Source organism: Spermophilus citellus, assembly GCF_964194105.1.
Source record: "Spermophilus citellus genome assembly, chromosome: 14".
NCBI lineage: Eukaryota > Metazoa > Chordata > Mammalia > Rodentia > Sciuridae > Spermophilus > Spermophilus citellus.
In genome coordinates this window covers 37,633,025-37,777,203 of record NC_138194.1, presented here as the reverse complement: position 1 = coordinate 37,777,203, position 144,179 = coordinate 37,633,025, and the positions used below count along the sequence as shown (strand labels likewise).

At 36.2% G+C, this 144,179-nt stretch overlaps 1 protein-coding gene and 1 long non-coding RNA gene across 5 annotated transcripts; one reads left to right on the top strand and one right to left on the bottom strand.

Annotated features, from left to right (window-relative positions):
• Window positions 1–62,529: 62,529 nt before the first annotated feature.
• Window positions 62,530–71,004, bottom strand: LOC308633289. The gene is made up of 3 exons (XR_014018747.1): window positions 70,869–71,004; window positions 66,980–67,088; window positions 62,530–64,433 (listed from the first exon to the last, which is right to left on the bottom strand). It is a non-coding gene; the product is annotated as an uncharacterized lncRNA (long non-coding RNA).
• Window positions 71,005–71,351: 347 nt separating this feature from the next.
• Window positions 71,352–110,249, top strand: YTHDF3 (YTH N6-methyladenosine RNA binding protein F3). 4 transcript variants are annotated; one of them, XM_081265857.1, is made up of 7 exons: window positions 71,352–71,691; window positions 72,171–72,195; window positions 73,526–73,593; window positions 75,385–75,530; window positions 77,852–77,937; window positions 87,299–88,897; window positions 107,145–110,249. In XM_081265857.1, the coding sequence occupies exons 4-7, from the start codon at window positions 75,473–75,475 to the stop codon at window positions 107,166–107,168; spliced, it is 1,767 nt and encodes a 588-aa protein (XP_081121983.1). In that variant the 5' UTR covers window positions 71,352–71,691; window positions 72,171–72,195; window positions 73,526–73,593; window positions 75,385–75,472; the 3' UTR covers window positions 107,169–110,249. The 4 variants fall into 4 exon arrangements, with proteins under 4 accessions (XP_081121983.1, XP_081121982.1, XP_081121985.1 ...); XM_081265856.1 differs by lacking the exon at window positions 73,526–73,593; XM_081265858.1 differs by lacking the exons at window positions 73,526–73,593; window positions 75,385–75,530 and having other exon boundaries at window positions 71,360–71,691.
• Window positions 110,250–144,179: the final 33,930 nt, after the last annotated feature.

Genomic DNA, 144,179 nt, shown 5'->3' with positions numbered 1-144,179 from the left:
CACAGCAGGAGAGGTGGAAGGTGAATTGGCACAACCTGTCCAAATGTTTGGCAATGTGTGATTAAGTGCAGTGACAAAGTGTTTACAATTTGACCCAGAGATTTAGCCTGAGAAAATAATTGGACGAGAATACCAAGGTCTGGCTGAGTACAGTGACACACACCTGTAATCCCAGAAACTCAGAAGGCTGAGGTAGAAGTTCAAGTTCCAGGCCAGCTTCAGCAACTAAGTGAGGCCCTAAACAACTTAGTAAGACACTGTCTCAAAATAAAAATTAAAAAGGGCTAGAGATGTAGTGCAGGTTGTAGCTCCCTGGGTTCAATCCAGGGTACCAAATAATAATGCCAGTTATGCCAATAATAATGAAATGATGCCAAACATACAAGGATGTTAATTGAAAAGGTGGTGAACTTGAAATTAAGGCCTGAAATCTCTGTTGTGGGATTCCCAACTGACTGTGACAAATCAGAGAGGAGGCATCCTCCTGTCCTCAGGTCCAGGAAAAGTGACTAGGGCATGGCATTCACAGTAGGGTACAACCATGGCTACGTAAAACAAGCAGAATGCTCCATCTTTATGGGGGCGGATGCAGAGGTGGAGTGATTAAGGCCAACAGAGGTCATCTGGTTTGAGGCGGTATATGATGTAATGAGTGAGTGTGGGTGATACACACCTGGGGCCTCTAGGGAGTTCTTCAGGGTGAGAAGGAATTTTTCCAGGTATTAGACATTCAGGTAATAAGGCAATATGACGTAATCTGTATCTACAAACAAGGGAAATCTAGAGATATGGGAAATTGCATACATATGATAAGTTTTTGAGCATATAATTGGTAATCGAAGATGTAGTATTTTTGGATTCAACTATTTCTTTCTTTCTGCAAATGTATCAAGTGCCTATTATAATAGCATATCAAATTACTTTTTGCTATATGTAAATCACATTATCCGGGCTGGGATGGTGGCTCAGCGGTAGAGCGCTCGCCTAGCACGGGCAGGACCCGGGTTCCATCCTCAGCACCACATAAAAATAAAGGCATTGTGTTGTTTCCATCTACACCTAAAAAAATAAATATTTTTAAAAAATAAAAAAAAATCACATTACCCGGGCTGGGGATGTGGCTCAAGTGGTAGCGCGCTTGCCTGGCATGCGTGCGGCCCGGGTTCGATCCTCAGCACCACATACCAACAAAGATGTTGTGTCCGCCGAGAACTAAAGAATGAATATTGAAAATTCTCTCTCTCTCTCCTCTCTCACTCTCTCTTTAAAAAAAAAAAAAAATCACATTACCCAACTTTAAAATTTAAAAAATGTTGAAGTTAAAGAAATAGCAGTAATTTGAAAATTCCAGGTACTGCTATTAACCAATATTATTCTTGAAAAAAAAATGTAAACAATATCAGGCATTCAAGTTTTGAATATTTTATTCTAGCTGTAAACACTGCACTACATGCTTTGAACTTTAGAAAATAATGGAAGAATGCAAATTTGTTTCTAAACAATTGATACTTTTTCTAAAGTAGAAATAGAAATGTTTAGAACTGAAGAGAAAAGAGGTTTATGAACATATGTATAATCATAGTTTCAGAATATTATTTGTGGAGATGATTCTAATATTTGCCACATGGAGCAGTGTTCCACACCTGTAATCCCAGCAACTCGGGAGTAAGGAAGATTCCAAATTCCAGGCCAGCCTTGGCAATTTACCTTAAGAAAAGCCTGTCTTACGATAAAAAATGTTATAAAGGAATGGGGTTGTAACTCTGTGGTATAGCATCCTCGTGCTCAAACACCAGCACTGTAAAATAAATAAATAAATAAAATAGAAAAAACAATATTTACCATACAGTGATCAGTGGAATAAATGCTCTTTTATTATAGAACAAACGTTAAACTATCCAACACACTTTTAAAAATAGCAATGTTTCTTTATATACTTTAACTTCCAGAAAACTTAGAGCTACACTCAATGTTCAATTTACTTATTTTTAAAATTTCATTTTGGTTTTAATTGACATAATGACTGTTTATATTTATAGGACATCAAGTGATAATTTAATACAAGTGTATCAGTGCCCAATTTAAAAATCAGCTTATTTTAGGTTTTTGGTTATATATTCCTATATTTTCTTTAATGGTCATATGTCTTTTTTTTTTTTTTTTTTTTTTTTGTCTTGCTTTCTTGTTGTTTTCTTGATCTCCTAATTGCTAGTTTTGAAACTTACTGTGCCTCACTGGGCAGTCTGAAGAAAACTAAATGTCCCATTCGTATCTGTTATTTGCCTCTGTAATTGTAGCTGGACCCAGTTTACATCCTCTTCCAATTGGGTGAGACATGTTCCATTGGAATTCTGACCAATGGAACAAGCACATGTGATTATGTGATTTCATCAGTCAATCAGGAAATCAGACATGGCTCTAGACATTTCCAAGAAAGGAAAATTAATAAGAAAGGCTGAGAATAAAACAATAAATAAAAACACAATGATGATACTCAAATAAAATAGAAAATATTGAAGAGATCAACAAATTTCTAGAGACATATGACTTATCCAAACTGAATGAGGAGGTCATACACGATTTAAACAGATCAATTTGAAGTAATGAAATTTAAAAAACACCAACAAAAGCCTACCAACAAAGAAAAGCCCAGGACCAGATGGATTCTCACCCAAGTTCTACAAGACTCTCAAAGAAGAATTAACACCAATATTCCTCAAAGTAGGCCATGAAACAAAAAAGAAGGGAAACCTTCCAAACTCATTCTATGAGGCTAATATCACCCTCATACCAAAACAAAAGACATATCAAGGAAAGAAAACTTCAGACGGATATCCCTGATGAATATAGATGCAAAAATTCTCAATAAAATTCTGACAAATTGCATACAAAAACATATCAAAAAGATAATGCACCACGATCAAGTGGTGTTCATCCCAGGGATACAGGGTTGGTTCAACATATGGAAATCAATAAACATAATTTATCATATTAATAGACTTACAAACAAGAATCATGTGATCATCTTATAGATGAAGAAAAAGCATTTGACAGAATATAACACACATTCATGTTCAAAACACTAGAAAAAGTAGGCATAATAGGAACACACCTCAACATTGTAAAAGCTATCTATGCTAAACCCAAGGCCAGCATCATTCTAAATGGAGACACATTGAAAGCATTCCTGCAAAAAACTGGAACAAGACAAGGATGTCCTCTTTCACCACTTCTATTCAACATCATCCTTGAAACTCTAACCAGAGCAATCAGACAAAAGAAATAAAATAAAGGGATACAATATGTAAAGAAGAACTCAAACTATCACTATTTGTTGATGACATGATTCTATATCTAGAATATCCAAGATATTCCACCAGAAAACTTCTAGAACTAATAAATGAAGTCAGCAAACTAGCAGGATATAAAATCAACACCCATAAATCAAACACATTCCTAATATCAGTGATGAATCCACTGAAAGAGAAAATAGGAAAACTACCCTATTCACAATAGCCTGAAAAAATAAAAATAAAATGTCTGGGAATCAATCTAACAAAAGAGGTGAAAGTTCTCTACAATGAAAACTACAGAACACTAAAAAAAGAAATTGAAGCAAACCTCAGAAAATGGAAAGATCTCCATGCTCCTGGATAGGCAAAATTAATATTGTCAAAATGGCCATACTACCCAAAGTGTTATACATATTTAACGCAATTCCTATTAAAATCCCAATGACATTCTTTTTTTAAAAAAAATTATTTTATTGTTGGTTGTTCAAAACATTACATAGTTCTTAATATACCATATTTCACAGATTGATTCAAGTGGGTTATGAACTCCCATTTTTACCCCGTATACAGATTGCTGTGTCACATCAGTTACATTACCATTGATTTATAAATTGCCTTTCTAGTGACTGATGTATTCTGCTGTCTATCCCATTCTCCACTATCCCCCCTCCCCTCCCCTCCCCTCCCCTTCTCTCCTTCCACCCCCTCTACTATAAATCGTTTCTTCCACTTATATAATTTTTCTCCTACCCCTCCTTTCCTCTTATATGTAATTGTGTATAACCCTGAGGCTCACCTTCCAGTTCCATGCAATCTCCCTTCTCACTCCCTTTCCCTCCTGCCTATCATCCCTGTTTAATGTTAATCTTCTTCTCAAGCTCTTCGTCTCTACCCTGTCCTTGGTTACTCCCCTTATATCAAAGGAGACATTTGGCATTTGTTTTTTAAGGATTGGCTAGCTTCACTTAGCATAATCTGCTCTAATGCCATCCATTTCCCTCCAAATTCTATGATTTTGTCATTTCTTATTGCAGAGTAATACTCCATTGTGTATAAATGCCACATTTTTTAATCCATTCATCTATTGAAGGGCTTCTAGGTTGGTTCCACATTCTTGCTATCGTGAATTGTGCTGCTATGAACATCGATGTAGCAGTGTCCCTGTAGCATGCTCTTGTTAGGTCTTTAGGGAATAGACCGAGAAGGGGAATAGCTGGGTCAAATGGTGGTTCCATTCCCAGCTTTCCAAGAAATCTCCATACTGCTTTCCAAATTGGCTGAACCATTTTGCAGTCCCACCAACAATGAACAAGTGTACCCATTTCCCCGAATCCTCGCCAGCACTTGTTGTTGTTGGACTTCTTAATGGCTGCCAATCTTACTGGAGTGAGATGGTATCTTAGGGTGGTTTTGATTTGCATTTCTCTGACTGCTAGTGATGTTGAGCATTTTTTCATGTACTTGTTGATTGATTGTATGTCCTCCTCTGAGAAGTGTCTGTTCAGGTCCTTTGCCCATTTGTTGATTGGGTTATTTGTTATCTTATTATCTAATTTTTTGAGTTCTTTGTATACTCTGGATATTAGGGCTCTATCTGAAGTGTGTGGGGTAAAGAAAATAGAAAAGGCAATCATTAAATATATTTGGAAAAATAAGAGACCCAGAATACCTAAAGCAATTCTTAGAAAGAAAAGTAAAGCAGGAGGCTTCACAATACCAGATCTTAAACTATATTACAGAGGTGTAGTAACAAAAATGGCAAAGTATTGGCACCAACATAGACTTGTAGATCAGTGGTACAGAATAGAGGACACAGAGACAAACCCACATAAATACGGTTATGTCATACAAAGGTGCCAAAAACATTCACTGGAAAAAAGATAGCCTGTTCAACAAAGGGTGCTGGCAAAACTGGAAATCCATATGTAGCAAAATTAAATTAAATCTCTAACTCTCATCCTGCACAAAAATCAACTCAAAGTGGATCAAAGATTAAACACTAGAACAGAGACCCTGCGCCTAATTAAAGAAAAAATAGGCCCAAATCTTCACCATGTTGGCCTAGGATCTGACTTCTTAACAAGACTCCTAAAGTGCAAGAAGTAAAATCAAGAATCATTAAATGGAATGGATTCAAATTTAAAAACTTCTTCTCAGAAAAGAAAACAATACTGTGAGGAGAGAGCCTACAGAGTGGGAGAAATTTTTACCACATGCACCTCTGATAAAACATTAATCTCTAGGATATATAAAGAACTCAAAAAACTTAACACCAAAAAAAACCCAAATAACTCAATCAATAAATGGGAAGGAACTGAACAGACCCTTCAAGAAGAAGAAATACAATTGATCAACAAATATATGAAAAAGTATTCAACACCTCTAGCAATTAGAGAAATGCAAATCAAAACCACACTAAGATTTCATCTCACTCCTGTCAGATTGACAATCATCAAGAACACAGGCAACAATAAATGTTGGCAAGGCTGTGGAGAAAAAGGTACACTCTTACATTGCTGGTGGGACTGAAAATTGGTGCAATCACTATGGAAAGCAGTATGGAGATTCCTCAGAAAACTGGGAATGGAATCACCATTTGACCCAGCTATCCCACTCCTCGGTTTATACCCAAAGGACTTAAAATCAGGATACTACAGTAATCAATGTTTATAGCAGTTCAATTCACAATAGCTAAACTATAACTAGGTGTCCCTCAATAGATGAATGGATAAAGAAAATATGGTATATATGCTCAATGGAATATTACTCAACTTTTAAAAAGAATGAAATTTTGGCATTCGCCAGTAAATGGATGGAGTTGGAGAATACCAGGCTAAGTGAAATAAGTCAATCCCACAAAACCAAAGGCCGAATGTTTTCTCTACTATGCAAATGCTAATTTACAATAAGGCAGGGGTTAGGGGTTGCAGGGGGCACTAGAGAAGAATTGTATTACATTAGATTAGGTAGAGGGAAGTAAAGAGAGGGGAGAAGAGGGGATGTGGGGATAGAAAAGATAGTAGAATAAAACAGACATTATTACTTTGTGTATATATGTGACTACATGACCAATATGATTCTGCAATATGTACACTCAGAAAAATGAGAAATTATATCCCATCCATGTATGATATATCAAAGTGCATAAATGCATTCTACTGTCATGTATAACTAATTAAAACAAATTTTTAAAATACAATGATGAAATCAAGCATGGGTAATTTCAGGAAGCACCTATCAACCTACAAACCTGGAGGAAAAATGGAAAGAAGGTGTGTCTCCAGGGCTATTGTTGAGACTACTGAGTAAGTCATTTAGCTGGTGCAAGATCTACTGAAAGATCAAATGGGCCTCACAGGGATAATGGGGGAGAGTCCCTTAGCATGTGCTGGGACTTGAGAGCCAGGGATTGATCCTGGGATTGAGGAAGAGGCTTTGCCCACAGGTAATGGAATATTCAAAAGACACTTTTCCATAGCTGACTACTGCTGCGGCGCCTGCTGTAGAAATATTCATAGAATAAATAATCAGTAAATTCATTTTCCTCTCCTTCCACCCTAGTGGTTGACCAGAAGCCAACTTTGAGGGAGTCTCAGAAACAAAGCTTATAAAATTCTCACTCCAAAAATATATAACACAACACAGAAGACCCAGGTGGGCATATGGACAGAGAACAAAGAGGCAGATGACATGTAGAAGACCAGGCTGATAAAAGCCTGGAATACCGTGCTAAAAAGTTTGCACTTTATTGTTGAGGTACTGATAAGCCTTATAAAGAAGAAATAGAAGCTGGTGTGGTGGTGCATGCCTGTAATCCCAGCAGCTCTGGAAGCTAAGGCAGGAGGATCTTGAATTCAAAGCCAGCCTCAGCAAAAAGGAGGTACTAAACAACTCAGTGAGACCCTGTCTCTAAAGAAAATACAAAATAGGGCTGGGGATGTGGCTCAGTGGTTGAGTGCACCTGAGTTCAATCCCTGGTACACTCCCCTGCCAAAAAAGAGAGAGAGAGATTAAAAAAAAATAAGAGGAAATAGATAAAATGTCCTGGAAGCTTGGACCTGAGTTTTAAAAATTAAATTAAAAGAGGAAGAGGATGTGAATATAGACAAGTTCCATTTTATTTTCATGTAACATCTTTTTAATATAATTCTGTTTAAACATAAATGCATGATTACAGTAGAAAATTCAGGGAAAACAAAAATACTAGTAATAGAACAATCCTGTTGTATAGAAATAATCACAAATAATATTTAAGTTTATTTTCTTCTGGTCTACAAATTTTTCTAGTCTTCTTTATCTATGAGTATGATTTTTTTTTTATTTTAAAATCATGAGGTAAAAGCTGATTTTACAGTCTTTTCTTCGATCAACACATGCTGCAAACATTTCTTTATAGGCCAGTTTTTAATGGTTGCATCATATCCAGTGAAGTACTCTATAAATAAATAACACTGTTAAAACAAAGAACAGGATAATAAAATAGCAGTTTTTCTAGCCCCTAAGGTATTTAGATATCAGATATCAGAATGAATTATGAGATAACTACTCTGTAGACATATTAAAGTAATTATCTGAAAACTGGCTCTTAACTTTTGAATATCCTATCCTCACCTAGGTCACTGTGGGATTACAGTCACCTATAATCCCAGCTACTGGGAAGGATGATGTTGAGAGGATTGCAAGTTCAAGGCCTGTCTCAGAAACTTAGACCATGTCTCAAAAATAAGTTTCTTTAAAAAGCACTGGGGATGTAGCTCAATGGTAGAGCACCCCTGGGTTCCATCCCAGTACCAGACAAGAAAGAAAGTAAAGAGAAAGGTAGAGATGAAACAGAGATTTATAAAGAGCAGTTCTCTGAAGAGATTAAAGCTGAGGCCCACCAAAAACACTGGGATAAGAGCTTCTCCCATTCTCCCCAAGCCAAGAAAGTTACCCTTCAATGGGGTCACTGGAGATAACAGAAGGTGCAGTTAAGGAAACCTAGTAGACTAGTGTTTTATTCCTGGTTGGGGAGAGGGTGAAAAAAAAATAGTAGAATAAAACAGACGTAGGTTAGTAGCTCTAATGGCAGAGAGAGAGGAGTGAGCAGCTGAGTGGCCCTACCTGCAGAGCTGGTCAGGATAAAAAGATAATGAATGAGGTCTGCACCACACTTGTGATGAGAGCTAGCTGGGAGCTGCTTTAAATTCTGTCCAGGAGGGACTATATTCCCCCAGAAGTAGACCATGTTAAAGACTGAGTTGTGGCTATAATTTGTCATTACAAACTTAAAAAAACAGGAGCAGAGGGAACAAGTTCAACTTTTGGAAATTACTCATCTACATCAGTGATTTCTCAACCAGGGATGATTTGCACTCCTGAGGACATTTTGCAATGTCTGAGAATTTTGTTTTGTTTTGTTTTCACAACTGGGGCTGGGATGATGTGACAGTTGCATAGTAAATAGAGGCCAGATATGCTACTAAATATCCTATAGTGCATAAGACAATAATCCAGCTTCAAATGTCAAGAGTGTGAGGTTGAGAAACCCTGATTTATGTCCCATTATGAATTTATAATCTGAAATAAATCCTTTCTCTCTCCCTCTTAGGTAATAAAATCCCATGATCACTTAATTTAACAAAATACCTTCAAATTAGAAATTAAAATATTTCCCTAAATATTCTTCCCAGGGATGCACCTCTCTAGTAGAACACTTGCCTAGCATGCTTGAGGCCCTGGGTTCTAGCCCCATCATGGCAATTTAAATAAATAAATAAGTAGAAGGAGGAGGAGAAGAAGAAAAAGAAATTAAATTTTTAGTAGTCTTATGTAATAATCAAAACCACAAATTTTATTTACATTTTAATTTGACCCCAATTAGAGTTTTCTGCAATTAAGAGGAATAAGCTGACAATTTCACTCATCCAACATCATCCTCTGTATTATGGCCCTTTCAGGGTTTAAAGAGACCAGAGAAGAAGAGGAATAGAAGATAAAAGGTAGATCAGAGAGCAGAAAAATGCTCAGTTAATTGCAATTGATGTAAATTTATGTTGTACATCTTGTAACTTAATGCTTTGTATTTTGAGGAGCTACAAGGATGTTTTCCAAGGTGGGATGGGACATTTTGTATTCTCATTAGCAATGTATGAGAATTCTACTTTTTCTACATCCTTGCCAACACTTGCTATTATCTAAGTTCTTAAATTATATCCATTCTACTATATGTGAAGCGATATCTGATTATGGTTTTGATTCTCATTTCCTTGATGTTGAGTATATTTCAATGTACTTATTAGAAACTGGTAACTCTTTTGAAAAATGTCTGTTCTTAGCCTTTACCCACTTTTAAATTGAGTTATTTTTCTTTTTATTATTCAGTTGTAAGAATTCTGTATGCATTCTAGATGTGAGTCCCCAATGCAATAGATGACTTGTAAATATTTTCTCTCATTCTCTGTCTTCTCACTTTCTTGCTTGGTATCATATGAAACACCACAGTTTTGAATTTTGATGAAATCCAGTTTATTTATTTATTTTTTTGACTGTCATTTGTGCTTTTGGTGTCATGTCTAAGAAAGCTTTGCCTAACCTAAAGTGGTAAAGTCTTATACCTATGGTTTATGTTATTGTAATTTTAGCTTTAACATTTAGGTCTATGATCTATTTTGAACTAATGTTGTGCAATATGGTGTGAGGAAGGGGTCAAATTTCATTATTTTGCATGTGAATATCCAGTTGTCCCAGCACCATTTGTTGAATACATTGTTCTTATTCCCATTGAACTGTCTTGGCACCCTGGTTGAAAATCTATCCACCATCAAAGAAAGGGTTCATCTCTGGATTCTTAATTCTATTCCATTGGTCTATATGTCTATTCTTATGCAGGTACCACACTTCTTGTTTTGTTTTGCTTACTTTTGATTGCAGTATCAGGAATCAAACCCAGGGTTCACATGTGCTAAGCAAGACCTTTGCCACTGAGGCATACTCCTAATCCCACACACAGCCTTAATCATTGTGATCTTTTTGCTATTTTGAGTCTCTTGCATTTCCACATGTATTTCAGGATCAGTTTCCAAATTCCACAAAAAGCACTCCTAGGATTTTGATGGGGTTTGCATGAAATCTGTAGACTGAGTCAGGGAATATTGCCAACTCAACAATATTAATTCTTTGGGTCCATAATCATGAATGTCTTTCCATTGACTTAGGTCTTCTTCAGTTTTTTTTTTCCCAAATATTTTATAACTTTCAGTGTATGAATCTTATGCTTCCTTTGTTCAATTTATTTCTAAGTATTTTACTCTTTTGTGGGTGGGGGGCAGGGATTGAACCCAGGGGTAGGTACTAAGTCACATTCCCGGCCCTTTTTATTTTTTATTTAAAGACAAGGTCTTGCTAAGTGGTTCAGAGCTACACTCAGTTGCTGAGGTTGGCTTTGAACTTGCAATCCTCCTACCTTAGCCTCCTAAGCCACTGTGATTATAGGTGTGTGCCACCATGCCGAGCATTTTATTCTTTTTATGCTATTGTAAGTGGAATATATGATAAAAATATGACTCCTTTGTTAATTTTTGGATTACCCATTGCTAGTATATAAAAGTGTAATTGATTCTTTTATATATTGATCTTGTCTCACAAACATGCCAAACTTGTTTATCATCTCTAATAGTATTTTTGTGACTTCCTTAGGCTTTTCTACATACAAGATCATGTCACCAGAAGAGTTCTTGGAAAGGGGTATCAGGACAAGTAGGTTCCTTGGCTTACATGATGACAAAAATTTAGCATGCACCAGAAACACAGATTTATTTAGGAAAGCAGATACTCATTCAGGGGAGAATGCAGGCCATCTTGACAGTGAGAAACTTTGAGGGTAATACACATTTAAGGTAGAATGTGGGTTATCTATCTCCACAGAGAAAGACAGCCACCTCTTAGTCTAGGGTGTTCATATTTATAAAGCAAAAGTAGCTAGGATATGACCTAGAGTTGGAGATAGTACACAGTTACAGAATTTTATGCCTGTTTCACTGTGCTTGTGTAGTGCCTGAATCTTTTTGCTGACAAAGATAAGGGCAAAAAGGGTAGGCTAAAGATATGACCTAAGTTGCTCAGGACTTTTATTTATTTATTTATTTATTTATTTATTTATTTATTTATTTATTTGCATTTCAAAGACTCATGAACATTTTCTGCATTCCAAATTGTTCATGCGTGCTTCTCCTTTGAGACTCAACATCTTTCTTTTTCTGTATCCCCAAATTCCTAATTCAATGTCATCTGAAAATAAAAATAGTTTTAGTTTTTCCCTTTAATCTGGATGCTTTTATTTTCTTCTTGAATTATCTTATCTAGCCTTTCTAATACAATTTCAATAGAAGTAGTGAGAGTGGATACCTTTGTCTTCTCCCTGATGTTAGGCAGAAAGAACTCAGTCTTTTGTTATTGAGTAGGGTGCTACCTGTCAGTTTTCTGTAAGTGTCTTTTTATAGGTTAAGAAAAGTTTTTTTTTCTATTTCTAATATGTTGAATATGAGTATTGTTAGTTAGTTAATGAGACTTTGTCAAATACTTTTTCTACATCTATTTCTATTACATCTATGACCATGTGAATTTTGCCCTTTATTAATATGGTAATTACAATAATTGAATATTTTTTTATAATTTGCTAGATTTGGTTTGCTAATATTTTATTGAGAATTTTTGCATCTGTATTCATTATGTGATATTGGTTTGAAGTTTTTTGTGATGTCTTCGGTTTTCATGTCAAGGTAATACTGGCTCATAGAGTGAGTTGGGAAGAGTTCTCTAAATTTTATTTTTCAATAGGGTTTGTGTTGAGTTAGCATTAATTCTTTAAATGTTTGACAGATTTGACAAATCATCTGGATTGAGGTTTTCTTTGTAGAAATTTTTTTATTTTATTTTATTTTTTTTAATTGATTATTTAAAGCATTACATAGCTCATGATATATCATCTTTCATACATTTGACTCAAATTGTGTTTTGAACTCCCATTTTCACCCCAAATACAGATTGCAGAATCACATCTGTTACATATTCACATTTTTACATAATGCCATATTAGTGACTGTTGTATTCTGCTACCTTTCCTATCCCCTACTATCCCCCCTCCCCTCCCCTCCCCTCCCATCTTCCCTCTCTACCTCCCCTGCTGTTGTTCAATTCTCTCTCTTTTTTTCCCTTCCCCTTGCCCCTCATAACCTCTTATAATTTTATGTATCATTGAAGGTCTCCTACTATTTCCATGTGCTTTCCCTTCTCTCTCCGTTTCTCGCCCCCCTTTCCTCTTTGTTTACTGTAGTCTTTTCCTCATGCTCTTCCTTCCTGTTCTGTTCTTAGTTGTTCTCTTTATATCAGAACAGACATTTGGCATTTGTTTTTTAGGGCTTGGCTAGCTTCGCTTAGCATAATCTGCTCTAATGCCATCCATTACTCTGCAAATTCTATGATTTTGTCATTTCTTAGTGCTGCATAATACTCCATTGTGTATAGATGCCACATTTTTTTTATCCATTCATCTATTGAGGGGCATCTAGATTGGTTCCACAGTCTAGCTATTGTGAATTGTGCCGCTATAATCATTGATGCAGCCGTATCTCTATAGAGCGCTTTTTTAAGGTCCTCAGGGAATAGTCCGAGAAGTGCGATAGCTGGGTCAAATGGTGGATCCATTCCCAGCTTTCCCAGGAATCTCCATACTGCTTTCCAAATTGGCCTCACCATTTTGCAGCCCCACCAGCAGTGTACAAGTGTACCTTTTCCCCACATCCCCGCCAACACTTATTGTTGTTTGACTTCATAATGGCTGCCAATCTTACTGGAGTGAGATGGTATCTTAGGGTGGTTTTGATTTGCATTTCTCTGATTGCTAGAGATGGTGAGCATTTTTTCATGTACTTGTTGATTGATTGTATGTCCTCCTCTGAGAAGTGTCTGTTCAGGTCCTTGGCCCATTTGTTAATTGGGTTATTTGTTATCTTATTGTTTAATTTTTTGAGTTCTTTGTACATTCTGGATATTAGGGCTCTATCGGAGGTGTGGAGGGTAAAAATTTGTTCCCAGGATGTAGGCTCTCTATTTACCTCTTTTATTGTTTCTCTTGCTGAGAAAAAACTTTTTAGTTTAAGTAAGTCCCATTTGTTTATTCTTGTTGTTAACTCTTGGGCTATGGGTGTCCTATTAAGGAATTTGGAGCCCGACCCCACAATATGTAGATCGTAGCCAACTTTTTCTTCTATCAGACGCAGTGTCTCTGATTTGACATCTAGCTCCCTGATCCATTTTGAGTTAATTTTTGTGGCTGGCGAGAGAAAGGGATTCAATTTCATTTTGTTGCATATGGATTTCCAATTTTTCCAGCACCATTTGTTGAAGATGCTATCCTTCCTCCATTGCATGCTTTTAGCCCCTTTATCAAATATAAGATAGTTGTAACTTTGTGGATTACTCTCTGTGTCTTCTATTCTGTACCATTGGTCCACCTGCCTGTTTTGGTACCAGTACCATAATGTTTTTGTTACTATTGCTTTGTAGTACAGTTTGACCTCTGGTATCGCTATACCTCCAGATTCACACTTCCTGCTTAGAATTGCTTTTGCTATTCTGGATCTTTTGTTTTTCCATATGAATTTCATGATTGCTTTGTCTATTTCTACAAGAAATGCCGTTGGGATTTTGATTGGCATTGCATTAAACCTGTAGAGAACTTTGGTTAATATCGCCATTTTGATGATGTTAGTTCTACCTATCCATGAACAGGGTACATTTTTCCATCTTCTGAGATCTTCTTCTATCTCTCTCTTTAGGGTTCTGTAGTTTTCATTGTATAAATCTTTCACCTCTTTTGTTAGGTTGATTCCCAAGTATCTTATTTTCTTTGAGGATATTATGAATGGAGTGGTTTTCCTTATTTCCATTTCAGAGGTTTTGTTGCTGATATACAGGAATGCCTTTGATTTATGCGTGTTGGTTTTATAACCTGCCACTTTGCTGAATACATTTATTAACTCTAGCAGCTTCTTTGTAGACTCTTTTGGGTCTGTTAAGTATATTATCATGTCATCCGCAAATAGCGATAGTTTAATTTCTTCTTTTCCTATTTTTATGCCTTTAATTTCTTTTGTCTGTCTAATTGCTCTGGCTAGTACTTCGAGAACTAAATTGAATAGAAGTGGTGATAGAGGGCATCCCTGTCTTGTTCCAGATTTTAGAGGAAATCCCTTCAGTTTTTCTCCGTTTAGGATGATGCTAGCCTGAGGTTTAGCATATATAGCTTTTACAATGTTGAAGTAAGTTCCTGTTATCCCTAGTTTTTCTAGTGTTTTGAACATAAAGGGATGCTGTACTTTGTCAAATGCTTTTTCTGCATCCATCAAGATGATCATGTGGTTCTCATCTTTAAGTCTATTGATGTGGTGAATAGCATTTATTGATTTCCGTATATTGAACCATCCTTGCATCCCAGGAATGAATCCTACTTGATCATGGTGCACAAGTTTTCTGATATGTTTTTGTATTCTATTCGCCAGAATTTTATTGAGAATTTTTGCATCCAAGTTCATTAGAGATATTGGTCTGTAGTTTTCTTTCTTTGAAGTATCTTTGTCTGGTTTTGGGATCAAAGTGATGTTGGCCTCATAGAATGAATTTGGAAGAGCTCCTTCTTTTTCTATTTCTTGAAGTAGCTTGAAAAGTATTGGTATTAATTCTTCTTTGAAGGTTTTGTAGAACTCCGCTGTATACCCATCTGGTCCAGGGCTTTTCTTGGTTGGTAGTCTTTTGATGGCTTCTTCTATTTCTTCCTTTGTTATTGGTCTGTTTAAATTGTGTGTGTCTTCCTGTCTCAATCTGGGCAAATCATATGCCTTACGAAATTTATCGATATCTTCACTATCTTCTATTTTATTGGAATATAGGGTTTCAAAATACTTTCTAATTATCTTCTGTATTTCTGTAGTGTCTGTTGTGATATTTTCATCCCGTATGTTAGTAATTTGAGTTCTCTGTCTTCTTCTTTTTGTTAGCATGGCTAAGGGCTTGTCTATCTTATTTATTTTTTCAAAGAACCAACTTTTAGTTTTATCAATTTTTTCAATGGTTTCTTTTGTTTCAATTTCGTTGATTTCTGCTCTAATTTTAATTATTTCTTGTCTTCTACTACATTTGCTGTTGTTTTGATCTTCCTTTTCTAGGTTTTTGAGGTGTTGTGTGAGTTCATTTATTTGTTGGTTTTTTCTTTTTTTGAGGTAAGAACTCCAAGAAATGAATTTCCCTCTTAAAACTGCTTTCATTGTGTCCCATAGATTCCGGTGTGTTGTGTTTGTATTATCATTTGACTCTAAGAATTTTTTCATCTCCTCCTTTATGTCTTCTATAACCCATTGATCATTCAATAACATATTGTTCATTTTCCATGTGATGTAGGATTTTTCCTTCCTTCTTTTATCATTGATTTCCAATTTCATTCCATTATGATCAGATATGGTGCATGGTATTATCTCCACGCCTTTATATTTACTAAGAGTTGCCTTATGGCATAATATATGGTCTATCTTTGAGTAGGATCCATGTGCTGCTGAGAAGAACGTGTATCCACTTGATGATGGTTGATATATTCTATATATGTCGGTTAAGTCTAGGTTATTGATTGTGCTGTTGAGTTCTATAGTTTCTTTATTCAGCTTTTGTCTAGAGGATCTGTCTAATGGCGAGAGCGGTGTGTTGAAGTCACCCATAATTATTGTGTTGTGGTCTATTTGACTCTTGAACTTGAGGAGAGTTTGTTTTATGAACGTTGCAGCTCCATTGTTTGGTGCATACAAATTGATGATTGTTATGTCTTGTTGGTGGATGGTTCCTTTTAACAGTATATAGTGACCTTCTTTATCCTTCTTGATTAACTTAGGTTTGAAGTTGATTTTATTCGATATGAGTATGGCCACTCCTGCTTGCTTCCGAGGGCCATGTGAGTGGTATGATTTTTCCCAACCTTTTACCTTCAGCCTGTGTATGTCTTTTCCTATCATATGAGTCTCCTGAACGCAGCATATTGTTGGATTTGTTTTTTTGATCCAGGTTACTAGCCTATGTCTCTTGATTGGTGAGTTTAGGCCATTAACATTTAAGGTTACAATTGAGATATGATTTGTACTTCCAGTCATGCTTCTTTATTTATTTATTTTAGTTTGGCTAGTTTTGCTTTTTGGTTATTTTCCTCCCCCTTTACTGAGATACCTCCTGCTGTTAGTTTGGGGCACTATTTTTCCATTCCTCTTCTTGTAGTGTTTTGTTCAAAATGCTTTGCAGAGCTGGTTTTCTTGCTGCAAATTCTTTTAGCTTTTGTTTATCGTGAAAGATTTTAATTTCATTGTCAAATTTGAAGCTCAATTTTGCTGGATATAGTATTCTTGGTTGGAATCCATTATTTTTCAGCGTTTGAAATACATTATTCCAGGATCTTCTCACTTTCAAAGTTTGTGATGAGAAATCGGTCGTTAACCTAATTGGTTTACCCCTGAATGTAATCTGCCTCTTTTCTCTCGTAGCTTTTAATATTCTCTCCTTGTTCTGTACGTTGGCTATCTTCATAATTATATGTCTTGGAGTTGGTCTATTATGGTTTTGAATGTTTGGGGTCCTGTAGGTTTCCAGGATTTGGCAATCCATTCCATCTTTCATCTCTGGGAAGTTTTCTAGAATTATTTCATTTAATATGCTGTCCATTCCTTTGGTTTGAATCTCTGTGCCTTCTTCTATCCCTATGACTCTCAGATTTGGTTTTTTTATGACATCCCATATCTCTTGAATAGATTGCTCGTGGGATTTAAGCATCTTTTCTGTGTTGACTATATTCTTTTCAAGTTGATAAACCTTGTCTTCATTATCTGATGTTCTGACTTCTACTTGATCAAGTCTATTTGTAATATTCTCGTTTGAGTTTTTAATTTGGTTTATAGTTTCCTGCAATTCTACGATTATTGTTTGATTTTTTTTTAAGATCTCTATCTCCTGGTAGAGCTCGTTCTTTGCCATTTGAATTTGTTTGTTTAATTCATTTTCAAAATATACTTTTATTTCTTGGACTTGCTGTCTCATGTCTTCTCTAATATTCCTTTCCATTCGAGTTAGGTATGCCTTGAGTTCTTTCCCTATCCCTGTTTCTGATGTTTCTATGTCCTCCTGTAGAATTGAGTTGTCTTGCATTGTTTGTGATCCTTTTTTCCCTTGTTTTCTCATGTTGTCCACGGTACTTTCCAGCTCTTTTTGATTGTTGTGTTTCTGCTCTCTTCTATAGATTTGTTTTGTTTCTGTATTACTCTGATGTCTCTCCTTTGTGTTGTTAAACTATGCCTGCTAACGTGGATTCCGCTGGGAAGGAATTCCGACGTCTGAGGTCCAGTGACGACACTACTCTGCTATGACGGGCCCCAGTCTCCTTGCCGGGGTGCCCTAATGGGGGGGTGTGACTGGACTCTCTCTGTTTGGTTTCAGCTCCTGGTCGCGGCAGGCGGGCAGTCTCCAGCCACCCAGTATCACAGGCCGCGGGCAGGTGATCAGTCGCCAGCGGGTGGGCGTTCTCCTACCGCCCAGTTACGCGGGCAGTGGGTGAACTGTCGCTGGCGGGCCTGCAGTTTACAGCTGCCCAGTCGCGAGGGCCTTGCCTCTAGTCTCCTGGTTTCTCCTGCTAGTCTTGGTTTCTCCTGTTTTGTTGTTGCAATGTGTCGGAGAGTGGCGGTGGATACTTCAGCTCTCCAAGATGGTGGCCGCTGGTTGCCTTAGTGGAGTGTCCCTTGTGGGGGATGGGACTGTACCGCTTCCTTCCCCATCTGCAATCCCGAACTCAGCCCAGGGGTCAGTGCGGGCTTGGCTGGTGGGATACCACTGTGTCGCAGCCACTTATCTCCCTGCTTACCAGTTAATCCCTTCTTTGCGGTGCCACGCCTTCTGTAGCCGCGGGGCAGGCCGCGCGAATCAGACAGCCTAGATCTCCAGGGTCACACCGTTGGCTTTTGGGATCCCCGGCACTCTATGGTTTTGATTTTTTCTGCTTGCCCCTCCCCCAGCGCTGGCTAGACAGGTTTTGTTTTGGCTGCTGATGGGAGGGGGGGTTGAAGGTCAGGTGCCTCTAGCTCTCCTTTAGTCTTTATGCAGGCTCACTCTGATAGTCCCTCCCCCTGAAAGTCTAGGAGAGATTTTATGTGAAATCACCCTATGTATAGGGGCTGAACTGAGTGACACACACCTGTTTTGTTGTTGCAATCTGTCGGAGAGTGGCGGTGGATACTTCAGCTCTCCAAGATGGTGGCCGCTGGTTGCCGAAATTTTTTTATTAATAGTTCAATTTTTCTACTTGCTATAAGTCTCAATTTTTATTTAGTTTTGATTCAGCTTTGGTAGTTTATGTTTTTTCTTTTTTTAAGGAATTTGTTCCTTTCCCCTGGAAATATCTAATTTGTCAGCATGCAATTATTCATAGTGTGGGAAATAGAAAGTATGGTGGTTCATTTTTTTTAACATTCTTTTTTTTTATTGGTTGCTCAAAATATTACAATGACCTTGACATATCATATATCATACATTTGATTCAAATGGGGTATGAAATCTTATTTTTCCCACATGTACAGATTGCAGGATCACATTGTTATATAGCCACGTTTTTATGTACTGCCATACTAGTGTCTGTTGTATTCTGCTGCCTTTCCTGTCCCCTTCCTATCCCCCCTCCCCTTCTTAACCTATAAAAAGACACTTACAGAAAACTGACAGGTAGCACCCTACTCAATAATAGGAAAGGCAGCAGAATACAACAGACACTCCCATCATCTCTCTCTACCCCATCTACTCTAACTCCTTTCTCTCTCTCTTTTTTTCCCCTTCCCCCTCACATCCTCTTAAATGTAATTTTGTATAACAATGAGGGTCTCCTTCCATCTTCCGTGCAATTCCCCTTCTCTCTCCCATTCCCTCCCACCTCTCATCCCTGCTTAATGGTAATCTTCTTCTCATGCTCTTCCTCCCTGCTCTGTTTTGAGTTGCCCTCCTTATATCAAAGAAGACATTTGGAATTTGTTTTTTAGGGATTGGCTAACTTCACTTAGCATAATCTGCTCTAATGCCTTCCATTTCCCTGCAAATGCCATGATTTTGTCATTTTTTATTGCTGCACAGTACTCCGTTGTGTATAGATGCCACATTTTTTTTTATCCATTCAACTATTGAAGGGTATCTAGATTGGTTCCATAGTCTAGCTATTGTGAATTGTGCTGCTGTGAACATTGATGTAGCTGTATCCTTTATTTATTTATTTATTTATTTTTTAGCTGTATCCTTATAGTATACTCTTTTTAGGTCTTTCGGGAATAGTCCGAGAAGGGGAATAGTTGGGTCAAATGGTGGTTCCATTCCCAGCTTTCCAAGGAATCTCCATACTGCTTTCCAAATTGGCTGCACCAATTTGCAGTCCCACCAGCAATGTATAAGTGTACCCTTTTCCCCACATCCTCGCCAGCACTTATTGTTGTTTGACTTCATAATGGCTGCCATTCTTACTGGAGTGAGATGGTATCTTAGGGTGGTTTTAATTTGCATTTCTCTGATTGCTAGAGATGGTGAGCATTTTTTTCATGTATTTGTTGATTGATTGTATATCCTTCTCAGAGAAGTGTCTGTTCAGATCCTTGGCCCATTTGTTGATTGGGTTATTTATTTTCTTATTGTTTAATTTTTTGAGTTCTTTGTATACTCTGGATATTAGGGCTCTGTCTGAAGTGTGGTGGTCCATTTTCAAAATACAGTATTCAGCCTTTATTGGATCAATTATAGTAGCCCTTCCCTTTTGCCCACCCTAATTCTAAAATTAGACAATCACAGAGATTGTACCCCTGAGTTCTCCAATCAGGGTGAAGAGCAGAGATGTGTTAGGTATATAAACAGTGCCCAGGTGCACTTGCTAGACAGGTTCAAATAGCAAGTCCTCCTGACAGAAATAAAATTTTGCGTTACCCCCCCACTTTCTAGCACATGTTTGGTTTCTGGTGGAACCTCATTATTTCTAACAATAGCATTGAGTTTTAGTCTTTAATTTCTGTAAGATCTGTGATAATGTCTCTTCTTTTATTCCTGGTTTAAGTTATGTGAGTCTTCTCCATTTTTGTCTTTGTCTAGATAAACTTTTGTCAATTTGTTGATCATTTCAATGAAACAACTTTTGGTTTCATAAATTCTATTTTTTTGTTGCTTGTTTTTGTTTATTTTCATTCTAATCTTTATTACTTCCTTCCTTCTGCCACCTTGGGGTTTAGTTTGGTCTTCTTTTTAGTTTCTTATGGTAGAAATTTAGGTTATAGATTTGAGATATTTCTTTATGTATTTAAGGTAAGTATTTACAGCTGCAAATTTCTTTACAAATACCACTCTGAGTGACGATACTTTGCATAATTTTGATGCTAAGCTTCTTCATTTATTGTTGTTTGATTTGTGGACTAACACCTGCTCCATCCTAGAGAATGCTCACTGTGCACTTGAGAGGAAGATGTTTTCTCCTGTTGTTGGGTGTTTTACTAAAGGCTCAGTTCTTATCCCCAATGCCAATTTAAAAAGGACACAGCTTTGAGGAAAAAGAAAAAGAAGATTTATTACTTTGCTAGCAAAGGAGAAACACAGAAGACTCATCCTTCAAAAGGTTGTGATTCTGCCTTGCCAGAACAGGGTTTTTAAAGAAGTGATCTATTCCAAGAGTTCCCTGTGGAAGGGTTGTGATTCACTTGTTAATTTGGGAGACAACCATTCTTTTGAGGCCATCTCCTAATTGATTCCTGTGGTGGGTGTGTGCTCAAAGACAGATACATTTGCCTAGGATGGCTAAAAAGGGTAAGACAGTTTCCTGCTCCCAGGTTAGGGACCAGGAGAGTGGGAAAAGGGAGGAAAAAAATGTTCCTTTTAAAATAAACCTCAGAGCAGAGCAAAGACTATATTCAAAGCATGAGGTAGACCACTGTTACAGGTAGAATATTTTTATGGATGTCTATTTGGTCTGGTTAAGTTATAAAATGTTCAAGTCTATCTTCTGCCACACAATCCATCATTGAAAGTCAGATGCTGTTTTTTTTTTAAATTTTCTCTTGATTTTATAGTTTTTATTTATTAATATCAAGTCTAATCTTTATTACTATTATTGCAATGTCTGCTCTTCTATATAGGTCTTTATATGTAATTCAATTTATTAATTTAGATGTCTAGAATTACTGGGTCAAAGAATAGAAACAAATTTGAAGATTTTATACATGTTGCTAAATCTTCTTTCAGAAAAAAAAAATCAAACAAGTTAATAAAGCCACTAGAAGTAACATGTTTTTCCAATGAATTACAATTTTTGAATTCCTCTAATTTAGGATTCTCAAATACATTCTGCAATGATATATTAATGCATTTGTTACAGAGCTGGGGTCTTTTGGGAGAGTAAGGCAGTGTGAAGACCTTCTTTCAAACCCTGATTCTTACAATCAAGCCAGAAAGATTTCAGCTATGTTTCTCAGAGTAACAAGAATGAGTTTATTCAAAGGATAGGAAAAGGGAATGGAGCCTCTCTCAAGGGAGAGAGCGGGTCCTCTCAGACAGGAGAGGGACAATGCGCTTCTCCTGCACTCCAGTTTTATTGGGGATCTCAGGGAAGTCTCCAGAGAGTCCTGCCAAGTTCACCTCTTGACTTTTGACTGACAGCAGTATGATATCAGACTTTGAAGTCTCCACCACCTTGAAAAAACTATGTCACCTTGGCCCAGGAGTGGTTCTAATTGTATTCTTAATGATTTTTACAGGTTTTATGGTTAGAAGGATTTATCCTTATCTTCCAGAATCTGGAAAGGGTTACAAATGTCTGTCTCTTCAAAGTAGAGTTTGTTCCTCTTATCAAGGTTATTTCCTGCCTGTATTTCCTTGCTGAGGAATGTGACATATCCTGTCCACTTAGGCCAGGCAGTGCATCAGGTAAATTGCTTTTTGACAAAAAAAGCATGTGAGGGTCAGCACATTTTACAGAATTATTCTGTTAACCTCATGTTCCCACCATCCTCATCTGTCTGTTCCCTAACAGGTAGAAATAATTTTCTGTTGTCCCAAAGGATGATGGTAGGGAATCTCTGGGTACAATCTATTGTATTCAAACCAGAGCTTCCTTTCTGTTTCAAAATACCTGTTTGTAGGCTAATGACATTATGTTTTTGAGTGGGAGAGTGGCAAAAGAACAGATAGTCCACTTAGATAATGAATGATTGGGTTAGGAAGATGGGGCAGATTCAAGTGGAAATAAAATACTAATACCTCCAGAGCACTTCCCCTTCCTCCAACCAGTTGCCAAGGTCACCTGTTCCAGGGAATTGTTCTTCCCAACAAGAAGTGGTTAATGAAGTATTTCTAGGACGGCTCCCTTCCTAGGACAGCTTCTCAGGAGGAGCAAGAGAAGAAAGGATAAAAGGGGCAGGACACCTCAACTCCCTCAGGCGCCAGGTTTGGATCCCTCCTCTATGTAGGAGTCTATTTCTTTCTCTCATCTATCCTCTAAATAAAGCATTTTGTGCTTGCCTTGGTGTTTCTAGGGGTTCAATCTTTAATACCATAAGAACAGGACTTGGGACACTGGTATTATCTTTGGTCTCAGATGGGGACTTGGCCAGGATCATCCCCGAGGTAAGCTCCTTCACATGCACCCCACATCTTTCTAAAGTGCATCTTTCTAACTCCTTTTTTCTTTTTGGAGGACAATAATGGGAACCCATTGGTTTATTAAATACAATTAATGCAAGCTGCCATTCTACGAGACTTGGGTGGCAGGATTCATGGCCTCAAATGGCTCCTAATCACCTGCATTGCAGGTGAGCCATGTTGGCTTCTGCCAAAGCCATTTCTCACTATCCTACCCAGGCTCAGAGTGCATCTGGAGTGGATACACACTGTCTCTAATCCCAGTCTGCACTTGGATGCCTGGAGACCACAAAGAATTGGAACAAATGTGAGATTCTGGTTGGGTTGCCCCGCTGATTCTTAAAGGTTTCTTCCCCAACTCCTCTTCCAGCCACCCTTATGGGGTATCCTGTGATGACTGGCTGATCAAGTGGCACTGAGTGAAAGCACCAGTAACACTTGCACCTCTGAATGAGCCATACTGCACTTTCTTGCACTTGCTCCTCCTGAGCACTCCCCGCCCCTTGCAGATCAGACTCTAGCTATTCAGACTCTATGGTTGAGAGAGAGACATGGAGTTGTTCTTAAGGAAATGCCTGGGTTCCCTTAGTTCGAATATTGAGACTTTACAAATCTGTAAGGATTCCCATTGTTGTTTTTGTGCTCCTGTGTGCTCTCTGTGAGTTTCTTTGGCTGCAAAAAGGGAGATTTATACCCATAGCCCTCTGAAGATTCCTTTGGCCCACAGCAAATATAAACTCTGTATTTCCAGTGTTAACCCCTAGTGTTCTTCTGCTGTCAAATATGATCTCAATAACAACTTTCTATCTGGTAGAGAATCATAGCCATCAGAAGGAAATATAAATTTTAATACCATTCTACAGTTCAGCCTGTTCTGTTAAAAGGAAGAAAATATACCAGAGTTCCTATATGCAGGCCAAAGGGCTTCTCAGACCTTGTTTAAAAAATCCAAATTGCACAAAAAAATGTAATTAGACTCAGCTAGGATCCTCCATTCTAAGTGAAGCCAAATTCCTCTCACCAAAAGTTCATTAACTAATGAAAGGCTCAACACAGATAGTTCAAGATTCCTTTCAAAAAGGAGTCCCATGTTCTTGCAGTGAACTATAAGTCAATGGCAAGTGTGGATAATCTGGAGGCTTGCATCTTTTTCATGGCTACCCATGAAAAAACACACGGGCTGTGACCAGACTGGTAAGGCAGCAATTAAATCCAAAGGTCATTCATGGAAGGAGAGAGGGAAACTGCTGACCACTAGAAGTTCCTGGAGCCAAAGGCTCCAATATCAGGGAGATGTCCCCTTGGCAACAAAACAATTCCTCAGTACTTCTTTTCTGTTGTTTGTTTTCATGTTGTTGCTCAGAGGAGAGCCTCATCCTCAAAAGTAATGAGAGGTGATGTCTCATAATTTTTTGTATCCAATCTGATCTGATTACTAGTTGGGGAAATAAAAATAAAATGGTTAAAATGCCCTGTGCATTAGGTTTTGCTCAAAACAGTAACTTTCCTTACTTAGCTTCTGCCAGATCTCTATTTCTCTGATGACTATGATGGCTTTCAGTTGAAATGCAAATTGTTGAGACTTACAGAGCTTTCAAGACTTAGAAAGCTTGCAGAGAACCAATTTGAGACTAAAGGAAATAAAGGTGGTCACCTTTAAATTCAAGCCACTCTGGGACCCAAATGGCTGGCTATCTTATCTGCTGTCAACTCTACCACCCTTATTTTTTTAACAAGTTCCTCCCTAAACTCTATAGAACAGGGAGGAAAAATGGAATGATCTCATACATACAAGTCTTTACCTTGAAAATATTTACTTGAAGATTTCAGGACTCTCACATTCTTTGAATATCTGTACTGACTGTAATCTGAACCAAAAAGTGAACTCTAATCTGATAAAGATATTCTGCATCTTCCTTTACTAGAGTAATTATGGTTGTATCATTGTTTAGGACTCGTGTTTTATTTTTTTAATTCTATTTTTAAGCTCATGGTTTTATGGTGAATTCACCATTTGATCCTGCATGCCTAAATTAATGTATTTTTCTGATTAGTCTTATTTTTTTTCTAACTATACAGGTTTTACACTCTGTCTTTGTTTAAAGGCCAATTTTTCAAAAGTTAGCTCTCAAATACAAAATCCTAAGAAGGACATAGACATGGTGATGTTGGGAATAAATCTGATAGCCACTGAGGACAAGTTGCCACTTGAACCTTTGAATTCGGTGTCTACCATGGCTGTCAGACTTAATGCTTAGCATTTCCAACTTTACAGGCCTGCCCTATATTTAAGTCATAATGTAAAGATCTTATAGGCTCTATTTAAATTTCTAACAGATTAAATCTAATAGCAGGTTTAATAAAATCTGTAGCATTGCCCCCCACTTGTGGAGTTCTTTGTTTGCAAGATCTTTGTTTCCTATTTTAGTGTATATGTATACACCTGTGTATCATATTGTTGTGTTATATATGTGTTCATGCCCATATAACATGTACATGGTATCAAAATTGGCATAGATAAATGAGTACTCCTAAATTAAAATTTAAAATGGATCGAATTACCTTTCAGTTCATGTGATTTAAAAAGAGAACAGCTCAATTTAAGTTAGGTAAACAGATACGAGTAAAGATGTGAGTTTTTCTAGGTAGACAATTAACAGAGTTTTGGTCTCTATAAAATGTCTTGAATGTAATATCCATTGCTTCTTTGATTTTTCTTTAAGGTTAGTACTCTTAACTACACTTGTCAGATATCTTGGTTTTTACAGTTAAAAATGAGTAAATTGGATTTAACATCAATGAGATTACTCATAAATGTGTTTGTAGAAGGGATATCTGATTAATTTGCAAGGTTAAAGTGCTAAAACATCAACTGCCAAATATAAAATCAAGTATTTTTGACTTCCTAAACTTCCTAAATTTAAACACTTTGTGTGTTTTCTTAAATTGGTAAATGAAAAAGGGTTTGAGATTACTTTGTTTCCGTGTTTTAACTAAAAACAAGGTTACTAATAGTCAAGATTCTATCAGGTGTAATTTATACACAAAGAGTATAAGAGAGTTTCAGTTGGTTTTCAATTAAAAGTACTATAAAATCATAAAAGCATTTTATACTATTAAATTGGAGTAACTTGTCTAAATTCATAAGGATTGTTTCAGAGTATGAATTTTAAAAGGGGTCAAAATTTAGGAAAGAGATATAAGAAAGTTCTAGGTATGAAAATATATTTTAGTAGAAAAGTAGAAGGAAAAAGGAAATGTTTCTGGATAAGAAAGTCTTTGCGTGTAATGTAAAAAGTTGTAGAATGTCTAAGTTGCAGAAGAGTAAATTGAAAAGAGTTTGTGTGTAATTAAAGTGGTTATATATAATTAGCACAATCAGTTAAAGTTATTTAAGGCTTTTTCTTAAGGTCAAATATTAATGTACTGATACAGAACAGAATTTAATCTTCTATGGGTCGAAGTAACAAAGATTTTTTTAAAACATAAATCTGCTCTTACCTATCAAGATATTTTCTTATGTCTGTAAGTTTTATTCTTTAGAACAACTGGTCTTAAAGAAATTAAGGTTTGTACAACTCTGGTTAAACAACAACTATTATTTTAGAGTATTACACTATATTACTGACTCTAAAATTTTTAAAAGCTAAACTTGGTTAATGTAAGAATATCAGTATAATCCTGGCTTCTTTGAATATTAGATATATTCATATCTTCCAAGTATACAAGTCTTTAAAGTGTAGGTTTAGAAGTATATTTTACCAAGCTGGTGTTCTTCAAACTAAAGTTTAAAGTAATGGTTTGGTATTATAAAAATTATGTTTCTTGGCTCATAGCTATTATACAAACTAAATAAGTTTTTACTGTTTATTCATTTTGTATTTTCCTTGTAAACTTTATAACTGTTATCTGTTAGTACCTTACAGAAGTATAACTTCTAACATAACAACCTGAGTTAACTTGAGATAATAGGCCATCATCCATAGGACAGTGTCACTGTAGCCTGCTCAGTAAGGAAATAAGCAACCATTGGAGGTGTGGGCCAGATGGAAATAAAAGGCTGAAAATGTGGTATTAAGAAGTAAAATACAGGAGGACTGTGAGTTCAAAGCCAGCCTCAACAACAGCAAGGCTGCTAAGCAACTCAGTCTCTAAAATAAAATACAAAATAGGGCTGGGGATGTGGCTCAGTGGTTGAGTGCCTCCGAGTTCAATCCCTGGTACCCCCGCCCCCCAAAAAAGACACGAGAAATGTAATTAAGTGAGAGCTTGGTGGGCAATGACATGATGGGTCTGACTCTAACATAAAGGGAAGAAGCCCACAAATGCTTTATTTACAGTGAAACATATCAAAGGAATTTATTGTGAGGAGGGGTTTTTCCCAGGGAAGACAACGGCCAACGTCTCAATAAGGGGTTCTTCTTTCTGCCCAGGGGAATCCAAGTCACCCTAAAATTTGTAATCTCAGATAATCAATAAGTAACAAAACACAGATAGTTAGAAATGTATTTACATAATGCGAAGCCCCTGATAGATCTAGTCCACATGGGTTCTGGAACTAGACAAAGGGAAAACATGGCTCCGGTGGTTTCTTTAAGGGGGTACATCAAAGGCAGGGATACGGTTTCAAGTCTTGCAGTCAGCAGGTTGATTGACTTCTTGGTAGGTCACACCCATCTCAGGTGCTGTGTGGGATCTTAGGCAGAGCTAGAGGCAGAAGTTCACCTGCACCAGGTGGTCAATCCCTGTGGGGAGTGCCACAGGGCTCATGAACCCGGTTCTTCAAGGTAAACAAGAAGGGACAGGCTGTGGGGAAGTTGGCCTCATTGGAGACTTATCACTTGCGCAGTAATTCTTCCTCCTCCCAGCAGCTGGCGCCTCAAGGCAGGTTGGGCACACTAGTATCTCTTTCCATCTCTGGGGAATTGCGTTTGAACCTACGTCTGTATGAACCAATAAATTCCGTGGTAGCATAGAATTCTCTTTGAGTTGGACATTGTCAGGGAATTGGAGCAATCTCAGATCAGTGAGATAATACTAAGAGTTCTTTTAGAGATGTCTGAGACATGCCCACAATTCATTTGCAGCTCCCCAAAGGACAGACAGGATGTAAGGCTAACTTCTAGTACTAATACTGATCTCAATAACTGGAAGGGGTAAATAATGATCAAGTTATAGACATTAAATTTAAAACTCAGTACTCTTACTTTAAGACAGGTGAAACTGGCTTGCTGGATGTTTAAGACCAAAACTTGGAGACTAAAATTAAGAAAATAAAAGAAAAAAATAGCCAATATTTGGCTTTTTCCCTCTGAGGTCAGCTCAAACCCAGGAAACCAGGGTGCAGGAAGCCACCCGTGAAATATGCATGGACTAGATTGTCACTGAAGCTACTGAGTGGGAAGATCTGGTATCTGGGAACTCACAGGGCACTCCTTCTGGTAAGATGACCCAATATATGTGATCTCCAATGCAGCTCTGCAAAAAGTTCCACACAAAACCAAAGATGGGCATGATCTGTTAAGAGCCAAACAGCCTGAATACCCCCACCTATTTCCTGTTTTTCTGAAGAAGCAAGCACTAAGACAAGAATCCTCCCACACTGAAACCTTATACCTATAGATCCCCTTTGATTTGTACCACTATAAATAATGCAAGCTCAGGCTCCATCTTTGTTAGAAGCTGCACCCATCTGCTCAGCTTAGCCCTTTGCTGCCCGCGCGCTGAAACTATATTTCTGTATCCTGTGGTTATTTTGTAGTATGATTTTCTTAGCTTTTATTTCTCAGTCAGCCCATCCATCTGGACAGGAACAATTTTCCTCCCCCATGCAGAACACATGCGAGACTAGGGAACTTCTTTAAGGGTTTTGTGTCTCTGGGCCTCATGACCACTTGATCAGAAGGATCAATGAGACCCTGGAGAACAGAAAGCCAACCAGAGCACATGCTGCAAAGAGGAGAGTCATTGGAGAAGGAAATGTCCCTGACGTTTGCAAGAGAGGCCACAAGGTCAACAAGACCCTGACCCATCCTGGCAGATGACACTAGAATAGCTAAGAGGTTGCTCTCAAGTTCCCAAGAGTGACCCATTGAGGTGACTCTCAACAGTAGATGGGAACAAGGTCAATTTGAACAGCTTGATCTTAAACACCTTTCAAAATAAGTTATTACCAAAACAGAGCCATACCTGGGCACTTAAAGAAAAAAAAATAGTTCTTTTAATGTAACTTAATATGTACACTTGTATTAGCCCCTCCAACAGTAAGTAAGACTGGAGGCTATAAAAGAGGAATTTGTAAAAAGGAGTGCCTAATAACTATCAAAAGAGACTATCAGAATCAGATGTTTTTTTAGTCAATTTAAGGCCTATAAATCTTCTTAACCTCCTACATAGACCAACTTACTCTGTTTGATAGTATGATTATCTAGCCCTAAATAATAGAAATAAAGGGATCTCTACTACACACAGAGGTTATGCCAATAAAAAGATATTTTACAAAAATCAGATGACATTAGATAACTATATCTTGTGGGGACCTCTATGACATTATAAAAACTAAGTATTTACGGTTGTGTTAACGTTCCTGATAACTCTGGCAATATAAATTAATATCCTTAAAGATTTACATTCTCAAATAGAGGGCGTGCCCTCACTTGCCTTGGCATGGGAGCAACTTCTTAGTTCTTGGTTCTCTGGTGAAGAAAACATTCTTAATCTCTGTCATCATCATCAGACTCATTAACATGTTCACATGCTGCAGCACTTATTGTTGTTTTCATCTTATTCCAGTGCTCAGATCTTCTTGGACTCCTTGACTGACCTGATTCCTAATAGGGAAACCCATACTGCTTGCTCCACATAGACCCCTCTCAGCTGGAAGCAGCCAGAGCCATAATCCATGTCCCCTTATAGCAGTAAAGATTCTCTTCTCTGGGGCTGGGGATGTGGCTCAAGCGGTAGCGCGCTCGCCTCGCAAGCGTGCGGCCCGGGTTCGATCCTCAGCACCACATACCAACAAAGATGTTGTGTCCACCGAGAACTAAAAATAAATATTAAAAAAATTCTCTCTCTCTCTCTCTCTCTCTCTCTCTCTCTCTCTCTCTCCTCTCTCTTAAAAAAAAAAAAAAAAGATTCTCTTCTCAAGGAGGGGATTAAGGACATGTCAGCAAAAGGACAGTCAGAGTAGGTAATGAATGGTTGTGTCAGGAAGATGGGGCCTGATTCAAAAGGAAATAAAATGCTAATACCTCAAGAGGACTTCCCCCTCCTCCAACCTGTTGCCAAGGTTACCTACCTGGAGAGAATAGTTCCTCCCCAAATGGAGTCGTTAATGAAGTACCTCCTGGGAGGCTCCCTTCCCTTCCTGCCCTCTGGGCAGTTATGGAGACTCACCCCTTTTTGGCCATGTAGGAAAGTTAAGGGGGGGAACATGAGAAGAAAGGATAAAAGGGGCAGGACACCTCAAACACTTGGGCATCAGCTTTGGACCCCCTCCTCTATGGAGGAGTGTGTCTGTCTGTCTCTCCCTCTTCTATCCTTTAAATAAAACTTTTGTGCTTGCCTCAGCATTTCTCAGGTGTTCAATCTTCAACACTGGGGGAATGGGACTCAGAACACTAGTATCATTTCTGGTCTCATTTTTATATAAGATGTTCTGACATAGACTAATGTTGATGAGATATATAAGCTATTTTTTTTTTTTATGAGAAAGAGTACTAGTATTTCTACCTCTTAAAAAACACTGAGGTCCAAGAAAAAAACATAACATCCTATGTTAACATATCATTTCTTAAAGCATATCATTTGGCATTTTATTTATTTGTATCCTGACTGAATTGTTAAAGGTTTTATTATTTAAAAAAAAAGTCAGGCTAGTAAAGAAATACTAAAGATGAGGTTTTGTTTGGTAAATTTCATTTTTTTAATAAATAAGAAATATTTGATTTTTTTTATGACCCCTAATAGGGATATGTAACTGGGCAGGGAACTGATACATGACTTATTAACTTCCTATTGCTCCTGTAACACATTGCCACAAATTTAGTGACTCAAAACAACATAAATTTATTTTCTTATATTTCTGGAGGCTGGAAGTCCAAAATAAGTTTTATTTGTATTTATAGAGCCTTGCTCTCAAGGCTTTAATGGAGAGTTCACTTCCTTGTGGTTTTTCAGCTTCCAACCTGTATTCTCTGGCTTTGTGACCTTTATCTTTAAAGCATGTGACTCTGATCTCTGCTTCTGGCAACACTTCCACCTTTTCTCCTTACTAGATTCCCTGGGGATCCCTCTTCCAACCACTCGTGTAATCACATTACAACCTCCCAATTAACCCAGGATGGTTTCTCCACCTCAAGATCTTAATTTAAAAATATCTACAAAGTTCCTTTTGCCATTTAAAGTGACATTCCCAGGCTCCAGGGATTAAGGCATGAATACAATGGGAGCCATTTTTCAGCCTACCACATAAACATTTTGTAGACTCTTCATAAATGTATTCATTCATAATAAACTTCAGCATATTTTTCAGTTGATAACTCAATTTAATGCCATGAGATTATAATTTTTGGCATTTAAATTCAGTTGTGTTCATCAAGGATATCACCAGAAAAAAAAAATCTAAAGAGTTTATTTGAATGAGATAATTTTGTGATGTTTGTTATGTCTGTAACCATGAATCAGAGCAGCCAAATATGCAGCTGAGAAAATTTACTGATCCTCATTGATAAAGGGTCTCTGGGCCAGAGCACACAGGGATATTTTAAGTTATGGTTTGTGCACAGTGTATTAGTTAGCTTTTTGTTGCTGTGATCAAAATGCCTGACAAAAACAATTTAGAGGTGGAAAAGTTTATTTGAGGCTCATTACTATAAAGATTCCAGTTCATTATCAACTGGTTCTGTTAGAGTCTGTAAACAAGTCAAGATGGCGCCTGGCATTTTGCAGAGGGAGTGGTTTGTGAAGTAACACCATAGAGCTATTAAGTGTGGATATTCCTTATTGGTTGACTGCTGTATCTAGTTTATGTTAATTAAGATAAGCTGTGTGTAATGTATATATACCCATCCGGTCCTACGGTCCTACAATAAACGGCTCTCACTCCTGCTGTATCCATCTACACAAGTTGCTCGTCACCCCCGGGTTATTTTGCTGCAGCCGGACTGGGGCATGGTTCCATTGCTCTGGGCCCAAGGTGAGACAGAACAACATGGTGGAAGGGCATGGTAGGGGAATACTGCTCAGTTTATGGCGGCCAGGAAGTAGATACATAGATAGATAAAGCACCAGGAGCCAGGACAAATTATAATCCCCAAGGACACTCCCCTAGGGACCTACTTTCTCCAGCCATGCACCACCTGCCTACAGTTACTACCCAGTAATCCAAATCATTAATCTGTCAAATTGATTAATCCACTGATGAGGTTACAACTCTCCCAGTCTAATCATTTCACCTCTGAAAATTTCTGCATTGTCACAGAAGCTTTTAGGGGAACATCCCATGTCCAAACAATAGCACACAGACTGCTCTAAATGCTATCCATAATAATATGCATATGATCGGCAGTGTTCCATAATTTTGGATTATTGTAGCTGAATATTTGAAAGTTAAGAACTGCTAGTGATAATAAGATTACTGATCCAATTTTCTAAAAATACTATATCTTAAATTAGTGGCTCATGAATAATGGTCCACATACCTCCAGTTACTTACAAAGAACTCAATTTATACAGCTTAGATATATGCCTATTAAATGTTTATAATAAATCAGTGTTTATATTATCATTTAGCATGTTAATTTATTTTTTATAATATTTAAGAGATGTCCTTTCCTTCGTATTGTATTAAATCAACATTAGACTTGTAATGAGTTGATCTGACTTCCTTTAATTGGTGATGATATATGAAGAGATTGATTAGGGGAAATGAGTGACACTTTGAACTCCCATAGACTCAAATGCTTGAGGCAAAACAAAGCAAAAAAAAAAAAAAAAAAAAAAAAAAAAAGATTAATTTCATTGTACCACCACCTAGTGGAAATTTAGGAAAAAACTGTAGATTTGTTTTGGGTTTTTTTTTTTTTTTTCCTAGCACTCTTTCAAACAAGGAAAAATGAAAAATAAACAAGGATTTTTTTTAAAAAGTCAGTTCAATATAATTTATAACTACTTCTTAAAGTAATAAAGAAAATTGACATGCCCTATTTAAAAATATAAACAACTTTATACTTGTAAAACTTATATATTTTTTTCTACTTATGAATTAAGACATGTTCATGTATTTTACAAATATAAAAAGGCACAAGGAGGGGGTACAGTGGCACATGCCTGTAATTCCAGTGATTCCTGAGGCTGCATCAGGCTGCATCACAAGTTCAAAGCCAGCCTCTGCAATTTAGCAGGCCCTAAGCAAATTAGCAAGACTGTGTCCCAAAAAATAAAAAGAACTGGGGATGTGGATTCCTGGTCAAGCACCCTAGGTTCAATCCCAGGTATTAAAAAAAAAAGTACAAAGGGATAAAACTCATTCATAGCTGGACTTGGTGGTGCACACCTGTAATCCCAATGACTTGGGAGGATGAAAAAAGAAGATCACATGTTCAAGGGCAGACTCCCTTGAGAGAACCTGTCTCAAAATAAAAAATAGAAAGGGCTGGGAGGTGGGATAGCTCAGTGGCAAACCTTCAGTAGGTTTAATCCCCAGTACAAATCAACAATAACAAAACAAAAAAACAAAAAAACCTCAATTCCACTACTAAAGAATATATTTCAGAGCTGGGGATGATGCAACTTAGTGGTAGAGTTCTTGGCTAGCATGCAGGAGGATCTGGGTTTGATCCCCAGCATCTCCCAAAAAATTTTAAAAATGGATATTGCTACATGTTTAGAAATTTTAACTAATGTATATGTACTAAAAATTCCAATATTTCCTTATTTATAAACTGTTAAAATAATTATCTGTATTTACACATGTTTGGGTTCAACTACAGTTAGCCCCTCTGAATCCACAAGTTCCATATCTGTGGATTAAACAAATCTCAGGTTGAAAATATTCAGAAAAATATATATCCTCACTGACCTGACTCAAGCTTTTTTCCTTGTCATTATCTGGACAATATAGAATAACAACGATTTAATATAATTTACACTGTATAAAATATTATAGCTAATCTAGAGGTGATTTAAAGTCTATAAGGAGGATGCGGGTATATTATATGTAAATACTGTCATTTTATAGAAGACATGACTATCCTTGGATTTTTATATCCAGGGGGTTCTTGAACCAAGAGATGACTGTATTTTCTTAGAATAAACTCCCTAGAAATGAACTTGTAGAAATTATGACAAGTTTCACACAGGTATTCTTCATGGCATTACTTCCCTCAAAGAAAATTAATGTTACCAATTCTTTGGTGAACAATAGTAACCTACCAAGAAAGCCATCTAACTTAACTTCTGAAAGAATATTTGAAGCACGTCTGGGTTCAGGTTGTGGAAATGGCATCTGAGATGGCAATGTGCAGGCAGGGGATTTATTAGGCTTGTACTCTATACCAGAGAGGAGCGAGGGAGGTAAGATGGTGCAGAAGAAATTGGGGTAGCAGCTGGATGGGCCTCAATACAGCCCAGTGCAAGCTCTGGAGCTGGGAAGCCCTTCAGCTTGGCTGAAGGAGACAGAACTGCATTCCTGGGCTGGGGAGGTGGCTCAAGCAGCAACGTGCTCGCCTGGCATGCGCGGGGCACTGGGTTCAATCCTCAGCACCACATACAAATAAAGAGATGTTGTGTCCACCGAAAACTAAAACTAAATATTAAAAAAATTAAAAAAAAAAAAAGAACTGCATTCCTGTTCCAACCAGTAACTGGATGCAAGCTGTCTCTGGGGAGGGTGGGTAACCTTGGGGAAGGCAGCCTTTTTGCTGAGGATACTTTCTGAAACAAGACAGTAAGCTGACAGCAGCCAACAGTGTGCACAGCTGGGGGTCGGGGGGACAAGATCTCAGCCATGAGTGGGCAGGGAGTTGGCAGTACCGTACCGGCAACATCTGCTACAAGATCCCCTGTGGAGGGTCAATGCTCTGGTGGGTCTTCCAAAACATCATCATTCTCAGCTAAAGCCCTGATAACATCTCAGCAAACACTGAGTTAATATCTTATGTTTAACCTGAATTGAGGATTTTCTATGATTTCAGTTCAACATAGATCCATGTGTGTTATCAGAAAACTCAGGTCTGACCTCTTCTGTGAAAACTGAAGAAATAAAATAAACAAACTGTAAAGGTAAAATTTCTAAGCTGCAAAATCTTGAGTTAAAGTTAAAGTTAAAGTGTAAAAGACTAGGGCAATGTAAAGCTTTCAGATTACAAGGCCTGGGCTAAAAAGTAAAGACCATGTAAGGGTCCGGCGAAACGTCGGAGAAAGAGACCACGAGACTAGCTTCATGCAATGGCAAAGGGGATTTATTGGATCCATTCCAGCGCGCTGGGACTCCGTGCTCACTCAAGAAGGGAGAGCAGCCCGGAGCCCCGAGCAGAGGTCAAGCAGAGCTTAAGTACACTTTTTGGAGAGGGTGGGGGGCTTTGCATACATCAGAACAAATCATCATGAGGCGCGGGAAAATTGAACAACAACTCTGATACATGATTAGTCCATTCATTGGCGGGAACAGGCTGGGCAGGGGTGATTGGTCACTTCTAAACTGGGTACACATTCAAACTGATTGGTTCGGGCCCTGTGACGAACTGCACAGGGCCCTAGGCTGAATGGCCAGTAGGGCGTTGTCTTAACTATCTCAGGAATCTGGGTGTAACAGAGGAACTTAATAGTACCTATTTTAATTCAAACTTTCCAGCTTAGAAACTTTACCCTTTCAACCATAGTTAGAATTTAAATAGTCTATTGTTACCATCTTCCTGCCATCCCCGGAACCTGTAATCTTTGTGAAGTTGTTAGAACAATGCGAGAGCTGCCCAGTAAATATCTCCATTGATTCCCTGGTTGTTTAATAGCTAAGGGTTCCAGGTAGCATGGCACGTAAGCATATAGGCCCCAGAACCAATCAGTTTGAATGTGTACCACACTTAGAAGTGACCAATCACCCCTACCCAAACTGTTCCCGCCAATGAATGGACTAATCATGTATCAGAATTGTTGTTCAATTTCCCCGCGCCTCATGATGATTTGTTCTGATGTATGCAAAGCCCACCGCCCTCTCCAAAAAGTGTACTTAAGCTCTGCTTGACCTCTGCTCTGGGCTCTGGGCTGCTCTCCCTTCTTGAGTGAGCACAGAGCCCCAACGCGTTGGAACGGATCCCCCCCTAATAAAATCCCCCTTTGCTTTTGCATGAAGTTAGTCTCGTGTGGTCTCTTCCTCCGACGCTTCGCCGGACCCTTACAAAACAACAACAAAATTGTGCCTGAATGCATGTGGTTTCCTCTCCAAGGAGAGAGATCATCCAAAAAGTATGCGGAGAGTTTGATTCTCCTCAGAGTATTTTTCTTTTCCTTAATTTCTTTCCAAAGCACAGATAAGTGAGTGCCGAAGGCCCTGAAATTCCACACTACATAGTAAGGCAGTATGTCTCAACAATGTCATCCTGCAAAATTTTGGAGGCACTCATAAGGATCTAAGTAACATTCAGTTAGAATAGAAGGAAGTCACACCAAAAAAAATCAGCAGTCCGTCAGAAGGACATTATTAGCAAATGAGCTGCAATTGTTCTTAATCAAAATTAAGACTTCATAAAATGACCCTCCTGGAGAAGTTGTTGAAATGAGTGCTTATCATGGATATGTTGTTCTTCAGTTTCTTCTACAGAGTCCACATGATAACAAAGAAATTCTGCAGTTTCTCCTGAGGTTTTGTCTTTAAAAGGAAATGTTGAATTTTTAAGGCATCTTGGATTTTCAAAGCTCTCTATTTCTTCTACTTTGGAATGCACATGACAGACTCTATGTTCTGTACGGATACACCTGAGATTCTGAAACTTTGGTACTTTTCAGTACAATCATCCCTCAAGTATCTCAAGGGGATTGGTTCCTGCCGCAGTCTGACTGGGCACAAAATAACCGAGCCGCCACACAGCCTTGTAGGTTCAAACAGCAACTCTTTATTCCCAAACTCTCACCGGCACTCTACACACACTTCCCTGGGAACACACTCCCTTCACCGGGCTCCATGCGCCAGTTCTCCTGGAACCCAGCGAGAACTCCGAAGTAGCAGGCGCCTGAGGCATCAGGATCCTCCCTAATTCCAGCAGGATCCACCCTAATCCTGGAGCTGCCCTAATCCCAGAGCAGGGTCACCTTTCAACCATTCCCTCTAGCAAAATGCCAAGCATCATTCCGACTAAACTGTGGCTCTCAACAGGTCCAGGACCCCCTGGATATCAAAATCTGTGATGTTCAAGTCCCTTCTACAAAACAGTACTGTAGTATTTGCATAAAACCTCCACAAATCCTTCCATGGGTTTCAAATAGCTTTTTCTTCTTCTATGGAAATGAGTTGTATCATTGAAATTTGTAAAAGCTTGTCTTCTCCACATAATTTGGTCTTTGTTTATTCTTCTGTCATTCTTCAGGCATTCCTAGCTCCTGGTGAAGTCACAGCACCCTGCTGTGCCCCAGCCAGCCTGCCTGCCACCCTCTAGCTTCACCTTGGGTTCTCATTTCCATAAACTGTTCACACTTAAGTCAGGGCTTCTAAGTGTCTGTGAGTCTAATTCTATGACACAACCATTTCTTCAAAGAAGCAACATAATTCTGGATAAAACCATCCTAATAATCTATAGTACACGTTTTTATTATTTTGTTTTCACACTTCTGAAGTTATTTATAAGGTTGGTCATTTTTCAAGTTTATTGCTCATTTGCTTGTCTTCTTTGGTGAATTCCTGACCACATTCTTTTCCTATTTTCCAATTTCTTTCCTCAAAATAAAAGCCTGTTATTCCCTACATTTGTGTACTTTTTCTCCATTGCTTTAAAAGTTCCTCTTATTTTTCAAACACTCATATCATCTAACTGGCCTCCTTGTCTCCCATATCCTCCAGAGGGAAAAAGGTAATTTTTACCTCAAAGGTATAACTTTGGTGTAACTTTGGGATTAAATTTAAGCAGGGGAAAATGAGCTATCTACATTCCAAAGAAAATGCAGGTTTTACATGTTTTTAAACATGTGAAAGAAGCCCAAGGACAGTATTTTAAAATGTGTTTTTATTCCTTATTTTTTTGTATCTGATCTTTATCAATTTATCCCATTTTTCCCTAAGTCATAATTAATTTTTTAATTTAAAATGAGAAAAATTATAAGTTATACCAAATAAGTTATACCAGTAAGTTATACCAAAATTACTTCAAATTTAACGTTTGCAATCTAGCTCTACATTCTTCAATCACAAACTGGCATCTTTCTGACATATTTATAAAATTTATAAATTTTATGATATCACCCTTCTTCTAATCTCCAAAATGAGAATTTTCTAAATTATGTTTTGCTCTGTTTACAATCTCTCTCTTATTTTGCTCAGGTTGCTATAACAAAGTACCATCAACTAGGTGGCATATAAAAGGCAGAAATTTATTTCTTACAGTTCTGAAAACTTGAAGTTTGAGATCAGGGTGCCCACATTGTGGGGTTCTGGTGAGAACCATTTCTGGGATACGGAGTGCTAACTTATTGTGCGGGGAAAACGGGGGCAAGAGTGAGAGGGCTCTCTGGGTTCCTTTTTATATGGGCACTAATTGCACTCATGAAGTCTCTACCCCCATAAACTAATTATCTTTCGAAGACCTGATCTTCTAATATCTTCACAGTGGGGCTTAGGACTTTAATATGAATTTTGGGTAAAAATACATTTACTCTATTAAAATCACTCATATCTCCAATCTGTTTTCAAGTTCTGTCATTTCTTTTCTCAAAATAAATATCTGTTATTCTCTACATCTGTGTATTTTTTTCTCCATTGCCTTAAATGTTCCTCTTATTTTTCAAACACTCATACTACCTAAGTAGCCTCCTTGCTTCCCATATCCTCCAAAGGGAAAAAGGTAATTTTTACCTCAAAGGTATAGTTTTGTATAATTTTGGGATTAACCTCAAGCAGGGGAAAATGAGCTATCTGCATTCCAAATGCAGGTCTTACATGTTTTTAAACATGTGAAAGAGGCCCAAGGATGGTATTTTAAAAATGTAAACAACTGGGCAAAAAAACAGGATCTTGAAGAGGAAAATTACACAATCAAGGAATTTTCAAGTAAGTTGAGCAGATTACATAATCAAAACCATTCATTTTACAGATAAGACTATAGGAACTCAACAGAAACTGAGTAATTCATTTAAGAATATATATACTTTTTCTTATAAATTATTTATATTATACAATATAGATAAGCATGTTATAGTGTAGTATGAAGAAGAAAACAATAATTTTAAACTAATTTTACTTTATGAATGGTATAAAAGTCCTTTTTGTTCTTACTAGGATATGGAGTGCTAACTTATTGTGCGGGGAAAACGGGGGCAATAATATTTTTGTTGAGTGCTAAGTGAATATGAAAAATGTTTATAATTTGAGTAAACCTTTTTTTCATAGAACAATCCAAAAGTTGAGTGATAAATCAGCTTATTTTGATGTTTGGCTATAAAAAAGGAAAAAGAAACTTCACAAAAATATATAGGTATAATACTCATATTTCAATTCTATATACTTGCTCAAAAGTTTGTATTGAAAATAAAGAGTTAGGAGTTAGGTGAGTGATAGAGTGTGAGGCATGCTCAAGGCCCTGGGTTCAATCTCCAGTGTGTACATACACACACACACACACACACACACACACACACACACTCACACACACACACACACAATTAGTAAAGTTGAACCTTTCCTAGTGTCAGTAATTTTTAAGTAAATTTATTTTCAAATCCTAAAATATTCGTATCTCACTGAGTGTGGTAGTGCACATTTGTAATCCCAGTGACTCCTGAGGCTGAGGCAGGAGGATCACAAGTTCCAGGCCAGCCTCAGCAACTTAGTTAGGCTCTAAGAACTCAGGGAGACCTTGTCTCAAAATAAATGAATAAATAAAAGGGCTAGGGGTGTGGCTCAGAGGTTAAGCACTCCTGGGTTCAATTTCCTGTACCAAAAAAAAAAAAAAAGTTTATATCTCACTGAAGTGTTTTGTTTTAAAATGCAAGACTTTAAGTTTAAAAAAAAAGCTGTTTTCAAGTTTTCTAAGTGTGTGGAGATATGAGAATTTCTATAGTGCATATATTTGTATAATTGAAAAATAAAACTATATCATGATTTCCAAATATTTGTCAAAATATTTTTTAAATAACTAAGGAATTTTTAAATTTAATTGCTGTTTGAACTGACAGATTAAATGTTTTTAAACATCCATCCACTAGATGGAGTAGTAATAATGGTCACATTAAAATAAAGATCAACCAAGTTGGAATGTTTTTTAAAAAAACTTTTTATTAAAAATAAACAATATTTCACATACAAATTATGAATTGTAGACCTAAACTATAGACACTTATGTGAAAAGAAAAAAAACATTATGATTTTGATTAAAGCCAAAATTTTTTTGATAGCACCCAATAAACATGAGCAATAAAAAATAAAATTGAGGAGGATACAACATGGCGGCGGGCGCAGAGACATCAAGTCTCTGACCTCTTCAGCTGTGCAGGCATAGGGAGTCGTAAACAACCTAAATCTGTTTGCTCAGGATCACTAGGCAATGCTGAGCTGACGTGGATCTGGGGCGAACAGTCTGGGCCTCTCAGAACACACACTGAGCCCGGATCGGCTGAATTCAAGCTCCTGTTCGCCTGCTTCCCACAGACAAACAGCTATGACTCAGCACTAATCCATCCGGCTGAAACAACTGGTCAGCCCTTCTGATACTACGGAGGTAAATGCCTACCGAGCCTTCATAAGTAGTGGCCACAGGTTTGAAACAGGGCTTGGGAGAGACAGAAAGGACCCACCCGTTGCATTGGTCGCCCGGCAAAGGGAAACGAACTGTCGCCATTTGCAAGAGATACCACCATGGCAGAGAACTGAAGTCATCAGACTGCGGCGGAGGAGATAACTTCATCGAAACCTGCGGCTACAGGTGTGTAATTACCTTGCCTTCCCTCTCCACACATCGGGGAAACCTTAAGGGCCCCTCCCAGCTCTCCCGTAAGGGCCCCTCCCAGCTCTCCCGTGAGCACATAGCCAGACCGAGGGAATCAGAGGTGGCGCGGGACCTGCGGTGCAGAACTACCACTCCCACCACTGCTGACAGCTGAGGTCTCTTGCACCAGCTACCGGGGCATGGCTACCGGAGGGCAAGTAAAATTCGCTGAGGATTCTCAGCCCCAAGCTCTACAAACTTAGGGTCTGAGGGAATGGCAAACTGGAAGAGTGTGCCCAGTCGTTCATGAAAACAGGGCTCCCGGGAGCAGCAGACCTGGCGTGTAGCCAATATTGTGGTGAGCGACACCCGTGAGAGGGGCCTGGCTAGAGGAAAAGTGGGAAGTGACTAGACACAAGAGGAGGCCCTAGGCACTCAGGATTGGAGACTCGCCCAGTCTGGGAGGAGCTGCTGCACAGTGATTGCTTCCCGTGTATTGACAGGAGAAACTTGGCCTGGAGGGCACAGCGCCACCTACTGGAAGAGAAGTTAATCAAACTCTAAGACTGCATTTATTACTTTTTTTCTTTTTTTTCTTTTCTCTCTTTTTTTTTTGATTTGGGTTTTTCTTTCATTTTCATTTTTCTTTCTTGTTGTTTTTTAAATTTTTTTTACAATTTTTTAAAATTTGTTTTTCTTCTAATTTTAATTTTAATTTTTTTAATTATTTTTTTTAAATTTTTTTTCTTTTTTTATTTCCTATTTTTTTCTTCTTTTATCTTTTCATTTCTTTTCAATTATCTTATTCCCCCTTCCTTGAATTCTACCTGCTTACTCTCATTCTCTTTAGTGACTTCTTCCCTTCCCTTCTAATACCTTTCCTCCCAAGCATCTAATAAATTTATAGGAGTAAACAGTAACTCATCAGTCAAACAGAACAAGAAGTAACATGAGCAGCTTCAAAAAGCAAGGAAGAAAAGGAGTACAAACAATGCAGGACAGCCTAAATATTCAGGAGGACCTAGAGTCATCAGAAAAATGGTCATATAAAGAACTCAAGGAACACCTTAAACAGATGGAATGGAACCTTAAAGAGGATACAAGACAGCAAATTCAAGCAGCGAAAGAACACATTGAGAATGAATTACATAAACAGATAAAAGAAGAAGTTAAGCATCTCTATCAGGAGATAGAGATTATAAAAAATAATCAAACAATAATTCTAGAAATGAAGGAAACGATAAACCAAATTAAAAACTCAATTGAGAGTATCACTAACAGAGTGGAGCAAGTAGAAGCCAGAACGTCAGATAATGAAGACAAAATATATCATCTTGAAAACAGTCTAGCCAACTCAGAAAGGCTGGTAAAAAATCATGAGTAAAACATCCAAGAGTTATGGGATAACATAAAAAAACCAAACTTACGAGTCATTGGGACAGAAGAAGGTACAGAGATTCAAACCAAGGGAATGAGTAACCTGCTGAATGAAATAATTACAGAAAACTTTCCAGAAATAAAAAAGGAAACAGATATACAAATTGAAGATGCATACAGGACACCGAGCACACAAAATCACAGTAGACCAACGCCAAGACACATTGTTATGAAGATATCCAATATACAGACCAAAGAGAAAATATTAAAAGCTACAAGAGAAAGGAGACAGATTACATTCAGGTGTAAACCAATAAGGTTAACAACGGATTTTTCATCACAGACACTGAAAGCAAGAAGGTCATGGAACAATGTATTTCAAACACTGAAAGACAATGGATGCCAACCAAGAATTCTGTATCCAGCAAAATTAAGCTTCAGGTATGACAACGAAATAAAAATCTTTCATGATAAACAAAAGTTAAAAGAATTTGCAGCCAGAAAACCAGCATTGCAAAGCATTTTGAGCAAAACACTACACGAGGAAGAAATGAAAAACAATAACCAAAACCATTAGTAGGAAGTGCCTCGGTAAAGACAGAGGGTGAGGGGAAAGATAATCACGGAGAAACAAACTAAATTTTTTTTAAAAAAGGATAAATAATCAAACATGGATGGAAGTACAAACCATATCTCAATAGTAACTCTGAATGTTAATGGCTTAAACCTTCCAATAAAGCAACATAGGCTGGTATCATGGATTAAAAAAACAAATCCAACAATATGCTGCCTCCAGGAGACACATCTGATTGGAAAAGACATACACAGGCTGAAGGTGAAAGGATGGGAAAAAATATACCATGCACACGGTCCTCGTAAGCAAGCAGGGGTGGCCATCCTCATATCGAATAAAATCGACTTCAAGACTAAGTTAATCAAAAGGGATAAGGAAGGACATTATATACTGTTAAAAGGAACCACTCACCAACAAGACATAACAATTACCAATATATATGCACCAAATAATGGTGCTGTGACATTCATAAAACAAATTCTCCTCAAGTTCAAGAATCAAATAGACCACAACACAATAATTATGGGTGACTTCAACACACCTCTCTCACCATTGGGCAGATCCTCCAAACAAAAGTTGAATAAAGAAACTATAGAACTCAATATCACAATCAATAACCTAGACTTAACTGACATATATAGAATATATCAACCATCATCAAATGGATATACTTTTTTCTCACCAGCACATGGATCCTTCTCAAAAATAGACCATATATTATGCCATAGGGCAACCCTCAGTAAATATAAAGGGGTGGAGATAATACCTTGCATTTTATCTGATTATAATGGAATGAAACTGGAAATCAATGATAAAAGAAGGAAGGAAAAATCCTACATCACATGGAAAATGAACCATATGTTACTGAATGATCAATGGGTTACAGAAGACATAAAGGAGGAAATCAAAAAATTCTTAGAAATAAATGAAAATACAGACACAACATATCGTCATCTATGGGACACAATGAAAGCAGTTTTAAGAGGGAAATTCATCGCCTGGTGGTCATTCCTCAAAAAAAGAAAAAACCAACAAATAAATGAGCTCACACTTCATCTCAAAGCCCTAGAAAAGGAAGAGCAAAACAACAGCAAATGTAGCAGAAGGCAAGAAATAATTAAAATCAGAGCGGAAATCAATGAAATTGAAACAAAAGAAACTATTGAAAAAATTAACAAAACTAAAAGTTGGTTCTTTGAAAAAATAAATAAGATGACAGACCTTTAGCCATGCTAACGAAGAGAAGAAGAGAGAGAACTCAAATTACTAACATACGGGATGAAAAAGGCAATATCACAACAGATGCTACAGAAATACAGAAGACAATTAGAAATTATTTTGAAACCCTATATTCCAATAAAATATAAGATAGTGAAGACATTGATAAATTTCTTAAGTCATATGATTTGCCCAGACTGAGTCAGGAGGATACACACAATTTGAACAGACCAATATCAATGGATGAAATTGAAGAAGCCATCAAAAGACTACCAACCAAGAAAAGCCCAGGACCGGATGGGTACACAGCGGAGTTTTACAAAACCTTTAAAGAAGAATTAATACCAATACTTTTCAAGTTATTTCAGGAAGTAGAAAAAGAGGGAGCTCTTCCAAATTCATTCTATGAGGCCAACATCACCCTGATTCTGAAACCAGACAAAGACACCTCAAAGAAAGAAAACTACAGAGCAATATCTCTAATGAACCTAGATGCAAAAATCCTCAATAAAATTCTGGTGAATCAAATACAAAAACACATCAAAAAAATTGTGCACCATGATCAAGTAGGATTCATCCCTGGGATGCAAGGATGGTTCAATATACGGAAATCAATAAATGTTATTCACCACATCAATAGACTTAAAGATAAAAACCATATGATCATCTCGATAGACGCAGAGAAAGCATTCGACAAAGTACAGCATCCCTTTATGTTCAAAACATTAGAAAAACTAGGGATAACAGGAACTTACCTTGACATTGTAAAAGCTATCTATGCTAAGCCTCAGGCTAGCATCATTCTGAATGGACAAAAGTTAAAGGCATTCCCTCTAAAATCTGGAACAAGACAGGGATGCCCTCTATCACCACTTCTATTCAATATAGTTCTCGAAACACTGGCCAGAGCAATTAGACAGACGAAAGAAATTAAAGGCATAAAAATAGGAAAAGAAGAACTTAAATTATCACTATTTGCAGATGACATGATTCTATACCTAGAAGACCCAAAAGGGTCTACAAAGAAACTACTAGAACTAATAAATTAATTCAGTAAAGTGGCAGGATATAAAATCAACACGCATAAATCAAAGTCATTTCTGTATATCAGCGACAAAACTTCTGAAACGGAAATGAGGTCAACCACTCCATTCACAATATCCTCAAAAAAAAATAAAATACTTGGGAATCAACCTAACAAAAGAGGTGAAAGATTTATAGAATGAAAACTACAGAACCCTAAAGAGAGAAGTAGAAGAAGATCTTAGAAGATGGAAAAATATACCCTGTTCATGGATAGGCAGAACTAACATCATCAAAATGGCGATATTACCAAAAGTTCTCTATAGGTTTAATGCAATGCCAATCAAAATCCCAACGGCATTTCTTGTAGAAATAGATAAAGCAATCATGAAATTCATATGGAAAAATAAAAGACCCAGAATAGCCAAAGCAATTCTAAACAGGAAGTGTGAATCAGGTGGTATAGCGATACCAGATTTCAAACTATATTACAGAGCAATAGTGACAAAAACAGCATGGTACTAGTACCAAAACAGGCGGGTGGACCAATGGTATAGAATAGAGGGCACAGAGACTAATCCACAAAGTTACAACTATCTTATATTTGATAAAGGAGCTAAAAGCATGCAATGGAGGAAGGATAGCATCTTCAACAAATGGTGTTGGGAAAACTGGAAATCCATATGCAACAAAATGAAACTGAATCCCTTTCTCTCACCATGCACAAAAGTTAACTCAAAATGGATCAAGGAGCTTGATATCAAATCAGAGACTCTGCGTCTGATAGAAGAAAAAATGGCTCCGATCTACATATTGTGGGGTCGGGCTCCAAATTCCTTAATAGGACACCCATAGCACAAGAGTTAATAACAAGAATCAACAAATGGGACTTACTTAAACTAAAAAGTTTTTTTCTCAGCAAGAGAAACAATAAGAGAGGTAAATAGGGAGCCTACATCCTGGGAACGAATTTTTACTCCTCACACTTCAGATAGAGCCCTAATATCCAGAGTATACAAAGAAGTCAAAAAATTAGACAATAAGATAACAAATAACCCAATCAATAAATGGGCCAAGGACCTGAACAGACACTTCTCAGAGGAGGATATACAATCAATCAACAAGTACATGAAAAAATGCTCACCATCTCTAGCAGTCAGAGAAATGCAAATCAAAACCACCCTAAGATTCCATCTCACTTCAGTAAGATTGGCAGCCACTATGAAGTCAAACAACAACAAGTGCTGGTGAGGATGTGGAAAAAAGGGTACACATGTACATTGCTGGTGGGACTGCAAATTGGTGCGGCCAATTTGGAAAGCAGTTTGGAGATTCCTGGGAAAGCTGGGAATGGAACCACCATTTGACCCTGCTATTGCCCTTCTTGGACTATTCCCTGAAGACCTTAAAAGAGCATGCTACAGGGATACTGCCACATCGATGTTCATAGCAGCACAATTCACAATAGCTGGACTGTGGAACCAACCCAGATGCCCTTCAATAGATGAATGGATAAAAAAAATGTGGCATCTATACACAATGGAGTACTATGCAGCAATAAAAAATGATAAAATCATAGAATTTGCAGGGAAATGGATGGCACTAGAGCAGATTATGCTTAGTGAAGCTAGCCAATCCCTAAAAAACAAATACCAAATGTCTTCTTTGTTATAATGAGAGCAAGTATGAACAGAGCAGGGAGGAAGAGCAGGAAGAAAAGATTAACATTAAACAGAGACATGAGATGGGAGGGAAAGGGAGAGAAAAGGGAAATTGCATGGAAATGAAGGGAGACCCTCATTGCTATACAAAATTACATATAAGACGTTGTGAGGGGAATGGGAAAATAAACAAGGAGAGAAATGAATCACAGTAGATGGGGTAGAGAGAGAAGATGGGAGGGGAGGGGAGGGGGATAGTAGGGGATAGGAAAGGTAGCAGAATACAACAATTACTAATTGGGCATTATGTAAAATTGTGGATGTGTAACCGACGTGATTCTGCAATCTGCATTTGGGGTAAAATTGGGGGTTCATAACCCACTTCAATCTAATGTATGAAACATGATATGTTAAGAGCTTTGTAATGTTGTGAACAACCAATAAAAAAAACATAAAATAAAATAAAAAATAAAAAAATAAAAAATAAATAAATTGACAATTGGATGTAATAAAAATTAAAAGCTTTTGGTCTTTGAAAGGCATTAACATGAAAAGGAAGAGAAAACCCAGAGACTTGAGTGGTGGCTTTTGTCTGTAATCCCATCTATTCAGGAGGCTGAGGCCTGAGGATCCTAATTTTGAGGCCAACCTCAGTAACTTAGTGAGATCCTGTCTCAAAATAGAAAGTAAAATGAACTGGGGATATGGCTTAGGGATAAAAGGGGGATTGCTAGGTCAAAGGATTTGCATGTTTATAATTTGATAGATATTTCAAAAGTGCCTTCCTTAAGTGACTGTTTCAATTTACATTCCCATCAGCAATATAGAGGATGCTTATGTTCTCACAACCTTAAAAGAGTATATAGAATTTCTGAAATTTTTTTTTTGCTAATCTGACAGGGATATGGCATCTCATCCTAGATTAATTAGTGTTTCTCTTCACATAGAAGCTCTAATATGTTAACAGTTACTTTAAATGATCTTCTTAAACATCCCCTGAGGTGCTCATACATTACTTACTACAGTACTCCAAAAGGTCCACAAAATTTACACCTCTCTGTTTGGAATGCCCTCAATCCCTGCTTTTGCCTGATGAATCCTTGCTCATTCCTCAAACTCTCTCCACATTTGTAAAACTTTCCTTGGTTCTCTTAGGATGAGATAACATTGCTTTCCTCTGAACTACTATTGTGCTTTGTGTCTACCACCTGCATTTCAGGACGAATTACAATTACTGATGTTCCTCAATTCACTGTGAGCTCCTGGGCATATTGGAGGGTTTACGTAAGTTGCATAAGACAAGGGCTGCAATTCATTCAACTCTCTATCCTCAGAAACTAGTATGGTATCTGGCACAAAGTAAGATTACAATAAATGGGCACTGAACTGAAAGGAATGGTCTGTGCAGAAACAAACATGCTTCTGTAAACATATGCATGAATGAGTGCACATCTATGAAAGAAATGTTCTGATGAATAAATCTAACATCATGATTCTGTATCTAATGATGATTTGTCTCAAACCTTCCTCCCTGGGAACTTACACTCTAAACACTAAAATTTGTGTCATCTGACAAGTAGTCCAGTAAGGTCCACAAACAGTGGATTAAGAGAGCCAAGCATCTTTGTTTTATGTTGAGCTCTATTGGTTTTTCAATGAATACAAAGAACCAGATCATATTAAATGCTGGCATAGGAAAAAAATTGTCTTCTGTGAAGCTAGAGGCAGGGGAAATCTTCTGGTGGAATCATAAAACAATATCTGCAATATTAGAATGCATAGCAGATACCCCAAAATGAATGCAGGTTTGTGGGATGTATCACTCAGCGGCCCTGGGTTCCACCGTAGTGTGGTTAGCCCTGCCTCTGTTCTGAGGATATTACAGGGGCCTTATGTCATAAATCTTATATCACACGTACACTGATTTAGGTCTAAAATCCCAAGAAAACTCTTCATTATCTATGCATCATCGAGTAGACAGGCACAATGCCTGGAAATAAATTTTATACATCAACACCTCACAAAGTCCAGGAGAGAATGTTTATCTTATATCCATGGTCAATGTAGAGACTTCTGCAAAATATGTGGATGTTAGCTTAGCAAAAACAAGAAGCATCTCTTTAAGAACCCTGGCAACTCCTCAAGAATCCAAAATAAGGGAAGTCAGAAGAGAATTACCATACGCTATGTAGCCAATATTTATTACTAGCAACGTGTTGGACATCATATTAGGCAATGTGAACAAAAAGTTGAGTAAAATATAGTTTGACCTTATAAAGAGCTTACAATCTAAGTCAGAGGATGAGATAACAGTAACATCATCTATTTCTCCATTGCTTTTCAGTCTCCAAAGCACTGTCACATATTGCAATTTTACTGTTCTGTCCTCTTTTCACAGTTCCGGAAGGTAAAGGCCAACAGCAAAATACAAAATATTATGGGAGTTCCAAGGAAAAGGGACTCCATGTAGCTAGATGATAGTGAGGGATGGGAAGTGAAGACTCCATGGAGAAGGAATCATTTCGGGTGAGCTCCGAAAGGTAGACATATCTCAATCAACAATGACAGGTGATGATGATTATAGGAATAACTCGTGCACAGGACTTCAAATCAAGAGAATGCTACAGAACAATTCAGGGGAAGCATGAGGAACATTATTTGGTGCAAGAAAGAAGCAGAGGAAAATATAGATTGAGGAATTATGCTTGACTTATTTAGATTTTGTGGAGTTGAATAAAATAAATGAATTGTACTTGGATCTGAGATAGGAAGATCAGATTAGCTACAACAGAACACCATCACAACAGGAACATTCTGGAAGGCTGGGCCATAGGCATTTTTCTTTTCTCCTTCAGGGGAGTCCTTCATTTATTTCAAGCTATTCCATGAGGTTCACATCAAGTTTACTTCACTTTTTATGTCTTCCTCCAAATCTTATCAGGGGCACTTTTTTTTTTTTTTTTTTTTTTTTTTTTTGCAATCAAGTCACTAATCTCTAATTTATGTACATATCTTCTCTTCCTAACTTCTTTCAAATAGTGGTTGTCTCAAGGATTATAAAAATTTGACTTTTGCTTTTGTTCATTTGTTTGTGTTTTTTGATTTTCTATTAAGAGCAGGAAGTATTTTAATAATACAAACCTAGAGCAGGGAACGGGGCTCAGTGGTAAGATATTTTGCCCAGCATGCCTGAGACCATGGGTTCAATCCCCAATACCACCAAAGAGGTAAAAATAAATTTTTAAAATGCAAACATATTTTTGTAATTAAAAACATGGATCATTTTTTTTACTAAAGTTTAATATGTTTATTCCTGCTATCTACCAACTGTTGGACACATAGATTGTCTAGATTGTCTTAAATTTTTGAAATGACAGACTGGGAAAAACAGCTAAAACTAGATGAAAATAAACTAGTGTTTAAGGAGTACAATCTTGTCATTGGGAAGAGAGAAAAAAAGGAAGGAAACATAAAAATAGGTAACAATGCTTAAAGATGCATAAAACATCACGATGCCATTTCCATGATGTGTTGACCAGCTTGCTTTTCTCCAAAATACTGTGGCCAATTTTTTTTCAGCTAAATAGTAATGTGACTGTGTTGGTCAGTTTTTGGTTACTATAAGAAATATCTGAGATAAATCAACTTATAAGGAGAAAAGGTTTGCTTTTTCTCACAGTTTTGGAGGTTTAAGTTCATTATCAATTGGTCTGAAGCTTTGGGCCTGTAGTGAGGCTGCACATCATGGCGGGAGTACACAAGAGAGCAAAACTATTCACATGGCCAGGAGGAAGAGAGGAAGGGACTGGGTTTCCACAACTCCAGCAACCCAAAGATTCCCCTGCCAACTAGAGCTCCCCTCTTAAAGTTTTGTCACTTCCCAATATTACCAAGCTGGAAACTGCCTTTAACACATAGGCCTTTGGGGATAAGCTAGATACAGGCTATAGTAAGCCTAGGCCAATTAAAGAAGAACTATCTGATCTTATCCTCAGAAGACTTAAGAGACATAGGCCATATAAAGGATTCCAGGGTGTTATGGGAACACTGAGAAAGATATCCAACTCTACCTGAGAGGATTAAGGAAGATATCATTGAAGGTAATTATTAGAGTTCGGCTCCTAAAATGAGCATGAATTAGGTGAAGAAGTGACTGAGGAGAATGAAAGTATAAAAGGATCTTTCAAGTAGTGGGAACAACCTGTACAAAGACACAGAAAAAGAGTGACTATGGGCCAGATGTGGTGGTGCATGCCTGTAATCCCAGTGGTTTAGGGAGCTGAGGCAGAAACATTACGAGTCCAAGGCCAGCCTCGGCAAAAAGTGAGGCACCAAGCAACTCACTGAGGCCCTGTCTCTAAATAAAATACAAAGTATGGCTGGGGATGTGGCTCAGTGGTCCAGTGCCCCTGAGTTCAATAACCGGTATAGCCCCCCCCCCCCCCAAAAGTGACTATGGGACATGGAGAGAATTCTAAGGGATATATTGTGACTAGAAGGAAGGAACATATCTGTGTGTAAGTTAATGGGATTTATGGGGGGGAAACATGAGGAGAGAGGGTTACAGAATGGACCAATTTAATATGGGTATTTTAGAATGAGGAGAGATAACAATTTTACTTTTTTAGTTAATATTTAATTTTTTCTTTTGGTGATATGATTATTATTAGACCTAATGACAGTACAAGAATACAAGTATATGGATATGAAAAATTAAGCCACATTGGAGATGGATATTCAAGACTGTTTTTCTGGTTAGAGCTTCAATGAAGTTTAGAAACAATTGCTCTAGGTGAAGGGTGACTATGATGGGTTTTAAGGAGGGAAGAAATATGGTGGTAAGATCTGAAACATCGGCAGCAGGGTGGAAAGTGATGGCAGAGAGCAGCTCACAGGTGTCAGTCCAAGTGGGAAATGATGTGAGCTGTCACTAAGCAAGGGGCCATGGTAATGGTGAGAATGTGATATATTGGAGAGATATTTGGAAGTAAAATAAAAAGGGCTTGGTAGACTAACACTTAGTGGAACACAGAGGATAAAGAACAGAAATAATGGGCTGGATCCCTTGTGGAGCAATGACAATCAAGTTGAGGACAAGCCAGGCACCGTGGCTCATACCTGTAATCCCAGCAACCAGGAAGGCCGAGGCAGAGGGTCACAAGTTAGAAGCCAGCTTGTGCAATTTAGCAAGACCATGTCTTCTAACAAAGAAAACAAAATAAAACCAGGCTGGAGATGTGGTTCAGAGGTAGAGCACCCTTGGGTTCAATCCCCAGTACCAGAAAAAAAAAAAAAAAAAGTTGAGGACAGAACAAATTAGTTCTGCAACATTACAGACTATACATCTTTATAGAGGTCACAGTTGATAGCATTAGTTTAATGAATTTTAAATTTCCAAATTACCAGATAAAATATAAGAAGTACACAGATAAAATGTAAGAAATGTTGATGGAGACCTCCAATCCAATGTAAAAAAATTATCATATTCTGATCCCAAGAAACACTTGGAATGTAATGAGTTTCAATGGAAGTGGTTTAAAGTTCTAAATATGTTTATTCTTGTAAACATCATAAACTGTTGTGAAAGACAGTGATGAAATTATAAAGGCACTTACTCTCCAAAGCCTTAAGAGAACCCCCATCTGCACACAATGTAAAGCTATGGATAATATCTAGAAATAGACACAGGGTGTGGGTGTGGGAGTGAAATATTTTTACTCTCAAATACTCTCAAACTCAGTCATTGTGAGTTAATTTGGAACATTGTGATTGAATGCTATCTTAAATAATCATTACACTGTTTTTGACCTAAATATGCTACATTGCCCTATTTCCAGCAAACTTATGTAAAAAATAAATAAAATAATAACAATCTAAAAATAAGATAACACAATCTAAAATTTAAAAAAATATATAATAAAAATCCAACATTATAAAATCTAAAAATCTAGCTGGGTGTGGTAGCACATGCCTGTAATCCCAGGGACTCAAGAGGTAGAACCAGGAGGAAGCCAAGTATGAGGCCAGCTTTGGCAATTTTGTGAGACCCTGTTTAAAAAAAAAAAAAAGTGAGCTGGGTAGGTGGCATACTCCTGTAATCCCAGTGGATCAGGAGGCTGAGGCAGGAGGATCAAAAATTCCAGGCCAGCCTCAGCAATTTAGCAAAGACCTAAGCAACTTAGCAAGTTGCTGTCTCTAAATAAAATATAAAAAGGGCTGGAGATGTGGCTCAATGGTTAAACACCCCTGGGTTCAATCCCAGTACTTAAATACACAAATAAATAAATAAATAATGTTAAAAAGCAGAGCTGGAATGTTGCTCAGTGGTAGAGGGCTCCTGGGTTGAATCCCCAGTACTGTAGAAGCAACAACAATAACAACAAAAATTCTGAAACAGGCTCTTCCTTCTTATTTCCCTTTGTTTATTCTTCTCCCTCTCACATTTCTCTTCAGGGATTCTTCATGTTATTTTTTGCGTTTCAGTTTTAACCTTATTTCCTCAAGGAAGCATTTACTACACTACTATAGAGTTGGGATAATTTTGCTATTGCTCTAATGCACTTCCCTTTTGGAAATATTTCTTTGGCTTGCAGTTATTTTTTAGAACTTCAATCCCCCACTGGACAATAAGCACCATGAAGGCAGGGACACTGCCTGGCACAAGATTAACACTCAGTAATTATTAATTGAATTCAATTGAGTTTTGTGGACCAAATATATAAACCAGGTATATTAGGACAGAATCCCCATCTAAAAATTCAGGTGTGCAAGAAACATGTCTTAATGTCTACAATTCACCTTGACTTTCCTTTCATGAAGTTATCTTAGAGGGTGGCAGAAATTTTGTCTTGGTCAATTTAATCAGTATCTTCCTCTTTGTTAGTCATGTTTTTGTTGCCATGACAAAATGTCTCAGAAATTCAAATTAGAAGAAGGAAACATTTATTACTCAATCAATGGTTGCTTGGCTTGTTATTTTGGCCTGTGGCAGTACAGTAATCATGGCTGAAGCACATGACAGAGGAAAACTTCTTACTTCATAGCAGGAAGGAGCCAGGGTCCCAATATTCATTTCTAGGGCATGCTTCCCATGGATTTAATTCATACAACTAGTACCCACCTCCTAAAAGAGTTCCCACCACCTCCCAAGAGCCAGTCAGCTGGAGATAGAAACTTCATCACAAAGGCTTTGGGAGGAATTTAAGATTCCAACCAGAGCTGGGCACAGGGACACAGGCCGATACTTCCAGGAGTCATAAGGCTGATGTAGGAGGATCACTTGAAATAAGAATCTGAGATAAGCCTGAAAAACACAGTGAGACTCTATTTTAAAAAAATCATACACTTTCTCTCAATTGTATGAAGCTGAGATTGAAAAGAAGTTCAATTTATCTTGTGTCATCTGACATTTCAGTCTCTTGAAATATCCATTTCTCATTTCACCATTTTGAATTAGTCCAAGCAGATTTCTCAGGAGACCTTCATGTTCTTTCCACCACTATTTGAGCCAGATTTTCTTTCCTCATGTCTCCCTTCTTGGCTTTGTGGAACATATTCTGCTAACTTTGTTCCTGCTTCTAGCCCCTGGGGACCTTCTCATGAGGTTGTCTAGACCCATGTCTGTGAGGACACACCCTGGCAGCAACATCCTCAGGACATCACTGCTCCCCTGAGTTGGGCTGGGAGGTTAAGTCCCCAGAAGTAAGCAAGGTGGGGGGGCTGAGTTTCTGCAGGTACAGCTTCTTTCCTGAGGACTCTCCCAAGCTCTCTTCTCATCCTTTCTGAACTCTCAATTTGGGTGCTTCTTGTTTACACTGATAGTGTAAAGAGATGTGAAAGAGGAAGAGAGAGAAAAAAAAAGAGGAAGAGAAACTATATTCTGTATTTTTTACTAATATCTTCTAACTCTCTTATCTATTCCTCAGTTTCTGCTTTTTATCTTTGGGCCTCTGCTTTGTAAAACTGAAAAACTGGCAAGAGAATTTTCCCTTTCCCTACTCCTTTTTAAATTTTTTTTTTTCTGTAGCCACATTTTTTCCTGAAAACAAACAGAAGTCTAGCTGCTTGTTAAATATAAAAAAGTGTCCAAGAGGCAAATTGGAAGTATTAGGAAAATAGAAGAAAGGTTTTGGATGAAAACGGATAGATATTGCAAAATCAGTGTTCTGTTTCATATTCACAAGTGAAATGTGTGAGTGAAAAATCCATACATTCTTATTATTCTATGCCTTGTATAAAATTCTGAACTCATCTTTACTTTGAATGTAGTATTTTCATTACTATTTCTCACTTTATTTTATAAGTTTTAATTCTCCAAAATACATCTTCTTTTTTTAAAAAAAAAATAAGATAGGGATCCAAGATAGTAGGCGCCAGAGGGAGGCAGCATTCTGTGTGGCTCTGTGACCCAGGTCTCAACTAGTGGGAATACTGTTTTGCTGAGAGTTATAGAGGACCCCTCCACAGCTGATCCCGCTCAGGAATCACCGCCACAGCACCGTGTAGGGCCAGGCCTCAGTGTTATTAAAGGACTCCTGTATCCCAGCTACTCGCCCATGCAGGTCTCATGGGTGCCTTAGTGGGACCACTGGTATCAGCACTGGTGCAGAATTCTCAGATGCTGCTCCCATGAAGGACACTCAGCCGCTACGCCCATGCAGGAACTCCCACTGCCAATCCCATGTGGACCCCCATCTACTAATAAGGGGCTCCCTGGTCACCTCCATCTTGGGACTTGGCATCTACTGCCATAATCCCCTACTTACAGTAGCCTGCCTGCCCTGGGGACTTCATAGGCTCTGAAGAAAGCTGACAGCCACAAGACTGCATGCCACAGAGCTCCTCTCTGAACACATCACACAACACCATCGCCTGCCTCCCCTCACCTGACCTGAAATCCCATTGCTGAAACAACTGCCTCTATCTTGGGTCACCTCCATCACCATCTTTAGTTGGGGCAACTACCAGTTTGAAACACCGGATCCCAGGGGGCACTATAAGCCTATAGGGTAAAAATGGTAATGCCTCGGATCCACAGAGCTAGAAAGGAAGAAACATGAGTAATATGAAAAGACAAGGAAAGAAAGTGCCCCAAACAAATCAAGATGCCACATTATTAGAATCCATGACCAGCATAGCAGATGAAATTACAGAGAACGAGTTCAGGATGTACAAGATTAAAATGTTCTGTGAATTAAAGGATGATATAAGACAGCAAATACAGGCAGCAAAAGATCATTTCAACACAGAGCTACATAAGCAAATACAGGAAGCAAACGATTATTTCAATAGGGAGATAGAGGTTCTAAAGAAAAACCAAACAGAAATCCCCCAAAATAATAATAAACCAAATTAAAAGCTCAATTGAAAGCATCCCCAACAGATTAAACCACTTGGAAGACAGGACCTCATACAATGAAGACAAAATATATAATATTGAAAATAATGTACACCACACAGTGAAAATGGTAAGAAACCATGAGCAGAACATTCAAGAAATATAGGATAGCATAAAAAGACCAAATTTAAGAGTTATTGGGATAGAGGAAGGTATAGAGTTCCAAACCCAAGGAATGAACAATCTATTCAATGAAATATATTAGAAAATTTTCCAAAAATGAAGAAAAAATTGGAAAACCAAATTCAAGAGGCTTACAGGACACCAAATGTACAAAATCACAACAGATCCATACCAAGGCACATTATAATGAAAATACCTAGCATACAGAATAAGGAGAGAATATTAAAAGCTGCAAGAGAGAAGATTGGATCACATATCAGGGGAAACCAATTAGGTTATGTGCAGATTTTTGAACTCAGACCCTGAAAGCCTGAAGATCATGGAACAACATATACCAAGCTCTGAAAGAAAATGGATGCCAACCAAGAATCTTATATCCTGCAAAATTAAGCCTTAGATTTGATGATGAAATAAGAATCTCTCATGATAAACAAAAGTTAAAAGAATTTACAGCTAGAAAACCTGCACTACAGAATATCCTTGGCAGAATATTCCATGAAGAGAAAATAAAAAACAACAATGAAAATCAGCAGAGGGAGGTATCACAATAATGGAAAAGATAATCAAAGGAAAAACCAAGTCAAATTAAATAACAAAAAGGGCTGGAAATACAAACCATGTCTTAATAATTACCCTGAATGTTAAAGACCTAAACTCATCAATCAAAAGACATAGGCTAGCTGATTTGATTAAAAAATATGCTGTCTCCAAGAGACTCATCTCACAGGAAAAAACATATACAAATTGAATGTGAAAGGTTGGGAAAAATCATACCACTCGCATGGACCATGGAAGCAAGCAGGGACTTTCATTCTCATATCAAATAAAGTAGACTTTAAGCTAAAGTTAATCAAAAGAGACAAAGAAGGACATTTCATACTGCTCAACAAGACTTAACAATTATAAATATATATGCCCCAAACAATGGAGCATCTATGTTTACAAACAAACTCTTCTCAAGTTCAAGAGTCAAATTGAATACAACACAATAATCCTGGGTGACTTTAACACACCTCTTTCACCACTGGATAGATCTTCCAAACAAAAGCTGAACAAAGAAACTATAGAACTCAATAATACAATCAATAACTTAGACTTAACTGACATATATACAATATTTCATCCTTCAATGAGCAAATACACTTTCTTCTCAGTAGCGCAGGGATCCTTAACTAAAATAGACCATATACTATACCACAAAGCAACTCTTAACAAATACAAAAAAGTAGAGATACTACCCTGCATTCTATCAGATCACAATGGAATGAAATTAGAAATCAATGATAAAATAAAAAATAAAAACTACTCCAACACCTAGAGACTAAATAATATGCTACTGAATAAATAATGGGTTGCAAAAGACATCAAGAAGGAGACTAAAAAATTCTTAAAGGTAAATGATAACACTGACACAACATATCAAAATCTCTGGGACACTATGAAAGCAGTACTAAGAGCAAAGTTCATTGCATGGAGTTCATTCCTTAAAAGAAGAAAATGTCAACAAATAAATGACCTAACACTACATCTCAAAGCCCTAGAAAAAGGAAAACAAATCAACACCAAAAGCAGTAAGAGACAGGAAATAATTAAAATAAGAACTGAAATCAATGAAATTGAAGCAAAAGAAACAATTGAAAAAATTGACAAAACAAAAAGTTGGTTCTTTGAAAAAATAAATTAAATTGACAGACTCTTAGCCACACTAACAGAGAAGGAGAGAGAAAACTCAAATCACTAACATACATGATGAAAAAAGAAATATCACAACAGACACTACAGAAATACAGAAGATAATTAGAAATTATTTTGAAAACTTGTAATCCAATAAAATAGAGAATATTGGAGGCATTGACAAATACCCCAGGCCAACATCATTCTAAATGGAGACACATTGAAAGTATCTCCTCTAAAACTGGAACAAAACAGGGATGCCCGATTTCACCACTTCTATTTAACATAGTTCTTGAAATACTGGCCAGAGCAATTAGACAGATGGATGAAATTAAAGAGATATGGATAGGAAAAGAAGAACTCAAATTAGCACGATTTGCCAATGATAAGATTCTACGCCTAGAAGACCCCAAAAATTCCACTGGAAAACTTCTAGAACTACTAAATGAATTCAGCAAAGTAGCAGGATACAAAATCAACACCATATATCAAAGGCATTTCTGTATATCAACGACATGCATGAAGACATGAATGTTGTGACTATACTTTATATACTACCAGAGATAAAAAAAAAGTGCTCTATATGTGTAACATGAGTTGTAAGGCATTCTGCTGTCATATATAACAAATTAGAATAAAAAATAAAGGGGCTGAGGCTCAGTGGTAGAGTGCTTGCCTAGCATGTGTGAGGCACTAGGTTTGATTCTCAGCACCACATATAAGTAAATAAATAAAATAAAGGTCTACATATCTAAAAACGTATTTAAAAACAATTCATTAATTAAGATAGTCTGAATTTTTTTTTTTTTTTGGATACTAGGGATTGAACACAGGTGCCACATTCTTAGTACTTTTTATGTTTTATTTTGAGACAGGGTCTCACTAAGTTTGTAAGGCTGGCTTCAATGTTAAAGGTGGCTGCCTTAGCCTCCCACATTATTGGGAATACAGGCGTGCACTACCATGACTAGCTTGATTTTATTAATCTTTAATCCTAACGTTCAAACAGTAGATACAATGTTCAAAATATTTAAAGATACGCTCATAATAAATAAAATTGATACAACATATTTATAAAGCATTTAATAGTTTCATAAAGTTGTTTTTGTTTGTTTGTTTTTGTGGTCTTGAGGATGGAAACCTGGACTTTCTGCACGCTAGGCAAATGCTCTACCACTGAATTTTGCCCATAGTTCTCACAAAGCATTTTTGGGTGTGATTTCTCACTTAACCCTCAAAACAACCCTAAAATATTTTAACTCCATTTGAAAACTTAATAAATTAAAATTTTAAGTTTCAAATACTTGTTGCAGAAATACTTCTTGAAAAAGCAAATTAGTGACATGTTGTACATAGTCCATTTTTTGGTTATTATAACAGAATACTTGAGACTAGGTAATTTATAATGGAAAAAAGTTTACTTAGCTTATGTTTCTAGAGGCTGGAAAGTCCAAGATAGGGCAGCTGAATTTGACAAGTGTCATATGGTGATTCAACTCATGGTGGAAAGTGGAAAGTCAAGTGGGCAGATGTAGAAGATGGAAAGAATGTCAAACTCAAATGATAGCTAACCCATTTCCTAGAGGAAAGCTTTAATCCCCTCAAATCTACTCCATCTACCTGACTCAAACTCATCCCACTGTGCAATCCATTGCAACCATCCAACCCAATTTCAAACATGAATTTCAAGAGGGAAAAAATGGTATTCAGACTATAACAGCACATGAGCCCAGATTTCTTCAGTAAATTTCTGGAGCTCTTCCAGACATCGTGGCACATATTTTATGATGATGATAGTGATAACTACTAACATTATTGAACGCTTACTATATGTCAAGGTCAGTAACACGTGTTGAATATACAGCTCATTTAACTTTTCCAAGAACACTAAAGGGCAGGTATAAAACCAAAGCATAGAAAAAGTAGTCCAAGGCCACACAGCTGATAGGTGCTAAAGCAAGGGTACAAAACTCAGATGTTCTTGGTCCAGAGCCTGCTGGTATATGCCTCTCTGATCTTGTGAAAACTTCCTGGACAGTCTCTCTGGCAGAATCCTTGCATCAGAATCCTTGTTATGTGTGAGTATATTTATTGGCATATTACAAACTAATATATGACTCAAGTGGCGTCATACAAGTTATTAAATTTCTCTAAATATCAGTTGTCTCCTATAAAATATATTCTTACATTGAGTGCTAAGTTAATTAACATGTAAAAAATTGACACAATATCAACCATATGATAAGCACTCTTTAACCATATTTATGAGTCAGACTTGAAAAGTTCTCAGGAGTTGGGAGGAGATGATAATTAATTATGATGGGTAAGATCAGAGAATGCCTTACAGACAAAGTAACAGGCCTTAAAAAATGGGAAAACGTTGACAGGTAAAAAATGGCCTCCTAGGGCTGGAGATATAGCTCAGTTGGTAGAGTGCTTGCTTCGCATGCACAAGGCCCTGGGTTCAATCCCCAGCACCATAGGAAAACAAAACAAAAAAAAGGGTCTTCTACACAGAAAAAACCTGAACAACTAAACATACCATTCTCTAAGCTGCCCCTGCCTGGGTGAAGAATAAAAATCACAATATTGAGCATTCCCATACAGAATTAGGGGCACTCTAGTCCTCAAATCTATGTTCACCAGAGTTGCTAAATAGTTCCAAAAATGCTCTTCTGGTTATGTGTGGTAGTACATGCCTCTAATCCCAGTGACTCAGGAGGCCATGGGAAGAGAATTGCAAGTTCAAGGGCAGCTTGGGCAATTTAGCAAGACCCTGTCTCAAAATAAAAATAAAGAGATGGGGGTGTGGCTCAGTGGTAGAAGAATCCTGTGCCATTCAATCCCCAGTAGCATTTAAAAAAAAAAGTTTCCCCTCTGGTACCATCAACAGTTTGTAATTGTCTGCTCACAGGTGTGTGGATACTGCCATCTAGCCATGTGACACTCTCCTTTTTACCAGTGGACTATTATATTGGCGTTGTTCTTTTTTTTTTTTTTTGGTTGTTGTTATTTCTTGAAATACTACTAGGATTAAACCTAGAGTTCTCACACATTATAGGCAAGACTTCTACCACTGGGCTACAGCCCCAACCCTTTTTAAAAAATATTTTCAATTTTAAGACAGGATCTCACTAAGTTGCCTAGGCTAGCCTTGAACTTGCAATCCTCATGCCAAAGCCTCTGGAATAACTGGATTACAGGCATGTGATGCAACATCTGTTGTGCTGTCACTCTTATAGTGGCAGAAACAGCTACAGTCACTGCATGGGTACCTCTGGCACCATTTGATCCTTTTCCTTTCTAAGACCTTCCTGCTTGCAGCCAGTCTCCCACCCCAAACCAGGGTGGAGGGGATGCCACTAAAAGGAAGAGGTTATCAGTGATCGGGTTTGGAGCTTCAGAGATGAGAGCTACCTTATTCCCCTCTCATCCTTATGGGCTGAAATGGATGGTCACTTACCTCCCATTGGTCATACTCTCATGACCCCTAGGACAGAGTTTTCTTTTGATATCTCAATCCTTCTTGGGGTTCAGGGCAAGATCAAGGGGACTTCTCTCCCAAAGTGCTCCTAAGGTCATTCAGGGAGAATTTGGCATTTCTTTAGGATTCTTGCCACCCCATAAAACCACTGTTGACTCTGCTTCATGATGCTTCTTACTATGCTCCCACTATCTAGGCTTTCCTTCTCCACTGCTCATATAAATGCCATCTACTACGTAAGGCCCAATTCCTGAGTGCTATGGCTCTCTTTAACACTTAGGATATTAGCATATGAATTTAGTTATTTTGAAAAAAAAAACAGAGGTCTTTCCAAAACTCTGCCTAAAAACTTGTTCAGAAAACTGGCCTAACCATCTGAAAATCTAGTTCTAATTCAGTTCTATACCTGTGTTATTTGCTGCTACAAACTGAGCCTAAATCTACTTTTTTGCAAATGGAATATATATGACCTGTTCTTCCTTAGAAGACATGCTATGGAAGGGGGAAGGGCCAGAACACATTGGGGGAAAATGTTGTTTAATTATGAAGATAAAAAATTTTTTAGGCCATCTGTCAGAGCTACACTTAGAAGAATAGATGAGCTGAACTGGGTGGGGCAGTACTGAAATCTCAGCTATAAAAGGAGAATTGGAGGCTCAAGATCAGCCCGGCTGATTTACCAAGATCCTGTCTCAAAATAAGATTAAAATAACTGCTGGGAATGAAGCTCAGTGGTAGAATGATGCCTAGCATGCCTGAGGCCCTGAGTTCAATACCTAGTACAACAACAACAACAACAACAATAACAAAAATAGCAAAAACAAACAAAACACAAAAATATACCTGCAGATAATTGAAAATCTTTAATATTTCAATTTAAAAGTATTTCTAAAAAGATTGTATTTGAGATATATGTGAAATTCAGGGCAGCACAAATCTCATTTAATAATATTTTTTTTTGAGTTTGTGGTTGATTGGTATTGACAAAAATGTTGTAATTTCAAAACATATAAATTAAATCTAATTTTTTCATTGTCTAGGAAGTTAAGTACATCTTTCTGTATATAGCTGTCACTTTTAACCAGTTACAAATGATATATTTATTCATTCTACATATTGCTTTATAGTATATTGATTCAGAGAACCAGTACTCATATTTTAATCTAGAAGAGAGAGATAGAGGATGGTTAATGGTAGAGGTACAGCTGGACAGAAAATAACTACTAATGTTCTATAGCACAGTAGGATAACAATGGTTGATAATAATTGACTATTTGAAAATAGCTAGTAGAGAGGATTTTGAGTATTTCCAACACAATAAAAATTATATGTTGGTGACAGATGTGCCAATTATCCTGATATGATTATTACACATTGTATATATATGTATTGAAATATTACACTATATTCAAGAAATATGTGTGTGGAGCCAGCCATGGGCTGTGGGTGTGTGCTGTGAGCATTTTGAGCACACAAAGAGGACTGGACTGATGTTGCTATTCAGTTTGGGATGTACACATACGTGTCCCTTTCCCTTGTTCTGCCTTTGATCATCACACAGCACAGGAGATGGGTGTGACCTTCCAAGATGTCAGTCAATCTGCTGACAGCAAGGCATCATGAAGCTAGACTCCACCCCCTGAAACCTGACCCCTTGCCTCATTTGAATGGCTTCTCCCCAATAAAACTTGGGTTCGAGAGGTGCTCCTTCTCTTTGTTGCCTGCCTTGCCTCCCTTATGGGAGCTGTGGCTGAGAAGCAGTCAGTGAACCCAAAGAAAAAATACTTTCTGTGTCTGTGTCTGTATTTAGTCCCCAAATTCACTTGTAGTGACCCTGACCAGTTTAGTCGTGTGTCATGACAAATATAATTACTATGTGTCAATTAAAAAATAAAAAAAAAGATTTAAAAATAATTCAAACTGGGTATAGTGATGCACAACTGTAATCTCAGTAGTTACAGAGGATGAGGCAAGAGGTCACACATTCAAAGCCAGTCTCAGCAACTCAGTGAAGCCCTAAGCATTTTAGCAAGACTCTGTCTCAAAATAAAAAATAAAAAGAAGTCAGGATGTAGTTCAGTGGTAAAGTGCCCTTGAGTTTAATTCCCAGTACTGAAAAAGTAAAATAATTCAAGTTGGGCTTGTTGGTGCAGGCCAGCTACTCAGGAGGTTTAGGAAAGAGGATTGCAAACTCAAGGAAGCCTGGGCAATTTAGCAAAACCTTGTCTCAAAATTAAAAGGAATAAAAAAGGGCTGAGGATGTGCTGGCTAGTAAATCATTTGCCTAGTATGCATGAGGCCTTGTTAAGTACTACCAAAATTTAAGATAAATAAATAATAAATATCATTGTCTGCACTAACAAAAAAGAACACTTAGTTATAACTTACAATGCATCAGTCACTGATTATCAATTTAAGTCCAACCCTCATCATTTGCTGATTCTATATTTGTGTATATGCTTATTAGTTAAAACTTATTTGCAACTCCCAAATCAACACTTCAGTACTTTCATGGCCACAGACATACCCAAATTCAGTAGGAGGAACGCATTCCAAGTTGATATTAATCAGAGAAAGTTCTACCTTCTTGTTTTAGCTCTTACACTATGAGCATGTTTTCTTTCTTGTGGCCTATTTAGTGCCCATTTTTCATATATTTTCAGTTTTTGTTGGTGATTTGATTGTTTAAAATGTTCCCAAGGGCTGGGTGTGTATCTCAGTGGTAGAGCAATAGTTATAGCTGTGAGAGGTTCTCCGTTTCTTCTCCAGCACTGCAAAAATAAATAAAATAAGATGACTTGCAAGCCTAGTATTTAATCTAGTATAACTAGTACAAAAAAATGTTATGAGTTTCAAAAAGAAAATAAAATCTGTTTCATAAGTCTGGTTCAGGTAAGGGTTATAGTGCTGTGACTCTCAAGTTCAGTGTTAATCAATCAACAATTTATACTAAATAAGGTGTCTTTAAACAGAAACACTGATCAAACAAGGTTTCATAATTGATCCATTGATAAAACTATTGTGACTAAAGGCTTGCAGGAACATAGCCTTGATTTACTCCTGGGAACAATGATTCTGTGATAGCTGAGTATTTGAGGTAACTTTATAGAATCTAACTGCTGCAAATGACAAGAATCAACTATAGCCTAGGTGCAGTGGCACATACCTATAATCCTAGCTACTCTGGAGGCCAACAGGAAGATCACCACCAGCCTCAGCAACTTAGCAAGGCCCTAAGCAATTTAACAAGACCCTGTCTCAAAATAAAAAATAAAAAGGGCTGGGGATGTTGTCCAGTGGTAAAGCCCCTCTGAATTCAATCCCTAGTACCAAAAAACCCAACCAAACAAACAGCAACAACAACAAAAACAAAAAAACAAAAAACCTGTAATTTTATATCTTTCTAAGCTAATTATTCTAAAAATATTCTAATGGATGAGTAGAGAAAATCGTATATAATCAGTCTCTACTCATATCACACAACTTCAGTAATTCTTGACCAATCTTATATCTTTTTAATTTTTCAACCCTTTCTCCCTTTGGGATTTGACACAAAGTTACTTTCCTTGTAAAGAGGGTAAAAGGCAACAGAACAATAGAAAAATAAGCCATTATGCTCTGTTGGCTGCTGGGAGTCCCTCTAGCAGGCAAAGAATAAGAAGGCCAGACTGAGAAGTATTTGCAGATGTCCTGTGGCTTGCTTTGGATTATGATGCATACCTATGCTCCTTATGTCACATTTCCTGTGGCCTTTGGTGTCTAGACTGTAACCTACAACCTGGAATAGTAATCAAGGAACAGATCCCCCGCTGTGGAGGTGGACAAACCCATCTCAGAGCCTCAGGAGGACTGCAGGCTGGAAGAGCTGCGGGGCAAGGCACACAGCCAGGTGGTGAGCCTTAAAGACCAGCTGGAATTTGCTCCGAAAGCTGACTTGAACTGAAACTGCCCAGAAAAGAGGACACAGGGCCCTATGGTCCCACCATGGGCCTTGACTAAAACTGCCATCATATAGTCCCAATCTCCAAACCACATGGGATTTGCTCTGCTGTTCATTCTGTCCTTTCTAACACCCAACACATGCATGCCCAGGATGCTTCTTTATAGTCAGATAGCAGCAGCAGCTAAGAGCTAGTGAAGAGAAAGCCCACATCTGTTGGTTGTATGGGGGTCATAATGCTCCAGCTCATGGGGCTTATAGGCTCACTACCAGGAGGAACGTTATGACATGAACATCAGCTGCTATTTTTCTTGGGAAGGTAGTTTGTCCTCATGTGGGATTGACTGGGGTTTGGGTGTTGTTTTTAGGAGGGATTCCTACATGTGTAGTTATAGTTTGCACTGGGAAGAATTTAAAAATTCACCTGGCTCCCTCTACCACCCCTTCCCCCTGCCCCGTCCTGTCCCCCCCCAGCAAAAAATATCCTATCCTAGCAGCTCAGGAATGGGATTCTTCAGGGAAGGGAAGCATTTTGTTTTCTGCTCTTGAAGCTTAGGTCATTCACTTTGGGGCAGGAAGGAGTATGTGCCTGGTGGATTTCCTTGAAAATAATCCTTATCTTCTACACCCATCCCTACCACCACCTTCTAGTATAAAACTTGGTTAAAGTAGCACCTGAAAACCATTAAAAAAGAAGAAAGAATATTAACCCATTAGTTAACATCAGGTTACTGCAGATGACTTTTTCTCTGTAAGGATGAAAGCAGAGAAAACTTTATTTTCATGCCAATTGAAATTATACTGTCTGGAAAATTTGGCTGTCATCTCTAACCCTGATTTCTGGGAAGTTCAGATAAACAGTTTAGTTTCAGCTTGGTGATGTGGAACTTAAGCATGAGTGACTCCATTTTTATTTTAGTCTCTGTGCAGAAGCTCGGTCCAAAACAATGGCCTCCTATAATTTTTACTGAAAATCATGAAAGAGAAGGAAAGACCAAGAGACTGTCATAAATTGGAAGAGAAAAGACATGGTGCTGAAATGTAACATTGGTATTCTGGAACAGAAAAAGAACTTTAGTGGGAAAACTATGGAAATCCAAATAGTCTGCGGTTAGTAGTATTGTACCAATGGCAATTTCCTTGCTTTGATAAATGTACCAAGATTGTGTAAGATGTGAACATTTGGGGAAGCTGAGTGAAGGATATACAGGAACTCTCTTGTACTATTTTTACAACACTTCTGTAAATTTAAAAATCACTTAAAAATAAAAATTATTTTTTTAAAAAAATATGCCCTTTGGTTTTAAATCTATAAAGTTTCACATTCAGCAAATATGGCCTGGGTCCTGATAATCTACGTTTGTAATGAGTTCTTACCAGAAGCTGTCACTGGCTCCAGGGAAACACTTTTGAGAAGTACTGCTTGAAGTAAACCTAAGGTCATTGGAAGTTTTCTGCTGTACTTTCCACCTCATTGTAAAATTCCCTGCAGTAAACATAAGAATGAATGAGAAAGATCCTAACCTGTTTCGAAACAGGTTTCTTTCTTTAGTTTTGGTTTTACTCAATATCCTCCTCAACTATTATAAGCATAATATAATACTTCAGGATATCTCCTTTAGAAAATGCTTCAATCGGTGGGCGCAGTGATGCACGCCTGTAATCCCAGCATTTTGGGAGGAAGAGGCAGGAGGATCCTGAGTTCAATGCCAGTCTCAGCAAAAACAAAATGCTAATAAGCAACTCAGTGAGAACCCTCTCTAAATAAAATATGAAAAAGGGGCTGGGGCTGGAAATATGGCTTAGTGGTCGAGTGCCCCTGAGATCAATCCCCAGTACCAAAAAAAAAAAAAAAAAAAAAAAAAAAAAAAAAAAAAAAAAAAAGGAAAAGAAAAAAAGAAAATTCAATCCTCAAATTAAGTTTTTAATTCATTTTGGCTTAAATACTGACAACATATAAGGGAAACTTTAAACACTGTTAGGTAACAAAGTGAATCTGGGAAATTACTATGCACATAGTTCAGTAATAAATAGTTATCTTTCAACATCTATTCTCCCTGTCTTCTTACTAAGGTAAATGGTAAACTTGATTTTTGGCTGAGTACCCGGTCACTCAGTACATGTTTTTCAGCTTTCTGACAGGTAAGTGTTTTCAGAAAAGTATGTTTTAGTAGTAAAAGGGAGGCAGAAGTGAGAAATACAAAAACTACAAAATGTCCTTAAAAGAAAAACATGTGCTTCTGGTACTAGTGGTAGATGCCTATAATCCCAGCTACTTGGAAGGCTGAGGCAGAAGAATTGCAAGTTTGAGTCTAGCCTCAGCAACTTAGAACCTGTCTCAAAATAAAAATAAAAAGGGCTCAGGGATATAGCCCAGTGGTAAAGTGTTCCAGGGTTCAATCCTCAGTATGACAATAAACAAACAAACACATAAATAAAAATTTTAAAAAGAAAACAATAAAGGTGTGCTCTTTTTATTTTTTACCTTGATTCCTGCTGATGGGAATGTTACATGGCTCTAAGTGGAGCTGCTTCCACTTGGACCATTGATGGAATTACGGTTACCGGGATGGCATAACAGGCTAGAAGTAAAACAAGGGAAAATCTGGATAAACCCTCTAGCTTCACTTGATTTAATTGTTTTTATCCCGATTTTAAAGGTCACAGTTAGCAATACACTCTCATTAGCCTTGCTATAAATGGAGGAAACAACTTTTTTTTTTCTTTGACACAGGGACCTTTTAAAATTGCTCAGGCTGGTCTTGAACTCACAATCCTTCTACCTCTTGAGTTGCTGGGATTATACACCTGTACCACCAAGCCAGGCAGTTATATACAGATAGTAACAGTTAACTAAATTGTTTTTCAGGAATGTGGAAGGAGCTCAGAGCATTTGAATTCACCAAGCCTTCACTTGGGCCTGCACAAGTATCTGATGGGTGATGTCAGGGGGCCAAACGCCACCCTCCAAGCATGTAATATTGCCTCCTACAAAGAGCCAGGAGGTTTGAGCAATTATGCACAAACCACAGACTACTTCATTTTTCCTTACCTCCAATCACCTTTTCCTGTGTCGTAGACAACCCTGCTTCTTTATCACATAAATGCTGCCAAACCCTATTCTCAGGGAGGTGGATTTGAGATTTGCTCTCCCATTTCCACATACTTTACTGCCTTCTAAATCAATTCTTTTTTGTTTGCAAAATTTGCTTTGGTGATTGGCATATTGCAAAACAGGCTTGGTTTGGTAAAAGAAGCAACCAGATATCTGACACTATAGCAGCCTAGTACTTGCATTCAAAAGCATTTCAAAGCCTCCAAGCTGCTTTTGGATGAGAAAAACAAACTTTATTTTTCTTTCTGTGGCACTGGGATTGAATCCAGGGACACTTTACCACTGAGCTATATCCCTAGTCCTTTTTTTTTTTTTTTTTTTTTTTTTTTTAAGACAAAGTCTTGTTAAATTGCACAGGCTAGCCTCAAACTTCCTGATCTTCCTGCCTCAGCCTCCCTAGTTGCTAGGATTACCGCTGTGTACTGTTTCACTTCTATCTTAATTTCCTGTTACTTTGGACTTGATGCCACTTGAGGCTTAACCCAATTTGAACTGACAAAAGTAGTCATCCAAAAGTTATAGTTGTACAGAAAGGGATGTCACTGGATAAGGGCAGCAAAACTTAGTGGCAAAGAGGGGCTTAAATCCAGTCTTCCCTCTTTTTTCCCCAAGCTTTACACTATGCTGTATTGACCACAAGTTTGCTATAGCTATGGCTCTGTAGGAGAGCACATTTTTTTCCACAATCTAGATTTTAGAGCAGCATTTCTCAAAACATCTTCTACAGACTCTTGGAGGCATGGGACATGGCTTTAGTTAGTTTCTATCTAGGAATTTTGTACTTTGAAAAGTTAGGAGGCTGGGAAAATTGCTGTCATAGGAGGATTGCCTAACATGCAGTAGGCCCCTGGGTTTGAGTATTAAGTTAAACAGATTTATATTTTAGGTTAGTTAGCACTCTGTTCAGCAAGTTCAAAACTCATTGTTTGGAAGAAAGGTCCCAAGGAAAGTGTTGAGGGACAGGAGTGAAAGAGAACAGAAGCTCATTAGAACATTATATAATTAGGCAGTATTATACAGTAGCTAGATACAATTTCTGGAGCTCAATTTACTGTTCAAATCATGGCTCTCACAATGACTAAGTAGCTGTGGTTTGGGGGGGGTTTATTTCTTTATTTCTTAACCTCACTGTGTGACAGTTTTTATAATACCAATTAACACATAAGCAGCTGTGAGGACTTAAATGATTATTATACTGCCTGACTTAATAATGAACATTCAATAAATGTAAGCAATTACTATCATTCTGGGAATCACTTAGCAAGGAAGCAGGAACTAGCTGTACATAGCCATAATTTGTAGGTTTACTTTGTGCTAGGAATTGTACATATAAGACCTTATTTCATTCACGAGGAAGCTAAAGTTTAAGTTTAGTGATTTTCCCAAGATTATAAACTAATTTTGCCAGGCAGAATTTAAACTCCAATTGGATTCCAGAGACATGCTTCTATGAAAACTAAGAATCAGAGCCTGCAAGTTTTCATGTGTCTTGTTTATTACTTTTTAACTCCCCCCCTCAGAGTACATATCAGCAAATTCTTTAAAACTAAAAAGGTTTCTATGCGAGTGGAATATAAATTGAAGAGTCCTGAATTCAACAGAGGGTGAGGTGAGTCTTGGGAAATCAAGGATGCTCAACATAGGACCTGTGGCATAGGACCTGTGGAGGAGCAAGGGCAGCAGGCAGACCAGTCCTTAACATATGCTTCTAAATGAGTGAAGAAAACCGACCTCTCAAATTTCAGTTCTGTTATTCAGTGCTTCTAAAATAGTGTTCACAGTAAACCACAAGATTAATTCTTAGATTCAGCAATTTTATACTTTTAAAAATTAGCACTTAAATTGAATGACTTTGAAGAATACAAAGGATTTGGCTATTTATAAAGTACTTCCTTACATGGAGTCCACTCTACGCTAATAAAGCTAGGGACCTTTGTTTTTATTGCAGATATTCCAATAAAATTGTCAAAATGTTGCAAATGGGCTTTCTTTGGTTTTGCCAACGTGTAAAAAAGTAACTTTACCAATTTCGATTGGAAACTTAGCTCGGGTAGGGGTGATTACTGTTGCACTAAGTTATTCCTATGATATTCCAGGCGTTTGGAGATGGAGAACTCCGCCGGTCCCTACTGTTATTTGCGGATCCCTCACCCAGTCACTTTCGCTGCACATGCTGACTTGTGGGGACAGCCCAGCAATTCCGTCGCGAGGGCGGCTGAGTCACCCAGTCGCCCACGCGGCTTAGAAGGGCCTCCGGAGCTCCATCAAGACCCGGCCACCGAAGCTGGGCGCCGCCGCTCCGCTGCTCCCGACCTCAGCCACCAGGAAGGCGCCGCCAGTCCCCGCGTCTTGGGCCGGGCTCCACTTTCCCCTGCAGCGGAGGCCTCCGACGCCAGCCTTCTTCCTGCTCAGAGTGAGATGGGATCTGGCTCTGGCCACCCTCCCTCTGCAGCCTCAGAGAAAGGAAGCCACCAGCCCAACCCTGGCAGGTTCGCAATAGGGCCACTCTGGCGCGCCCTCCGAAGCGCATGCGTCAGCCACCAGCCCGCGGGTCCCGGCTCCAGTGACGTGGCGAGGCGGAGGCGGAGCCAAGGTCCGTAGCGGGAGGGTGGGGGAGGAAGAGCGAGGTGAGCGCGGACGTCAGAGTGGAGAGCGGAAGGTCAGGGAGGCTCGGAGCGGAAGTGAGACTAGGGAGTCTGTCCGCCATTGTGGACCCGAGAAGCGGAGAGCGAGAGGGGAAGAGGAGCGTGCAAGCTTAAAAGACGGGCCCCTTCCGCTGACTGCCGAGCGCGAGGCCCTCTTCGTGGTTTCTCAGCGAGCGGCTGCAGCTGCGGCGGCTGAAACAATCATTCGCCGAGGGCGACAACTAACTGCTGTGAGTGCACGGGGAGAGGCCCAGGCGGCGGCGGCGGCGGCGGCGGCGGCGGCTCCTCTCGGGTTGCGGTGAAGAATGTCAGCCACTAGCGTGGATCAGGTGAGGAGCAGAGGCCCCAGCCTCGGCGAAGGCCTGAGCCCCAGAGCTCCACCCTCGCGTGGGGCCCCGGCTCCTCCCCGTCGCCGCTGGCCCCATAACGGTGCCCGGGGCGCAAGTTGCTGCGGTCCTGCCTCTCAGGCCGGGGCGTGCGACCTGGCCCCGGAGCCTGCGGCCCGGGCGGACGGGCGGGCGCGCTGCCGCGGGAGGTGGGGGAGGACCGCTCGCAGGGGCCTGAGGATGCAACCCGAGGGCGGCAGACGTGGGGCTGAGAGAGGCGAGCTCTGGGAGACGGATTCCGTGTGGCGGGTGGGAGGTTTAAGGCTGGGGGTGGTTGGGAAATTGGTGGCTGTGGAGGATATGGTGGGTTTGCTCCTACGCGGCGTGTTTAAAATAACTTATCTTTGATAATGTTTTTGATTAACACACTTTTCTTTCTTCATTTTTCTTCTCTTTACCACACCTTTCATCTTGTTACACAGAGACCTAAAGGGCAAGGCAATAAAGGTGAGTTTGGATATTTTTTTTTTCCTCATTAATGCTATCTTGATGTTACTTTTAAACTGTGCAGGGGGTTGTTTTTGTTTTCAGTATAGGATTAGAGAAGCATTCATCACAACTAAGGCATCCCAAACTTTGGTAGTTCTTTGCAGCCACTTTTGCAGAAACCATAATACTACAAGAAACAGCTTTCTTAGTTGTATTTCAGTTAAAGCAGGTATTATTTTGAACGTACTGGTATTTCTTTAGTTACCCACTTTATTTGTGTTAATGTAACTTTTGCTACAAAAATTCCACCCATGCATAAAGTTAAGTATATTTTCAGAGTGGACATTTTGTTTGGTAAATCTGGATTATGTTAAATATGCAATTCACATAGTATTCTATGTCACATTAATGAAAATCGTACTGTTAATCACTCTGATTCTGTTTGGAGTCAATTGCAATGAGACAACAACCCGAGAGAACTCATAACTTAACAGGCATGTAATCTTGCTGTATAGTTGGGATTGCAAGGTGTGATTCAATCTTATTTTATAAAGGACTGAGAAGGAAATAATTTGTGAGGTTTCTGCTAGGATTATGAGATTTACTCTTTAGTTAATAGTACCATTGAAAGTAAAGTAAGTTTATTTTGTATTAATATGGAACAATGTAGTCAGCTGACTGAAACATTATGACATTAATCATGTGACTTTAGTAAGTATAGAACAATAACAGCTTTCTTGGTATAGTGCCAATTAAATAACATTACAGTGGATTATATATTTATAACATTTTGTAACAGGACTTAAAATTACACTAAATAGAATTATACTTCCTGTTTTTTTTTTTACTTTAGTAACAAAGTATTACTTAGGAAACAAGATCTATAATAGCGTTTTTAGATGGAAGTTCAATGTTTTTATTGTTGCTCTTTCAATTCTTGGGGTTTTTATTTGCTATGGTAACTCTGATTAATTTAAAAAAGAATGAGTTCTGTATACACAAATTAGTTAATTTCCCTTATGTTGTAGTTTATGTAAGATTTTTTCCATATTAGTTGTATGGCACTTTTAGGTAACAAATTTATTACTTTATTTTAATTAAAGATTTTTTTTTAATATTTAGAAATTTTAATTTTTGAAATTTTTTAGAATTATTTTCAGTGTTATAAGAATAAACCTCAGATTTAGGTAGTGTTCATTTTAAATGATTTTTTACAAATATGTAAAAATTTTAAAAGGAATGATCCATTAATTTCTTTTCTTTGCTAGTCTGCCCATTAGGAGGTATATAGACTTGGAGATGTGAAATCTGTGGTCATTATTGCCTAGAGTAAATTATTTTATCCTAGATCTGTGGGGAGGTGGCACTTTGCAAGGCTATTTGAAATGCTAAGTGTTTTGTGTTACCTGCTTTAAGGTAAGTACACAAGTTCTATGAAGTACTTCACTTGTTTGCTAAAACAAAATAGATCTTAGAGCATTGTAAGATAGTACTATGTTACTGTACGATTATTTATGACAAGATTATTTTACATAGGCATCGCCTGGTGACATCTTGATAAAAATGATCTATAAACTACTTTATATACTGGATAAATATTTTTTGGATGTTTAAAAAACTTAATCCATCAGTATTACTTATAATTGTGTAATTAGACGCACATACAGACTGTTTATTTGGGTAGTTCCTTATTCCAGAAGATTTTCTTTCCATTTTTTTGATCAGTTCATAAATTTCACCAAAGAGTAGGGTGATGGACTGGTATTTCTTGAAGTCCTGAGTTCTGATTTGTAGCTGTTGACTTGCCAAGTGAGCTTGAATATATTACACCTTCTTGTCACAGTTTCCCTCTATAAAATAAAAATAATAGCTGTAACCATAAATTCTATTGTTATGAGGATTATTATAATTACAATAGTTTATTGCTTTTAGTAGCTATTGCATTTGCTGGATTTCTTTTTACCTCCTAAATAAGACTCCATTCTGGAGTCTTGACAGGAAGGGTAAAAAAGCTACTGGCCTAAAAGTACTGGTAATCATTTAAATTGCTTTAAAATGGTAGATGTTACAAGTGCACAAGTAAAACATATATACGTTTTTTTTTTTTTTTTTTTTTTTTGCCTTTTCTTACAAAACCAAGTCAGCACCACCAATTGAACTGATAAGAGTAGCTGTGTGTACTTGAGACTCTTCTGCTTTAGTTGACTTGATTTTCAAACTGCTGAAATTACTTTATAATAATTCTGTTTACTATTGTTAAGCTGAAAGTATAGCTATTTTCTCTGAACTATATCATTAATATTCTAAGAATCTGGGTAGTAATCTTGAATTCCATACTTATGAAAATTATATGCTCCTGAGAAGTTGGTGTCAGTTAAAGTTTGAAAGCATAATCCTTTTTAATTGACTTAATATAATTTCAGAGATGCTGTATTTCTTTTCTGATTTATTTACAGTTGATATTTCTTAGCCTAATAACCGGCTTTAGTGTTTTGATTTTCTGCTAAGTGTTTTCCTGTATGTTCTTAATGACTTAATGTACTAAAGGATAAAATGCAGTTCTATTATTAGTCCCTTTGTTAAGGCAATAATGCTTTTGAAGTATATTTAATAATTCTAAATTTGTTTATAAGTTTTGAATTCTTTGTTAATTAACAGATTGTCCCTGTGTGAAATGTCAAATCTCTTTATTATGCTTGGCCAAAGAAATACCAAAGGATAGTTGAAATTTAAGGATAATTACTTGCCTGTTGGTCCATAATTTAATACTGACTTTATTTTACTAAGTAGATTTTTTGCTTGCTAGAATAAAGATGTGCTCTGCCTTTACTTGGGAGCACTATGGATGGAAGTGTCAGATGCCATCTTAGGCCTTGCTGTTTCTTTTCTCCTGTTCCTTTAATATATAAATAAGCAAGTATATGGAAAATAACTTTCTTCCTCCCCTTCCAAAGGAGAGACATGTACATCATTTCATACAACTTCAATTTAAAAGAATAGGTTGAATTTGGCTAAGTCTTAATGTTTTAGAAAAGTAGTGGAAAAACGCCTTATATTTTGGCAATATGGTGTTGTATCCCCTCCCCGTTTTCCCCAGAAATGATTTCAGAGCATTTTAAAATCATTTTAGGCTTCATTTTATCATTAATCCTCACAACATTCCTATAAGGAGATAGAGGGTATATGGTATTGTCGCTGTTTTTGTAGGTGGGAAAACATGATGCACACATCTGTTGACTTTCCTAACTTGATGTAGTCAGGACCAGAGCAAAGAATCACCTGGCTTCTAAGGCCCATGTTCTATCTTGATTTGACTCTGCTTCATAGAGCAGAGGAAACAGGCGAAGAATCATGTAAGTCATCTGTTCTTTTTTCCCCTGAAGAACTTTTACAGACTATGGAAGTGGTTTGGATTTCATTACTATTTAATGGCTTTCAGTCTCCAAGACATTAGAGTATCATTAAGTAATGTACAAATACTACAGTCTTTATAATAGACAGTTGAAGTTTTGAAAGAAAGATATGCTTACTTTCAAGGGTCAGTTTCCTATTTGTAGTCTAAAGCAAATTGCTTATCACTGTATGTAAATACTCCGAGTTAAATATCTTTCCTTTAGCTTGACTTACACTTTGTATAATTTTTAAGAACATTGTATACATGTTCAAATGATTTTAAAATAACTAAGATTGTATTTACTTTGTGTATGTGAAATCTATGTTCTCAGAATTAGAAGAATTAGAATAGAAGAAATGAAGAAAAACAGTATAATATATATTCAGATAAATTTTATGTACTTTTTTTACTTTGCTAGCAGTATGAACTAGATATCTGAGAATCTAATTGGTACAGAGGTAGGTGTAATTTCAAAATGATTAGCTGTTTTAAATATTTGCTACTATGTACAAATGTAATACTCCAATAGTGAGGATTTTTTATTTTCAAGAAGTAAAAGAACATGTATAGTAAAGCCAGTGGTAAAGAATAGGTATGTCAGAATCTTTTGGACTAAAATGATTAGCCTGCCCTTAAAATGGCATTAGATAAATCCTAAAGCTCCTCCTCTTTATTTTTGTTATTAGTGACTATTATGTATTTAATTTTGTGGGGCATATTTAGCTTAACCTTAGCTAGTTCAGATGTAGTCCTTATCAAATAGTTACACAACCTCAGTGGAGTTAGAATTAAGTTGACCTACAGGTTTTTCTTTTGGCTTCTGAGGAGTAATAACAACATCATAAGAGTTCTTCTTAGAAGGCTTTACAGAGTAGGATTGTCTCTGAGTGGTCAGTGCTTCTCAGGCCACTCTTAACTATCTTAGGTGATGTGAACTCATGGCAAAATTAGAAATAATGAAAATGTTAATGATATTATAAAGGAACACACATTGTAATCCCAACACCCCCATATTCATTTGTAATGCTTTGTGACATCTTCAGATAAGAGTTTTTTGTTTTGTTTTGTGTTTTTTTTTCCCTTATAAGAAATTAATTGATAGCTCTCAAACTTTCAACTTTTTTCATGTTTCAGTAGTATATTTACACATTGTTATGACACCAAGTTTTTGCCTACTAACACTTCTGTTTTCATGGTTCTAAAGTCTAGTCCTTTTGGGATCTTGTAATATTTAATGTAATAATATCTAAGATTATTGAACACTGTCATTTAACACTGAAGTGAGATGAGGTGTAGGGACTAGGAATAACCTCCTGGAACAGGGTAGTCATCAATTACTTATAGAGGGTAAGTTACTACTGCATGAGTTACTACTGGAGATCTTTTGTCTCCTGAGTGGAGGACTTGGAATTCAAATCTAGGACTTTCTTTTACATTCTGTGCTCAAACGCAGTCTGACACAGCATCCAGAGAATAACTTGAGTCTTATGGAAATGACTTCTGAAGAAATAATCTGTTATTCTCTGACTTGGTTTCTTAAGTGTTTGAAGATTTGTCATGGTTATCTTTGGTATCTCAGTTGTATTTCTACTTCCATGTGAAAGTCTTCATATTTTTTATTTATTTTTGGTTCTGGGGATTAAACCCAGGACATAAGTGCATGCTTAGCACATGTTCTGCCACTAAGTCTTCATATTTTTCTGGTTTAGAATGAAGGCTCTTTTTATTTAGGTTTTCAATTATGTTTATTCATTGTGATATTGTTTCAAGTAAACTTTAGCCACTTAAATATAAGATATTTAAGTCATTTTCTGGAACATTAAAAAAAGGTTGTATTGTTCTTTATTTACCTTTATTGAACTAATAGATTTTTAATAAAGGGAACATTCAGAAATCTCTGTTGTCTACAATACTGCTTGAAATAGTTACTTTAGATTCAAGAATAGTATTTGAGAACCGTTTCCAATATTTTTATGTAACACCACACCACAGAATTGACGAAGATTTGGTAAGGGGAAGTGTGTGTGTGTGTTAAAAATATGTATGGTTTGTATTCATAATAATCTTGGGCTTATTTATCACAAGATTTCTAAGATTTTTGTGGCACATAGATATTTGTGTCTAAAATAAAGCTTATCCTTAAGAGGGTTCTTAAATGAAAAGAACAAAGAACTCAAGATTACTTTTTCTGAGTTGGTTTGAAAAATATCTAAAATTTTAGGTGTGCTGTGAGTTTCATAAAGATAATTGCAACACTTCTAATACAAGTATGTTTTTTAGTTTCAGTACAAAACGGTTCGATTCATCAAAAAGATGCTGTAAATGATGATGATTTTGAGCCATACTTAAGTAGCCAGACAAATCAGGTAAGTCTTTTGACAGAAGTAGTTTAGGAAGTTAAACATTTTTAGTATTAACTGAATTTTTAACTAGATATTTTAACTGAAAAAGACTAACTGTAGCATGAATGAATTCATCTGGGGTGCCTGCATGAAATTAATAACAGTTGCAGGTTTTTGCACAGGAGAGTTTTCCTTTAGAGATTATAGGTAGCTGAAAGTAGGTAATGGAATACATATAAAATAAATATTTAAAGTTGAACCTTTCTTTTTACATATTAAAGTTAGGGTTTTTTGAGTGTGGAAATGATTTTAATTTCTAATATCACTGCCATATCTATGTAATTAAAGTAAATAAGAAGACCTAGTTGTTAGAAATTTTTATGTGGAGGGAGTCTTAGTTGTATGTGATATTTTTGACTAAATGTAGGATTTTCTTTTTTATAATGCATTCCAATTTGAATTTCATTGATAATCACTGCAAGTTATAATATTACCTGGTAACATTAAGGGATAAGATTGAAGACTTTGTAAACACTTCTATATTGTGGATATGAAAATTCATTCAGATTATTAGATCATTAGTAACTGGTAGGGTTTTTGTTTGTGTGTGTGTGTGTGTGGTTTTTTTTGTGTGTGTTTGTGTGTGCGTGCGCGCTGGGGATTGAACCCAGAGCCTTGCACATGGTACGCATGTGCCCACCACTGATTCGCATGGGTTTGTATATAGGAATAACTTAAACATTGAAAAACAACAAAATAAAGGCATTTAATATCTTTGTACTATTTCCTTAAACCATTTCTGTTATTAAAAGTGTGTCACTGCTAGAAACAAATTTTAAAAATAAATTTTCTGTATCAATTTCATCAGGTCTCCACAGTAAATCTACTTTTATTTTCCTTAAAAAAGATACATGGAAAATGTACTCCAAAATTGTTAACCTAGAGTTTTAAAACTGTGAAAGAATTAGGAACCAGATATTATTGTGGAATTTAACAGTAAAGTTGTAGAGAAAATTTGAAAACAAATTCTACATTTGTAGAATGTAGAATTACTTTTAGAACTGGGAAGGATGTGGCTTGTTCAACCTGATTTACCTCTTGATCATTTCTGCTTGGAGCGAATCAGTAAAGGCGAAAGAATAAAAACTGGGAGTAAAAAATTGATTTCAGATTTATGTGATCTAACTATGATCTCAATACCAACTTTTCTACCTAAGGGATTATGAAGGAACATATCGCTGCAAAGTTGGAGAAGATCATGGTTGTGAGATGTATTATAAGTTTTAAATACATTTTTGTTGTAGTTTGATTCATATATTACTCTCAGTTAACATCCATCATGGCACTGTTTCCAACCTTTTTGAGGAATTCTGATGTTACACAAGGTATAAGTACATGTTCTAAAAAGATGTCTATCATCAGATAAACTTAGGAAATTTATTGGGCTAAACAATTCAACTTTTTTTTTTTGCTATTTGATTTCATAGTTATAAAGTATAAAATGAGGATATAGTATGAAACTCCTTTTACTTGTTCATACTCCCCCCCCTTTTTTTTTTTGGTGCTGGGTATTGAGCTCAAGGCCTCTCATATGATAGGCAAGTGCTCTACCACTGAGCTACATTCTCAGTCCTTTTTTAGAAATTTTACTTTGAGACAGGTGTTGCTAAATTTGCCAAGGCTGGCTTCAAATTTGCAATGCTTCTTTCTCAGCTTTTCGAGTAGCGGGAATTATAGGTATGCACTACCTTGCCTGGCTCAAATTTTGTTTTTAAGGAAATTTAGTGAACTGTATAAGTTTGGGAATTATTACCTGAAAAAAATCATATTATTTTAATTGATTATGTACTTTAAAATTATTCATTATTTGTCACAATGACTTAGAACAGCTTTTGTTGCAGGAAGTTTTTGTCACAGGGTGTTTTGGTGTTCTGCAGAGGCACTTCAGGGTGCCTAAGGGATGCCAGGGGAGGTTTCCTGGATCTTACCTGCTTGGCAACCGGATCTTTACTTTGGGGCACTTTATCTATTTTATAAAATTTGTAAAAGATGTTTGGAAAAAAGTGTTAGAAAGTCAATATTTTAAAAAATTTGTGCTGGGGATTGAAACTAGGGCCTTGTACATGCCAAGCAGAAGCCCTCCCACTGAGCTATAATGATTCTTCCCACCGAAACTCGTTATTTTTTATTTTTTTTTTTTTAAAGACATTTGTGTTAGTAAAGTTAAATGAATTCTTCATCTGCATTTTTGCTTTTCATGTTGGGTCAAAAATATTTATAAAATATTTATTTTAATGCAATATATAAATGGAAAGATTAAATTTTTATGTTTATTATTTCAACTTACAATACTGGAATCAACATGTTTATGTCCTATTTGAAGGGAAATTTTAAAGTTTGATTCCACTGAGGCTGTGTGTTGCCTCTCCTTGCTAGTACTGAACAGGTTTTCAGCAGTTGTCTTTCCATGGTACTATAAATAATTATTTCTAATAAGGCACATATTTACATTTTAAAGATTACTAACTATAGAATGTTGGAAACTGATTTCTTAAGAGAAAAATTGAAAATTATCAGAAATATTAAAGGTAAGTTACACAAGAACTTATTGTTACATAGCTAAAATGTATAAATTAAGAAATGCAACTTTTTTTTTTTTTTAGAGGGAGAGAGAGAATTTTAATACTTATTTTTTAGTATTTGGTGGACACAACATCTTTGTATGTGGTGCTGAGGATCGAACCCGGGCCGCAAGCATGCCAGGCGAGCACGCTACCGCTTGAGTCACATCCCCAGCCCAAGAAATGCAACTTTTAAAGAATATTTTCAAAGAATACTGAAAACTGGATTTACTTATAAAATATCTGAAATAATTATTGGTGTACTTTAAAGTTAAAAAGTATTTAATAAGATTCTTATTTACCAACCTAACTGAAATAATTGTTTGAAAAAAATTTAGCATATACACATTGTACTATTAAGATTAAATTCCCTTCATCTAATTTTAAAATTATAAATAATGAAATTAATCTTGGTGGAAAGGTGTTTAAGATTTGGGGCTCATGGTTTAAATTGTTTATATTTAGATCTAATTCATATCAAACCTAGGGATGGGTTAGAATAAGTTGTTGGCCTTTGTATTCCTGTGGCAGTGTATTTCTATTTTATAGTCGTATTGTTCTCTTTGGTTTTTTGTTGTGCTGAAGGTTGAACTCAGGGCCTCAAGCATGCTAGGCAAGCCCAGTGTCCAGCTATACCTCCAGCCACCATAGTGTTTAGTAGTATTTAATTTCTTAGGGAATATTTGATTATTTTATAAATTAAAAAGTAAATATCTTTCAGATCTTAAAATTAATTCTCTACAGTTCTTTAGAAAAAATGATGATTAAGTTGATTTGAAAATTTATATTTCAGTGCTCATTGTTAAAGATACCATATAATTTGTGCATACAAACTTGTCAAATAAATTAGAAGACTGAAGTTTGGGGAAATAATTCAAACTGTGTTTATCAGAGAAGTATCAAGAATTTTTAAAATACAGTATTTGAATTTTATTTTCTGTTTTGCCATTACTGATCTTTGTTAAGATTTTTCTTATCTGCATTGCAGAATGATTTCTTTATTGGTAGTTTTTCTTAATCCATATGTCCACATGGGGGATATCTATAAAAGCTTGAATTTGGCAAAAAGTATGCCATGGGTAATTTTGAAATAAATATTAATGTTTTTAGAGTTATACTCTTTTGAGAAAGGCAATAGGTGAAGGATTAGTGATAATATTATTAGTGATATAGTTAGTATTAACAGTGAAGGTTAATTATGTGATTAGCTCTAGATTGCTTTCCAACCTCTTTTAATGCACTGGTTTAAATTTTATTGAAATATTTGCAGAATTGAAAATGAGGGACTTACTGGGTTAAAATCCAAGTCTGATTGTGGTATACTGTCAATAAGAAATTACCACAAAATGTCTGTAATCACATTCAGAAGAGGCTGAAGCAGGAATATCAGAAGTTGGAGACTAGTCATTGCAATTTAGTGAGACCCTGTCTTAAAATGAAAAAATGGTTAGGGATGTAGCAAATTTGGTAGAGTGCTTGCTTAAAATGTGTCCTGAATTCCACTCCAATACTGCAATAAAAATCAAAATTTCTACACCTTTTACAACAGTGGATGCATCTGTTATATAAGTGCCTTTAAAATGACTCCAGGTTTTTTTTTTTTTTTTAAATCCTGTACAGCTTTTGTCAACTTTCTCTGTCTTAACTTGAGGAGATAGTTCTTATCATTATTTCTGAAATATATAAATATTTTCTGAATATTTCTTTTATCATCTTAATTTTTGTATAAAATTTCCTTCGTGTAATTTTTTCTGATTTTCCAGTTTCTTGCTTTCTCCTATTTGTATTATAGTAGTTTCTTTTGCTACCTTTATGCTTCAGTTATAGTCCTATCACATTGTAAGGTAAATGTCTTCCCCACTATACCTCTGAAGTGCTCTGGGTTGGAGACTGTATTCTTCATGTTTTTATTCCCAGTGATGGGCATGATATCTGGCACAAAGTAGGTATTCATTAAGTATTTATTAAATGAAGGAATAGATTAGGTTATCTAATAGAGTTAGAGAAAGAAGAATTATGGCTGATGAAATATTCAGATTTTATTATATAACACATTTTTTTCTTATGACATCCTTATGATTAGATATGCATTAATTACACAGAAGAAAATGCATACAAGCATTAAAAATATGCTGAATGTTACTTAACTTTTTATTGTTACTTTAGAAGTCAGGAGTTGGGTTTTTTTTTTTTTTTTTTTTTTGAAAAAATGTGTGTGTGTTAGGGAGGTCACAGATTTCTGTTCCTCTCTTCTCAGCTTCCCTAGTATCTGGATTACCCAGCTCTGCTTAGTTTTTTAATGCCAAATATTTTTCAGTTTTCTCTGTGCATAGGAGCTATTTCTGGTTTATAATACCTTAACCATTTTTATTGAACTTTTAAGATACACAGTGTTTCTAGGATGTTTGGATAATCATGAAGTAAAAAAGGATATTAAGTTATAATTGAAAGACTCATTTTTAATTAAGATAAAATTGAGTTGAAATGTACCATAGTATATTAGTTACATTTACCACACTGCATAATAGAACTTTAAAAAACCAATATATTTTTCCTGAGTTTTATAACCTTTGACACCATCTCCCCCACTGTCCTCGTCTCTACCATTCTACTCTCTGCTTCTATAATTTAGTTGTTTTAAATTGTACATATAAGTAAGAATATGTGCTATTTGTCTTCCTATGCCTGAATTATTTCATTTAGCTCTTAAGGTTCTCAAAATCCATTTGTATTTTTGCAAATTTGTATTTTTTAAAATTCTGAGTATTGTGTGTATATACCACATTTTCTTTATCCATTCAACCGTTGATGAACACTTACATTGATTGTCTGTCTTGGCTTTATGAGTAGTATTGCAGTAAACTTGGGAGTGCAGACATCTCTTCAGCATATTGATTTACAATCAGATTGCAGAATCTCTGTATTTTCTTTAATGAGATGAGAAAACAGTTCAGAGCCTAAGTAACTTGGCTCCTTTCATATAGGTGCTAAGTATCTGGACTGGGAATAAAACCTAGATACTTCACAGGCCTCTCTTGAACCTGCTAATCAGATAGCTTTTCTAGATTGTACTTCATTTTTATAGGTAGAGGAGTTTTTAGATAGAGGAGTTTATGGATCTGTTCTCATAGTATGTTTATTCATACCCAGTGATTATTGTGCCTTTTTATTTTATTTTTTTAATTTTGATATAGGAGTCTACTCTGTTGCCAAGGCTGGCTTCTAATTTTTAGACTCAAGGGAGATTACTTCCTTAGCCTCCTCAGCGCTAAGAATATAAGCATGTACCAACATCTCCTGCTTATTATTATCATTTTCATATTAACATATTACTGTTGTTTTCCCCTTCTAATTAGTTCTTTGCATATAGGGGTCATACAAAGCATTTCATATCACTATGTTTAAAGGTAGTATTTCTTTAAAGAAGAAAAAAGTAAGATTTTGCTATTACTGAAAAATTTCCGTATCATGAATAGACTAGTTTAAGCAGACTGCATATAAATCCCTAAATTGATTACATATATCATTACAATTAACTTTGAGATAAAAAAAATGGAACTAAGTTATGAATTGTTTTACATCATCAGGGAGTACAGATTTTGTTCCTCTTTACTACTGAGATAATTGAAATTAACCCAAAATTCCACTTAGCTCGCAATTTAAAATATGCCTTAAATTTATCAAAACATTAATTTATAATAAGTTATGATTGAAGCTCTACTGAAATTTTTGTTCTCTTTTGTAAAATTTTGCGGTGCTGGGATTGAACCCTGGGTCTTATGCCTGCAAGTGCTGTTACTACTGAGCTACATCCCCAGCCACTGTGACTGTCTTAGTTGTTCTTAGAACCAAAACCAGAGCCTTGAGATTGCTTGAATTACTGTCATAGATCTAGAGAGAAAAAAAAAAAAATCTCATTCAGCAAAAACTCTTGAAAGAATTGAAGAACAAATGGATTAACAGGAGAAAAGTGACCATTTATGCAGTACATTTGAGGACTCTAGGTGTAGTGCAACACTTGGAACCCTTGGTTAAACTTTTTTGTTTTTTTTTTTTAATCACAATGATTTTCCTATCAGTATTAGTACTTTTATTTTTAGCAGACATTTTAGTAATCAGATTACAAATACATCTGTGTGTCTGTAAGTGTGTGTGTATTGTTGTTATGGTTTCTGAATCTTACTCTTTAAATTCTTCAATATTTTATTCTTTAAAAACTATTGTTGGTGTATTAGAGCTTCCCTCAGGCTTCACTTTGTAGGTGTGTTAAATGTGGCAGTTAGGATTTCTTCACTGATATGGACAGAGCTTTAGAATTTGTGTAATTATGTGGTGGTGGTTCCAAAAATGCTCTTAATCTATCTCATACTAATATTTTTCGTGTTCTTTGAGTATATTTTCAGTTATAGGTAATAATTACCCACTCAGTAAAGCTAAAAATTATTCAACTAGATTAGTAAATTGTAACATGAGTTATTACAGTTTTGAATATGGTAAAATATATTTAATATGTGGTATATTTGGAAAATTGCATTGTAATTTTTGTTTTTCTTTAAATAGTAATAAGGGACACATTTGGGTTTAGGTCCAAGTTTTACTGGCAATACCCAGTAAATCTTTCAGAATTGTCCTTTTCTTTTTTCCTTTTTTGGTGCTGGGGATGGAACTCGGGAACTTGCACTTTCTAGACAAGTGCTCTACCACTGAGCTACATCCCCAGTCCTTATCAGAATTATTAATTTAAATAGAATACGTTTAGATCTAAAGTTAAAATTCAGTTATAACAGAGAATCATTTCAAAAGATAGCGTATTAGCATTCTCATAGACAGTGGATAGTTGGAACAGTTGTGAGGTGTGTCATAGTAACTTATTAGTAATATAATAGCGACTGGGAATGTAACTCAGTGAGAGGGTGGCCCTGGATTCAATCCCAAGCACCAAACAAGCTAACAAACAAAAATCCAAAAGTAGTAATAATAAAATATCTCAGTTTTTAATGATAAGCTGTTTTAGTCAGCTTTTTCACTGTTATGACCAAAAGATGTGACAAATAGTATAGAGTAGGAAAAGTTTACTTGGTGCTTATGGTTTCAGAAGTACTCACTTGCTCTGGGCCGGAGGTGAGGCAGAGGATCAGTCAGAAGGGCATGATGGAGAAAATCAGCTCAGAACATGACAATTAGAAAGCAGAGAGCAGTCCTCACCAGAGAGAAATTTATACCTCAAAGGCATGCTCCCAGTGACTTATCTCTTCTTGCCTTACCTAGCCTACAGTTATCACCCAGTTAATTCCTATTAGGAGATTAACACACTGATTAGGTTAAGGCTGTCATAGACCAATCATTTCAATTCTGAATGTTCTGGTATTATCTCATATACGAAAATTTGAGCTACACCTCATATCTAAATCATAGCATAAGCCTTTAAAAAAATAACTTAGTAGTTCCAAGTAGTAGCTATGATATTCTCATGCATTACTATTGATAGTAGTAATTAGTTATATTAGGGCTTTGTGCATACGCTAGTCAAGTGTTGTACCAGTGAGCTATACCCCCATACCTGAGCTCTTTTTATATTTGCTTTAGTGGAAAAGAAGCCACATAATAGCCCAAGAATATAAAAGAGAAAAAGGAGGATGAATTTAAGAACTTTATCCCAGGGACTTTATAGTGTTTATATAAATTAAGTGAATCATCAGACTTAATGATATTGACCCTTGTGAGGAAACATCAATTGCTCTGACTGAATATTAGCTAATTTTTTCAAACCTTTCATAATTACACAAATTCTAAAGCTCTGTCCAAGGCTTTAAAATAATAAAACGTAAAGCAGATTAAAAAATTAATCAGACATTTATTTTTTTTTGACATAACCCATTTTCAAGGGAAATCCTTAAGCTATTTTAATTTTCACATGAGCTTATATTGTTTGTGGTTTTTTTAATTAATAAAATTTGGTGTCTTGATTTTTGGCAAATTAGTAAATGCATGATTACTTAATATTCAAAAGAGAGGTTGATTTATTTACTTGAAATAGTTCTGGAAAAAATTATGTGAATTTACTCTGAAGTAATGACCAAAAAATTGGTATTTTCATTCTGTAAAGTGTGGAAAACACAGAGCATTAAAAAAGAAAGATATCCATTGCCTCACCCTTAAGAAGCCAAGATAAGGATTTCATTTCTTTCCAAAATGAACATGACAAAACGAAACAAAGTTGGATCATCCCATAGGCATAATCTTGAATCTTTTTTTTTCAGAATGTGAGCATTTCTCATATTATTTTTTCTTAAGTACAAAATTTAATGGCCGAACTGGATTCTGTCAATGATAAATTGTAATTCTATTTAAAATAGTTTCCAGGTTTATTGAATCCTTATATGTAACTCTTTGAACACATCAATAGCTTAAAATATAGCTGAGTATAAATGTTAAATCTTGTGTCTGCAAAGTTTTATGAATTAGCTTTTTGTAGAAATTGTAATATTTTAAAATTGTGACAGAAGATCTGACTCTTCAAACAAAAATAATCCCAATCCTACTCTTAATCCTCCTATGAAACTCCTAAGTTATTTTATAATATTTAAAAATATGAGTACTCATGTAAACTTTTCTGAGATTGGATTTGAAACTTTAATTATGCTTATCTAGAAATTTTCATTGTGTTTATCCAGTGCATCTCTTTTTCATTTAACTTTTACATATCTTTTTTCCCTCCTGTAAAGAGGACATTTCACTACTGATTGTGGTCTTCTGTTTTGCAGAGTAACAGCTATCCACCAATGTCAGATCCATATATGCCTAGTTACTATGCTCCATCTATTGGATTTCCATATTCTCTTGGGGAAGCAGCATGGTCCACGGCTGGAGACCAGCCTATGCCATATCTGACAACCTATGGACAAATGAGTAATGGAGAACATCATTATATACCAGATGGTGTTTTTAGTCAGCCTGGAGCATTAGGAAATACCCCTCCATTTCTTGGTCAACATGGATTTAACTTTTTTCCTGGTAATGCTGATTTCTCTACATGGGGGACAAGTGGATCTCAGGGACAATCAACACAAAGTTCTGCTTATAGCAGCAGTTATGGCTATCCACCTAGTTCTCTTGGGAGAGCTATTACTGATGGACAGGCTGGATTTGGCAATGATACTTTGAGTAAGGTGCCTGGCATTAGCAGTATTGAGCAAGGCATGACTGGACTGAAAATTGGTGGTGACCTGACAGCTGCAGTGACAAAAACTGTAGGTACAGCCTTGAGCAGCAGTGGTATGACTAGCATTGCAACCAATAGTGTACCCCCAGTTAGTAGTGCAGCACCTAAACCAACCTCGTGGGCTGCCATTGCTAGGAAGCCTGCCAAACCTCAACCGAAACTTAAACCCAAGGGCAATGTGGGCATTGGGGGTTCTGCTGTACCACCACCACCTATAAAACACAACATGAATATTGGAACTTGGGATGAAAAGGGGTCAGTGGTAAAGGCTCCACCAACCCAACCAGTTCTGCCTCCTCAAACTATAATCCAGCAGCCTCAGCCATTAATTCAACCACCACCATTGGTGCAAAGCCAACTGCCTCAGCAGCAGCCTCAGCCACCACAACCACAGCAGCAACAAGGACCTCAGCCGCAGGCCCAGCCACACCAAGTGCAGCCTCAGCCACCGCAGCTGCAAAATCGCTGGGTAGCTCCTCGGAACAGGGGAGCGGGCTTCAGCCAGAACAATGGAGTGGGCAGTGAAAACTTTGGTTTAGGTGTTGTACCTGTCAGCGCTTCACCTTCTAGCATAGAAGTGCATCCAGTACTGGAAAAGCTAAAGGCCATAAACAACTATAATCCCAAAGACTTTGATTGGAACCTGAAGAATGGACGTGTGTTTATAATTAAAAGCTACTCTGAGGATGACATACATCGCTCCATTAAGTATTCTATCTGGTGTAGTACTGAGCATGGTAATAAGCGTTTGGATGCAGCCTACCGTTCCCTGAATGGGAAAGGCCCACTCTATTTACTCTTTAGTGTGAATGGAAGTGGACATTTTTGTGGAGTGGCTGAGATGAAGTCTGTTGTGGACTATAATGCATATGCTGGTGTCTGGTCTCAGGATAAATGGAAGGGCAAATTTGAAGTTAAATGGATCTTTGTGAAAGATGTTCCCAATAACCAGTTACGGCACATTCGCTTAGAAAACAATGACAACAAACCAGTAACCAATTCAAGGGACACTCAAGAGGTACCCCTAGAAAAGGCTAAGCAAGTGCTTAAAATAATTGCTACTTTCAAGCATACCACCTCAATCTTTGATGACTTTGCACATTATGAAAAGCGTCAAGAAGAGGAGGAAGCCATGCGTAGGGTAAGAATATAGTAATTTTGATGTGTGGGTCTTTCTCTTGGGGATGGAGTACATGGATGGGTACCTTTTAATGACTCTCTGTTTTCTCCCTCCGCAGTACAAGGGATTGAACTCAGGGATTCTCTACTACTGAGTTACATCCTCAGCCCTTTTTCATTTTTGAAGTAGGGTCTCTAAATTGCTTAGACTGGCTTCAAACTTGATATCCTTCTGCCTCAGCCTCCTGAGTAGCTGAGATTACAGATGTGCACCACTGTACCTGCCTGAGAAAATGGATTTTTAAAAAACACCACCAAAGTATTTTTGTAGTTTGTATAGTTGAAGCTCTTGTAACAAAATATGGTGACAATTTGGCTTTGGGAGGCAGATTAGATTTGGGAGGATGTGGGCTTCAGAATTAGACTCCATAGCATTTGATTTCTTTTGTTATTCATCTGTGAGACTCAGGAAAACTTCCATTGGAAGACTTTTAATTGGACATACTGTTGTTTATGTTTGTAGCATACTGGCCGGCAGGCTTGGATTGTTTTCTGTCCTGAACTACAGAATAAAATTGGGATCCTAGTTTTAGGTGGAAAAAGAATGGAGGCACCTAGGAGATTTTTCTGTAGATAGTACATTTAAATTTCTTTTAGAGAGAAGCGGGGTTAAAGTTTGCTCTTCCAGTAAATAGTTTTTACTGCTGTGGAAAAATCTCTTATGGAAACTAAGATAAAGCAGAAACTTCCTTTAACTATCTGTATGTAAAAGTGTTAGTGATTCAATTCTTTGTGAATTTGTCTTGTGATTTCTTGGTTGTGTGCAGCAGAGGGACTGCTTCAAATTTTAAACCCAGGTGATTTTTTTAACCCTTGGCGATTCTAGGTGCAGTGATTTCTGTGCTGAATTGCCAGAAACTTTTGGAGTGATGCAAATTATTATTTAAGGCTGTGTGGGACTGTTTCCACAAAGGTTAAGATTGCTAAATATAATTTTCTCCTAGTTAAATGTGGAAAATGAGGAAAATTGGATCCAGTTGCTAGTGAGGTTTTGAGTTTAGTGTTTAAGTAAATTGTCATCTTGTAACTGCCATTACAAAATAGCATATCAGGAGAAATGATCTGGAATGTGAAAGGTGAGATGCAGATACAGATTTTATTTTGGGTTGTACTTATTTTAAGACACATTTGAGAAATATAGGTAGAGAAATTTTTTTGACTTAAGCATTTAGAGAGATGTGGGTGTTAGACCTAGGTGTTGTTTTTGTTTTGGTTTTGGTTTGTAAACAGTTGATTCCATGAAAATAGGATGAGATTATTTAGGAGAAAATTTGCATGATAAAGAAATATTTATTAGCTTTATTTTCTTCTACCACTAAGGTAGCCTTATATGTGTTCTTACTTTTCTTTTTTACCCAGTCTGAAAATTTAGTCCTAGTTTTACTATTTTCAGAATTTTAATAGATAGTTGTTTCTGGAATGTATATATTTTTTCATACTAAAAATTGATCCCAGAGATGATCCCTACCCCTTTTAAAATTTTATTACAGGGCAGAATCTCACTAAGTTTTCAAGGCTGGCCTCTAATTTATAATCCCCTGCTTCAGCCTCCCAAGTAGCTGGAATTACATACTGGTACAACTGTGCCTGCCCCATAAATATTTTTTATGACATGTATTATAGTCATGTTATTGTATAAATTACACAAATATACACAATAGTGAATTAAACTTTTAATTTTTATATTTCTATTATTCCATTGCTGCCATTCTATGACATCTAACTCATAATTGACATCTTTATTTCAAATTTTATTAAACTTGAATTTTATTAATTATAGAAGGCTGAGACAGGAGGATTATAAATTCAAGAGTAGCATGGGCAATTTAGCTGAGACCTTGTCTCAAAATGAGTAAAAAGATTGGGGATATAGCTAAGTGGTAAAGTGGCCCTTGGTTCTATCCCCAGTACCTCAACAACAACAAGGTCTTTGGCATGATATGTAAACAACAGTTTAGCTGGGTATAGAGTTTTGGGGTCAGTTCTTTTCATTCAAGATACTAGAGGCTTTGCTTCATTGTTTTACATTCTATGGATTTATCACCTTTGGATTGTTTCCAGTTTGGGGGGAATAAAAATAAAGCTCCCATAAGTATTTTTTTTTTTTTTTACATAGATTTAAAGCTTTTTTTTTCTTTTTTTAAATCATTCAATAAAGTTAAGTTCTTTCGAATCTACAGCTTTCAGTTTTTTACATGTAAATGGATAGAAGCATCATCACATTTTGGATACAGAACAGTTCCATCATCTATGAAAACCTCATTTGTACTATCTTTTTTTACTTAAATCGCTGCCCTATGTCTAACCCCTGGCACCCACTGATCTTGACTCACAAGTTTGTTAGTATTTTTTCATTTTTGTCAGGATCAGAAAACCCTTCATTACTCTTTGGGCTCTTTTCCTATTAGTTACTGGATCAGAAGGAGGATCATCAAGATCAAAGTAGGTACTTTTACATTTTTTTTCTTTAGTTCTTGGTGCCATTTTCATATGCCTCTGCCACTGTACATGTGGGAATGGGATAGTAATGCTGTAAGTTAATTTTACTATCACTCTGTGGTTAAAAAGGAAAATCTGTACAATGGCTACACTAAGTAATTGACTTCCCTGTATGTTTGAAGCTACTATATTAGGAGTCAGTTTTCCATGATTTTTAACTCATGAGCAAATGAATTATGTCTTTGCCCAGTTTTTTTCCTTTTGTTGTTAGCTCTTGTCTAGGCAGAGTTGTAATTTTCTTTTTTGACATGCTTATATTTGTACTTGGGGCTTCCATCATAAGTGCTTTCAAATGTTTTTGGCATTCCAGTGATTTTTGTGCTCCCTGTCTATTCTAGGACCTCCTTGGCTCTATCACAAAGGACAAATCAGTTGTGTTTTGCTAAAATTTCTTTTTTTTCCCCCAGCTAAAAGTAGTTGCAAGTTATTATTAGTGTCTCTTTAATAAGATCTCGTCTGTCCTGTATTAAATTCTAATTTCTCAAGGCTTGTGATAAGTAGAGGCCACATTTTCCCAGATGCATATCTTCTAGACTTTGGGTAAGTCAGATTCTTAAAGAAGACACAGACTGCATTACTTATAAAAGAGATGATTGATAAATTTGATTAGTTAAAAACAATTCCTCAAAAGATGCTTTAAAGGAAGCTTTAAAAATACATCTTTTTTGAAAGTACCAGAAGAAATTTGAATATAACTGCCTGAAAATTAATACTAAGAATATATAAAGATAAAAAAGACAACTCAGTAGAAAAAATGTGCAAAAGGTACGGATACGCATTTAGTGAAAGAGGAAAACAGACAAGACTAATGCATATAAACCAATATTCAGTCTTATTGAAAGTTAGAGAAAACAATCTCATTACAACCCCTTAGGCAGCACTATATCCTACTTACCAATTCCAACCAATCTTCTCTCATATCCCCAAACTTTTCTCCACTTCATGGTACAATCAATACCCTTCATGTTACAATGGCCAATGTAGGTTCAATGTAAACAATGTCTACTTTCTTCCCCCCAATTTTCCTAATAAAAATACTGTTCACTCTTAAGTGCAGAGGACATTTTTCTGACTGCTATCTATTTTTGCTTCAGGAAGCTTAAACCAAGACCTGTTCCCTTTTGATGATATCCATAGTGACTCAGTAAAACAATTTTATTTCACGAGGGGAAAATGCACTGTTGCCGTTTTGCCTAATTCCAACCTACATATTTTAATAACTCAGAATAGTCAAAGCCAGTAGCCTTGTCCACTTAGGAAGTTGCTGCAACAGGAAGTAAAAATGAAATTAGGAAAATCCAATTCATGATTAGAATGAGAAAATATTTTATATCCATTCATTTAGCAAAATTTAAGTGTGACAGTATTTTGAGTATTGGAAAGATTGTAAATAAACAAGGCTTTACACAATTGCAGATGTGAAGCAGTTTTGTATTTTTTAACAAGTTGAATATTCATGCCTTATAATTCAGCAGTTCTCTTCTGGAATACATATGTAAAGAACCTTTCTAGATACCCCAGAAAATATCTATAAGAATGGCAGAATTAATAATTGCAAAAAACTGGAAACAATTCAAATATCCATCTGTTGGAAAATAGCCAGAGACATTGGTGCTACAGCAATATAGTATGGGTGAATTTTTTTCTTCATTCTTCTATTTGGAAATAACTTTATCTGGGGAATAATTTATGGAATACTCATCTTTTAATCAGATTTACCTGTTATTGTCATTCTTCCATGTTTGCTTTATTCTTTTTAAACCATCTGAGTGCCATGTACAGGGCTCTTTTCTCCAAAACAACAACAACAACAAAAAACAAAAACAAAAAAAAACAGAATTATAGTATGTATTTCCTAAGAATAAGGTTATTATTTAACTATAATATTCTGTCATTTGATCCAGAGTCCTTTCTTTCCTCTAGTAGAGGATCCAGTCTATGATCAGAAAATACTGATCATAGCATAGTCAAAACCGTTTGAAATAATAATAAGTTTAGAAGACTGATTCCAATCTGCCTTCAAATTTTTTTGCCTTTCCCAAGTTTGGGAGGATTTTGTCATGTGCTTTTATAAAAGTCTTATGGTTCTAATATTTACATTTAGATTTGTGGTTGCTAGAGCTCCTTTTCTAATTTAATATTTTTCTTTAAATTTTTGAGGCCCTTTATGATAATAAGGAATTCTGTTTTCTCTTTTCATTGCTGGATTGCTTATTGATTATTTATTTTATTTTATTTTTTTTTATTTTATTTTTTCTTGATTATTTTGGCAGTAGAAGCCTCCAACTAGCTTTTCTAGCCAACATGCCTCCTGTGAAAGTTAGTATGTCAGGCCCTCTTTCAGAATGAGGAATGCTGGTGAGATTCTAAACTACAGAAGAAACAATTGCCAATTAGTTACGAGGGAGGAAGGAGCTGTATAAGGATAAAAATCTTAAAAGTTTCCTAGGCAAAAGACACAGTTTACAAAGAAAGGAAAAACAATCGATGATCTGAATTTCTCTTCTGAGGGTACTCAAATGTAAAATCTTATTTCAGGGTGGAGAGGAGTTGGGTATAAAGTTACATCTGTAAGGATGAGCGTCTAGTTACATCAGTAAAATGGGGTGGGAGGAGTAAAATAAAGAAGTTCAAGTTTAGAAGAACAAAGCCTTAGTGTACATTATAATTCAGCCTTAGTGAAAGAGTTGAGAAATTTCAGCAGAGTGAAATAGGAATTCAAGAAACGGGATGACATGTGGTAATGGCTGTTACACAAGAACAAATCTCGAAGAGGACCTGATAATGCATTTTGAATTAAGACAGGTATTCATTATTAATAGTGCATCCCAGGGCATTTCAGCATCTCACCCTGTCTGCTAATTGTCAGTAAGTTCCTTCAAGCCTTTATTAGGAACCATTGACCTGGGTAAAGTGAGGAATCTAAAAAGAATAAAAAATTTGGACAAGCTTTGATTGTATTATAAAGTCTGGGAGAACAAGACTGATTTTGCTTTTGCTGATTCCCTGGCACCTAGAAAACTATCTGGCATATAGTAGGTTTTGAATAGATATTTGTTAAATGACAAATGCTTTGAAGAATTTCTTGCAGTTTAGATATAATTGTAGAATTTTTCCTTTATAGATCTAATCACTGTTATTTGTTCATTTAGTTTATAATAAATGCTGTCTGCTGGTTTTTCAATTTGTAGAACTAGACACTAGATTATAAAATATTAATTCTAGTTAGAACAGAATGTTAGGAGATAATGGGAAGGAAAGAATTGAGGAATGGTAAATATATGAATTTATTTTCTCATCTTTCTGAAGGTTACAGGTAACTCTTTAAGGATGATCAAAGATTAGTGCCATAGGCATATTATTTAAAGTCAGAAATGCTGCTATTTTAACTAAAAATAGTATAGCTTCTAATGGAAGTTGGAAGAGAAGTGGAATATGACATTCATTTTTATAAATTAATCATATACAATGGGAATTGATAAATCCAGAATTTTATGTATTAGTATTATGCTTAAGGTTATGGCAGCCCATCAGAGGAACTTAAATTTTAGAAAGGGTCAAGGAGAGGATAAAATTCCTAATTTATTTATTTGCTTCTAAAGAATTCTTTGTGTGTACTGATTAAAGCCAGTTTAATTGGAAAATAAAAGAAGAAAATAAAGAAGTAGTAAGGTTCTGAGTGTATTTGTCTAGAAAACATAATCTGTAGGGAGTAGAATCTTCTTGTGACTCTTTAGGTAATTCTTATTTTTGTTGTCACGCTAAATGCATCATGTAGATCCTATTTTTATATCCTTTTCTTTTAAATCCGTGTTAACCAGGAAACAATTTCAGACAAGATTTTTAATTTTAATAGCTCTTTTAATTCTACATAATTTCAGTTGCCAATTATTTTGAGGTGAATTTTCCAAAAGATGCATTTTCCTAACCTCCCAGACAGATGGAGCCTTACCATAAGTAAAAATAAGCAGGTCAGTGTGCCTGGCAGCACATGCCAGTAATCCCAGAGGTTCAAGTGGAATCCAAATTTGAGGTCAACTCATGAGCAATTTCATGAGGCCCTTAGCTACTTTCTGAGACCCTGTCTCAAAATTAAAAAATGAAAAGGTCTGGGGATGTAGCTCAGTGGTTAAGCACTCCTGGGTTAAATCCCTAGTGTCCGTCCCACCCCAAGTTCATAGTTGTAATAAAATCTATTAAACTCTAGACACTTATATGTATTATAGTCACATATGCTAATATTATGTTGTTGTGTACTTCCAAAGGCTAAATTTTAGTGCATAATATAATTTTTTTTAATGCTTGAAATAGTTGATCCTGAGATGAGATGTTAGATCTATCTCAAAGTACAAATTTGTATTAACATATAAGAAATTACTTTGACCATAATTAGACCTATAACAACAGTAAGCATTTTCCTAATAGTTCCACATTATTTTTAATGACATGGGTTGAAGTCTGTTTGATTACCCTTTGGTAAACTTTTCTAATGGCTCTAGTTCTCTCTCTGCAGAATAAGTTGATTATGATGATTAACAGAAACAAGTTCAGTAAATTAAGTCTAACTTATATTACTTATTTAAGTGTATAATTCTCTGGGTTAAAAATATTGGTGTTTTTAGTAATCAAGATGATTTTATTACAGTAATACTCTGTTCTAAACTTGGTAAATATTTATGAGCCAAAGTTGGAAGGAGGTGCTTCAATGAACATTTTATTATATTGACTTGTTTTTATGTTTTCTTCAGACAACACGTTAATAGTGGTTTTGTTGTGTTCCAATGCTGGTAAGAGAATTTTATAGATTTTTAGTAAGTGAACTACCTGTAGTTTATCAGGTTAGTTGTAGACCTTGGAGAGATAATTTAGGAAATTATCAATAGTTACTAAATTGAGCAGAATTTCAGTTGTTAGCAAATGCATGATGACATAAGAAATAGGAATAGCTATCTTTACCTTTATGTGGGAAAGAAATATTTAAAGTTTTAAGAAGTAATTTGTTGAATTATTTGTTTATTGAAAACATGCAGTTTCTTAATTTAGAATAAATGTGCCTAAGGAAAAATATTTCATGAAAAGAAAGTTGTAGCTTTTGAACAGAAGATTTGTTCTTTAGTAAGGGAAAAGTTAGGGCCTTAATCAACTCTACCTGTTCCTTGGAGTAGTTTATTTTTTTAAATGTAAAGATTTCATCTGTATATATTTCACCCTGATCGTATAATAAATATTGATAATGTTAGGATAGGATGCCCTAGTTCCTTTCCCTGACAGTTCTGAATTTATGCTAATATCATATATCAAAAGGCTTTGCTACAGTATGGATAATGTTTGTTCTTTTGTGACCTGTTGTATAAGCTATCTAAAAAGTGTAAAATACTTTACAGTTTCTTGTGTGTCAGGAATTGGGCCACAGCCTAGTTGGATTCTCAGCTTGAGGGTCTCCATGAGGTTGCAGTCAATCCTAGGTGGGCTTAATTCTCATTTCCTGAGCAAGCAAAGGATCGGTGAGTAGGGCAATAGAGTGAGGTGGCATAGCTAGAGAATAGAAGGCACAGTCTTTTATAACCATTTCATAGAGGTGATAATCCTATTACCTCTGCCAGTTGTGTTGGTTAGCAGCAAAACATTTATTGTGTCCAGCCCACACTTAGGAGTAGGGATTGATTCTACAACCTATGAATAAGAGGAGGCAGGAACCATTGGGAGCCATGTCAGAAACTGCCAAAACCCCTTGCCCACCATGTCAGTACCACTTTAGTACTGGGGTTTTAATCCTGGACTTAAAACATTGGGCCTCACCCCCAACTCTTTTTAAAATTTTTATTTTTAGACAGGATATCACCAAGTTTTCCAAGCTGGCTTTGAACTTTTGATCTCTTGTCTAAACCTCACTTGTAGGAGTAGCAGGGATTACAGCTGTGTGCTACCATACCTAGCTTTATTGCTCTCTAATTTCTAAGAGGAAATTGGTTTTACTGTCTCCTGGGAGGAAAGTTTGGGTTTATTGAAAGATGTTTCTACTCTAATATCTTATGCATTTGACCAATTCAATATTTCTGTTGCTTTTGAAACACCTTGAGGATGAAAGAACCTTTATAGAATCTATAATAAAAGAACTAGGATATATTTAAAAAGCTACTAATGAACAATTCTACTTGTAAAAGAGAGTCTAGAATATTTAATTTTCATTTTGTGGTAAAGAGACCAAAATCTGACATCTAAAAATAGAATTGCAAATGGATTCCTTTGCTTGGTTTTAAGACCCTCAGTTACTTGGTCTTTTTATTTTTATTTTTTTTCCTTTTTAAAATTAATTTTTTAAAAAAAATTCTAGAACACATCTTGCATTCAGTTTAACCTGTATCACCATATATTTGGGTCCTGCATGTTCTTTTTTTAACTCTGTTACCTCATTCATTCAGTGGATAAGTATTTAAGGTTAAAAGTAGCCACCAGAGATAAATAACCTTTATTTTGTAGAACTTAGTCAGCTTGGGGAGATAAATGAATAGTTCAGGTTAGAGAATTTTGTAATTTTCAGTGTCTTTTGTTAAATTTATTGCTAAGTATTTTGTATTTTTTAAATGTGTGCCACCATATCCAGCTTCAGTTTTTATTTTCTTAATTATGTGCTTGTAATTCAGGTACACCACATAATTATAATTATACAGAATCCCCTTTTTAACTATTTTTTAAATGTCGTTGTATCCAGTGATTTGCTGAATTCATTTATTAGTTCTTATAGTTCTAATAGAAAAATCCTTAGAGTTTTCTACCTAACAATCATGAAATCTGTAGGTTGTCTTTTCATATATATATATATATATATATATATATATTTCTTCATGCAATTAAGTAAAAACTCTCAAAATAAGACATAATAAAAATGATTGTGATGAGTTGTATTATTTTATTAAACTAAATCATAAAACATGAATTTATTCCTAACACTTATAGCTGTGTTCATTGAACCACCTAAAATAACATTTAATGTTCATCACCATTTTTTTCTATTTGAACTTCTTAATTCTTCCTTTTTTGTAATATACTTTTAATTTATTTGATCTTTGGTTGGCACAAATGAATAATTTGTTAGCATTCTGTATTAATTCTTTTCTCAAGCCTGAAAATATTCTTTATTTTATAAATACAAATATGGGCACTGGAACCTTTTAAAGTTTCCAGTAATGATCATGACTATTATTTTTTCATTAATTTCCACTGAGTTGGTTGTCACCGTAAATGTTTATGTCTTATTAGTCCAACTCTGCAGTAGTAATGGACAGTAATAATGTAGAGCTTTATTACAATGTAAATGTAAATGTAAAACATTTGAAAAGTTGATTTCTGAAAATGACCTCTAGCCCCAAATCATAATCATTGTTCTTTCCCCTGATGACTACATGGTTGTGAATTTCAAGTGCAGAATTGGTCTGTTTCCTTTGTACTCTTTGTCTTTTGCTTTTTTAATGCAAAAGGAGTTGTCATGTTTTTGGGATAGAGCAAGTCTGAAACTTACCTCAGCATTAAAGTACTTTAAGAGGCTCTGAACACAATGTGAGGCTTTTGAGCAGCTGGGATTTTTATCCATTACTGCCCTTATTGTATTCTTTGGCATGAATTTTTCCAGTCCTGTCAGCCTCCTATGCAGATTTCATTCTAAGTTATTAATTTTCCTGAAGAATTGAATCTGTTAGATGTTTTAATTTAAATGCTGTTTCATCTGTAAATGGTTTTCTTGAAATATACACACTGGCTTTTTCCTTTATTTAATTGAAAAACATAGCCTGACACAGACATTAGGTTTAATTTGGGTGTGGAATTTAAGACATACTTTCACCCTCAAACAATAATTTTGATTTCCTGTGCAAGGGCAGCCATTAAAATAGCAATAACCTATAAAATATTTTTTTTTCATATTTCTGCAATGGTGTTTGAGAGTTGCATGCAAATTGTACTTTTCTTTAGTGATCACTTTTTATTTTATTTTGAAATATTAAGACTTACAGCATGTTGCAAAGGTAATATAGGAAGTTTCTATATATACTTATTCACTTTTCCTTAATATTAACATGCATATAATCATGGAGTATTTATTTGAACAAAGAAATTTTTTTTATTGGTTGTTCAAAACATTACAAAGCTCTTGACATATCATATTTCATACGTTAGATTCAAGTGGGTTATGAACTCCCATTTTTACCCCAATCACAGATTGCAGAATCACATCGGTTACACATCCACATTTTTACATGATGCCATATTAGTGACTGCTGTATTCTGCTACCTTTCCTATCCTCTACTATCCCCCCTCCCCTCCCCTCCCCTCCCCTCCCATCTTCTCTCTCTACCCCGTCTACTACAGTTCATTTCTCTCCTTGTTTTTTCCCCCATTCCCCTCACAACCACTTATATGTAATTTTGTGTAACAATGAGGGTCTCCTTCCATTTCCATGCAATTTCCCTTTTCTCTCCCTTTCCCTCACACCTCATGTCTCTGTTTAATGTTAGTCTTTTCCTCCTGCTCTTCCTCCATGCTCTGTTCTTAGTTGCTCTCTTTATATCAAAGAAGATATTTGGCATTTGTTTTTTAGGGATTGGCTAGCTTCACTTAGCATAATCTGCTCTAATGCCATCCATTTCCCTGCAAATTCTACGATTTTAACATTTTTTAGTGCTGCTTAATACTCCATTGTGTATAAATGCCACATTTTTTAATCCATTCATCTATTGAAGGGCATCTGGGTTGGTTCCACAGTCTAGCTATTGTGAATTGTGCTGCTATGAACATCAATGTGGCAGTATCCCTGTAGTACGCTCTTTTAAGGTCTTCAGGGAATAGTCCGAGAAGGGCAAGGGCACGGTCAAATGGTGGTTCCATTCCCAGCTTTCCCAGGAATCTCCATACAGCTTTCCAAATTGGCCGCACCAATTTGCAGTCCTACCAGCAGTGTATAAGAGTACCCTTTTCCCCACATCCTCGCCAGCACTTGTTGTTGTTTGACTTCAAAGTGGCTGCCAGTCTTACTGGAGTGAGATGGTATATTAGGGTGGTTTTGATTTGCATTTCTCTGACTGCTAGAGATGGTGAGCATTTTTTCATGTACTTGTTGATTGACTGTATGTCCTCCTCTGAGAAGTGTCTGTTCAGGTTTTTGGCCCATTTGTTGATTGGGTTATTTGTTATCTTATTGTTTAATTTTTTGAGTTATTTGTATACTCTGGATATTAGGGCTCTATCTGAAGTGTGAGGAGTAAAAATTTGTTCCCAGGATGTAGGCTCTCTATTTACCTCTCTTATTGTTTCTCTTGCTGAGAAAAAACTTTTTAGTTTGAGTAAGTCCCATTTGTTGATTCTAGTTATTAACTCTTGTGCTATGGGTGTCCTATTAAGGAATTTGGAGCCCGACCCAACAATATGTAGATCGGAGCCAACTTTTTCTACTATCAGGCGCAGAGTCTCTGATTTGATATCAAGCTCCTTTGATATCAAGCTCCTTGATCCATTTTGAGTTAACTTTTGTGCATGGTGAGAGAAAGGGATTCAGTTTCATTTTGTTGCATATGGATTTCCAGTTTTCCCAGCACCATTTGTTGAAGATGCTATCCTTCCTCCATTGCATGCTTTTAGCCCCTTTATCAAATATAAGATAGTTGTAATTTTGTGGATTGGTCTCTGTGTCCTCAATTCTGTACCATTGGTCCACCCGCCTGTTTTGGTACCAGTACCATGCTGTTTTTGTTACTATTGCTCTGTAGTATAGTTCGAAATCTGGTATCGCTATACCACCTGTCTCACACTTCCTGCTTAGAATTGCTTTTGCTATTCTGGGTCTTTTGTTTTTCCATATGAATTTCATAATTGCTTTATCTATTTCTACAAGAAATGCCGTTGGGATTTTGATTGGCATTGCATTAAACCTATAGAGAACTTTGGGTAATATTGCCATTTTGATGATGTTAGTTCTTCCTATCCATGAACAGGGTATATTTTTCCATCTTCTAAGGTCTTCTTCTATTTATCTCTTTAGGGTTCTGTAGTTTTCATTGTATAAATCTTTCACCTCTTTTGTTAGGTTGATTCCCAAGTATTTTATTTTTTTTGAGGATATTGTGAATGGAGTGTTTTTCCTCATTTCCGTTTCAGAAGATTTGTCATACAGGAATGCCTTTGATTTATGCGTGTTGATTTTATATCCTGCCACTTTGCTGAATTCATTTATTAACTCTAGCAGCTTTTTTGTAGACCCTTTTGGGTCTGTTAGATATAATATCATATCATCTGCAAATACTGATAATTTAAGTTCTTCTTTTCCTATTTTTAACCTCCATACCATCAAAGCGCCCGACCTCAACATAAAATCCTGAGTTCAAACCTCAATTCTATACATGCCATTAAATTCTGTAGGCCTCTAATGAAACTAATGAATTTACCTTAAATCACAGTTAAATCCAACATCTCTAAACCTTGTCTCCCAAAACAAAGGAGAGATATGGGAACTATAAAAACCAAAACAAATTTAAAAAAGAAAACAGAAAGGCAACAGTCAAACAGTTGGAAAGCAACGTGAGCACCATGAAAAAACAAGGGAAAAAAGGATTACAAACAATGCAGGACAACTTAAATTCACAGGAGAACTTAGAGGCTTCAGAAAAATGGTCAGAGAAAGAACTCAAGGCATACCTAACTCAGATGGAATGGAATCTTAGAGAAGACTTTAGATAGCAATTCCAAACAATGAAAGTATACTTTGAAAACGAATTAAATAGGCAAATTCAAATGGCAAAGAACAAGGAGATAGAGATTTAAAAAAAAAAATCAAACAGTAATCCTAGAAGTGAACAAAGAAATTAACATTGGTTAATACTGTTAAATAAATTACAGACTTTTCCCCAATTCCCCATTTTCCTGCTAGTGACCTTTTCTGTTTCTCAAGATATGGCGTGGACACCAGCATATTTCATTGAGTTGCTGTGTTTCCTCAGTTGTCTCCAATCTGTTAACAGTTTTCTGACTTTCTTTGTTTCTTATATCTTTCAAGACTACAGAGCAGTGGGGTAAATCCCCAGCAACCTCCCCCCCCCAAAAAAAAAACAAAGATTACTAAACAGGTGGATTTCAGATTTTCAGAAAACTTTCTGTTTGCTTGGTGTTTTCTCATGATTAGATGACATTATGGATTTGAGGAAGAATCCCACAGAAATGATGTGCTCATTACTAGTAGTATTAACATTGATTACTTGTTTAAGGTGATGGATGTCCCGTGGGTTTCTGCATTAGAAATGTTTTGATTCCCCCTTTTGTATTCTGTTTCTGGAAGCAAGTCTACTAGGAACTCATACTTAAAACTAGGAAAATCGAATTATCAAAGAATTAGTGAAGTTTGTTGTCTACTTTCACTCTTTTCATTTGCCCCTTTAATTTATCTACTGAGTTTTTCAATTTGAAAACTAGTTTTCTAAGATACAAATGTATTTTTGTGTTTATTGCATTTGGATTTCAAATGTTTGCTTCTTTTACTGTTTTTGCACGTGTTCACTGTTCTTTCAGTAATTCTATTGTACTATGTTCTCAGTGCTTACCTTCATTTTTATTTTTCTAGATGCCATGGCTTCTTAGATACATGGTTACTTTTCCCTTGTGACTCATTTGTGGCCTCTGGTCTAGTTACCGAAGTATTGCTAATAATGACAAACCTTCAGATGATTAGAAGAAAAGTTATTTAAAGATGAGCTGGTGTTCCCTCTTAGGACATTGAAGAAAATCTTTATTTTCTGGCTCTTTCCTGGTTTGAAGCGTAGGGACTATCTATCAGAAAAATATGAGTTGACAACAGCTTCCTGGGTTCAATTCCATGGGCCATTTTCTGGTCTTGGTCCTAGGATCTTTGTTGATCTCCAGTGTATTGGGTTGGAGAAGAAACCCTGTACTACCCAGTTTTTTCTTCAGACTTAATAGCTGTAAAATCTCACAGTATGAGTTGTTGAGGTATAGTGTGCTATTAATGGAAAAAGGTTGGGGTGGGGAGGGTTGGAAGGGAAGAATTCTTCTGTTAATCATTTTTATTATTTAAAGAAAAAATTGAATTCTGTAATTAGATATTAGTACCCTATGTACATATATAACTATATGACTGGTGTGATTTTACATCATGTACAACCAGAAGAATCAGAAATTATAGTTCATTATATATGATGTATCAAAGTCCATCCAACTGTCATGTGTAACTAATTAAAACATTAAAATAATTAAAAAATACATATTCTGAGAATATAAGAAAAATTGAATTCTGTGAATCACTTGATAGTTTGTATCCTAGAATGCCTTTTTAGTTACATTTGAAGTTGATAATATCACTGATAGCTCATCATTTCTAGTTTTTGTATTTCTAGTGATTTGTAACTGATAGTTCTAGGCACATGGACTATATTAAAATTATTAGAATATTTAATATTAATAGTTTAAGGTACATTCCTACTTCTTGGTAGTATACTTGTAGGATTTGTTTATTAGAAAGAAATGGACCATAAACTTCTGGAGAACTAATTCTCTTGATGGATGTTTACTGTGTCCTGATGACTTCCAAATTTGTATTCCCATTCTAAACCATTGTTATCTCAAGACACATCTAATTACGTATTTGACATCTTCATTTATTATTATCTCATAAACATTAATATAATTCCTATTTTTTGCCTGCCCCAATCTCCTTTTTTTTTTCTTTTTTAAGAGAATATGTACCATTTTTTCTTTTAGAGATGTTTAGTCTAAAAGTCCTGGACTCATTCTTGATACTATTGTTTATTACCCCTTATCTAATCCATCAGTAAGTGATGGTTGTCTTGGCTTTCAAAATGTATCATGAGTCCAAGCACTTGTCACTAGCTCTATCTCTTTTGAAGTTGTTCAGTTTGCCTTATCCTGTTAAATTTATTGGCATATTAACATTAATAGTATTTTTATATTTGTACTATTATGATTTTTTAAAAAATCAGTGTTTTGGAGATTTTCTATTGTGAGTTATCTGCCAAAGCACCAACTTTAAGTTTTTGTTCTCTTTATTTTTTTTCTATTTTATTATATTCTGCTGTTATCATATTTTCTTTCATTTTTTTTCTTTGCTTTCTTGAGGTGGATGATGAGCTCATCACTTTTTAGCTTTTTTAAAAAAAAATTCTACACATGTAAATTTCTAGTGTCTTTTGGAGGACCCATACATTTTTATTGTCGTACTGCTATAAAATTTTTCTGATTTCCATTATGACTTTTTCAAAAGACTTTTAGAAGTGTTTCAAAATTTCAAAATGTGTCTAAGTTGTTTTTGTTGTTTTTGCTCCTAAAATTTATGTCAGAAAATGGGTACACTATGAAACTGACTCTGACATTTATTGAAATTTGTTTCTGGCCTAGCATGTAGTCACTTCTTATGATACATTGTGTACCTGGATAAAATGTGTACTCTGTAATTATTTGTGCCAGTTTTCTGTATTCTTTGGGTTAAACTTTTTACTTCCTTGTCAGCTTTATCTATTACTAAGAGAAATGTGTTAAATTCTCCTATCATGAATTTGTTTGCTTCTCCTTATAATTCTGACAATTTTAACAGTTTATCAAAAACTGTTTCTTATTCAGTATGTAGCAATCACTTTTATTTCTAAAAATGGCTTTTGTCTTTTAAGACCAGTTTGTCTGATATTGATATGGTTGTCTTAATTTGGTATATGTTACCATATGTATGTATTAATCTTAAACTTTTTTTGTATCCTTGTGTTTTGGGTTTATTATAAATAGTGTGTAATGGGATTTTGAGAAATTCTGAATTGATATTTTTTACTTTAATTGATGAGTTTACATTTTTTTGCTCATAAATATATAAAAATGTTTACTTTTCTCCTCTTAATCTAGATCTTTTAAACCTCTAATTAATGAGGACCTTTGTCCTTTTTGTTTTCTTTATGTCTTTTACTTGTGCAGTTTCAGGTTATGCATTGTATGTATATATATATATATAGATAGATGCATATGTAATCTATGTATTTTAGTGATTCTGTAAAAGTGCATACTTGATTATAGTTCAAATTGAAACATCGTTTCTAGCTTCCACTTAAATAGCACATGGTTCTCATTGTTAAAACTGATCATTCATGTCCCCCATGTTAAACTTCTTTGTCCAATTTATCCTTAAGTAGAATTCCTTTTTTCCTTTTTTATATGTTGATGGACCTTTATTTTAATCATTTATTTATCTGTGATGCTGAGATTTAAACCTAGGTGCCTCACACATCCTAGGCAAGCTCTCTACCACTGAGCCACAACCTCAAACCCCTTTTTTCTTTTTTTCCTAGTTTTGATTCATCTTTTTATGGGACAGTACATAAGCAGTATGCTGTTATCTTAATTTATTCATATATATATATATATATATACGAGCTGATTATAGGACATGTTTCAAAAATGTCTCAAGCCTTTTTGTTTTCTTCACTTGAACACTAAACTTTCTGTTTCATCAGGCTTGTAAAAGAATTTTAGGGCCTTTGTAAAATTAGACTCCAGCTCTTTGTTATACTTCCCAGTTAATATTGTTGAGGTTTTTTTTTTGTGTATCCTTTTGAAACATGACTGCTCTAGTTAGCTCTGTTTCCAGTATTGTTTTATTCTTTCATTTCAGTGTATTTCACTGATATTTAGGAATCTCTGAGATAATTGCATTTTTAGTTGCCATGTAGTAGGACATTTTATTAACTTTCTCCATGAAATACTGCTTTTCAAGTTGCAGTGATACGTTCAGGTGAAAAAGTATCAAAGAACTTAAAGCTTTTTTTTTTTTTTTTTTTAATCTTTGGAATTTAAAATACAGGTTTTTTTGCATGGCCACTTGGAAAGACAGTAGAATTTACTATTGAGTGTGTATTACTCATGCAAAAATATGATGGGAGTAGAAAAAATGAAATGAGAGAATCTTAAAATTTGTTAAAACACTGGTGGTTTTCAAAGTGCTATTATCCTCATAAGGGCCAGCAGTCCAGGCTTACCTGTGAACTTGTTAGAAATGCAAATTCACCGTTTCCTTGTCCTACCTGTGGGACCTAACTCTTAGTGTTTGTATAAGCCCTCCAGGTGATTTGTCTAGAATTAATAAAAAAAATTTGATTAATTGTGAACATGAAAACATTATTCAGTTAAGTATTTTTTAAAGAAGGAATTGTTATATATCTCAATTGTCATAAGTCAGCAATCAATGGAATGTAACACTTCTTCGTGTGAAAAGTTATACTGAGAATAAGAACGGAAGAAATTTTGGAATTAAAGTTATTTCTAAATTAGTACTGAAATCTTAATGTAATGCACTTTTAATATAGTTCTACCTTTTTTCCAGTCTCTACCTGAGCTAAATTGCTTTCCAGATGCTACATCTCACTATCAAAAATTCATTGTACTCAAAACACATTATTATACTATGTTCTTCTTAAACAAATCCTGTGGGACAGTAGGACTGTGTAGAGTACTTAAACTGTGTAGAGTACTTAAACTGCCCTGAAATAGGTCTCTATTTGGACTTTCTAATTTAAAATGTTTTGTGGTAACCATGCTTCTGTGATTATTTGAATTAGTATTTGAAGAACTTTGTATAGAGATGACTTATATTATATGTGCATGTAGTTTAAATGATGAAAATATTTTGGTGTAATTCTTTTTGTTTTTCTTTCAGGAGAGAAATAGAAACAAACAATAACCATATGGAGATGTCCTATTAAAATTACAACACTAATGATGTAGACTTTGGAAATGCCTAATAAGTCAAAGAAGACGTTATTAAAGCTTTTTTTCTGCTTAAGGTGACATCTTTGAACACTTTAACAAAAAATTGACTCTTCTTGTAATGGTTTTCATCAGCGCATCTGCCCTTATACTCACACCAAACACACTTGAGAACTGTAACTTCGTCAAGCACTTTCTGTCCTGAAGCTTTTACCAGTATCTGCTGTCTTTTGTAATTATGCATCCTAGCTAAGGCACAGAAGACTGAATGAATGCAAGGATTCATTAACTCTTTGAATTTGTTAAATACTAACAGTTAACCATTAGAAGTGGTTCAATGATGTAAGAGTCACACTGCTTCAACTTTTTCTTTGTTGTAGTTTTTAAATTGTCAATTTTTAGCTATTTCAACAGATTAAAAGCAAAATAATCATGCCATATTTAGTCCTGGAGTTCAAGTCTAAATGTTTATGTGAAAAATTATTGTAGTAAACTTTTAATATGGCAAAGCAAACTTAAGCTCTATTTTAGCCAAATGAAACATAATCTGAAATTATATTAGAACATTTCCCTTGTCTTCGAACTGTTTGGTGTAACAGAATATTGATATGCAGCTTGGTGGATTTCACCAGTTAATGCACATTCTTTTCCCCTCCTTCCCTCAATTATATGTATACTGAGAAATGTGCATTTGTCTGAGGAATTATTTTGTTTGCTACCATTTAATGAATCTCAAAATTTTGAGTAAATGTACCTCAGTCTAATCAGACTTTTTATGATCTTTATAACTACGTTTAAAATCCTTAATTCCTATTTCTGGGTGTTTGCGAGCCTGATTGCTATCATGAAGTAAAAATTTATTATTCTAGATATTCACTAGCTAAATAAACATAGTTCTTGTTTAGCAAGCATATATTGTTCCTCAACTCTTTTCTCCAGCTTTTGCAGTGTCCTGGCATCCTTAAAATACTTTGAGAATATGGCCTTGATCCATGAATTAAATCAGTATCTAAGTGAATGTGTTGATGTTTTATTGATCAGATCTATATAAGTGGGAATACAGCATATATCTGGGTATTCTTATAGTTATCTTTTTAACATCTTATTTTTTTCATTAATTACATATCAACATTAATTTTGTATCTTGAAACAAATTGATTTTGTATAATTGAATGTGTCAAGAAGCATCTGTATTAACTGATTTGATGGCATAGGTTATGAAAATAATGTCCTGCCCCTTATATTATTGTTCCAAAAGGAGAAAGCTATGTAGAATTATATGTTAAGGGTGAAAATAGCAATACAGTAGATTTGAATACCTTGATGTTTTGCATTACTCCATTTATGTTTACATCATGTTTAGAAATGTTTTCATTTACTATGATCTTTGGTCACTTCAACTCAAAAGCCTAGTGACATATTTCTTTGAGGCTTTCATTTATATAATATTTTTTTTGTACAATGTTTTCTTAAAACGTACAAATACTGTATTTTTTTTTTTTCACTCAAATACAGTATTTGTAGAAAACTGTAGCTACGTCACAGTTCTTGGGTAGTCCCAGTGTAGTTATATCAATGTTTACTGAAGGGAACATCAAAATGTTAGTGGTATATTTAAAAATAAAGATTTTCTTAAAGGAAAATTGCACCTATTTTACCTTTTTGAGACTAAGCCATGAAATCTTGTAACACGTCTCTTAACTATTTACAATAAAAATTGGCATTTGGGTATAGTCACCACAGCAATGTTCTATGTCTCTAATATTGTATAGGTAAGGCTTGCCAAAGATGATTGTTATCATTTCTGGAGGTTCTATTGGAGAAAACTGTAAAAGGGTGACCTTGTTGGAAGGATCTGAGTCCTCCCCCTGAGGTTCTCTTTTTATTGGTGCTTTATTAGCAACTCTGGATATTTTTATAAAACTAGTTACATTATAAATGGATTCAAACTTGTTTAATTTATATTAGGTTTCTATTAGGAAATGTCATGGAAACACCCAGCATGTAGACTGATTGCAATAGACTCAGACATTGTCAAGTGTTGCTTAGAGTCTATGCATGGTGAGGAGTACATCCCAGTGCCTTTAACGTGGATTTCTAATATTAAGTGAAATGGGTGCAGCATTCCTTTGGGAAAAAAAATATATCAATTGGTAATTTTGTGGTTTTCTCATTTAAGTTTTCCCCAACATACCGACTTTCTCTTTCTCTTGGTCTGCCAGGTCAGTGTATTACAAGATGTTTTTTCTCTAAATGAAATTATTACAGGTTGTCTTGAATGCAACCAAATGAATGTTTCTTCACTGTAGGGACCAAAAAAGAGAATGTGGGCTCTACAAGAGGAAATACCTAATCAAATGTTTGAATAATCATGAATGAAGACATTATTGTCCCAGTAAATTTCTCTCTCAATGTTTTTCTGAGGTCTGGTTTGAATGTTTCTTTTTAAAGTTATCTTATGTGGGTATTTTCTTTCGAAAGGTATTATAGTTTGTATACTTAACAGTAAGGGGGAAAATGTAACCAAAATTAGTATTCTTTATCTATACATATTGGTACTTGAAGATTCCTTTCAAAAGAAACCCAGCCTTTTTTAAAATTTTAGTACTTAATTTCTCATTTTAACTTAAGTGATCTTTCTAATCCAAAAGCTGTGTTATTTTTTGAGTACAATGCATGGGGGTTAAGCTGATGTTAAAACAGTTTGCAATAAAAAAAAAAAAAGAATCAGCTTAAGTCATTTAATCAAGTGCATTCTGCATCCTTTAAAATTAAGTTTGAGAGATTTAAGAGAATTGTGTTTTCATTAAGTTTTGCATATCTTTTGTTATGCCATGTAAATTCCCTTTTTCGTATGATTAAAGGAAGGTTATGATAAAATGATTATAGTTCATTTACATTCACTTGTAGCAATTACTTGAGAATTTGAATTTTGTCGTGTTTGGGTTTGTTCATTCCTGTGAATGATGGTACAGTTAGGTGAGATTTTCTGTTATGGTACCCAAACTCACCATTTGGTCCTCTTTAATCTTTGAGGGTTTCAATAAAAATTGTTCACTCATATCTGTGTTCTTTCCATTTTATCTTTATAAATATGTGTTGCCTGCTTAAAAAGAAAACAATTTTGCCTACTCTAGTATGAATTTCTCTATTGATATATCCTTCAAGTACAGTTAGATTATGTCATTCATTTTAGTTGGCTATTTAGATTAAGTGGGAAAATTAAGCTAAGATAGCATTTCATCCTAATCTTTGTCTACTCCTATTCAGTTACATGTTCTTAATAAAACAACAACAAAAACCTTAGAGCAATACACTGTTAGAAAATTATTTCTTGGGACCAAGAGTAGGAGATAATAGTTACTAGACAGCTGGTTCTACTTTTTCCTTCATCTCCATAAAAATAAATGGGTCTTCTCTCTTTTGTTCTAATTCTCTATTTTTTCTGATGGAGGAAGTAAAGAATTTAGATTTGTATTATCAAAACCAGCTGTAATCAAACAACACTGCTGACTTTGACTAGGGCACAAAGAAATACCCCATGTGCCCCCACAATGCAGCATAATCAGAAATTTTTTTATTGGTTATCTCCCTGAAGGGAAAATTTACATTTCATTAGCATACTTAGGAATTGAGGCCAGATATTCATAGTTAGGACCTCAATTCTTATTATTGCTTTATGATAGTGGATTTCTAATTCTAGTCTAGAAACTAAATACTCTTCCAGTCAGATGTTTAGTGACCTATTCAACATTATCTATGCTTTCTTATAATGCATAATCTTGATATGTGTTGTTTACTCACATGGTGTAGTAATTATTTTGTCACATGTGCATAGTAGTGGCAGCTTACAAATAGTGCACCAAATATATGCACCCTGTGATTTTAGTTACCTGTATAACATTGACTAATGAAAAATGTTTTCATAAACATTTACATGCAAGGAAGATAGAAGAGTTTACAGAATTGATTGGTTCCCCACCCCTTCCTATCACCCCCACTTGTCTCTTTACAGAGCATAAAAGTTTTTTTAGATTATTAAAATGTTATTTTGAAGTAAGGTTTCCCCCCCTTTCTTGAGCAAACACAGGACTTCATGCATGCTTAGTGTTTGTTCCTTTGAAAGTAAGTTTGGAAATCAATTTTGAGTTTTAGTAATCTTTGAAGTAGAATGTGTGTCCCAAAGAAATCCCAAGTTTTTTCTTCTGCCGTTTCATATTATCATGTTTTAAAAATAGGCTTTAGTTTTTAGAACAGTTTTACAGAAAAGTTGGAAAGATTTAAACTCCCCATATTCTTTATTTTTTTCTTTTTTTTAGTTGTTGGACACATAAAACCTTAATTTTTATGTGGTGCTGAGGATTGAATCCGTGTCTCATACATGCTAGGCTAGCACTCTACCACTGAGCTACAACCCCAGCCAAAGCTCTCCTTATTCATAATATCTCATACCAATATTGATTCCTTATCAGTAACTAAAATGCATATTTTTAGATTTTTTTCTGTTTTACCTAATATCTTTTTCTGGTCCAGCATCCAATCAAGGATACCTTATCACTTTCAGTTGTCATGTCTCCTTGATTTTGTCTTGGTTTTAATGGTTTCTTGCACTTGTTTTTGATGAGGTGTATGGTCAAATACTTAAAAGAATGCTCCTCCTTTGGCATTTGGCTTGTGTTAATCTTAAACTTAGATGGGTTATAAGCTTTAGAGAGAAAGACCACATAACCCATTTTTATCATGTATTAAAGAGACAACTACCAACATTGTCTGGCCATTGATACTACCTTGAGCCTCTTTGAGGTAATGTTTGCCAGCTTCCTTCATTGTAAAGTTTCTGTCCTCCGTTCGCCCCCCCCCTCCCCGGCCCTTTCCATACTTTATTCTTCACAGCCCATGTTTGAGTAGGGAATAATGCTGTCTCATCACTGTATTTTTTTTTAAAGATAATTTTTTAATATTTATTTTTCAGTTTTTGATGGATACAACATCTTTTATGTGGTGCTGAGGATCGAAACCAGCACCCCGTGCATGCCAGGTGAGCGCGTTACCGCTTGAGCCACATCCCCAGCCCAATCCTGTATTTTTAAAAGGGAAATATAGAAATCTTTTATTATTTATTCATATCCCAGCTGGCTCTGAGCCAATACTTTTTTTGTTTGTTTTGCTTTTAGAAACATCTCCCTTCAATTTTCCCTTGATTTTCAACAGAATATTGGATCCTGGAGGAATTTTAATGACAACTCATATCTACTTTTTGAATTATTTCCAGTTGTGTGTATAGAGTAGCAATGATCCTAAAAAAGAGATTGGAAATGTAGTAGCTAAGCTTTAGTTCATGGGGAAAAATCTGGAGCTTATGTGTATAGGTAGAAACTAATAATCATCCAGATTTGATTGTGGGAGAAAAACCTGAGGTAGGAGGTATACAATATGTTATGGCTAGATTGATGCATTCCTTTAACAAGTATTTATTTTTAAATAGAGTAGCATCTGGGTTTTCAGGAATTTTTTTACTGTATTATTTTTGGTTGAAAGTAATTGTATATATTTATGGGATACAGTGTGACATATCAGTATCTGTATACAGTATATAATAATCACATGAAAATAGTTGGCCTATTACCTCAGACTTGCCATTTTGTGTTGAGGTGTTCAAAATATAGAAATATCCACTTGGCAGTTATCTTGCTGGGTTATATAGGACATCAGAAGATTATTACTATTCAGTTACAGCCCTGTGCCCATTAAGTATTCTCTCTCTCCTTTGTCTGCCCTACAGTCTTCCCAGGATTCAGTAACCACTGTTCTATTATCTACTTCTTTTGAGATCAACTTTTGAGCTTCCATATAAAAGTGAGAACATGGATGTTTGTCTTGCTGTGGCCACATTTCACTTAATGTTGATGAAATTCTTTTGGAACATTTCTGAGGCTGCTATGTCATATAATGGCTCAGAGCATAGATTTGGAGGCTGGCTGATTGACCATCCTGGAATCTTGGGTCCACTACTTTAATTGGATTTCCTGGTGGATTAAGAAAATCACCAGATTTGGTGATGTAAACCTGTAATCCCAACTACTTGGAAGACTATTTCAGAAGGATTGCAAGACTAGTCTTGGCAATTTAGCCAGACACTGTCTGGCTAAATTTACACTAAATACATGTAAATAAAAGTAAATTTACATACAAGTAAATAAATAATAGAATGTACTTTGACATGTAAACAAGGTAATATTCATTAAGTGTTAGCACAATTCCTGAAAATTTAGCAGGCCTCCCAGTATTGATTGTTAACTATTCTGTTTCTTGTGAAGAACTTAGGACCTATTGATCCTTGTTGAAGATTTCTTAAGAGTAATCTTTACTGCTTAGATACAGCTTAGAGCTTGTAGTCAAAATTGACTACTTTTAAGTCAATGTTTTGTTGATTCTGAGAAGTCACTGCATGAATAAAGTTTTGTTAAACTATCTTTTTTTTAAAAAATTTTTTTAGTTATTGATAGACTTATTTTTAAATTTTTTTTTAGTTGTTGATAGACTTTTATTTTATTCATTTATAAAATCAAACCCAGTACCTCACACCTGCCAGACAACTGTGCTACCACTGAGCCACAGTCCCAGCCCTTCTTTTTCTTTCTTTTTTTTTTTTTTTAACTTTTCATTTTTCAGAGTTTTCAGGACTGCTTTCAGTGCCTTTTTAAAGTACGACAATATGGCTCATCCTGGTAGAGCAGATGGCAGACCAAGGGTGAATTAGACTAAATAGAAAAAAGCTAACATAGGGGAGTAGTGGTAAGAAAATTTATGAACAGTAGAAGAAAAGCTAAAACTGAAAACATTTTTTTTTACTTTGATCATTACAAATGCCCTTTGATACTAGATGGCATTTAAATATATTTAAAAATCTTAAGCTCTTCATTATGACTAATATAATTTCAGAATGGAAATTCCAATGTGCATATGTTACCTCCATATTTCATCACTGAAATTTTGCAATTTTAAAAGGAGAGATATTTGGCATGTACAAAATAAAATGGTAGTTCTGACTAGTAATAATCCAAAGGAAGAATACTAATGAAATAAAAATTGCCTTCAATCTAGTATGTTGCATGCTAATATTAAAATTATACCCAACAAATAAATAAAGCTTGTTCTACTTGGAATAGCTGGATTAACTCTCTTGGTGCCCTGTGGAGTGCCCAATGTTGAGATCACAGTACAGTCAGCTGTTCAAATCCATGGTTTCACGTCTGAGGAGTCCACCAACTGTGGATTGAAAGTGTTCTGAAAAATATAGCATCTATATGGGACATGTACAGACCTTGTTTTGTCATATTCTCCCCAAAATACAACAATTAACAGCATTTAGACTATGTTAGGTATTTAATAATGCAGAGATGATTTAATATGTATTAGGAAGATGTGTGTAATATACATATGCAAATACCATGCCATTTTATGTGAAGGAATTGAGCAGTTATAGATTCTGGTGTTACAGATTTTGATCCTGAAACCAGTCTCTCTCTCTCTCTCTCTCTCTCTCTCTCTCTCTCCACACACACACACACACACACACACACACACACACCCTACCCCTGCACTGCCCCTATAACCACTACTAATTTTCTAGTTGGCTCATGTTTATATGCTTTCCAGGCATCATTGTGCATCTTCCTAAACTTATTCTGGTTCTAATTGTTTCTATTTAAGTGCATAAATTGATCAAATGTAACTGTTTGTAAGAAAACTAAACTGACTGCTTTGAAGTACCTGATAAAGGTGAGCTGTCTTTGTGGATTTGAAAACTGTGAAAGCTGTGGAAAAATCATAAAAAATGTTTTTGGTTCCTACCCCACTGGGAAATCTTAGATGATGCATTAGAAGAGTAGTTAGTCAGAAGAAAGATGGATTACTTACTCAAAGGCATAGTTGTCTTCTACCAATATGAAACAACAGAATCAAAGTATATGTTTTAAGCTAAAATGGTTGTATCACATTTTATAATCTGTTCTTTAGTAACATATTTCCTTATTTAACACTGTTCATTTCCAAGAATTTAACCTAAATCACATATGAAGTCCAAACATTTTTTTCCTTTGCATTAAGCAGGTTGACATTTTCTGCATGTGAATGAATGTGTACATGTGTGATGATAAATTGTTATGATGTCTGCAAATAAATGCAATAGAGAAAGAAGTATTCATGCCCTTTAGAAAATAATAACTAAATTATAAGACATGTTTCTGTATGAAATGTTGAACAGGAGAAGTACACAGCAACAATTCCTGATATGTAGATGTAAAGATATTGAAACAGTGTTAAGTGTCATGGATTGCTGTGAGTAATTAAATCATTCATCTTTTGAAAGGGCACGGGTTCCTTTCTGAGGTCATATAAACTGATTTTTTCCCCCAATACACCTTTTTAATAAGGGAAGGAAAATATCTAAGAAAGAAGAAGTCAGTAATGAAAAATCTACCTTGGAATTATATGGGCTAGGTTTTCCAACTAGGCTTTTCTTTAAATTCCTGTTACTTTCCAGGCAATATTTTTAAAGTCAACATTAAAAATAAAAGTGAGTGGAACCCAGGGCACTTAATGGAATGCATATCTAGTGTATATACATAGAAATCAACCACTTATTTTGGTCAGCGTTGATTTCTATAGGCAACCAGATTTCACAGAATGTATTTGGACAGCTTTCCAACAAGGTTCACATGTGAAAAAGATATAATGGTTTAGTCATGAGGAGACATGCAAATGTTTCTGCCCTTTTAGTTTATGCCTATGGTTTGGTGATGAAACCACTTTGTTCCCAAGTGGCAACTTTCTCTGTTTTTAAGGAAAACCTCAGATACATTTTATCATTGTGGATCTTATTTTTACACAATTCAGGAATATTGCCTAGAGTCACCATAACACAATTATTGCCTTCCAGTGGTTTCTGAGTGCTGATGGTACTCAGATCTATTATCCCAGGTATCTGGTCTCAGTGGGCCCTGGATAATTAATTAATAGTATTATCAATGATCAAATTTGTGTTTTTTACATACATATCAATCTTGAGTGTTAACTGTGCTATAGTTATCAAAACTTTTTAGTCTCACAACCCCCTTACAAGGAAGCAAAGAGCTTTTGTTCATATGGGTTACATCTACTAGAAATTAAAACTGAGAAACAGTAAAGCTTCATTTTGTGTGTGTGTGTGTGTGTGTGTGTTTTTTTTTTTTTTTTTTTGCAGTATTGGGGATTGAGCCCAGGGATGCTCTATCACCAAGTTATGTTCCCAACCCCTTTTTAAATTTATTTTTAAATTTTGAGATGGTCTCACGAAGTTGCCCAGGCTGTCCTCAAACTTGAGATTTTCCTACCATTGCCTCTCGAGCTGCTGGGATTAAAGGTGTGCACCAATAAGCCCGGCCAATAGTAAAGCATTTATTGTTTCATTTAACGGCTGATACCCAGGCATGATGGCAAACACTTATAATCCTAATGGTTTAGGAGGTTGAGGCAGGAGGATTGCAAGTCCGAGGCCAGCCTCAGCAATTTAGTGATGTTCTAAGCAATTTATTGAGATGCATTTCAAAATAAAAAGGGCTCAGGATGTGGCTCAGTGGTTAAGTGCCCTGGATCCAACCCCTAGTACCAATAAATAAATAAATAATAGCTGCCAAACTTTTGTCTCTGTTTCTTTTTTTTTTTTTTTTTAAGAGAGTGAGGGAGGGAGGGGGAGAGAGAGAGAGAGAGAGAGAATTTTAATATTTATTTTTTAGTTATCAGCGGACACAACATCTTTGTTTGTATGTGGTGCTGAGGATCAAACCCAGGCCGCATGCATGCTAGGCAAGCGCGCTACCGCTTGAGCCACATCCCCAGCCATTGTCTCTGTTTCTGCATTCAACATTATTGCAATTCGCTGTCACATCAGTCGCTATAAAACATATGCATGTGAAGGTATTCAAGTGAAAAAGTCTTAGTGTCATCTTGAATATAAATTTGTATTGGGACTCCTTTGAAAGTCCCTTTTCTTTGATACACTGGGGATGGACTCTTTGGTTTGGGCTATTTTATATAAAGGGATTTTCTTACAAAGTTCGGTTGAACGCCTTCCTGAGTAGGCCTGTTTTAGCCTCCTAGAGAGCACATCAATCTTTTTCCTTCTTGATCTTTTAAAAAAAAAAAATGTTGGGGGGGGGCATGTACCAGGAGTTGAAATCAGGGACACTGAGCCACATGCCCAGCCCTATTTTATATTTTATTTAGAGACAGGTTTTTCACTGAGTTGCTTAACCCCTTGCTTTTGCTGAGGCTGGCTTTGAGCTTGTGATCCTCCTGCCTCAGCCTCCTGAGCCACTGGGATTACAGGCATGCGCCACCACACTCTGCTGCTCCTTGATCTTAAGTCAAATTCCCATCTTCAGTGGACATATTTATTACAAGGAATAGTTTTAGTTATAAATGATTTTCTGTTTTCTTCATGTAATTTCTTCACCTTATCTAATGCCTACAAAAATAATGAGTAGTTTACCAATTAAAATTTTTATTTTCATTTTTTCTTTTTCTTTTTTGGTACCAGATATTGAACCCTGAGTGCTTAACCACTGAGTCACATTCCCTACCCCTTTTAATTTTTTTTTTTTTGAGTTGCTTATTAGGTCCTCGCTCCGCTGAGGCTGGCTTTGAGTTTGTGATATTCCTGCCTCATCCTCTCAAGCCGCAGGATTATGGGTATGCACCATCACCTGGTCCATTTTCTCTTTTGAGACTGTCTCACTATACCTAGGCTGACCTAAAATTCCTTTCTCAAGGAGTCTTGCTTCAGCCTTCCAGGTAGCTGGGAGTACAGGGTGCTCTGCCTAGCTCCTGATTAGTATTTTTAAAACAATCTTTGAAGGATACTTTGATTCTGAAGGGAAACATTTATTTGTAACCTTGTTCTTTGACAACATAAAAATCAAGATGGCTGCAAAGTGGTCAAAGAATAAAAATTATTTTCTGAGCCTTAGAGTTTCATTGAAAAGGGGCAGATTTTCATGCAGACATCAACTCAATAACTGAATCTGCCAGAGGGAACAATTTTCTGGAAAATAGCAATACCATGCAAAGTTTGAGAAATACCAGACTGGCCAGTTTTCCTCCTGACCTGAACATTCCAAAAGACTTACAAAATAAATGACCACACTGGTTTGCGTTAGTTTCTAGCAGCAGAATTTGCCTTAATCCTGCTTATTTCTCACTTAGTGACAGAAGCAGGACTTTAAGCATAGATTTTTCTCATTCACACTTTAAAGTTAAAAAAAAAAAAGAGAAAGAAAAAAATCTATAATACCTCAAATCTATTCCTTAGTTGTTGACTGACCAAATGATTAAATGCCTCTGTTTTCTTATTTGTAAAATGGGAACTACCCTTACTCCTAAATGCTCAGTGAGTTAAATGGAAATGCACCTTACTTGGCATCTTGGAGTCTTGAGATAATCCTTGCTAACCCTATGGAGAATAATCTGCTATGTTCCTAATTTGAGCTTTCAAATTTCATGTTACCAAAATTGCTAAGCAAGCAAAAATTTAAGTTTTATTTTTTAAAATTAGCTTATTTTTTAGAGATTGATGTTATCTTGGGTTGTTGTTATTGATAGCTTTCTTCAGAAATCGAATACATCTACGATATATTTAAAAATTTGATAATAAGATGGTCATTATTCAAGATATAGCAGTATGCTTTCAGTTTTGGATAAAGTGGAAAGGATTTCATCAACTGAACTTTTTTATTACCCAGCTTCATGAGGCTCTTTATTGGATATTTACAGAAAGATAAATAATACAAAACAAAAAAGTAAATTACACAATTGGACAGCAGAGGGAGCTATTGAGATTTTATTACATTTTCTGTTGTGTTGGTTGGGTTTTGCTTTTGTTTTTCTTAATACTGTTTTGACTCAGGCTTCCTCATCTTAGTCATAAATATGTAGGAATGATTTTATCTAGTTGGAGGGTGGATATGGAATTTGAAGGATTGCAAAAAATGAGCTTTCCTCCCTTACCTGCTGTATTTCAGTTCCATTATCACCCCTATCACTTTTATAAAGGTAATTAGTACAAGAAACGTAATGATAATTTTATGACTGAAATTTTAGAGATGATTATATTTCATTAGTGTAAATCTGGATCAGCAATCTCAGCTACTTTATAGGGCATTGTTCCTAATTCTGCTTTTGTTGATGGCTCTCTGGAGACCTCTGCTGGGCTTCCAAAGCCTTTCCAGAGATTGACTGCAGTATTAGTGTCCTGCCCTCCCTCATCACCATGTGGTAGATTATGAGACCTGAAAGGATTAATAAGACTCACAACACTTCATGAAAAGTACTCATTGGAAGGGGAGATTATACTCGGACTACATCTTGTGTGCACACGTATAGTGTTTGTGAATGTGTGTGTGTGTAATAGAAGAGCAGGTGGTGTAAGGGGCAGAAAAGAAGGAAAAGGTTGTTTTAGGCTCCACAATCTTCTTTGTACACATTCATGCATATGATCAGTTTTTGTTCTCGACATTTTTTCTCTTTCTCTCTCCTAATTTTTGTCCCCATGGCTCCTAGCTGGCCCTCACCCTCAGAATCCTCCTTACTCTATGTCTGTCTTCTACATTTCAGCCATAGTTCGTCTGCCTGAAGGCCTGCTGGCTTCCACCCTGACCCAACCCTTCTTCTGGGGATTGAACCCAGGAGTGCTTAACCACTGAGCTGTCTCCCAGGCCCTTTTTAATTTTAAGACAGGGTCTCACTAAGTTGCTTAGGGCCTCACTGAATTACTGAGGCTAGCCTTAAACCAGCGATCCTCCTGTCTCAGCTGCCCCTGCAGCTAGAATGACAGCATTGATTATGAAATCCATTTAAACATGATTATGAAACCCATTTCTGGGATTCTTTCCTTTTTTTTTTAATGGTATGGAGATTGAATGCAGGAACTTGGGCATACTGGGCAAATGGTCTACCATTAAGCTACATCTCCAATCCTTTTAATTTATTTTGAGGCAGAATTTCACTAAATTGCCAGACTAGCCTGAAACTTGTGATCCTCCTGCCTCAGCTACCTACATTACAGGAATGTACCACCACACCTGGCTAGAATCTCCTTTTGTGTGTGAATGCACACACAAAAAAAGCATGAATACAAGGGGATACAGCATGGATTTTTTTTTGTAACAGCAAATTAAAAAATGGAAACTAAATTATTTCAGCTAAAAAACAAATTGCAGAGCTTACTTATGACAAAATACTATATAGCCATTGATGATCATGTGGGAAAATGTTAAAGTATTTTCTTAGATTAAAAAACTCCAAGGAACAATACCATAAGCTTGAAAATTTAACACATAATTGAAATATAAAATATGTACATAATTGTAACATAATTTAAATTTAACGCTATTTTTTAAAGGGTTTTACAGATAGGGAAAATTTCTGGAAATATACAGGACTTTCATAAACAATGGGTTCTTCTAAACTATGTTGCAAGACTTACTGGCTGTGGGAGAAGAGGAGATATTTTACCTTGTGTTTTTCTTTGGTGTGAAATGTCCATTAAGAGCTTATAATTTATAAACAAATTTAAATTTCAGTGAATACATCTACCAAACTACCAAGATTTAATTGCTGGGCTTCCGGAAGCCTTTCATGTTCCTATTGATCTGATGTAGATGGTATTCCTCTGTAGTCACTGAATTGTAATCCTTATTTTGAAGCAGCTTGATGCATTAGAATCAGTAAACGTGTTATGGTTTGGATGTGATGTGTCACTCCAAAGCTCACTTGTGAGACAATGCAAGAAGGTTCAGAGGGGAAATGACTGGGTTGTGAGAATCTTGACCCAATCAGTGAATTAATCCCCCGATAAGGATTAACTGAGTGGTAACTGAAGTGGTAGGGTGTGACTGGAGGAGGTGGGAATTGGGGTCATGTATATATTTGTAACTGGCTGTGCAGACCTCTCTTTCTGCTTCCTGATGTGATCTGTTTCCCTCTGCCCCACTCTTCCGCCATGATGTTTAGCCTCACCTTGAGCCCTGAGGAATGGAGCCTGCTGTCTATGGACTGAGATCTCTGAAGCTGTGAGCCTCCTAAATAAACTTTTTCTCCCTACACTTGTTCTGGTTGGGTCCTTTAGTCACAGCAGCACAAATTGCTGACTAAAACAAGGGGCTTTGTGATTGGGGTTGTGGCTCAGTGGTAGAACACTGGTCTAGCATGTGTGAGGCACTGGGTTTGATTCTCAGCACCACATCAAATAAATGAATAAAATAAAGGTTCATATACATAAAAAAAAAAAAACCAAAGGGCTTTTGTGACAGGCATAATTGGGTTAGAGAATGACTACCTTTACATTCTAGGTGACTTAAGCAAGAACTTTAGCCTCCTTTAGCTGAAATTTCTCCCCTTTGAGAATAGGAATATTGATGCCATTATTGCAAAGTTGTCCGAAGGAGCAGAATGAATTTATTCCTAGTGTCATGGTATGATGACAGGCAGATAGATATAAGTGCTCAATATTGTTGTGTTTGTCATTTTTTCTCACAATAACAAGTGTCTGAGATAATCAACTTACCAAAGAAAAGTTTTGTTTCAGCTTATAGTCTTGGAGGTTCTAGTCCATAATCAGGTGGATCCCACTGCTTTTAAGGCTGTGGTGGGAGTACAGAATGCAATGGTGTAGAGTGCATGGTGTAACAAAACTGCTTACAACACAGCCAGGCAGCAAGAGACTCCTTCAAAGGCATGTCCCAGTGACCCAAGGTCACAAGGTCCCACTAGGTCCTCCTTTTAAGATTTTCCACCACCTCCACTTAGGGCCATCCCAAGACTAAGCTTAAAACACAGGACCTTTGGGGGACACTTATCAAAACCACAGTGATTATTAAGAATGAAGATTGATTGCTTCTTTCCACTTTGGCCACCGTATCGAATAAATGAGGTGATATTTTTTACACAAAGTTTTCCTTCCATAGTGTGACATCATCTTCTAGACTTCTGTACCAACTCCCAGCTAGTTATTTGGAGAACAGTCCTGATTATGGCTTAATAATATAGCTTGCTGATATGTTTCCAAAAGCCCCCTGGTGGCTGAGATAAAAGGTGAATGTGTTGGTGGCATCTATGTTAGGAAGGACAATTACAGAAAATTCAGAGTAGATTTTGCATTTTCAAATCTAACGATACAGGTAGCTTTTAGTTGTGCTATTTACCCATGATATGAGTTTTTATGACCATGATATGGTCAGCCACTGTAGAGCAGAAGAGTGGTCAAGTTGGTGGTACTGCTGACAGCATTGCGTGTCCACATCAGGGAGAACAGGAACTATCCATGGCACCATTCCCTCCTCCGAATCAACTCTTACTAGAGGCACTTCTCCCATGCCACTTTTATCTCGCTTTTATTTTGAAATTGTAAGCAGCATTTTTCTGGTAACAGAATCTGGTAACACATTTTTGAATGAATGAATCAATTCATGACTTTTGCAGAAGTCCGATAATACTTCCAAGTCATTTATTTAATGAGATATAGTCAAACTGTTTCTTCTGTTTGTTGAGAAGCATTTAGATGTAAGAATAGCCAATTGACTGGATTGTTCCAGGCTTCTGGAGGAGTTTGTTTGGGAAGTTCTTCTGGCACCTGGTCTTGCAATATTATGTGAAAAGGTGATACATCCTGGTGAGTGAAATGTGTGGCATAAATAGATGCTATAAAAATTCAGTGCTACCCATCTTCAGTTCCTTTCAGTTGGAAGTGTGCTTGGTTTTAGTTTTCAGTTCCTTTTGACACTTTGCTTTTTATCAGCAACAGGGGATGTGTTGTCTTATCTACCATTTTACATCTCTGCTTTAAAAGGTAACCCTTTTCCCTCAGTAAAAACAAATTAAAGGTCTGTTTTTCTTAATGTCTAAGATTGTTATCTTAGGAAATGAGTCAGAGAAAATGTATCTGCATAAAATAGTAATAGTTGCAGCTGTTGTTAGTGAAATGCATTGTTCTAGCAAGAACCCAGTGCACTGTGGCCAAAACCTTTGCCAATCAAGTCAACATGCAGAGTTCTGTACCTGATATCAACCTCTTTCTAAAGTATATCTCTCTTAAGCCCATTTGGAGTGGATCAAAATGTCCACAGTTCTGTTTTCATACTCCCCTTTGGGAGACAGAGCTTATCTTCCTCTTGAATCTGGCTTTTCCTATGACTATTTAACCAACAGAACATAGTGGATGTGATAATTTGTTTTAGGGTCTCAATGCATTAAAGCATCTGGCAGCTTCTAGTTTTGGAAACAGAGTGGCTACATAAAAAAATCTGGCTACCATTGGAGAGATCACAGGTCACTGCAGGGAGAGTAGAATGATCCATTTCAGCATCTAAAAAATGTATTTTTATTTTTTCCATAGTGGGAATGAAACCCAGGGATGTTCTTCCTCTGAATTTTATCCCCATTCTTTCTTATTCTTGAGACAGATTCTCACTATGTTGCTTAGCTTGGCCTTGAACTTGTGATCCTCATGCCTTTGCCTCCAGAGTCACTGAGATTATAGATGTGTGCCACAGCATCCAGCTCAAGGAAAGTTTTTCAATATCTTTGGTGTCATCTTCTGACAACAGAATTGCCCTCGTGAGCTCAGTCAACCTACAGAAGGGTGAGAAATAATAAACTGTTTTCTTAAGTCCCTACGTTTTTCTATTATTTAGCAATAGAAACCAAAACATAATTATTTCCTGGAAGTGGGTTGCTGCTCTAACACAAAAATAAACATAATGTAGATTTGGCTTTGGGATAAATGGAAACTGGAAGGAAGTCCAGGAAATGGTTAGTGAAGCATGGGAGAAAATTGTCAGGCGCTGCTGGAACAAAGGTGGCTCATGTTACCAAAGACAGTAAACTTGGCAGAAAGTTGATAACATGAAAAACCAGAAATTATACCTATTGAATCGATTGAGCTTGTGGTTACAACTTTTGACCTGTGTCCACTGTATTCCTCTCAACAACCTGGCAAGAATGGCAACAATATTCCTATTAGCAAAAAGTATAAATTCAGACTAAAAGAAGTTAAGTATCTTTCGCAACATCACACCTGGCAGATTGCAGAGTCATAGTTATGACACAATTTGGCTCAAGGGGTTTTGAAGCAAAACAAAAAGTACCACCATGTTTCTTTTATTAATATGTGAAAAGGAACCAATAGAGATGCACTAAAGAAGAAATGATTTAGGTTTTCAGCACAACCTGAAGGACACATCTCCAAACTCGGGGCTCTCAAGACTCACAGATGTTTCTGTGTGATGAGAAAACAAGAAAAGTTGTGATATTTGAAGGGGAATGGCAGCAACTAGACCATCTCACGTATGAGTCAATGCCTCCAGACATTGTCAGGCGTCTGTTTCTGTTTTGGATTTCTGTTTCATTGTGGAAAACTCATGGACCGTGAGTTCCTTGAGGCTGATAAAATCTCAGGAAATGTCATGGAATAGAATATTTAAAACATGAGGGCTCCATCTTACTCAGACTGGTTGTTCATCAGATAAAATGGTGACTCCAATAACAAGCCTTATACCCAGAGAATGACTGATGAGCTCTTACAACTGCCCCTCAATCTGGAGAAATCAACTGACTTTGTTGTTGGTACCTGGGGTTACCTTGCAAGGAACTGTGATGATTACCCTGGGTAAACATTGACCCTCCATATTTAACTGGTTAAAATAGCATATTTATTATCTCCCAGTTTCTGTACATCAGGAATTATGTGTCATGGCATAGCTGGCTCTCTCACAAGACTGAAATCAAATTGTCAGCCAAAGATGGGGCCTCATTGAGAGGGTGAGCTAGTCCTCAAATAAAGCAATGTCTATGTAATCTGACACAAAATCAAGGGCAGGAATAAACCAAACCCTCTTTAATAGAATCTGACATTAAGGTCATGTAGATATGGCTTAATGGGTGAATTTCCCAAGAAAAGATAGATGTGGTTGGCTCTGGAGAAGTTTGGTAAGATATCAACCCGGGGGCTGGGGATATAGCTCAGCTGGTAGAGTGCTTACCTTGCATGTATAAGGCTCTGGGTTCAATCTCAATCCTCAGCATCACCAAAAAATAAAAATACACACACACACACACACACATACTGGGAAGGGGGCCCCAGCAGGTGGTTGTCCACCCAACTGAAACAAAAAGTGCTGTATTACAGCAAGATTCTTCCATGGCAATCAACCTTCATGATCAAATAAGTCGAGGGCCTGCCTGGGCCTTGTCCGACATATGAGAAGTCAGCCTAGGTGTGATGTCAGGGCCTTGCAGATTCTGGAAGTAACAGAGGTACTTATACTCTAAAAGCACAATGGGATGGGATGGAAGTCTTATGGGTACAAAATTTTAAGGGTCTTTTGGGTATCAGATTTCATTTGATTATCTTATTGGGGTATTTTTAGGGGTGAGGACTGTACTTTCAATTGGCCAGATTTTTAAAAAAGGAGTGAAAGGTACAAGGGTAGTAATTGTAACCAACTGGGTTAGGCTATTTAAATCACTGTTGGGCACTGCTCTTGTTCCTCTCATTGATGTTCCTTAATTTCAAGAGGGTTTTCCAAATTGAGAGGAGTTGCTTGTATGTAGTCGGATGAATGCGCTGACTAGGCTTCCAGTTCCATCCATGTTATTCAGTGAAAATGATATAGAATTTTAGCAGGAGGAGATGAATTTGAAGCTGTGATGAAGGACTTACAGGCAGCAGGGGTACTGAGAGATCCAACTCATTACAGCAGTTCTGTGTGGCCATTGAAAAAGCTAGTAGGAATCAGAGGCTTATGGTAAATTGTTGCCATTGAATTTAGGTTTTATGCTCCAGCTGTTTCAGATAGTATCAAAACTATTATCACCTAGATTGTTATCCTGGACATTGCAAATGTCATTCATTTATTGTCCCTTCAGTAGAAGGAGAGCAAGACCAGTTGCCCTTATCTGGTAAGGGCTTTAGTGTACATCTATGGTTCCGCAACATAAGAATGTGAATTCTCATGCTATTTGCCACCAGTGAGCAGGCTGAGGATGAGACAAATCTCTATTTCTTTATAGGGCTTTGTTTCATTGCATTGATGGCATCAGGCTGACAGGTGCAATTTAGATATCTATTACTGGGTCACATATTACTTCAAATTTAACTGCTTAAAATAGCATATTTATTATCTCCCAGTTTCTGTACATCAGGAACTGTGTGTCATAGTTTAGCTGGCTCTCTCATGAGACTGCAATCAAATTGTCAGCCAAAGCTAGGGTCTCATTGAGATGTCATTTATTGCTTTGGTATTTTAGGTTTCCTTCATGAATTGACACCTGCTTGGGAAAGGAAGAGCTTTTAAACTCCCATGATTACTGATGGGGTTTAGTTCCTCAAAGGTTGTTCAATTAAGAGCTCGATTCCTTGTTGGTTGTTTGATGAAGATCATCCTCCATTCCTTGCCATGTGGGTGTCTCCACAAAGCAGTGTGTTTAATAAAATCAGAAAGGGAACAATTCTGCTAGCAAGATGGAAAGTACAAGTTTAAACAATTGTAAAGTGGTACCTTCTCAGTGCTGAGGTGTTCTATTGGTTAGAAGCAAGTTACTCAAGAGGTGTGATCAACTAGACTTTGCATACCAGGAAGTGGGGATTACTAAAAACCATTTTAGTGTCTTTGCACCACAGATCCCATTAAAGAATAGGTGTGTCATGAGGGGACAAAATTGCAATGTATGCAGTCAAGGGGAGAAATAAAGAATGTCCACATTCTTCTGCCCCTTTCAATGCTTTATTCACTCAAATTACTCAATACAATTTCACTCTATAGGTTCTTAATCTAGAAAATGACAATCCTTAATGCTAGGCACTGCAATAGACATAATCAATTCACAGCAAACAATTCTAGGTTAATTCTAAGCGCTGCAAAACACACTTAATCATGACAGGATAATGACAGACATTCCCTCTGCATGCTAAGTTCAAAAGTCTTAAGCCTTAGGCTTTACATCCAGCAGATGCACACTCACTCAGACCACGGTGACCATTTCCGGAATCAAGGCAGCCTTTTCCTGGCATGGAGTGGACGACCAGTTGAGGAGAGGGTTGTAGGGAGAAGTTGCGGCTCTCATCAGGGTCCAGACGAGGTGGTAGAATTTGAGAGTGGTTAGGATTGCACAGAGGCTCAGGAAATGATGACAAGTGATGGGATGTCAGGTCCTCATCAGGCTCTCCAGCTCCAGTGCATCCTTGTTTCAGCTGGCTGAATCCCTGTTCATCAGCTCTATTATTTATACTAAATTTTTGGGACTCTTGACCCCCCCCCCTTCAATCCTTATCAGCTACCACCAGATTTCTCAGTGACATCATTTACTCTGGGGTCAGAAACATCTGGGGTCTGGTGGTCTCCACCCTGATCGTCATGCCTTTCCCTCTTATCAGGTGAGGACAGCCTGCCAGGGGCTTCACTCTGTTTATCAGGGTGAGGGGAAGTAACTTGTTTGGGGCCATACTGGAGGGCTCTGTGGGTGTGCCTAGTGAGACTGCGGGTTTCAAACTGGAGTTTTTAAAGTGGAGTTGCTTAGGCTCAGGCCTAAGACCATCCTCACAAGGTGACAATGACTTTAGAGCACTCAGCAACTCAAATGAGATGCTAGGAGTGATTCCTTAATCCTGATGCAATACAATGAACAGCCAAATTCTTGGGAGTAATGTGTTCTGAGGCTCAAAACCTCACCCATGGGAGATTGCAGAGAAAGTTACTTATCCTCTGGAGTCTATTACCAAAAGGGAGTCTGGTGGTTCCTTGGATTATTGGATATTGGAGACAATTATTGCTTTGTCCTTGTCCATTTGGGCTGCTGTAATAATACCAAATTTGGTAGCTCATAAACAACTAAAATTTCTCTTTCTTAGTTCCAGAAGCTGGGAAGTACAATATCAAGATGCTGGCTGATTTGGTGTCTGATGAGGGTCCATTTCCTGGTCTACAGATGAAACCTTCATGCATCCTCAAATGGTGGAAAACATGAGGGACTTCTGGGTCCCATGTATTATGTCTGTATGTTGATGTTTGTGTGTGTGGTAATGGGATCAAACCCAGAACTTCGCTCATGCCAGGCAAACACTCTACAACACTTTACCACTGAGCCATGTCTCCAGCCCCATAACTTCATATTTTAACTTTTTGCAGTGCTGAATATGGAACACAGGGCCTCATGTATGCTAAGCAACCCCTCGATCTCTAAGCCACACTGCAGGGTGGGTCCTGTTAATAACTATATTAATCCCATTGTTAAGGGCTCTGCTTCCCAAAAGCCCTACCTCAACACACCTGCACATTGTAGTTTGGTTCCAATATTTAAAGGCTGGGAGATGAACATTGAGTTGATAGCATGCCTCATTTTGTTAAGCCTAATGTGTAACATGACAGGAAAAGATGCCAAATTTAGGTGGGGATCAGCAACAGGTTGCTGCAGCAGCCCTACATTTGAGAAGAGTCCACATTAATATAAAACAAAATGAAACGATGTGATACCTCAGGCCTGCATGGCCTGGGTGGGCATCACTTCCTGAAGTTTTCCTTTCACACCTATTTCTTTATCACTGTCATTTTCTGGGTCAACTTCTATTGCTTAGCTTACCCCAATTATAGGTTCTACTTCCTGATCCTTGGCATATGTGATCAGTTTTAATTTATATTGTAAATCCTAAATGGTCAAGTTCCTGGATTTTGATGTCTTTCTAATTTGAATTTTGTTTTCCTGGGATAGATGTGTTACTTGGGAGATTAGCTTGACTTTTTTTTTTAGCTTGTTATTAAGATTTATTAGGATAGATCTAGAGTAATATTTTTTTTCTTGCTTACTTTTTTGTCGTTGTTGTACTGTGGATTGAGCCCAAGAGTGCTTTACCACTGAGCTACATCACCAGCCCTTTTTATTTTGAGACAGGGTCTAAGTTACTGAGAGTGTCTCCAGATTGCTGAGTCTGGCCTTGAACCTACAAACCTCCTGCCCCAGCCACTCTTACTGAGAGTAAATTTAACTCCATTATAGATTTTTAAAAGGGATAGAAAAAAATATATCATGAAAACATGGAGTAAAAAAGTTCAAGTGGTTATGTTAAAATCAGACTTAGAAGACTGAGGACAAGGCATAGTGCTAGAGATAAAGAGAGAAATTACCTAATGATAAATGTGTCAATTCATGAAGGAAACATAAAATACCAAAGCAATAAATGACAGAAATGGAAGACTGAATTGACAAAAATCCATAGTTACTATAGGAGTTTTAATACTCTCTCGGTAGCTGAATGAACAGAAAGACAACATATCAGTAAGGATATAGATTGTGCAACACTGTCAACTAACTTGATCTGATTTATATTTGTAAAATTTGACATCTATATATGATAAAATACAGACTTTTTATGTTTACATTGAACATACACAAAGTTAGAGCACACTCAGGATTATAAATATGACTTAACAATTTTGGAGAGATTTAAACCATAAAGAGAAGAGAAATAATCTGGAAAAATCTCCAAATATTTTGGAAGTTAAACAACATTCTTCTAATGACTCATGAGCCAAAGATGACATCAAAAGGAAAGTTAAAAAATGTTTTGAACTTAATGATATGAAAAAAAGATCTACTACAATTTATGGAATGGAACTAGAAGAATGCTTTTAGGGAAATTTATAGTTTTAAGTGTTTTTATTAGAAAATAAGATATGTTTAATGTCAGTGATGTAAATAATACCACACAACAACAAGAAAAACTTGGGAATCAATCTAACAAAGCAGGCGAAGGATTTCTACAATAAAAACTATAGAACACTAAACAAAGAAACCAAAGAAGGTGGAAAGACCTCCTATGTTCTTAGATTTAATACCATCAAAGTGGCCATATTAACAAAAGTGCTATACAGATTCAATGCAATTCCCATCAAAATTCCAATGATGTTTTTTCACAGAAATTGAAAGAGTAGTTATGAAATTCATTTGGAAAAATAAGAGGCCTAGAATAGCCAAAGCAAGCCTTAGTGAGAAATGTGAAGCAGGAGGCATCACAATACCAGAACTTAAATTATATTATAGAGCTATAGTAACAAAAATAGCATGGTATTGGCACCAAAACAGACATGAAGACCAATAATACAGAATAGAAGACACAGTGACAAACTCACATAGCTACAGTTATCTGATACTAGCCAAAGCTGCCAAACATGTATATTGGAGAAAAGATAGCCATTTTAACAAATGGTGCTGGGAAAACTGGAAATCTATAGGTAATAGAATGAATTTAATCCTTATTTCTCACCCTGTACTAAAGTCAACTCAAAGTTAATCAAAGACATGGAAATTAGGTCAGAAACCCTGCAAATGCTAGAAGAAAATGTATGCCCAATACTCCAACATGTTGGCTCAGGAACTGACTTCCTTAACAAGACTCCTAAAGTGCAAGAAGTAAAATTTTAAAAAATCAATAAATGGAGTGGTATAAAACTAAAAAGCTTTTTCATGGCCAAAGAAACAAGAGCATGAAAAGAGAATTATCTTTAGACAATTGGAGAAAATCTTTACCATCTGCTCCTTGGATAGGGCATTAATATCCAGGATATACAAAGAACTAAAAAAAAAAAAACTTAATGCCAAAAACAAACAAACAAACAAATAAACAAATAACCCAAAGAGGCAAAGAAACTAAGCAGACATTACTCAGAAGAAGAAATATGAATGGTCAACAAATATGTGAAAAAATGTCTAACATCTCTAGCAATTAGAGAGATGCACATTAAAACTACATTGAGGGGCTGGGGATATGACTCAGTTGGTAGAATGTTTACCTAGCATGAATAAGGCCTTGGGTTCAATCCCCAGCATCATCAAAAAAAATAAATAACTAAAAAGTAAATAAATTTAAAAAAACATAGAAAAAAAACAATTAAAAAAAACATTGAGATTTCATCTCACTCCAGCCAGATTGGCAACTATGAAGAATAAAAGTAACAATAAATGTTGGCAAGGATGTGGGGAAAAGGGTAAAATCATACATTGCTGGTGGGACTGTACTGGAAACCAGTCTAGAAGGCAGTATGGAAGTTTCTCAAAAAACTAGGTATGGAAGCATCATTTGATCCAGTTATCCTACTCTGTGGCATATATCCAAAGGATTTAAAATCAGCATACTACAGTGATGCAGCCACATCAATGTTCACAGCAGCACAATTCACAATAATCAAGCTATGGAGCCAACCTAGGTGCCCTTCAACAGATGAACAGATAAAGAAAATGTGGTCTACATATACAATGGAATATTACTCACCACAAAGAAAAATGACTTTATGGCATTTTTTGGTAAATAGATGGAGACTATCATGCTAGGTGAAATAAGCCAGTCCCCAAAAGACAAAGATTGAATGTTTTCTCTGATATGTGGAAGCTAATCCAAAATAAGGGGGTGGGATAGAAAAAAGAATAGAAGAAAGACCAGTGGAGTAGACAAAGGGGAATGAAGGGAAGGGGGGAAATGAATTTGACCTAGCTTTCCTATGTACATATGTGAATATACTACAGTGAATCTCACCATCATGTACATCCACAAGACACTAATGAATAAAAGAAAACTATAATAGAAGAAAGATCAGTAGAGTAGAGGGAAGGAAAAGAGGGTGGAAAGAGGGGAGGAAAGATAAAGTTTAGGGGACTGAATTAGAACAAAATGTATTCCATGCTTTTTATAACTATGTCAAACTGAATCCTATTGTTAACGTATAACTAAAAAGAACCAATAAAAATTTTTAAAAAAGACACCAGAAACTATTTTTTTTCTCATGAATAGGTTTGAAAATCCTTAACAAAATAATTTAACATCGAATCTCTCTCTCTCTCTCTCTCCCTCTCTCTGTCTCTCTCTCTGTATGTGTGTGTGTGTGTGTGTGTGTGTGTAAATCTAAATTTGCAGACTGTGAACCAGTGAGGTTTATCCCAGAAATTAATCTGCTCTTACCATTTTTTTTTTTTTGTTTTTTGTGGAGGGTAATAGGGATTGAACTCAAGAGCACTTGACCACTGAGCCACATCCCCAGCCCTATTGTGTATTTTATTTAGAGACAGGGTCTCACTGAGTTGGGGAGTGCCTCCATTTTGCTGAGGTTGGCTTTGAACTAGTGATCCTCCTGTCTCAGCCTCCCAAGCCACTAGGATTACAGGCATGTGTCACCATGCCCATTCTACCACTTGTTTTTGATATGGTACTTGAATTCTAAACTAGTGAAATTATTCAAAAGCAAAACAGCATCTTTTAGTTTCAAAAGGAAAAAGTAAAACTATTTGCAGATGGCACACTTATCTATATAGAAAATTCTAAGGAATTTATAAAACATGCTAGGACTATTAAATTATTTTTGGTTATTATTAAGGTTTTGGGATTAAAAAGTCAATGTAAAAGTGAATTGTATTTTTATATGCTAGTAATAACAAAAAATTCATGGAATGCCTTAAGACCCAATCTAACAAAATATTTTGAAAATTTGAGTGTCAAAAAAGTATAAAAATTTTCTAAGAGAAATGAAAGAAAAATCTAAATAAATGGTGATACCTCAGGTTCATAGAGATAAAGACTCAATATTTTTAACATGTCAATTTTTCTCAAAGTGATCTAGGCATTCAAAGCAGTCTTAGTAAAATCTCAGTGTAATATTTTTGTATAAAGGGGCAAAATGATTTTAAAATTTAAATGAAAACAAAGAGGATTTAGAATAAAAATAATTTTTAAAGAGTAAGACACAACGGGAGGTTTTACACTACAAACTTACATAAAATTTCAGTAATCAAGATAGAGGATATTGAAATAACAATAGACTGACTCAGATCAAAAAAGCACAGTCGAGGTCTAGTACTAGATCTACAAGTATATGTTCAACAGTTTTTTTTAATCTTTTTTTTTTTTTTTTTGTCATTTTTGGAACTGGGGATCAAGCCCAGGGCTTTGCAAATGCAAGGTAAACACTTTGCCACTGAGCTACATCTCAGCCCTGATAGATTTGGCCAACTGACCAAAATAGTTTAGTGGTGAAGGATTTTTTTTTCAATAAATGGCACCAGAAAAATAAGAAATGAACCTTGAAAAAACCTTTTGACATAGTCTTTGTATCATATGTAAAAATTCAAGATAGATCTTAAACCTAAATATAAAACTTACAAAGTAATAGTTAGAAAATATAAAAAGGAATCTTTGTCACCTTTAGTAAGTAGATATTTCTTAGGGCATAAGAAAGCACGTATTAATAAAATAATTGATAAATTGTATTAATCAAACTTAAAAACTTCTGCTCTTCGAAAGACACTTAATGAAAAGATGAGACATAGACTGGCTAAATTGCAAAACATGTAAGTGAAAAAAAACCCCACTTGTTTCCTGAATTTACAAAGAACGCTTAAAACTCAATAATATGAGACAAATTAATTGAAAAATGGGCAAAAGATTTGAACAGATGCTGCACGCGAGACAGCTGCCAAATAATAACATGAAAATATGCTTAATATCTTTAGTCATGAAGAATGAAAATTAAAGCCATAACAAGATATTTTCCCATATTTAGTATGACCAATTTAAAATGATTGACAATATTAAGTGTTGACAAGGATCTGAAGCCACTAAAACACTGATACATTTTTGTTGAGATGCACAATGGTACAGTCACTTTGGAAAATAGTTTAGCAGTTGATTTAAAAAAAATTCATCATAAATTTAGCACCTCTTTCAGCAATCTCACTCATAGGTATCTACCCAAAAGACATGAAAACGTATCCACCAAAAGATCTGTGTGTAGATATTTATAACAGCTTTATTGATAATTGTCAAAGCTACAATCAGCTTAAATGTCTATCAGTAATGAATAAATAAATAAGTTATAATGTTTTTTTGTATCAGGTATTGAAGCCAGGAGTCCTTAACCACTGGGTCACAATGCCAGTTCTTTCTTTCTTTTTGAAATAGGGTCTTGTTAAGTTGCTTAGGGCCTGGATAAGTTGCTGAGGCTGGCTTTGAACTTGCCATTTTCCTATCTCAGCCTCCCAAGCTGCTGAAATGAGAGGTGTGTGCCACTGCACTTAGCTAAGTTGTAATACATCTACACAGTGAAATACTTAGAAATAAAAAAGAACTAATTATGATATAGGAAATATCATGAATAAATATCCAAAGCATTATGATTAGTGGAAAATACAGATACATAAAGGCTGCAAAGTATGTCATTTCATTTATACAACTTTCTGAAAAGGCAAAATTCTGGCCATAGAAATTAGATTGTTGGTTACAGGGACTGGAGACTTGGGGATGTTTATGCTGTTGGTACTGATCAAAATGTTTCATATTTTCATTGTGATGGTAGCTACATGTTGATATGTCAAAACTCATCAAATTTCATTCTTAAAGATGCATTTTATTATACACAAATCATACTACAATAAACCTTAGAAACAAATTTATACGTATGTGTTACTAAAGATGGAACCCAGTGCTGGTTTACCACTAATCTGTATCCTCAGCACTTTTTAATTTTATTTTGAGACAGAATCTTGCTAAATTTCCCAAGTTGACCTCAAACTTGTGATTCTCTTGCCTTAGTCTCTGAAGTAGTTGGGATTACAGACAAGTTTCACCACGTCCAGCTATACTTAATTTTCAAAAGGTCTATAGTACTCACATATATTTTTGGCTCTTTCCCCCCTTTTTTAAATACAAGCAATTCTAACACATGGAAAAGTATTAATTCAAACTACTCTGAAGGGTATTCACAAAAAAGTCAAAGTTTCTCATTTTTTCTCTCTCCAATTGTCCTACCTCTGGAATTAACCACTTTTAATTAATTTTGTTTTTAGCTTTTCTAATGCTTATCTCCCCAAGTCTACATGAAAAACTGTTGTTATAGAAGCTAATTAATCAATTTCTACAATACAAATTGTTTTTCTGTCATAAAACCAAAGAATTAGCTTATATTGCTCCAGCTTTATAATTCTAATTTCTATGATTTTGTCATTATTAATTTTAATTCTCATTGCTTATATTTGTACATTTAATACTTGAGATATTATGTAAGCTGTCTTAACTTGGTATCTGTGGTAACAAATACTCAACTTAATCAACTGACAAAGAGAAAATTTTATTTTGGTTCACGGTTTCCAGTCCACAATTGATTGGCCCTGCTACTTTGAGCCTGTGGCAAAGCATCATATGATGGCAGAAGAGGATGGTAGAACCAAACCCATTCACCTTCAGTTTTTCACAAAACTTGAAAAAGATGAAGTGGAAGTGGTTGAAGTACTACCATCTTCCCCCAAGAGTGAGCCCCCTCAATGACTCAAAGACTTTTCAATAGGCCCCACACCTTAAGGATTTCACCACCTGTCAATAATCTGGGGAACAAGCTTTTAACACATGGGCCTTGGGGGTACAATCTGAGATCCAAACCACAGCAGATATCATCTTTAGCCAGTTTCTTTTGCCTCCCACTATGTAGGAAGAGGAAGTCAGTGTGCCTATCCTTCTTTGCACTTCTATTTTTCAGCTTTATTCAAGTGGTAACATCTTTACATAGTTAAGGTTGGCAGCAATTATATTCTCTTCTCAAGTAACAAGGTCAAATATAGCATTTCTTCTTACATACAAATCAGTTCAAAATCATGCAAAATTTTAGATGAGGTGTCATAGTTTCTTGTGCAGCTCTTTCTTCTGTTTCCCCTTCTCCAACTAGTGACCATCTTTTTTTTGTTTGTTTTTGTTGGTGATAAAACTTGTGCCCAACTCATCCATATGACTCAAATCTTCAAGCTACTTAATAGTTTCATCTGTTGATTTAAATGTACTTCCTTGCTTTGAGGACCTTCTTCTCAAAGCCCTCTGGCTTCCTGTTTTAATTTGGGTTGATTGCTTTCTGGATCCTGCTGATTATTTGTCTTCTGAGATTAATTTTCATGGCACTCCTTGTTTAATTTTTCTCTTGACTTTGCTGTTTTATCTTTCTTGGATTTGTTTTTCAATGTGCTGGATGACATAGTCGAGTAGATATTTTATCATATAAGTAAATGTCATATAAAATTTGTCAAAAAGAACATGATAAAGTTTCTGAGTATTTTGCAGATGTGAAAAAGTCTATTTTCCATCTTATTTATTGGTAGTTTATGAGGATGTTAGAATTTTTGGTTAAAAATCATTCTCTAAAAATTTTGAATCATTGCTTTGTTATCTTCCTAAACCTGGTGCTACTGACAAAAATTCGAGTACCAATCTGAAATATCTTCCTTTTCATGTAATTCATATTAATTTTCCTGCACAGAATATTCTCTTTGCTTTGCCTGAATTCCACAGTATTTCTACATATAGATCTTTCTTTGATTCATGGTACCTTGAAACTGAGGATTCTTATCATTCTTGAGTTTTACAATATTTTCTTATATTTATCTGTCTCCCATCTTTATTTGACCTATTTTGCTCAAAAGCAAAACATAGACACACAAACTACCTCATAATCTACTTAGTCTTTCATTTTTACATACAAATGAACAACCATAAGTCACCAAATATTTAAGGAAAACATTTCATAGACATACAAACCTATCAAAATGTAGAACATGGAGACAAAGAAAATAAAGTTGATAAAAGAAAAAAAGAGAAATGGGGTTTCTTATAGCAGAAGTGTTGGTCAGCTTTCCATCGTGTGACAAAATACCTGAGAAACACAATCTAAAAGTATGAAGGTTTATTTTGGTAAACAGTTTCAGTGAACCATGGTCATTTGGCTCTGTTGTTAAGGGGCCTATGGTCATGGGGAGCATGTGATGGAACAAAGCTGTTCACCTCATGATCATCAGAAACAAAAAGAGAAAAGGGGGACAATGACAAAACAAAAACATAAAGGGCATGTTCCCAATATCCTACTCCCTTCAGCTAGGCCCCACCTCCTAGTTTCCACCACCTCGAAACAGCCCATTGTGCTGTGAACCCATCAACAGATTAATCCACTAATGAGGTTAAAACTCTCATGATCTGCTCACCTCCTGAAGGCCTCACCTCTGAACACTGCTGTGGTAAGGACAAGCTTTCAACGCACGAGCTGTTGAGGGAACTTTCAGATCCAAACCACAACAGAAGGTAAAAAATCATCTTACATGCATAGTTTTGAATATGTAACATAATGGATGCAATGTATTGTACACACAGTTACTGCTCAATAAAATAGCATTACTTTAAGAAGACTATAACTAACACTCAGTTACTGGAAACCTGGCTTAAGAAAGAAAACCTTGCCAATACAGGTTGTGTCTCCCTTATCCAAAATGGTTAGGTCTGAAAGTGTTTCAGATTCTGAATTTCTCCAAATTTTGAATATCTGCACATAGGTAATGAGATATCTTGAGGAAGGGGCTCAAGTCTAAACATAAAAATGATTTGTGTCTCATATGCAAATTATACATACAGACTGAGAGTAATTTTATATGGTATTTTTAGTGTACCTGCATTTTGACTGCTCTCCATTAGATGAAGTCAGATGTGGAATTTTCCATCTGTGGCAGTATGTTTGCACTCAAAAAGTTTCAAATTTTGAAACACTTCAGATGGCAGGTCTTTCAGGCTCCATTGTTACTCATGATTTGGAAACATTTTTACTGGTTCCATGAAGCACTGTTGTACAACACAATGAATTGGTCTACAGTGAAAACAATGCATATAACATTGATTTTAGACATATCCACGTTTCAATCTTAACTGTGCCCTTACATGCTATCTGTTTGAGGCAAATTAATTATCTCTCTAGGCAGTTTTAAAGGGTTAACAGAAGATAAAAATATAAAATAAAATAATACAATGAAGTTGTGTGTTTCAATTTGCACAATGCACATACAAAAATAACAGAGATCCTTTGTGTCTAAAAGCATAAAAAAGTTCAACGTCTCTAGCAATTACAGAAATGCAAATCAAAACTAAGATTTCATCTAAATCCAGTCAGAATGGCAATTATCAAGACTATAAACAAAAATAAATGTTGGCAAGGAAAAAGTACACTCATACATTGCTGGTGGGATTGCAAATTGGTGCAACTATTGGAAGGTGGTATAGAGATTCCTCAGAAAACTTGGAATGGAACCATCATTTGACCCAGCTATCCCACTCCTCAGTCTATACCCAAAGGACTTAATATCAGCATACTTCAGTGATACAGCAACACCAGTGTTTATAGCAGCTCAATTCACAATAGCTAAACTATGGAACCAACTTAGGTGTCTTTTAGTAGATGAATGGATAAAGAAGATAAAGAAAATGTGGAATATAAACACAATGGAATCTTACTCAGTCTTAAAGTAGAATGAAATTATGGCGTTTGCCAATAAATGGATGGAGCTGGAGAATATCATGCTAAGTGAAATAAGCCAATCCCCTCAAACCAAAGGCCAAATGTTTTCTCTGATGTGTGGATGCTAGTTCACAATAGGGAGCGGGGCTAGGGAAGAATACAGTCACTTTTGATTAGGGAGAGGGAAGTGAAGGGAGTGGGGGGGTGGGGGCAGGAAAGATAGTAGAATGAATCTGACATCATTACCCTATGTACATATATGACAACATGACCAGTGTAATTCTATATCATGTACTACCAGAAGAATGAGAAATTATGCTCCTTATATGTGATGTGTCAAAATGCATTCTACTGTCGGGTACCATGGTAAACGCTTGTAATTCCACTGATTTTGGAGGCTGAAGCAGGAGGATCACAAGTTCAAAGCCAGCCTCAGCTAAAGCAAGGCATTAAGCAACTCAGTGAGACCCTGTCTCTAAATAAAATACAAAATAGACCTGGGGATGTGGCTCAGTGGTCAAGTGCCCTTGAGTTCAATCCCTGGCACCCATCCCATAATAATTTTTCTACTGTTATGCATTACTAATTAAAACAAATTTTTTAAAAATGAGGGAAAACAAAGAAGGTTGGAAGCCTTTTGTCTTTGCAGAGGAGTAGGTGAAATCCCCCTTGTCCACTCATGAAGTGAGGTTGGCAGGTCCTTGGCAGGTCCTTCCACAGTGCATGAAATAAAAAAGGAGCACATTCTTTTCACAGGTTTCCCATTATGCTTCTGTTTGTCTAACTACCAAAGAATCATCTTCAGAGAACTCTGCTCACAGCATGAAAATAAATTTTCCCAGAGTCCTAAGGATACAATTACCTTTGGTGTTCTGTATGTTTACTAGCTAGGGACACTATGTAGAGGAAGGAGATTAAGTGTTATATTTTCAGACATCAGCAACTTTTAGTATAATGCTATGATCTCTTTTCTTCTCTCTCTAAATTTATTTCAGACTGCTAAAGAAATATGATGGTCAAAATTATATATACATTACATAACAAATGTATATAATTTTTAACTTAAAAATCACACACATATGTGTGTGTGAGTATATATATATATGTGTGTGTGTGTATATATATATATATATATATATATATATATATATATATATATATATTTATTTATTTATTCAGCAGTCTGAAATTTTAGCCATGAGATCAAACCTATGTTACTATGTTAAATGAAAAGCAATGTAATAAAAACAGAAATTGTCTACTACCCAAAGAATCAAAACAAAAACAGTTTACAAATTTCTTATAAGCAGATGGTAAAAAAAATGAATGTTTAGTTCTGCTTAAATATAGCTAAAACTAGAGGACAGAAAATGTAACATTAATATATGTTACTGGAGTAAGGTTAAGCACCCATGTTTGAGGGAAATAGCAAATTAGGATTATTTAGATATCAAATTAGCCCTGTAAGCAGGTTTTTTTCCTGGCCCAAGAGTTGGGGAATGATTTCTCAAAAAAGTATGGAGAAACATTAGTGATTGAACCTATTAGAAATGTCATTAGAAAGTTTCTTGAAGGAGATATCTGATTTTCCCATTGCACTGGCTTTCTTAGACTCTGAGTTAAAAGGATCTGCTGTCTTACATTAGTGCACCATTTTTCTGCTGTGAAGTGCTATCCAGATTGTAATAATGGTGACAACAATCTGCTGAATGCCCCCAACTTTGAAAAGAAGGTTGAATTTATATTGAACAGAATCACCACTTAAGGATCAGAGTTTGCAACAAGAGCAATAATTTGGGGGCCATGATAAGTAAACTAAATTGAAGTCCTTGAGTAGTTCATATCATATTCAAGTGTGGAATCTTCCAAACACATGGCCCTAGAGATGTTATTTCAAATCTCTCAAAGCTACACTAAATGAGTTTAAAGTTCTATGCTAAAAGTCACAAGTGGAGAAGTTTAAGAATGTATTAAAAATGGTTAGGTAAGTCACTTGTGGCCAAAATCCCCATCAGGAAAATCAGGGATGACAGAAGCAATGGAAAATCAATGAGGGGAAGAGCAATGGAGGAGTATGGGAAATGGGAGACTTGCATAATCACCTTCTGAAAATGAGGATAATGGAGAGGGAGAAGGAGAATCACTTTGCTTTTCCTATTTATCTTCAAATGGAAGCCAGGTTTGGTTGTGCAGAGGCAATTTGGAAGCTGATGTTGCGGGAGGAACATCTAGACTTGTTGCAATCCAAGAATCCTCTTCCCCTAGAAGGAAAGGAATTCCACTGTGTAGGCCTCTCTAAAGAGGGATTGCTGTGTCTAGCACCAAAGGGAGCATAAAAACTATGTGAAGCAGAGTCCAGGTAGCTACCTTCTCAGAGAGAATTTTTCAGATCTGGCAAGACTAGAACCCGAGTCTTTCAGTTTGCCACAGCAGCAGCAATATCAACGTGTGAAGGTGATTAAGAGAGCTCAGTCCAAAGGATCAGAGTTTGCAACAAGAGCAATGGTTTGGGGGCCATGGTAAGTAAACTAAATTGTCCCTGGAACAGGACAGTCAAAAAATGTGTGTGAAAGATGAGGGTGGGGGCGGCTTCTGGCATAACACTTATCTAGCACAAGTGAGGTTCTGGGTTCAATTTCCAGAGTGCTCTGTACCATACACAGACATACACACACTCATGCACAAATCTATGCATACTCATACTCATGCAAACATAAATAGATAATCAGTCATATCACTTCTCTACTTAAATCCAAAATCTTTTTTTGTGGCCTGTAGGGCCCTCCTGGCTTGGGTCTCTGTCCATCTTTCTGTTCTTATTTTATATTTACTACTTTAATTCCGTGTGCCAGCTACACCATCTCTTTTCTGTCTCTTAGCACTCAAACTCTTTGCCACAAGGGTCTTTCTACTTACCTTTCCCTCTGAGTGGAATACTCTTTCCCTAGCTCTTTGTAAGTCTATTTCATCCTCATCCTTTAGACCACAGGTCAGATATCATCTTCTCCAAAAGGTCTTTTTTTTGGTTAGTTTTTAGGGTAATGCAGTATTTTTTATTCTATTAATATTTGAAAATATTTGAAACTAATATTTCAAAACTAATATTTGAAAACATTTACAATATTAATTGAACTTTACCTAGGAAAAGATCAACTTCTTTCTTTATATATATTTCAGTACTGGGCATTAATAAGAGAAAATAGTCAATATAATTAGGATCAGAATTATTCTGTTAAAAATTTATCATGCTTGATGTTAGCATGTATAAAATATACACAAGTCAAGTTTTGGTATGAAATTCTTTGGCTGCAAGAAAGAACACTTGATTTACTTTACTAAGAGAAATATCTTTTAACATAGGGATGGCCTTTTCTTGGTATTTCTTCCACTGTTGATTTTTAGAACAGTTATCTATGATTGTATGAATGGAGTGAAGAAATATTTATTATGTTAGTTCCCAATACAAGTATATAACCAATTGTTATGGTAATAAGGAGGGGGACAAGTAATATGACTGCCCAATATTTTTGAGGTCAATAGATTAAGCCTAAGAAGCTTAGCCAATATTTAGGAATAAAATTTACAAGATAAAGTATGAAGCTTAAGAAAAGAACAAAGCCATAAATCACTCTATCTGGCAATGGCAATGGTGAATTTCCCCCCATTTTCCTTGTGATGTTGGCCAATCTCTGTGCTTTCTGTACAAAACTCCAGCCAGGGAGCCACAGTGGAGGAGAAAGAGCTCAAAAAAGTCTTTCTTGACCACACCACCTAAATTAACCTCTCTCAGCTTGTATAACAATGTTTATTTCCTTTGAGGAATTATTGCAATCCATAATTTCACCATTTATTTGTTCATGTGCTTGTCTAGTTTTCCCAATACAGAGTAAATCCAATCATGCCAGGGTGTTTCTTGTCTTGTTTGGCCACTGTCTTTCTAGTGTGGTTTCTGGCACACAATAAGAATTTAACAAATATTTGTTGAATTAATGCTTGTTTAGTATATAATTGTCTGAATACCTATTGGTCCTGGAAGGATGCTGTGAACACATATTATATTGCTCTGAACACATTTTAGCTCATAGTTGGGCTTCATAAGAGTATTGTGCCATGAATTGCTAGTCTGAGAAAAGACTGAAGTTCAAAATTCCAAGTGTGATTTCTACTGGATATACATATATATATTGCTTTTGCACCATTGCAAAGTAAAAAAAATAATCATAAGTCAAACCATTGTAAATTGGGGACCACATGTATATTAAGTATAATTATATGTACATTTTCCATTTATAGTAATAGAACTAGATAGATATTAACATACAATGTCTAGATCTGTATCTATCAAGTTAAATAGGAGACTAGATTTACTCTGAAACATTTCTTGATTTGTTTTAAATGATTCAGTTGTCACTTGATCACTTATAAATGACTTTTTTTTGCTACTGATTTTATATTCACTTCCAATATCATCAAAACTTTAAAAAATCTGTTATCCCACCAAAATAATATATTTAATTTTCTAATGGAGCCTTTAAACAATTAAAATTTTATTTGTTAATTTTATCTTTTCAAGGGAAAATAGAGAAAAATGAAAATCAAAAGTCAATGCGGGAGGTAAGTTCTGCCAGGACTTGCAATGATCCTAACTTCTATTTAAATTACTTTGCAGTTTCAGTTTTCTGATTGAACCCAGGCTGATCTAGGCCTCTGAGAAGCAGAGAAGGCTGCTCTGTAGCATCTTGACACCAGCATATTATGGTCCCTCTCTCCAGTGATTTAGAAAAGCACTATGATCAAGAGAAAAGTGCCTGGGTCAGGGAATCAGGAGACCAGAGACCTCAGGTGTTATGACCAGTCAACTGTGTAAACTCAGGTAAGCCGTTTTTTTCTTCAGTATAAAAATATAGGGAATCTATATCACAGTTGTATAATTGCCATTGTGTTAAATGTTGGAACCAGTACTATGAATTAAACACCATTCTCCATTTGCTTCAAGGAATTCAGTGTCTGGTAAGGAAAGGACAGGCAGTTATTAAACAAAGTGTTGCAATACCACAGGAATATTTCTATAACTGACATTATGTACACAAATGCCTCAGAGGAGGAGAAAGACCTGGTGACTGTTCCTTTAAAAGGAAATAGGGGAGGCTTTACAGAGGAGATGCTTTTTCAGTCCTGAAGGATGAATAAGCTGGGGAAGGACATTTCAGTCAGTTAGGGCTGCATATCCAAGGTGTAGAGGTATGATAAGGAAGCAAGAATAATAATAATAGCTCATGTATTTGTGGAGAATTTATTAGTCGTCAATCACTAGATTAAGAATTTTGCATGAACTTTAATCCTCATTAATCAATTTTAATGAGTTAATCCTCATACCATTCTTATTAGATTGAGGAGACAGAGAGAGAGAGAGAGAGAGAGAGAGAGAGAGAGAGAGAGAGATAGTTCGTTCTTGGTACTGTGGAGTCTCAATAAAAATGTGCTGAATAACAACTGAATGTTGAATTATCTGTGTTCTGAAAATGAGGAAATAGGGGTACATAAACTTTAAGTGCTGTTTTGCTCTGAGTTGGGTGTGCCATTGAGATGGACAATAGTAG

What these genes read in the sequence shown, in the direction of transcription:
- YTHDF3 (XM_081265856.1), top strand. Translation starts at nt 75,473, where the DNA reads ATGTTCTATCTTGATTTGACTCTGCTTCATAGAGCAGAGGAAACAGGC. An exon ending in TAAGTAGCCAGACAAATCAG is followed by an intron (nt 77,938 to 87,298) that starts GTAAGTCTTTTG and finishes TCTGTTTTGCAG; the next exon opens with AGTAACAGCTATCCACCAAT. An exon ending in AGGAGGAAGCCATGCGTAGG is followed by an intron (nt 88,898 to 107,144) that starts GTAAGAATATAG and finishes TTTTTCTTTCAG; the next exon opens with GAGAGAAATAGAAACAAACA.